Source organism: Podarcis gaigeae (genome assembly GCF_964106915.1).
Source record: "Podarcis gaigeae genome assembly, chromosome: 3".
NCBI classification, from domain to species: Eukaryota; Metazoa; Chordata; class Lepidosauria; order Squamata; family Lacertidae; genus Podarcis; species Podarcis gaigeae.
In genome coordinates, this window is record NC_139680.1 from 61802020 (window position 1) to 61946198 (window position 144179).

Below are 144179 nucleotides of genomic sequence, written 5' to 3' on the forward strand. Positions count from 1 at the left end.
CTCCTTTTTGTCAATTGAAATTTGCCTCTTTAAGAGATGTGCTCTCAGGAATTAAGGAGTATGTCTTCTTTAGCATTTTGATGATAACACATAAACTACTGCAGTCCAAAATTGGTACCCTGCACCAACAGAAAAACTAGCAGAATGGTCAGATTTCTTGCACTCGAGGCTATAGGCTGGTCATAAAATCTTTAGAACAACACATAAAACAATAGAAATGCTTTATTTGGCTGTCAAGATTCTCCATCCAGCTTCTTCATCCTCAACAAAGCTGCTGCCTCAGCATTTTTATAAGTATTGTTTGACTCGGCATCTCCGGAAGTGAGCCTGGGATTCAGATGAAACCAAAGACCAGTGAGGAGCCAGTCTAGGTTGGTGGCCACAGACTCTCAATTTTTATATAGTCTTTGGTACAATACTTGCTTATGCAAGTGTACCTGGATAAATTGCTTTTCCTATGACCACCATAATGACATTGAATTCTTTTTTTGCCAGTTTTTTTTTTTTACAATGGCTGTATCAGCTTTCTTCTTGTATCTACCTGAGGACAAGGGATTTTATCAAAGAGCCTTTAAAAAAAGTGCTTTGAAATAATCATTCCATATATGTTGGTACAATATTATGCTTATTAACCAGAATCTTAAATAAGTGAGAAAAGAGACCAAAAAAGCATCAGGAAATCTTCAGCACTTTGGAAATTAATTTAAACAAAACATCCAGTTGAATGTTAACTTGAAATTTCAATTTCTAATAATTTATAAGCAAACTACACCTTCCAATAAATTTACTAACTGCTTCTCCTCCTTTACATTTTTTATAATATGTTAACTTAGTCAAAAAGACTATCTTCCAGATTTTGAGTCACTATTGCATTATATCGGGTCAAATGGGAAATGATCACTGACCTACTGTTACAATTCTTGTCGCTATTAATAATGCCATTGTAAGTTCTAAATTCATTTCATTAACTATTCCTTTTAGCAACAGAACCATCTGTGTCAGCCTGTGGGCCTAATTAGGCCTTGTTGGGGTCCTCATTTTCCCCAAGCTACACCCGCCCCACACCTGACATCATATGCTGTGTGCTTAAACGGTTCTCTCCGTTGTTCCTTGGCAAACCAGGCTCACTGATAATGTCAGTCAGCTGATTGACGCTGCCTGGAAGCCCCACTGTGATTGTCTGCCCTGGGGAGTTCCTTGTTCCAAAGATGTGATGAGTGAGATAAGGTTCTGGCCTGGTGGACGGATCCTTAAAATTACATTGCAAAGAGTATATATCTTGGCAAATGATCAGCATTCGCACTGAATTCACTCTCCATGGTGAATACAGTATGATTCTCCATGGTGCTACCTTACATCGCTGCAGTCTGTTTGTGTATACTGTAGTTACAAGGGTGAGGATAAAGTGAGAAAATTTAGCCCTACCTCCATGGTTGAAATGCCACAGTGTTCTGTGGTAGCACTATGGAGAAGTGGCTTCCATAGAATGGTAGGCATGCATGCAAGAAGGGGACCAGCACTGACCAGTAAATAAGATTATTATTATTATTTTTGCATTAAAAGAAAGAAAACAAAACAAACAAAGCTTTAACACCACATCTGAAAGAGATGGGTAAAGGGAAGGACTGCCCTTAAATGTGAAGTAAGAAATAAATATTTCAACAATTGCACAAGGAATTAAAGAGTCTAGTGATAGCGCTTGGTGCCTAAAAATAAACTGTCAACTAAATGAACAGGGTGCCATTGCCGAATCTTATTCTAGCTGAAAAGTGCAGCGTGATCTGGGAGATTCTGTAGGAAATCTACATTACAGTAGGAGACTATTTCTATTCACACAATGGCCAGTAAGGAGGAGAAGCGGGGTGGGGAGGGTCTTATATAGCCTTTCTTAGCTTGTCATTTTAATGGGCAATTCTGCCAGCCTTAAATTTGGACAGAACCTCTTATTCCACGAACATTTTGCATTAAAACAATAGATTTACTGGAAAAGACAAGTGTGTTAATAATGTCCCCTGAATACATAGCCATATAATAATGTTGATTTTTCTTTCTTTCTGGACATGTTTCCTTGCTGCAGTGCAACATGCTTAAAAAGAAAAACTCTGAGCTGTACAGACTTCGATCCCATTTCATATTTAGAAAAAAAAATCATACATGGCTTAGAAAAAAACCCAACACAGTTCTAAGAGTGTACATAAAATAGTATAACAATTCACAATATAATACACCTGGAATCAGCAAGTGCTAAAAGTATGCATAGAAAATTAAATTTTGTGTCTGGATAAGGTTTCTAAAGGGTTTTGGTATGTGTAAAACATGGTATAGCAAGGGTGCCTGCCAAATGTTAATCGATGTTTCAGAAGTTGTGTGAATTAAATGTTTCAGGAGGCAAGGTCACTGGAAACCTCTCCCTCTGTGCGTTTACATACAGGTAGATGAGGAATGCTTGAGCTGAGCTGTGTATATTGTGAACATAAGAAGCTGCCTTATGGTGAAGCAGACTACTGGCCTTCCTCAAGGTATCTTCTACCTTTTCAGATGCAAGAAGTACCTTTAACACAAACATGCATTTGGGGACCCATTTGCTAATCTTCTATCATAGATTTGCATGGTGGCAGTGCTCTTGTTGTAGTCTACCTTGGGGTAGGCCATGACACACCAGTGGGTCCCAATCCACCAGTTGAAGACCAGTAGTCTATTTGGCAGCAGCTCTCCAGGGTTTCAGCTCTAAATGGTGATGCCATGACTCGAACCTGGGATGCTCTGAATGCAAAGGACATACTCTACTACAGAGCTACGCTGTGCCAATAATAATAATCATAATAATCATAATAATCATCATAATCATAATCATTTATTTATACCCCACCCTCCCCAGCCAAGGCTGGGCTCAGGGCGGCTAACAAGCAATAATAAAAACAAGTTGAATGAATACAACTTGAAAACAAGATTAAAATCCAACATTAAAATATTGAAACATTAAAATATTAAAATATTAAAATGCAGCCTCATCACAGGAGGAGAAAAAAGAAAGAGGGGGAGGGGAGGGAATCAAATTGGCTCCAAGCCAAAGGCCAGGTGGAACAACTCTGTCTTACAGACCCTACGGAAAAAAATCAGATCCTGCAGGGCCCTGGTCTCATGAGGCAGAGTGTTCCACCAGGCTGGACCCAGTGTTGAAAAGGCCCTGGCTCTCGTTGAAGCTAATCTAACTTCCTTAGGGCCTGGGACCACTAGGGTGTTGCTATTTATGGACCTTGAGGCTCTCCGTGGGGCATACCGGGAGAGACGGTCCCGTAGGTACAAGGGTCCTAGGCCATGAAGGTTTATTTTATTTTTTAATGTGGGGAGGTATTTGCTGCTGGGTCATAGTGGTGAAAATAAATTCTCCCACTATGTCAGCCCAGCAAACATAGCCAAAAATCAGGGATGACTGAAGCTGGCATACAAGACATTGAGAAGTCTTGAGGAAGGCTGTCCTGAAATTCAGGAATCTACATTTTTGAGGAAGTATTATGATGAAAAAAATATAAATATAAAATGAAATGAAATGATAAATAATAATAATCTTGATGCTCTACCCCAGAACTATGGCTCCTTCCCACAAAAAGAATCCTTCCTCTGAATTTTGGCTCAGTTTTCAAATAAACTTAGCTCATTCTGAGCAATGCCAGTATTAAAATAATGCCAGGAATCAGGTCTTGCTCTTAGTATTCTGCTTGCATTGGAGCTTATCTGCATACACCAACCCTATTGTAATGCAGCTGTGTGCAGAAGTGTGAAAATTCAGTGGTGAGTCTGCTAGGGATTGCACTCATCTCAGTCACAACAAGATGTGAGGACTAGCTGGCCTGTGTGCCAATGACAAAGCAAATTCTCTCACTTCCTGAGCTGATTAGAAAATTCAAGGGGGAGAATTAATGAAAAAAATATTTTTCTAAAATGAAGTCAGAAACTTTTAATTAGGCAGTCATGGGAAGAACTTGAGAAACAATTCCACCCATATCAAAATGAGGAGACCACTTTTTTCTCTACCTTCCACTCTAGTGTCAGTACTAGGGGCGGGCAAATCTGTCAATTTCAGTTTCAGTCAGTTTCTTATTTTTTCAGTCTCACATTCAGTCTACACCAGTTTGTAATTTTTTTTTTTTAAAAGACCCTCATGAAAATTAATTAGCGTTTTGGTGCAAATTTCTCCTAACATACATATGCTTGTATGAAATTTCGCTGAATTGAAACACTATTTGCACAGTAGTTTCCAGTAAAACAATGCATTTTTAAATGTTTTTTTCCCCCATGAAGTGCATTTGTATGGACACTTTACCCCAGCATATACATACTTGGCTGAAGAACTACTTTGCACCATTCAGAGAAGGATGGGTATGTTTGGGTTTGTGCATTGTTTTGGAAAGTGCAAGTTATGTAGGTTCACCTTTAAGCATGAAGTGATTCAAATTCCACCACCATCCTTACAGTACAGAGGAGAAAGGGAGAAGCAAGGCTCACTTTGTAGACAATCTCCTGAACCCATTTTGTTTCTATGAATGTCTATATGCCACCTGCAAGTCTCTGAATATCCATGTGGGCTTTGGAATTTCCTGAAGTTTTGTTCATGGTCAGTAAACCAGCTCTTCATTAAAAAAACAACAACAAACTTTGGGGAAAATCATTTTGGGAGTTTTTCTTTCTTTCTAAGAACCTGGGGTGTCTTCATTTCAGATCTTGTTCCATATTAAACAACAACCCTAGCTCCAAAATCCGATTTCAGTCAAACTAGTAACCGAATATAAACAAGAAAAACAAGTCTTTGCACTGGTTTATTTACTGCAGCTAACAAACCACATCTGATGAGCTGTATAATTTGCTCCAGCAACTGCTGCCAAAAATAAAAAGCTGGGTCCTGCAATGCAGCACGTTTCTGAGGAATACAGAACTCTGCCTTTTCCCATCGTGTAGCATCCTCTGTGTCTTTGACTCTGCGGGGTGGGAAATGATACAGTGGGACAGTTGACTGGTGCCATAAGCCTTAAAGGGCAACCTGAAAGGATAGGTGCCACCCCAAATCCCCTTCTGTCATTAAACTAAATTTTAAGTTTTTTTAAAAAAATGCCGTCGTTTAGGATGTTCTACTGAAAAGCTGACAACACAAGCAGCAGAAGAGCAATAAAAATATATTGGTCTGGGTGGCTCCACTGAGAGATAAACTGAGCACCCTCAAAATCCTCTCTTTTAATGAGTGATCTAGCTCTTCCAGTAAACTCTGCCTTTTCTGTTACCATTTGTTTGGCAGAGTTATTTGATACTTCTAAGAAACGGATCCCTTTTTAGTTCAGTGACCAGAACAGGAACTATTCTGTTGTGTGTGTTTATGTATTAGACTCCCCCCCTCCCCATGGAGAAAGACATTCCTGTGTAGCTGTTTCTTCTCCCCCGCCCTCCCCGCATGCTGGTTACAAAAGGCTTAGAAAACAAAACCACCCTCAAACAAGCTCAACAAGCAGAAATACAGGCAATAGAAAGTCCTGATATAATTCGCAGATTAAGTCCGAATGCTTGCAATAAGTTCTCCGGTGCTGATTTGGCTGGCGTCTCTCACAAACATGGGGTTGCTTTCTGCACTACTGACAGCAGGGCATTAGAGAGAGAGAGAGAGAGAGAGAGAGAGAGAGAGAGAGAGAGAGATGTGGGTTTTTTTTTTGGTTATTAAAAGCAAAGTCTGTAGAAGGGAGTGGATTAGGGAAGAATGAAAGGTCAATGATTTTAATTCTACTTCGCTGAATTCAAATGTTTGAAAGGATATATTCGGCGGAAAGGTCATGTCATGGAAGGTAAGCAGCTTGTCCTAAGGTTTGCAGTGGGATAAACAAAACGGTAGCTTGCCTGGGATGTTTGTGTGTCAAAGGTAACAAAGAACCTGCTCTTTTTCTTAAAGCCTTTTAACCCTCTGCATACTCCCTGGGATCATAGCTGGAGTTTAATGGCAACAGGCTGGTGTTTGCTTTCGGTCCCTCCAAGGTTCAGAGGCATTAGCTCTGACAGTCACTATAGGGCCTGGCCAATATTACATTTCTCACTCGAAAGCTTCAACCACCAGCTGTACATCTTTTGGAAATTCTTCGCCCTCTCAAGTCTTCTTACTCTGACAGAAAATGATATTTTTTTAAAAATAAAAAATGTATGGAATGCAAAGAGAGAGGAAAACATGTACTCAAGGCAGGGGGAGGGAGACCCAATGGGAGAACCATTTTGCTATTTGTTCATGTAGCCCAGTACAGTGGATGCTTGGGTCGCGAACTTGATCCGTGCGGGATGCATGTTCGCAACCTGCAGCAGTGCGTCTGCACATGTACGGGTTGTGATTCTGTGCTTCTGCACATGCGCAAAGTGCAATTTAGCACTTCTGCACATGCACGACTGCCGAAACCCAGAAGTAACCCATTCCGGTACTTCCGGGTTTCGGTGGTCCGTAACCTGAAAAAACGTAACCTGAAGCGTCTGTAACTCAAGGTGTAACTGTAGAGAGCCAGTGTGGTGTAGTGGTTAAGAGCGATAGACTCGTAATCTGGAGAACCAGGTTCGCGTCTCTGCTCCTCCACATGCAGCTGCTGGGTGACCTTGGGCTAGTCACACTTCTCTGAAGTCTCTCAGCCCCACTCACCTCACAGAGTGTTTGTTGAGACCGCTTTGAGACTCCTTCGGGTGATAAAGCAGGATATCAAATCCAAACTCTTCTTCTTCTTCTGTATTGTCAACCTTGACTGGTAGCAGCTTTCCAGGGTATCATACAGAAGTCCCTCCTAGATCTACTAGGAGATGCCCAGGATTGAACCTGGGACCTTTCTTTGCCTTCAAAGTTTGTGATCGATCACTGAGCCATGGCCCTTCTCTCAGGTGGCACAAAGTGACGACCAAGTTGATGCTCCTTTTCTGCCACTGACATTCATGACTTACTTTCTCTGTGCATAAGAACACAAGGACAACCCTGCTGGGCATCATCATAATCATCATCATCAACAACAACAACAACTAATTATTACTTAAACCCTGCCCATCTGGCTGGGCCTCCCCAGCCACTCTGGGCAGCTTCCAATAGGGTATTAAAAACATGGTAAAACAGCAAACAGGAAAAAAATTCTCTAAACAGAGCTGCCTTCAGATGCCTGCTAAAAGTCAGGTAGTTATTTATTTCCTGGACATCTGGTGGGAGCGTGCTCCACAGGGTGGGCGCCACTATCGAGAAGGCCCTCTGCCTGGTTCCCTGTAACTTCATTTCTCACAGTGAGGTCCTCAGAGCTGAACCTAAGTGTCTGGACTGAACGATGGGGGTGGAGACTCTCTTTCAGGTATACTGGGCCGAGGCCGTTTAGGGATCAGCATAAAGACCTAACAAGCATTTTGTTTTGACAGTGGCCAACCAGTTGCCTACAGGAAGCCATCTCCTACTCCTCTGCCCTGAGAGCCCCAACATCACTAGAGTAAAAATGTGCAGCACAATTTTCAAAATATACACTATATGGAGATAAATCAAATTTTCAGAGCTGCTCAGTGCTTTCCCAAGTGGTTTAGCAACCAATCGCTCTTCCCAAGGATCTCTGGAAACTGTAGCACTGCAAGGGGAATGCAGTTCTCCTAACAAACTACAGTTCCCAGGATCCTTTGGAAGACACTAAAGTGGCAAAGCAGTGCTTTCCATGTATGGTGTGAATCTGGCCATTTGAATTTGAACCTGATTTTTATACATCCAGATTCAGGACACAGGATGCTTCTAGACAGAGCCTTAATTTGCAAACGGGCCTTTGGCATATTGCAATGGGCCCTTCACAAGAATTAGATTTACCCGTTTTGCCCAAGAAAGGAAAAACAAAACAAAACAAAACACAGGCTGGCATTTTGAGGCTAACAACAACATGTGAATGTTGCAAAAACAAAACCAAAAACCCAACAAAAACAGTGCATGCCTGGGGAGCACTGATTCCACAATAAACAATCGTCTGGAACATCCCTAGCCAGAGCCTCTATTTTTATGCAATGTATTCTTATCAAATGAGTAAGCTGTACATTGTATGCACGTGGAAAGATTGTTGATAATTTTAATGCATATTTAATGTAAATTGCATATATATATATATATATATATATATATATATATATATATATTCAATTCAGGGGTTTACAAATTCTGTAAAATAAAAATAAATACTAAATTAGAAAAAAAAAACCTGCACTACAAGCCTATCTATTCAGAAGTAAATCCCATATAAGGTCTGTGTATATGTTACCAGCTTAAAATGAAGCTATGTCATTCTTTTTCTCAGTGTGGATTGGAGCTGGCGGGGGGCAGGGATACATCGAAATGCAGTATTTCCTACGAAACGACAGAGTAAATGCAGGATATATATGGATTGTGGCTAATGTTGTGTCTATACAGACAACGACCGATTGACGCACGTCCAATTATGCACAACTGCAGATGTGTGCATGGTGGTGACCCAGAAGTGCTGGTAAAGGGGGTGGAATGGGGTGAGATCAGGGAGGAATGGGAGCAGGGCAGGGCAGGGCAGGGCTGTGATGGGGCAAAACGGGGCATAGTGGGTTTATGCACACTCTGTTTTTGCACATAATGACCTGGAATAAAACCCCCGCACCAACTGGAGATTGTCTGTACTGCTTCCCAAACTAGCCATAGGAGTGCACTTGAGTCAGAGTAAATAGGAGTGTGTACATAGCCTAAGACTGCTGCCTAACTCTAGACATGATATGAGCAAATAATTGTTTTGAAGATGGACAAGAAAACGATTATTTAAACCACACCTGTCCCACACAATGAAAGTCAGATCTACAGAAAGCAGAATCAGTCTCCACAGTACATTTTACAGAAAGAATTACTCAATCGCTATGTTTTGGAAATACAGCTGTATGTTTTTTCTACAGCGTGCCAAAAAATGGGATTTTTAAAAAAAATTTAAAAAAATAAAAACTGCCAGCTAGGAAACATTATTCTGTTTGTTCAAGAAGGAAAAGCAGCAAGCGTAGCCAAGAATTTCTGAGTAAGTTACAGGATGGTTCATTCTCCTTAAGAATTGTTTTTCTCGATATCTAGTAAGGGTAGATAAAAATGAATCTGGCAGAGGTTTTGTTGTTCACCCCCCTGGAGGGCCATTTGACTCTATACACTTTTGGTTCCTAAATGTAACGTGTCTTTACCCAGGAAAGACAAAGAGAGACAAGTATCCCAACAAATGGTACAATAAAACTTCAAATTCCACTTCTGTCATGACTCAAGTGATGAAAATTTTAGCAAAAGCCTAGACATGCAATAAAGTATCATCAATCACACACCATTATTTCCCATCTGGGAACCCAGGATACAGACAAATCCTGGAAATCTCTCAACAAACATACAGATTACAGAAATGCTAAGTATTTCATCAGAACCTCTTATGCTTAATGTTTCTGGTAACTGCCTTGTATAGTAATGTGAGTAGAGACCCCTACTGTACTGAAAAGCACTGTGTGATTCCGTCTCTCTCCTCTCCCTAAGTTCCCATTCTACTTTTCCCTTCCCCCAGCTTGGCTGTTATGCAGCGTCAATGCATGATCCGTTGTCTACAACCTTAAGCAAAACCACGCCTTGCTCCAACTCCCGAATCCTTGTGTAAAACCCTTCTTAGCCAATCCCTCCGTGTGAATTTCTCCTTGGATTATTCTATCTCTGATCATCAATGTTTCTATACCAAGGACCTTTCTCACAGTTATCATCAAACAAGGAAAGAAAACATGCTCTCAAATAGCCACAGGGTCTTTTAGAGCAGTCCCTAAGAGATAACCATTTTCTCTCTCTTTGTTAATATGACCCTGAAACATGCTGACTAAGACATGGTAAATGGGGAGTGTGTGTGATTAGATTTTAATGCTCTTGGGCTGAATCCAGCTAAATCTACTAGGGATGGGGGGGGGGAGGCGAATTTGGTTCAGTTTGCATTTTAATATGAACCGATTTGATTCCTTTTTCCCTGAAACAATAAGTGAACTGAAGTGAAGCTACCTTTGGAATTCACACTTCTCTGAATTTTGCAATTCAATTCTTCAACAACAACAACAAAAAGAATAGTACAAAGATGTGTATATTAGAGGCACTATAGATAAAAATGCATACAATTGTGAAAACACCATACAAAGATTGCATTGTAAAAATTGCTTGTAAAAATATGTATATTGGGAAAAAGGAACACTAAAATGCTGAAGTTTTTCGAGGATGACTTAAAAAACAAACAAATTGTTGTGGAAATGTGGCAAACTGAAATCAATAATGAAAATAAAAAAGAAACTAAGGGAAATTGAAATTGACAGGTGTGTGCATTCTAGATGTGTGTCAATCCACAGAAATGAATGAATGTGATTACAAATGAATGAATGGACACGACAATAGATCTACTTTGAGTATGGTTTTGTTGGATACAACCCAATGCAACTTCATGCCATGTTATACTGCACGATATAATAATGTTCAAATGTAACTCACAGTTTCCCATGTTAAACTTTGGAGGGGGTGATATAGAGTGGGAGTTAGAGTAAACTCATGACTGTTTCAGGATTTAAGTAAACCTACTGACATTCTGTGGTAGGCACAATTATATGCCCTAACACGAGTTCAGTTGGGTTTGGAATGAAATTTCTATCAGCTGTCCTCTATTTTTCATCCAGCTCACTGCATCAACTTCAGCTCATCAGAATACCAGAAAGTAATGCAATCTCCAGTGTTGGAGAAGACTATTGGGAGCAATTGTGTCAATAGTCCTACTCATCTTATTCTTCCACAGTGAAAAAAGAGCCTTGACCTGCCTTGCTCTATTCACTGGGAAGTTCACCAGGGCTATCTGAAATCCATCCCAGAACATCAACCCATCAGAAATCCATCACAGTCCATCAACTAAGATGAAAGTCTAACAGGCTTTTATTTCGAGCATGCTGCTTTATGGAAGGAGTAACGGGCAACTTACAACTATCAGAAGCAATGCCTAAACACCTTACACGTGCATTGCATCATTAAGATTTTGGGCATGACATGGCGGGACAGAGTCTAAACAAAGATGTTCTCTTCCAAGCCCTCAGTCCCAGCATGTTCACATTTCTGCCTCAGCGATGTCTACACTGCCTCAGTCATGTACACAGGACAGAAGATGGCAGGATCCCCCAGGGCATACTCTATGGGCAGCTGGCTTCAGGTACTAGGCCTGTTGGCAGACCAGCTCTGCATTACAAATACAGTGGTACCTCTAGCTATAAACCTAATTCGTTCCGGAGGTCCGTTCTTAACCTGCAACTGTTCTTAACTAGAGGCGTGCTTTCACTAATGGGGTCTCTTGCTGCTGCTGCGCCACTGGCACATGATTTCCGTTCTCATCCTGGAGCAAAGTTCTCAACTCGAGGTAACTCTTCCAGGTTAGCAGAGTTTGTAACCTGAAACGTTTGTAACCTGAGATGTTTTAAAATTTTAAATAGTTCAGCTGGAATATCATCACTGACCTCAATAGGAATTGTGACTGTGAAGGCAGCATTTCACAAAATAGCCCCTGAGAAGTTATGTAGGCTCTGTTTTTTTGATCTCACCAGCAAAAACAATAGAGTTTGTGTTTCTACCAAAACATGAAGAGAACCAGTGTGTGGTACATTTGCTAAATTGCTGTTGATAGGCTGGGCTGAAATTGCCATTTAGCTATTAACTTGCTGGAGCACTTCTGGCAGTTACTGGTTTAAAGTCCCTCAAGTGTAAAATGTAAGAGTTGGTAGGATGACCGGCAGAAAGGCCATTGGAAGGAGGCACAAGTGTTGCAAGATCAGTGGGGCAGATCTTTTGTTTTTGTGTCTTGCAGCCACTTCTGCCTAAGGGGATATCAAGCTGAGAGCCAAACAAGTCCTGAGGTTAATTCAGTCACTTTAATTAATTCAGGTTGGGTCCACAATGTTAGGCAAGCTCTGGGTCAGACTGGGAGAGTGTTGTGTGAAGTGACTTGAAGTTTCCTATGAAATTTGATCAAAACAATCATGAGATTCCAACAAGCCAAATAAGACATCACATGGGAAATGCATGTTTCAATCCCCCAGTTTATTAAAGGCAACCTCAGGAGTAGAAGAATAGCAAAGGGAGGGGGGCTGCATAACCCCTTCCCTTCCAGTTATTTTCCCCCCTATTCAAAATGATTACTCAAACTCATTTTCTTCCCCTGGGGTAAAGATAGGGGGTACCAACCAACTTCTAACCATGAAAGGCAAGCGTTGACTGGACCTTTCTGAGAGTCTTGTCCTTATCCTCACACCACAACAAATGGAACCAGTTCCATACAACCCGACTCAACAAATTCAAGGGATTTGTATCAATGCAACATCAAATTCAGTATGAATGCAAACAATATTGCATTTTAAATGTATTTCAAATGTGTCATAGAATCCCTTGAGGACTCCTTTCTTGGGTCTGAATTCAACAGCACTTTAATCACCTGGAACAGCTCTGCTGATGGCTACTTGAGGATACAATTGCGGCAATACAGCCAGCTTTTGTTGTTGTTGCCATCACTGCCATGTAGTATGCATGATAACATACTCTTACTTATGTTTGGTTACAGTCGTTATGATTCTTGCACCACTTACATTCCAACGGCCATCTTGCCTGCTTTATTGCTCACAGATCACTACAATACCAGGCAGCTGAATGGGATCCACACGGCGGGAAAGGGCACTTGGGAGAGATTGTGTCGATAGCCCTTGCCACTTCACCATTCATAATGAGACCAGGGTCTCACTATGGAAACTCCCCAAACACATTCAGGATTCAAACTCTGTAGATGCGTGGGGAAACAATTGGTGGCAAGTTAGGTACACACCTTTGTCAAAAGGCTAAATGTCAGGCAACAGAGGCAGTTGCTTTGCCTTTACTTTATCATATGAGCATGTGCGAGTTAAAGTAGCAGCATGTCAGGGATGGGGAACATCTGGTCCTACAGATGTTGGACTACAACTGCCATCATCTCTGAACACCAGCCAAGGTGGCTGAGGCTGATGGGACTTGAAGCTAAACAACACGCAGAAGCATGTTTCAATATAAGTAGCATGTAGACATTCCACAGCATGTAGAAAAAAAATCGATGTAAGGGAATAGTGGATATGAGATGGAACAATGATAAATTAGGAATGGTGTTTGGGAGACGCTGAGGGAGTGAGAACAGATGTGGGGATAGAAGCTGGAAGTGTGAAAAACAAAGCAAAGGTTGTGGGAAGCTCCAAGGATGGAGTTTCAACCTTAAAGTTGATCAGCCAGTTATATAAAAGCCAATTTCCAGGCACCCAGGCTCACAACACAGAGAATGGCTTGAAGGCCAATGACACAGTTCTGGCACTGAAATTAAGAAACTCTGCATAGCCTGGATAGGAGACTATCTGAGAATCAAAGGAAAGCTGCACTGAGCTCTTGGGAGGATTGACAAAAATATATGATTGTAGTAAATATTATTGCTCTGGCAGGAAAGAGCACGGAGTACAGACTCAGGCCTGACACAAGCTTGAATAGCCAAGAGTAGAAGGGGCCAATGACGGCTGGAGTATGGATGACAGCCGTGAATGCTTGGAAGCTGGAAAAGGGAATGAGATGTTCTGTCTGTCTGTCTGTCTGTCTGTCTGTCTGTCTGTCTGTCAGGTGCTGCAATTGCTACTATCCTCAGAGGAGTGAGGATGGGAAACTTCTTTAGGAATTCAGGAAGCTGATTTGAGAATGTGTTTTCTGGAATCCTCCTGCAGCCCAGAGACCTCTCCTTAACAGCTTCCAGAAAAGGGATAGATAGCCTTCAGCACATTTAATGGGGGTTGTTCAGAATATCTTTCCCTGGACATCCTGTGATATTTATTTATTTTAGCTTTAAGCTGCTAAACAACAGCAGGATAATGGCAAACACTTCAAGGGGGGAAATTGTTGTTCTTGTAGTGTATCAGTACAAACAATGGTGAGTCAATAGATAATATTTTAATGTTAAAAGTACTTGATGGCATTCTTTGAAGCGAGGCACATTCTGATAGTGAACAGTATGTGACTTGCGGTGTTTTGCACCAGGCTCTGTTGGATTGCTGCTGAGCACATCAAATGAGTTGTTAAGTGATTTGTAGAAATGTTGTTGGAAAGCAGTCTGTTGCCTAATAAACACATTAATAAGTGAAGGATGGCCTCTGTTTTTTCCAATACTTGTTATGCTTGTGGGTTGCTGGAGGGGACTGGCAAAACAAACAGGCATTTGGCTATGAAGGGATGACCTTCCTTGCAAAGAATTTCAATCTTCTATCTCTGCTGTGGAATGAGGAAGGAATGCTGTTGTATCAGAATGGTAAGATGGGGGAAGGGAGCAGTCTCTCTCTCTCTCTTGGGGCTCCTATTGCTTTCTGGAGAGCTTTTTTTCCCTAGGAAGGAAACTCTAATTACTAACCCTAATTTTGATGCCTGGGAGCAGCTATCAGGGAGATGACATAGAACAACTGCCAAATTCAGCACACTGCAGAATTACACAGTGATTTCAGGACTGCAGTCTAGGATTCAGGCTGCCAGATCCTGATTTTGGTGTGGGATATTAATACCCCTGGGATGGAGTTCCTAGGTTCTCTTGCCACTGCCTTTATGAGGCCAATCCTAAACCAAGGCCTTACAAGTAGGGATTGACAAATCAGCCCAGAGGTGCCAACTTGAATAAAATAGGGAGGGGGGCATGTAAGATCACAAGACCTGAGGCACACACAACATTTGAATGGCAATGCCCATCAACTTGAGGGAGGGCAGCCCCCTCAAATATTTTATGGGGGTCAAAGGGATCTCGGCTCCTAGGAGTTGGCTCCTATGGATCAGCCTAAGACTATTTTGTTTTACTTTTGCGACCACTCAATCACAGGTCCATCTTGTCCTCTGTGGATTTTTTTTTTTAATTACACATATTAAGACACACACTGACACACATTAGTGTACACATTTTCCTATGCATTTCCCTCAAAATATGTGTTTTTCAGTGCATTTTCCGATAAAACACACATTTGGTACAAATAGTAATCATAAAATGCTTACTTTTGCACACCAAAACCACATTGCAAAATTTGGGGGTATCATTTGACTGGGAGTTGTGATCAGATCTGCAAAGCAAGTTCTGGGGTGACAAATGGGGTTAGTTTGCTGAGAAAAGTGGACTGAATTCATTCCTGTTCCATCTCTACCTATATGTGGGCAAATATTGACACAGCCAAATGCTTAATTCAATACAAATTACAATGTTAATTAAGTGCTGACTTGTATGATATAGGCACAATTTATTATTAATATTGTACTCCGTATGAAATAAATCTAACCATGAACATAAAACACCACCACCAACAGATGTGTTGCTGAAAGAGATAGCCAAAACAGCCAGGCCAACTCCACTAAGAAATCAAGAGCTCCGTTGGATCTCCAAAGGTCCATCTAGTCTACTATCCGGTTCCTAATAGTGAACACCTGGATGCCTCCAAGGAGCCCTCATGCAGAACAGGATCGCAACAGTTCTCACCCGTGTCAATTCCAAGAGACTTGTTTTCACAGGTATACTGATTCTGTAGAGCATGGATGATAGAACTGGTATCTATGCTGGTTGGAGATAAAAGGCTTCTCCTTCTGCTTGCTTCCTTTCATCCTATGTCAATTGTTTATTTTTTTTTAAATATAGAAATAGTGATTCAATAAAAAAGCAACTTTCCTGATGTCAAAAAGGAGTCAACATATTGGGTATTATCCAGTGAATAGTTCCATTTGTGCCATGCTTTAGATTTGTGCAACAGAACTTCCCCTCCCTCTCCTCCCTCTGTGTGCCTTCCCTAAATTTGCTCAAGGGTTTGAGGAATCTTCTGAAGAGATTAAGGGGAGAGAGAGGAGAGGGAGGGCAGGTTCTGTTGCTATTTTGCGTCAGGAGACAAAATGTCTTGGGCCCTATTTCCATCCTGCAACTCTGTGATTTATCTCTTCCTGGGAGAGCTCATGGTTCTAAAAGTCATATATAGTGGTGCCCCGCAAGACGAACGCCTCGCAAGACGAAAAACCCGCTAGACGAAAGGGTTTTTCTGTTTTGGAGGCACTTCGCAAAACGAATTTCCCTATGGGGTTGCTTCACAAGACGAAAAAATCTTGCCCCCCGGCGGTTTTTTTTTTGCTTTTTTCGCCCTTTTCCTAAGCCGCTAAGCCGCTTATCAGCTGTTCTGCTGATAAGCCGCTTAACAGCTGATCGCTGGAAGCCGCTTGACAGCTCTAGCACTAATCCGCTAAATTGTCAATGGGCTTGCTTCGCAAGACGAAAAAACCGCTAGACGAAGAGAATCGCGGAACGGATTAATTTCGTCTAGCGAGGCACCACTGTACATGTCTTCAACAGCATCCAATTCCTCTAAAGATCATGTACTAAATTGTCTCTTGTCTCCACCATCCACAAAGTGCACAAATGGCACACTGATACATAGCAGGCATGAATCCTTGCCGCTCACTGGCCGACGCACATGGAAACAGGTTGTTCACAGGCTCTGAAGTTGATAATGGAGAAGATGTCACAGCCACACTATACATTTAAAGTGCATGACTTCCCCCAAATAATTTTGGGCACTGTAATTTGCTTCTCACAAACTGCAATTCCCAGCACACTTAACAAACCACAGCTCCTAGGATTTCTTTGGAGGAAGCTATGTGCTTTGGATGTATGGTGTGGATGTGATGAAGTCTTCCAGTGTCTCTGTAGCATTCTGAAATGCAGAGCACAGAGTGTAGCAAGCTCCCATGTAGCCATGCCTTGAAATGAGCTCAGCCTACAATCCTTTATTGTGCAATTTTGAGGAATTCTGAGCTAAGCTGATCACAAGATTCCGTTTTCTCCCAACCCTTCTGCTCATAATGATGGGCAGTCTTGCTACCATGAACTTCTTCCTTTGTATCCCAGTCTTGCCTGCCAGGCAGCGCAATGTATGTCACATACATTTCCTTCTTGACCCTTCTTGTCCTTTCCTTAAGTACTTCTTATGTTGGCGAGATAAAAGGTAGCACTGTTCTAAAACCCAAGCGCTGCAGCTTTGCTATGTAAAAGGACATTCATTTGAAAGGGGAGTTAGAAAATAATGATCTCATTAGAAGAGAGTTTAGCTACATAGGGCTTCTCCTCTGTAGTGAAGATTAAACAGAAGCTAGGAACAAACAATAGTCATTGACACATAGAACTCACAGCAATATTATTCTCTCTTTTTCTGCCCTTTAAGAACACCGTCAGAAATTGATCCTCTCAACACTGAATGTGTTCAACAAAGAAACACCAGGAATGTTAACATTTGGGGGGAATTTTAAGCTTGAAAGATTAATTTTATCTTGATCTTCCAACACATTCCCCGGGCTGCTGTTTTTAGCTAATTATTCATGACAACATTTCTATAACATTTTCAGTGTCTAAAGTGCTTTGCGATCATCTCCTTTGTCCTTACAAGCCTGTAAGGTAGAGCACTAATAATCCCATTTTATTGGCCAGAGAATACAGAAGGCTGTATTAAAGTTTCTCTACATGATTTTATTTCTCGAAGCACTAAATCTGTACGACGTATTAGAGATTAATTCTGGAGCTCCTTGTTTCCTGTTTACATAGGGAGATCTAATCCACATTCAATGAAAACTTTAATACTGCTAGTGATACAGAGCATAGCTACTGTACCTTGACTTTCAATTACATTAAATCCCATTATAATCACTTTCTTTATAACAAATCCTCTTTTACACCTGAAATGCTCCTCTCCCATGAGAGCATTGCTATAGTCTCCCCAATCAAAAACAGTATGATTCTAATGGAAATGCACTAACTGCACACAGTACTGGCATGAAAGGACTTCAGCATGTTCTCTACAATGAAATTCAATGATGTATGGAAAAAAAGAAAAATACTCTAGACACAGCTAGCTTCATGTTAGATGTCTTAACAGAGACCATCTACATCGCTCTGTATTATCTTTCAAAATCATCTTGCATGGATAATCATTGCTGTCCAAAGACAGGTCAAGTACAGGTTATCTAAGCACTGTTATTACAGAGTTGAATGTTTTTTTGTGAAAATGGAGGTGGGAATTTGAAGGCAGTTGTAAAGATGACCTGTGGCGTGAATAAACTCTCTGAAGTATGGGAAGAGATGATGTTATGGGAGAATGCAAACATGCCTGATGCATATTCATATATAAGCCATCATAGATTCACACTCATACATAGAAATTTCATCTCACCTGAGGAAACAACTGGAGCCAGTTCACATATTTACCTAAAAGTCACCCAGTGTTGATTAATAAAGTGATTTTTATGCATGTGTGAACTGATCCTTAGGAATCTTTACAGGGGTATTGTAATGCCAATATCATTATGCACATATCATAGATTGAGAAGAGCTGAGACGGTGAAAATTGTTGCTTGTCTAGTGCTGAGGTGCTATGCCACTATTCTCTGCCTAAATCAGGGCTAGCCAAAATTGTGCTATCCAGATATTGTTGGATGCTGTTGAGTCACAACTCTCACCAACGGTGACCATTGTCCATGCTGGCTCAGACTGATGGGAGATGGAGTCCAATGACATTTGGAAGGCTACATGTTCCCCATTTCTGATGGGGGAGATTCTGGGTCTTATTACTTTTTTTTTTTTGGTCTTGAGTTAAGGAGAAAAATGTAGAGGTTCCCCACCTGATTCCCCCCAATTTTAGCCAAATGGTGTCCTCCCTATAGCCTCCTAGAACATTGGCCTTCAACTGGGGGGTTGGGACCCACTTGTGGGTTGTGGTCTGATCCAAGATGGGTCACAACAGGTGCACTATCACCATAGTAAATGATTAATAAAGGAGTCCTCAAATGCATATTTGGGTTAAAAGTGGGTTCTGGGTCTGAAAAGACGGAAGATAACCGTTCTATAACATCTATGGGGGACTGTCAAGAAAGGTAAGAGAAACATTAAGTGCTTACTCTATAAATAAATCATCTCACCTTGTAAAATCCAATTTCCTAATCTGCTATTTGGGTAATTAACAAGGAACAGAACCAGAGGCAGGAAACAGAAGATATGGCACTAGGGAGATAGTTCTAGTAAAAGGTTGAAGAAACACATATACACATGCAATATGTTATCTGAATGGATTCTCTAAAAAAGCATCAATTTGGAAGATGTCCACTGGATGACCAATGTTAAACTGTTATAAGAGGACACATCTAAATTAGCGAAGACCTAGGTCAAATTGATGACATCAGGACTGTGACATTTCAACTTTTTTTTTTCTTTTTGCATGAAAATAATGGCTACATGAAACATCAAAGTTTTAAAACAAAATCTTAAAATTGCCCTGGTTCTGCAACACTCCACTCAACAATTGTGTGGCATCTCCCAGTTTGTAGGGCTAAATCTGTACCCATGCACCAATCATTTTGGAAAGGAAAATGAAAAGGGAAATGAAGCAGAGAATGTTCTGCTGGTGTCCCCTCAAAGCAAAGTCCTCCACAAATTTCAGTATCACTCATTTCTGACATTCTTTTCTGTCAAATTCCCACAGATAATGATCTTGGAATAAAAATAAAAAGGGCAAAGGAAGAAGGGATGTCCTGTAAAGAACCAAGTGTTCTCTTCACATAAAGTAAATAATTTGGGGACTATAAATAGAGATAAATTTAAAAGGCTTGTGTAAATAAGCTCAGCGTGCTTGGAAGAACATTAGTGAAAGCTGTTTGATAAATGTTTAATTTAAATGGAGTCAAAGTTAAAATCCCAGAAACTACAGTTTTATGGATTCATTAGATACCTGGTCTGCAATTTCGTAGCCTGCATGGGCACAGCAGATCTCTTAGAGCTGGGTGAGAACCTGTGGCCCTTGAGACTCAAAACCATGGTTGGCCTCTTGTGCATCTGGAAGCTCCAGATGCATGGCCATGCCTTTACCCTAAGAACAGAGACTATTCTTTGGGGGTTGTATCCGATGCCATTCCTTGCTACTCCAATGCTTCCTAAGCTAGTTGTGTACATTAACTTCAATGAGTCTACTCTGAGTAGGACTAGCATTAGTGACAACGCTGGGTGTCCACCTTTGTTTGATGGGTGGCTATTTGGTACAGAGTCTTCTCTGTAGCGGTGCCCTGACTATGGAGCCTGGCACCTACTGTGATGTTATTTTGGTGCCAAGTGGAGACTTTCCTCCCCCAGTTTTAAAATGTGACCTTTCTCAGTCTTGCAAAGGGTCCACCACCAAATTGTGTGGGGGTACTGTTGCTCTCCATGGTGCTGCAACCACTGCACCCCAACACAACCCGGAGATAGACCCTTTCCAAGCCTCCTCGATTGCCTTCTACATGGAGAGCAACATTTCATTCAAACAGTGCGAGAATCTCAAGGCACTTCCAGACTGCTGCTATTTTGGGGTGGGAGTCAATCACATACCAGCAAATTCAGGTTGTGCAATTACAGTTGACTGGGAGGTATTGAGGTATTGAAGTTGACTGGGAGGTATTGAACCCGCTTTCTCTGAACACCTGACTTTTTGCAATAGGGAAAATGTTGGGGAAATGCAATGGAAATGTCACCTAACATCCTCCACAAAATGAATTACTCAGCAGATAGACAATGATGTCTAACCCCCCCCGCAACCAATGACTATGGAGAAATGTTTCCTTTTATAGAAGACAGTAGGAAGTTACTGCATATGCGTTCCTTAGGTTGTGTGCCAAAGTTATAGCTTGCAACTGACAAACGGAGAATCAGAATTCCTCAAACATCATATTATATTTAAATATTAGAGGTGGGATATGGGAAACACAAACTTGTTCTTTTAGCATGGGCATCAGGTACATTTTAATTCCATCCTTTGGTTTGAGGTTGGTGACTTGTCACTGTGCTCCACTCTGCCCAAGAGAGATGTTTTGCCTGAACCTAGAGGTAAATGGCTGAGACAAGAACCCATTGAAATGAATTATGTAGCCAATTCTTGTTAGACCTACATTCCTAGCAGAGACAACTCTCTCTCCCCCCCTCCCCAAACTTAATTTAGCCTTCGAAGTATTGTAGTGTTGAGAAATTCTTAATTTTAAATTTCACTGCTCTACAAATCCCAGCATTTTGTCTTTTTAGATGGTGCAATCAGGATGAGTACAAAAACAGCAGGATTCCACCCCCCAAAATAAAAGAACTCATTCCATGGCTTACAGAAATTAAGGCACAATTGAATGAAAGATAAATGTTTGTTACTTAACTTTTATCTTGCACAACTGAAAACCGCTGAAACAATGAGTAACAAGGCTAACTGCATCATTTTTGTAAGCAGATTGCTCATTAATGAAATTCATGTTCTAAATGGTTTCTAAGAACGAGGTTGCAACCATAAATATGCATATTTGGAAATAAGACTTAAATCTGGCTAGCACTGGGTAGCAAAGGTAGTTTATGTAGCTTTAGGTTTATTGCTTGACTGGTCTTTTAATCAGAAAACTTTCTCTTCTGATATGAGATCAAGAATTCCAATTAAAGCCAATCTTTCCCTGAGCCTCAGGGGCCAACATATTTTTTAAAAAATGAAAAACAAACAATGGTTGCATTTTGTAATATTCCTCATCCCTGTTATAGAGCCTTATAGCCTTTGCCAAGAGGTCAGTTGTATGACAAAATACACTTCCAGCCACCAGATCAGAATCGATTGGCAGCTCCCCCCCCCTGCAGTGCACAGGTTGACAACCCCCAAGGTGACCTATAGAAACACTTTTCTTGACTGGTTATGCAGTATATGATTCTGCACTGAGATGCAGAAGTGCATGTGGTACCATTCAATATTCAATATATTTTCCTTTAATGTATACTCTAGACCAATTCTCACTTGAATAACGATGTACTAGATTGTCGAATTGTAAGATTTTGGGTGTGTAACCAAGCTTGTAAGCAAAGTTCCTAAAGCCAAAGAAGACCTCGACTGACTTAAATATGGAGAATGAGAAAAGGAGGCTTCTGGGAGGAGTCATTAACAGCAACAATTCTATACCTGTTTACTCAGCAAGATCTATGGAGATTAAAGGGGCTTTCTCCCAGGTCAGTGGTCTGGGACTGCAGACAAAAGAAGGAGCCACACCAGACAAATGCATTCTCCTGAAAGACCCACAGGATCTACTTTATAGAATAATGATTACTAATATTGTAACAATGACATTTGGAAAGCTCATGGTGTTTCTCTAACTGCCCTCTGGGAGTTCTGAAACATCCTGCTGATTATATATATATATATATATATATATATATATATATATATATATATTAGTGCTGTTGACATAGTTTACATAGTTATGGGGCAACAGGCCTTGTTTCCCACATCTTATTGGCAGTGGTAGGCTATGTGTACATAATGATGTCCTAAGGCACCCTGTGTACTTTGCTACCCATCCACCCCACCACTTGACAGAAGGTTGGATATGACAGATGATCATCAGTTGAAGGAAGGGGAGTATACTGGTTATGTTTAGCCTCTACCTCCAGACCATTAATCAGCAGTCAATAATTTTTTAAGGAGCAAATACAGGATGCAAAAGCATGGTGTGTGTACTTTCTGCAGTTAGATAAAGCATCTGGTCACACCCACAACATACTTTTAAAGCCCTGTGGTTCCACCTTAAGAATCACGCCCGCCCACACAAAAAGAAAAGAATCGTGGAAACTGTAGTTTGTTAATGGAGCTGAGAGATGCTAGGTGACCTTTAACAGACTACAGTTCTCAGAATTATTTGGAGGGTTGGAGCCGTGACTCTTAAAGTGAAATAAGAGTGCTTTAAATGTATTATGTGGGTTTCCAGAACTCTCTCTTAAATACTCCGAGGCAAATCTCAAAAGGTGATACATAAATGGAAACCTGTTGCTACACAAGTTGCCTTTGCTGTCTTGGAGCAATAAATGCAATCAACTCCTGCAGAAACACCATTAATATATACAGAATATGGCAAAGAGTGAACCATTCATGTCCTATTCCTTTCAGCCTACTGCCTACATTTCAGTGGATTGTCCCCACAGTGAAAGCTCATAAAGCTTGCAAATCTAAAGTTCAGACAATATTTGGTTTACTAAATTCAGAAAGGCGAAAAAAAAGCAATTGGAGTAGATATTTGGAGAGTAAACTTTTTTCTTTAAAAAAATTATAAAATGAATTGTTAAGTATAAAGGTAACAAACACAAACTCAGAGAGTATACAATAGGATAGTTTGGTTTGATACATGATGAGGTAAGAGTTACCGTATTTTTTGCTCTATAAGACTCACCTTTTCCCTCCTAAAAAGTAAGGGGAAATATGTGTGCGTCTTATGGAGTGAATGCAGGCTGCGCAGCTATCATACAAGCTAGAACAGCAAGAGGGATTGCTGCTTTCACTGTGCAGCGATCCCTCTTGCTGTTCTGGCTTCTGAGATTCAGAATATTTTTTTTCTTGTTATCCTCCTCCAAAAACTAGGTGCGTCTTGTGGTCTGGTGCGTCTTATAGAGCGAAAAATACGGCACTTAACCCCCCCCCCCATGAACATACTCATTCAAGTTGCCACCTGTCTGTCCTGATAGACAGTGGAGTGCGCTTGCATTAGCGGCACTGAAGTGACTTCTTCAGAGCAGAAGCCCGCGCAGTGCAGGTATATGAAGGTCCTGGACAGCCCAGATGTCAAGATCCATCTTTAACCTCACTGATGTGGTCCAAAGGAAACCAGAGCAATACGTTTGACTCCTGCATGGCTGCAGGAGTTGCTGGAAGGTGCCATCCAACTGTCTTAGGGATGTCACTCCAAATTTGTGTGGAGTTTACTCCATGGCATGTTTCTTCTTCTGAAGATATCTTGCGAGGCAGCAGAGGTTTAGAATCAGGGTTTCCCTTCCCTTAGAGAGGCAATCTTCCCAGACTGATGAGCCCCATCTGCCCTGACTCAGCCAAGTATGATTAGGGATTTAAAAGTAAGCAAATGTGAATCAAACCCTCCCCTCCTCTGGGTTTTTTGTTTTGTTTATATTATAAAGTGAGCTCTCCAAAGGCAATGGTATGATATCAATGGGTTCTTTTCCCAATGGCCAATACTGACAATGACTTTTTATTATTTTTGTTGGAGTTCTGCAGTGATTAAAAAGGTCATGTAAGGAAAAGACCAGGATCCCTTCTGAAATGATACATTACCTGAAATGTATCAGATAATTTAATGTAAAATTATCTGATACATTAAGAAATCCCTGTGCATTCAGAAATGGAACAGAAAATACATTTTGTATTTTAAGTAATGCGACTTTGGAAATAAAATCTTAAGCATTTTCATAATTGTATATGTGCTACTGATTGGAATTTTATGGAAAGGACAATATCCTCCAGAGAAGGGAACTAGATTACTGAGCTAACATTTTATGATTACTGTTTTTTGTGTGTTAATACTATTAGGAAATACATAGCTTCAACCACTGAGGTCACTTCGAAGGTCAACAGAAAGAATAAATAAATACATAATAGGCACAGACTGAAACCATTTTATTTTTCCTTGGTCAACATCTAGGAACAAGACTTTTAAGATCTTTATCATACAGATTTTATTCACATGAAAAAATCCATTTGCTGCCAGTGTGAACTACTAGATCAAATTAATAGCATTATTTACTTTAGCAAGGCTTGGAGAATCAGAGGTATACAGGGGAAAATTGATTTTCTTTCTTTCTTTCTTTGTACTGATTAGCCATGGAATCTCCATGTTCAAAAACAGATGTCTGAGAAAAACAACTAGCAAAGGCCATCATCTTCATGCCTACCTTGCGCGCTTCCAGAGGAAGCTGGCTGGTTGCCAATGAAAACAAAATGTTGGACAAAATAGACCTTTGGTCTGATCCAGCCAGGCAGTTATTCTGTTCTTAAAGCATCCAGTGAAAATCAAGCTCTAGAAATGTACTTGGGGTGCTTCCAGGTGAGCGCTTAATTTGCAAACAGGTTGTTGAGAGATTTCAAACAACAGACCCCTCCCCCCCAAGTGCTGCTATTTTCCAGGAACTGTCCTGGATTTACAGAAGCTGTCCTGGTATCTGATTTGATCCCAGAATGTCCCGCTTTTCCTTACGACACCCCTATTTTCACCAGAGAAATGTTGGAAGGTATGCAGTTCTGTGACTCCGGAGCCAAGGAGATAAGTAACTATGTAGCCTTTAGAAGACATCTAAAAGCAGCCCCGCATAGGGAAGTTTTTAAATGTTTAAAGTTTTATTATGTTTCTATATATGCTGGAAGCTTCTCAAAGTGGCTGGGACAACTCAGTCAGATGGGCAGAGTACATGTAAAGGGTAAATCCAGATTAAAGAAGGTGGTACAAGATGGCATTTCATTTTGATACTAGTGGGGTCATGTGGATGTTGCAAAAACACAGCCACCACCTTGACTGCATGAGAAACACCCATCACGCAATGAACAGCCATATGGAAGCACTCCCAGTTAAAAACCTCATCAACAGTCCAAAGATGAAAGAAAAACGTCTGAGAAATGCTCAGGTCTAGGCCTTACAGTGCCAGTAGAGCATGAGTGGGAGACCTACTGCTTCAGGGCTGCATGTGGCCTTTCTTGAATTTCACCCAGACCTCAGCTTAATTTTATATGGGTGACCAGGAGGTTAAACATGTGGGGTGGGGGGGAATGTCACACAGAGAGAAAGACACCTCATTTTGGCTCTGGCCCTGGCCCTGACTAAAGCCCTTGACAATGTCTCCCAAAAGAATGAGGCCTTCAACAGGAAAATGGCTCCCTGCCTTTGGACTATAGCTGCCTCTCAACGTACGATCCCTGCATTTGCCTTATGGATGCAATACTTAAGGCAGCATTCTATCAGCCTCTTGCCCAAGGGCTGGCAAGGAGCTCAGGTAGATGGTAAGTGGGCCTGGAGGCAAGTATGGATGGGTGGGAAGTTCCTCAGAAACAAATTAGTCAGGCTAAGCTCCATGGTGGCACACGTGTTTTTGAATGCGAAAGTCCCAGCTTCGATCCCCGGCTCTTCCAGTTAAAAGGATCAGAAAGCAAGCCATGGAAAAGACCTCTGATTCAGACCTTGGAGAACTGTTGCCAGTCAGAGAAAACAGTACTGGGCCAGTTGGACAAAGGCAGATTCCAAAGGTATGGCAATAGCATTCAGGTTGTATGTGTTGATGTTTGTGACCAGTCCTGGTTTGGTGTTCTCAGTCTGGATATCCCAGTTCATTAGAGCATGGTGCTGATAATGCCAGGCTTGCAGGTTCAGTCCCTGTATGGGACAGCTGTACTGCAGGAGTTTGGACTAGGCCCTCAGGAATCCTTCCAACACTACAATTCTATGATTCTATGAAAAGCCCCCTTGGCTTTTCATCTCTGGCAAATACTCTGTGCAAATGGTCTAAGGAATATTCTGACACGAGCACAGAGACATGCTTTATGGAGGGGGGAAACAGTGCATTTGAAGAGTTAAAAGACATTAATGAATTAAATATCACACGCCTACATTCAAGCTCACTCTAGGGATATTGTCTTTAACATCAAAACACTTGGAGTTTTAGTCACGAATGAACATATTTCCAGGAGAGAGAGAGGTGAAATAATAGAATATAGGCAAAGATTGATTCCTGGCTGCTCTAGCAGGCTGTGACTGACCCTTTCAAAGCAGCTGCCTACATATAATTTTGGAACAACTCTGGGAATCTCATTAAGAGTTGAATTTCTGGGAGCAATACTATTCTGCCCCAGAAGGTAGAACAACACACACACACACACAAAAGATATCATCAGCTCTGCAAGTTGAGCACAGTCAGAAAATGTGTGGAAGCTGTTTTTCTTACCTCTATGTGACATGGCAACTTATTCTGCTCACCGTATAAAATAAATCACAATTGTGCTTCATTTTGCTGGTCCGCTAACAAATAAAAGCAGCAATTGGCTACTGAAATGGATAGCCCTGGTTTGTTTGTTTGTTTTAAAAAGGCAACCTAAATGCTATTTCTCTCTTTCTGCTGAAAGGCTCAGCTAAGTCACATCAAGAAGGCATTCAAAGATGCATTAAAAACAGAAAAAAGAATAACCCAACAAACAATGCATCATGAAGTAGTATGAAACATATGCATATCATATAAAAATCAGCCAAAGGGTTACTATGATACTGGTGTTCAAAAAATAGCCTTGAGCCACACCATTTGTGATCCTCATGGCACACCCCTTTGGAGGGTGTGTGTGTGTGTGTAGGTGTATTGTGTACATTCTTTTGTAATTCATTGGATTGCTTTGTAGATTTTTTTTACTTTTCTTCCCCCTTTTCCTGTATGCACCCCATGACAGTTTCTCTGGTTTGCAAAGATATCCAGAGGACTCAAAAGCTTGGTGACACTTGTTGAATACAATACCTGAGTCAAATAATCAACATCATCGTATTTCTCTGCATCATAATGCTCTTCCATGGTAAACTATGCTCCAAGTGGCTCACAACATTGAGATGTATACACAAGATAATTCTTTAGCATAAGAGGTCATGTAAAAAAATGACTAAGGAAAGCATTTCATATCAATAAATGTACAATAAATTTAAACAATCCAATAAGGTCTAACAAGAAAAATACAAGATTATGGTCCAGGACAGCAACAGATGTCAAGAGTGAAATATTGAGTTACTGTTGGGGTCAAGAATTAAATACTACTAGTCCCCAGTGTGCACAAGCAACCTTTGTAGCTGGAGTCAGTCAATGCTGCAGCCTCCCAGGCCAGGTAGGAAATGGGCCAGAAAACAGGCAGGGGCTAGTACTTGTGGAACAAGTACTAATTGTGCTAATAATGAACTCATCCCTATGTAGCTAGAATGGCTCCATCTGCAAACAAGGGCAAGGTCTGAGCATTCTTGAGAAGACCTTTGCTGATGCTGAGAAGAGAGTTCCCCTCAAAGCAGAACCAACTTTAAAAAAGGGAATTTCCTTAGGACTACAGCAGAGGAGCAAAGGGTTAAATTCCCTTGCTGTGCCTCCTGTGATCCCACTAATTGTCAGCCCCCCTCTTAGCTAAGGCAATTTGCATTTTTAAAGACCTGCATGTTCCATTGTTCCCTGCAAAAGCCCATTTAGCTTCATTGTAGCATGGCTTTTAAGGATACAGTGTTTGCCTGAGATTCAGATGTGACAACTGGGGATGGAGGAGAAATTAGACTCAGTTTGCATGCAAAGGCAAGCCTATCCAATTCTTTGAAATTCACACTTCTCTGAAATTTGTGATACAGTTCTCCAGCCAAACAATATTTACAATATATTGAGGAAAAGTGTGCATGAAAATGAATATATTACTGAAAATAACGTAAGAATGCATTATATATGGGGAAATTGCTTTGCCAAAATGTATTTGTGAGTCAAAGGTGCATACAAAAATGCGTTTATTAGGAGAAATTTGCACTAAACTGCTGGTGTATTTTTATGAGGTAATGGAACTACCCCCTCCCCCAGCTTCAAAGCCCGCCTGAATACCTTTGCTAAGTCTCCCAAGACCTACCTCTTGTGAGCTGGCATTTGGGGCTCAGGAGTAGTTCAGAGAAAGGTGTAGGCATTTCAGTGAATTTAATGAAATTTTGTTCTGTTTTGCTTCCCCCATCCTTTTTATTCGTTTTACTCACCTCATTCCTTCACTTTTGCATCTATCTATCCATCATCATTAGTCATAATCAGGCTTTACATGAGATTTGCGACTGAAACAGTTCTTAACCCACTGAGGATAGTTCAAGAAGAACTTTAATTTGACATAGCCAAATTACAGAAGGGTTGTAAATTAGTCGTGGAGCAGCTACTTTGCATGCAGGACATCCCACTCCTTATCCACAGACTTCTGGAGAGGTGCTATCAGTTGGTGTAGACAACACTGAACTGTATGGGGCACTTGCTTGACTTGGCATAAGCCAGCTTCCTATGTTCATTATGGGGGAAAAAATCTCAGGGATGATAAATCCATCAATGCTTATTCATCATTTAAGTTGCATAGAAAATTAAAATTAAATTGAAAATTCTCTTGTTGGGGTTTTAAACAAGCACACTTTCCTGGCCTGGCAAATAAGATAACACACACGCGCACACACACACACACACACACACGCCATTTTACATCCACAAGAAAAATCAGCTTAGAATAGGGAATAAACAAACACACACACACAGGTACTAAAAGGTTTATCAGCAAAAGCATATACCAACAAGAAGTACTGTTAGGGAAACAAGTAATTTGAGCTGGGTTTTCAGGTGATATGTTTTCCTTTGGAAGAATAGTTTGTTTTAAAATGACAGCTTCCTGCATATAAATTGGGGTCAAGTTATCAACCTTTATAAACTAATAGCAGTATGATTCAAAAACATTTGGTGCGTGGAAGAGGGAGGGAGGGGAATAGCGTGCATATTTTAAGCCCGAATTGCATCATATCAGATAATATTAGCTCCACGTCATCTAATGCAGTACATGCGGTCCCCATAAATCACTCAATGTGACACAAAGAACATTAACTCTTCTCTGTGAGTGGGATTCAGTCATACCATGGATACGGGCTTAAAACCGGTGAGAAGTCAGATCCAATAACTGTCCCAATTATCTCCCAGCACAATGTTTTCTACCTGCGAGGAATGATTATGTGTCAGTTGAGATGATAAAAGTCCTTAAAGGGATGTTGATGCCTCACAAAACACACACACACACACACACACACACACACACACACACACACAAACTGAGAGGCATGTTTAGTGAGCTATGTCAGCTTTATGTGCCTAATGTATTCCTGTTTCCAATTTTAGTATTAAACACACAACCAGGCAGGGAAAGGCAGAAGGGGTATGACAGAGGGAGGAAGGTTAATGTAAATATGCAGCCGAGGACTGGCACTTGTGAGATATGGGTTCACTTCTTGCTCTCTATTAGCCCCTAGCAGAGGTAAAGGATTAGCACTTGTAGCAGTTTATATAAACTTCCTTGGCATTACAGAAGTTGCTAATGCTGGTGGGCTGATTTTTCAAGTCCATGTCAAGGGAACCTTGACAGCAGCACAAGATGGAGGACGGCAACTCTGAGGGGGTGTAGTAGCACTGGTGGTGATTATTCCGTTTGCTTGTGGCAATGCATGCTCCCTGTGACAAATCTTTCAACTGCCACAGTGACTGTAAAGATAATGGGGTCTGTAAGCTCCCTGGGTTAAAGCTGAGAATTTTATGCCTAAAGGCTGTCTCCTGGCTGGCCTGACAGGATCTTTTTGCTGCCCGGACATTTCTGTTCAGCGATGAAGATGCAATCTGTATGCATTTAAATAAAACCAGAATGAGCCATCTTTCTACCTTTCCTGACCTAACCTACCTCACAGGGTTGTTGTGGCGATTAAATAAGGATGGGGAGAACCGTGTACGCCACATTGAGCTCCTTGGAGAAAAAAGGTGGCATAATAATGCAATTTTAAAAAGGCATTTGCTGCAGTTGTTGCTCATTTCCATAGGATCTCAATCAAAATCGGTTTTGAGGTTACTGTGGAATGCAACTTTGTGTATATATATATATATATATATATATATGCAGGTTTTGGTGTCCTCGGGTGTCTTCCCGTGTAAAAGTTGGGGTGTCTAGGCGACGTTTCGACGAGGTCTCACTCGTCATCTTCAGGCTGGTGCTTTCGGCTTCTTGTTACTGGAACAGAGCGGGATCTCAATGTTTGAGTTCCTATAAATACTGTAGAGGGGGTGTGGTGTCTAGCCTCCAATGTTCTGGGCAGAGAGGAAGTTCCCAGGCTAGTGTGCCTTTTCTTCTTTTGTTCCTTAATTACTTGAGAGATACCTTGAGTGATTTCTTGAGTGATATCCTGAGTACCACTTAGGTGGGTCATTAGGTGTGGATTAGTTGCTAAAGTCTTTGTGTCTTGACCTCTTGAACTTTGTGAAGAGTTTTCCTGAGAAGATGGCTGTATTGCACTTAGTTGTGCTTTGGCTTGGCTTCGTGTATAGGGGCGAGCTGTGGTTTTGTGGCTTGTGTCAGCCAGATCTGTGTAGGGATTGCAGGGGGGTGCAGCATCCGGAGGTGCCACCATGGATTGGCTACTGGATGGTGTCAGTAATTCATCTGTGGAGAGGGTCTGGGTTTGGGTCTGGTGTGGTTGATTGGTGTTGGCGTTCTGTGTGCCTCTGGATCTGGTGTCAGTTTTTGTGGGGAGGGCTAATTTCCAGATGTCTGGCAAGCGGGATGTGTCGTCACGCTTGTTCATGTTGTGAGGGTGTTTCTCTATCTCGATGGCTTCCATGATTATTCTCTTGTGGTGATGTTCCGTGTTAAAGAGCAATTTGGAATCTGCAAAATTAATTTCGTGTCCTGTTTCTTTCATGTGTTGGAAAAGAGAGGAAGTTTTTTCTTCTTTTTTGACGGCATTCTTGTGTTCTGCGATACGTGCATTTATTCGTCTGTTTGTTTGTCCAATGTACGTGGCTGGGCAGACTTTGCAGGGTATTTCATAGATCCCTTGGTTTTCCAACTGGATTTTATCCTTGGGGTTTCTGAGGATATTGGCTATTTTTTGGTTGGTGCAAAAGGCTGTTTTGATATTGTGTTTATGGAGGATTTTGCTAATTTTATCTGTAGTGCCCTTGATATAAGGAAGGAGGGCCATGCCATTGTTTTCTTCTGTGTCTTGGTTTTTGGGGGGTGTTTCCTTTTGGATTAGCTTCGTAATCCTGTTTTGCTGGTATCCATTGGCAATTAACACATTTGAGAGATTCTGTAACTCAGTTGTCAAGTGGTCTTTGTCAGCCAGGCGTTTGGTTCTGGAGATGAGAGTCTTGGCAGAATCCATCTCTTCACACGTACCAAACTCCTTCCAGTTCATAGAAACAATAAAGAAGCAAAACCTACATCCTAATGACCTACTTGTGAGCTTCGATGTTGTATCTCTCTTCACACAAGTGCCCATTAATGAAGCCTTGACAGCTATTCAAAACAAATACAAATATATATTTGCTTTCGTAGATTTTCACGGGTACAGGAATGCAGGTTTTGGTGTCCTCGGGTGTCTTCCCGTGTAAAAGTTGGGGTGTCTAGGCGACGTTTCGACGAGGTCTTGAAGATGACGAGTGAGACCTCGTCGAAACGTCGCCTAGACACCCCAACTTTTACACGGGAAGACACCCGAGGACACCAAAACCTGCATATATATATATATATATATATATATATATATATATATATTTGTTTATTTATTTATTCATTCTATTGTTTTTATTTCATCACAATTATATCCTACTTGCCTGTGAGGAAAAAAAACCCTCAAAGCAGTTTACAAGAAGAATAAAACAATAAAATTATCAATAAAAACAGTTAAAACAGTTATTTAGAATGTTTAAAAAATAATTTAAATCAACAATGAACACATGTTTATGATGAAGATAGTATCAAAACATGTCAGGAACATAACAACCCCCTCCAATATATTTTTGATCTTCCTTTTTTGTTTGTTTTGGTAGCATCACCATAGTGACCATAATGTGAAGATTTGGCACTAAGTATAACCTTGATTAAACATTCCAACTGACCAGGAAAAAGAATAGCCTAGCCATTTTTGTTTGTTTGGTTTGGTTTTTGGCCAGTTTTTCAGGAAAGCAAACAGGCAAGGCTGCCTCAGATGTGTGTGTGTGTGTTTTAAAAAGCTGTACATCTTAGGAAAATAAAAACCTTTATTCTGGGCTTAGATGTAGACGCTATCCTTAGATCTACTCTGGGTTCTGTCCCAGTATCAGGTAGCAGAGGCAGTACCAGAATTTTTGGTGTCAAGAACTGGGAATGGTCATAATCCATTAGAGGAGAATGTTCCATTACTGTGTTGCTCCAATCAACTACTACCTTTTATTGGGGCCAAATTATACATTAAATGCATTTAAGATCATTGGGTGGAATACAGAATAGCACTAAGGAGATTGGTCCATCACTGTTCCCCCTTGCTTTGGAGGTTCTCTTGACTGCCCCTTCTCAGAGCAGATTTGGAGAGGCATACAAGGTGTGTGGGGGAAGGGGGGGAACTGTGTTACGCTAGTGGGACTCCTTGTGCTGGCTTCCACTAGCAGAACAGGATACTTGAATAGGGCTTGATATCTAATTTTTCAAAATAGAAGCTGCAGGATTGGGGCTGTGGTACTGATGATGGGGAATGTAGCCTCCCTCACCCATTGGTACCACTGTCATTGCACTAAAAACTCTGTCATTGCACTAAAAATTAGAAGCAGTTTATTGGCAGGATGCATTTAATGACACACGCCTGGAAAAAAAATTCTTCACTTGTCACATAGATTACGGTATTTTTCGCCCCATAGGACCCACCGGCCCATAGGACGCACCAAGTTTTTTTGGGGGGAAATAAAGAAAAAAAAATTATCCCCCCCCCAGGCGCTTGCAGGGCAGGCAGCAGGGAGAAGAGTGCTTCTCCTCGCTGCCCGCCTGCAGATCAGGTCCGGGGACAGCGGGAGGACGCGCTGCGCCTCCCCGCTGTCCCCGGAGCTTGCGGCGGGGAGAAGCACGCGTCTCCCCGCCGTCAGCCTCCAAACCACATCGGGAGACAGCGGGATGGCGGCGTTCCGCCTCCCCCCTGTCCCTCGACCTTGTGGGGCTGGCGCTGCGGCTCTCCTGAAGTCTGGAGAGCGAGAGGGGTCGTGCGCACCGACCCCTCTTGCTCTCCAGGCTTCAATGAAAGCCTGCATTCGCCCCATAGGACGCACACACATTTCCCCTTCATTTTTGGAGGGGAAAAAGTGCGTCCTATAGGGCGAAAAATATGGTAAATTGCTTATAGAGCCAAGAGTTTTGGCTCACCTTTGGAATATTATACACTAAAATGGTTGCAGTTCAGCCTGCTGTTATCTACTTCGCAATAACTAGCCATACTGCTCAACAGTCAAAACATTTCCCTGCTCTCCATCTTTGCCTGCCAGCATTAATATGCATGCTTTCCTACAAATATATGTGTGCCTGAACTTAACTGTATGCAAAATAGGGCGGGAAGAAATGCTCGAGTATTTAAAACACTCTATTTTAAAATAATGATGACTGCATGTCCCCCCCCCCCCACAGGAAAATAGTGTTATCTGGTTTCATGGCAGGAGTATAGCACACACACAAAATTAGTACATTCGAAAATAGCAAAACACAACAGATTTACAGGTCATGTCTTAGAGTAGCAATTGAAGTTTATTTTAATTTTTAAGAAAATAAGTATTGCGAGCTAAATACACAGAAAAACAAATGTCCAAACACGAAGATAACAGTATATAAATGTGGGGCCCTGCAGCACATTGTTTCAGTGTATGACTGTGATACCTGTGACTGTGGTTGACAGTGCTGAAAAAAACAAAACAAAGTTAGAATTGGCACTACTCAGAATAAATTATTTCCTGTCAAAAGGCACAACGGAAAGCCTTCAGTGATAAAAACAAAAGCATTTTTTTCTGCAAATATGCTACTGTACACTTTGTCCAGAACCTTTAACCCAAGATTTCTAGTAGATTATGGAAATCTTGTCCTATTCTTTGGGAGCCTGTTCCCCTGGATAGTGCCCTATGGCATGCTGGCAAATCCTAACAAATTGGTCTCTTTAAATTTTATTCTGCCCAGCCATAAATATAGCCTTTTAAAATAATTTTAACAACAACAACAACAACAACATCTGATAGCCTGGCTTTTTATCAAAAAACCTAAATTATGTTCCTTAAGCATTTGGGGAACTTGGAGACAGAATTTATGAAACAGGTCTAAGTTTGCAACAAAGTAAAAATTGAGCAGGACGCGGGTGGCGCTGTGGGTTAAAGCCTCAGCGCCTAGGACTTGCCGATCGAAAGGTCGGCGGTTCGAATCCCCGTGGTGGGGTGCGCTCCCGTCGCTCGGTCCCAGCGCCTGCCAACCTAGCACTCTCGGGTGCAAGTAGATAAATAGGGACCGCTTACTAGCGGGAAGGTAAACGGCGTTCCGTGTGTTGCGCTGGCTCGCCAGATGCAGCTTGTCATGCTGGCCACGTGACCCGGAAGTGTCTGCGGACAGCGCTGGCTCCCGGCCTTTAGAGTGAGATGAGCGCACAACCCTAGAGTCTGTCAAGACTGGCCCGTACGGGCAGGGGTACCTTTACCTTTACTTAAAAATTGAGCAGTTTGAAAGCTGGAATAGATTAGTATCTTTCTTGCAACATAAAGAGAGGTTTAACAATTTATAAATGGGAAAGAGCATGTAAAAGGCTTCTTTCAGATGGCGAGAATATTAAAAAGCCAGTTATTTAATGTATTACAGTTATACCCCACCTTTCTTATGTCGGGGAACCCAAGGTGATGTACCTGTGGTTCACCCATCCAGACCTGCTTAGGTTCAGCAAGATGATGGCGTCATGGGCCAGTTGGATTTCTGAACCTTTGAGCCGTGTGTCAATAAAACAACATATTCTTCTAACTGAGGGCAGGGCTGTTATGTTTCGAGTGCAAAGTGCTGTCAGTGGGGTCTAGTCTAGCATTTAGGTCACCTGCCAGAATCACAGATGAATGAGGATTTTTCATAGTGATGCCGGCCACATAGGCCTCAAGTTCCTCCCGCAGTGCTCTGATCTGGAACTTATGCCTCAATGCAGGGATGTAGGTGTCTATTATCACTAAAGGGTAAATGTAAAGGGACCCCTGACCATTAGGTCCAGTCATGTCCGACTCTGGGGTTGCGGCACTCATCTCGCTTTATTGGCTGAGGGAGCCGGCGTACAGCTTCTGGGTCATGTGGCCAGGATGACTAAGCCGCTTCTGGCGAACCAGAGCAGCACACGGAAACACCGTTTACCTTCCCGCTAGAGTGGTACCCATTTATCTACTTGCACTTTGATGTGCTTTCGAACTGCTAGGTTGGCAGGAGCAGGGACCAAGCAATGGGAGCTCACCCGTCGCAGGGATTCGAACCACCGACCTTCTGATCGGCAAGTCCTAGGCTCTGTGATTTAACTCACAGCTATTATCACTATACAACAGAATTGGAATTGAGTTTTGACTGCCATTGCATGTGTCTTAAAAGAGGGGAGGGGAGTTATAGTAGCTTGTAAAGTCGAAGAAACAAGAATTCCCAGTTCCTCCTCTTGCTCTTCCAAAGCTGCCCCTTTTTACTTCCCCTATGGAGAAGGTATGAAAACAATTTAAGGACATATCCCCAGTATACCAAGTTTCCTGGATAAGAAAAATATCAAAGCAAGTTAAAAAGATGATGAAGCTAGTGTCTCTTGTGGATGCAGTACAACCAGACACATTCCAGGTTAGAAGGGCAATCTTATGCTGATCTTTTCATGGTCATGTAGGTACTTTTCCAGCCACAAACTGAGTACCTGAGGTACTTGGATTGAAGGACCACACATTCTTGCAGAAAGAGGACCTGGGTAATTGAGGCTGCTCCTCCTCTGTTGCAGGCAAGTGTGGACAGATCAATGCAGCATGAGCAGCAAAGTGAGGGTCTTCAGGAAGCAGGAATCCTGCTGCCCTGTGTGGAGAGCCCTGCTCTCACTCTTTAAGCTCTCTCATTGAGAGCCAGGCAGGTGTCGTAGGCATTCACTGTAGCAGTTATTCCCCACCAAATCAGTTCAAGGAAGGGAGTTGTAGTTCAACCACATTTGGAGTGCCAAAGGTTCCTCACCCCAGCCCTAGTATATGGACCGCCTAGGGATACACAAAAATACTGCATACTGACCCGACGTTCTTTCACACTTTCACCTGGCATTTTCCATTCTACTGCGGTCGGTATATTTTGCACAACTGCCTTCTGTGTGCCTGGATGAAAGATAGAGAAGGGCATTGGAGTTTGTGTGTAGAAACTAGCCTACCTTACTGTACAAAGGTAAAAATTTATTCTTGTGCTCACAATTGGGCCCACCCACCACTCATTGGGACGATTTCCCATGTTGGCTATAGCTGGCATTTCAGAGGAAACAGGTTTGCAATTCTGTGGATTACTAGACTACTGATAAACGGCCTTGGCCTAGTATACCTGAAGGAGTGTCTCCACGCCCATTGTTCAACCTGGACACTGAGATCCAGCGCCGAGGGCGTTCTGGTGGTTCCCTCACTGTGAGAAGTGAGGTTACAGAGAACCAGGCAGAGGGCCTTCTCGGTAGTGGCGCCTGCCCTGAGGAACACCCTCCCATAAATTGTCAAGGAAATAAGCAACTATCCTACTTGTAAGACATCTGAAGGCAGCCCTGTTTAGGGAAGTTTTTAATGTTTGATTTTTTAAAATATTCAATTGGGACCCACCCAGAGTGGCTGGGGAAACCCAGCCAGATGGGTGGGGTATAATAATAATAATAATAATAATAATAATAATAATAATAATAATAATATATTGAAGGCAGGACCCTACAGCAGCAAGCACTGAGGAGTCCCTGCCCTGCATAGATTCAAGTGAATGCAGGAAATGTGAGAGAAGTAATTAAAAAGCAAATAATCCTGTAATCTGACTAGTGAGATTGATGTTGAGGAAGAAGATTTGTGTTTGGGTCAGGGACATCATAGCAGGTTTTCCTGGGTTCTCTGAGCACTGGATGCTGCTGCATTGCTGAGGTTAGCAAGCTGTGCATCTTTGTTAAGTCCCTGGATAGGAGACCACTGGGTGTGTAACACACACACACACACACACACACACACACACACACTATACCACACAAACACACACCCTACCACACTAATACATAAAACTAATTACTAACCAACATTGATGGATGCTGTGCTGATCACCTTGGATAATTAGCTTTTTCATGTTTCTGCTTGTTTCTGTTTTATTGCAAATTAAAATAAACTTCCCTTGAGATATTAAAAGTTGACCCGCAAGTCTGTTGTATTTTGCTATTTTTATATGTACTAGCTTTGTGTATGCCGTTTCTCTGTGCCTTTGCCACAAAGCCAAATAACACTATTTCCCCTGAAAACATGTGCAGCCGGCACTGTCTAAAAATATATGATTGTAACTTAATATGCATGTGCTCCCCATCTATTGTGAATCAAAAACAGATTAAACTGTGTGCTCATATCTGTAGAGAACTATGAATACTAGCACTGAAAGATGAAGATCTGGGTGATGTTCTGCCCCAGAACCATTATTGCAATAGAGATTGTGTCACTCAGTATCTAATGGAGGAAATATTTATATGAGTATGTAGTAGATGGTCCAAAACTTTGGGATCCATAACAATTTTAAAAACAAACAAAAATAATAAGGTTTTATTATTATAGACAGCTTAGACTAGCTACAAAATGCTTCCGTTACTTCTTTCTTACAGACGTCCTGCTGGGCATGGTTCACAAAAAGAAAATCAACACCCAACAACATTGGTCCAGGAAGTAAGCTCCATAGAACTCAATGGGGTTTATATGTGCAAAGCAAAGCTACTGTAAGTGATGTTTACTGTTAACAGCACCAAGGCGGTGGGCAAAATTGCAGTCACTGAGAGGGGTGATTTTGTGTAGGAAATTGGCACTTGGCCTGGATCCATATTGCCAGCGTATTGCCAGCGTATTACTTTCTCTTCAAAGTAAAAATGGTCAGTTTCAGCATACAGTAAAAAACCCCCATGAATAATGCAACAGGTACTTTGATCCTGAAACTGTTTTTTAAAATGAAAAAGTTTAACACAGGCTTCTGGGGGAGAACTTGCCTCATTTTGCAACGCCAAATTAAAGCACTGATATAATATATTTATCTACTTACTTTACTTTAAAAAGTATATCTATTGGAGTTGATTACTTTTAGGTATTGTATAATGAATTAAATTAAATGTGTTGAGGAAAATAAAACTCCAAGGTGGCTTTCACCTCTGGAGGCTAAGGCCCGAAAAAGACCCAATATGGAGGCCAAGTGGCCAAAGTATTGGGAAATACTAGAAAAAGATGGTGACAACTGGAAATTGCAGAGTTTGGAGAAAATGAAGGATAAAGTGCGAGACTGGTTACATTACGCTCAGATTAAAGAAGTCTTTAAAAATGACAAAAAGTTAGGGTTCCAGGTGGAGAAATCGAAGTTGGAAACAGAATTGTTAGAACCTAAGACTAAGGTACTTTCAAGAATGTATAACTTGCTGTTGAAATGGAACACACAAGACGAAATGGTTAAATCGGCTATGATAAAGTGGGCACAGGACATTGGGCATAACATTATGTTTGAGGACTGGGAAAGGTTGTGGACCACTGGGCTGAACTTCACTGCATGTAATGCTCTGAAGGAAAATGTAATGAAAATGATATATAGATGGTACATGACCCCAGTTAAACTTGCTAAAATATACCATTTGTCTGATAATAAATGTTGGAAATGTAAAGAAAATGAAGGAACTTTCTTTCACCTCTGGTGGACTTGCCCTAAAGTGAAGGCCTTCTGGGAAATGATATATAATGAGCTGAAAAAGGTATTTAAGTATACCTTTACCAAGAAACCAGAGGCCTTCCTTCTGGGTATTGTCGGCCAGAAGGTGTTAAAGAAGGACCGAACATTTTTTATGTATGCAACAACGGCAGCAAGGATACTCATCGCTAAGAATTGGAAAACTCAAGATCTACACACACTGGAAGAGTGGCAGATGCAGCTGATGGACTATATGCAATTGGCTGAGATGACTGGCAGAATCCGAGACCTGGGAGAAGAGAGGATTGAGGAAGACAGGAAGAAATTTAAGACGTATTTACAAAAATATTGTAATTTGGTTGAATGTTAAGAAGGATGCTAGATCATAAATAATTGGCCACCATTAAATTAGATTTGAATTTGATGATAAGTGAGATTAAAGAAAACATAAACCTTTTGGAGAATTGCTAGATTATATCTAATTGAGTGGATATAAGATTGCAAACAAGATGATAATTTGCTTGAAAAAAAAACTTTTTAACGATGTAAGTGGGAGCGGGAGACGTGAGGAAGTCCAAAGAAGTTATGAAACTATGTTATGATACAAGTAATGTTGATTATTATTTATGCATTTGTACTTAAAAAACTTTAATAAATATTTATATAAAAAAAATATTAAATGTGTTGAATGAGCCAACTTTGAAAAAAAAATCACTTTTAGGTAGTATGTGCAGCAAGCCTGGCCCCATACGGAAGATCATGTAAAACACTGATGTTGATGGTTTGTGGAGAGGAGGAGGGAACTTCAGTGCCTGCAACTTTCACAGGCCTACAAAGAACACCAGAGGATTCAGGGTGCAATTTGCAAATAACAGTTTTTCATCTTTTCCTTTTCAACACGAAAGAGAGACCCACCTGGTGTTTTGCGGCAAAGACTGTGCATTGAAATATTTCAAATCGCTGAACCCTGGTGTCTGCTGAAGAGTATGAGGTTGCAAACTTTCCTCCAAAACCTTTGACTTCTGCAGTCCTTGCTTCTTTCTCAATTAGTCTCCTGTTCCTGCGTTCTCGTCTTCCAAGGATCAGGTGGGGCTCTCCAGGCATATTTGTGCCTACAACTCCGCAGGCTTCAAGAGGTCCTAGTCTGTCCCCATTTCTCCAGGCCTGAAGCATTCTCATTTTCTTCTTTCTCAAGCTGTCAGTACTGGAGTCTGTTGGTCATCCTGGAAGGGTATTTGTGGCATCAAACCCTGGTGGCACCCCTTGACCACCTATAATTTCAGGCATTTTTGAATGACCAGCAAGATGCAAATGTAGGCATTCACAACACCAAAATACAAGCCAAAGGAGGAACATGGAAAATTGCTAAGTGGGGGGGGGGGGGCGGCGGAAATCCTATTTCAGAGGAAGGCTGAGCAACAATACATCAATATTTTACAGTTAATTTTATGAAGTGATCTGAAAGCAAGGTGGGCTGTTAATAAATAATGTTAGTGTTCTCGTGGCTACTACTGTTTAATCTTCATTTGAAAGCGTAATCCTGTTTTCATGATATATCAGTGCAAGTTGCTGTGAACAAGGTCACATAGAGAGGATTATGCATGTATACAAATGATATCAAATATCACCTACCTATAAGGCTAAATAAGCAATCATATTTCAAGAAGCCATTATCAAGACTGGAGGACAAATTCAATTCAGTTCAGATTTAATGTTGAATTTACCTAATTTGCACTTTCTGAAACAATTCAAGTTTAGGTTATTATAATGGTTTGATACATTTTACTTGCTTTTATAATTGTACATTATATTGTTGAAAACCACCCTATGACTCTTTGTCGAATGGGAGTAAAAAATGTAACAAACAAACAAACAAACAAACAAACAAACACACAAACAGCGATACTTTAAAATATTTAATTTTTGTTGTCTTTTAGTCGTGTCTGACTCTTCATGACCCCATGGACCAGAGCATATTAAATATTAAAAATATTTAATTCTCAGTCTCATACACAGAAGAGATTACACTGGGAAGGGCACTTATGGTTCAAGGATAGGGACCTCATTCATTGGCTGGTCATATTTAGTTTGGCTCATTATTGCAAGTGATGTGCTGGGCAACAAGTGTGTGCGGGGAAACACATTTCCCTAATAATGAAACATAAATTAAAATTATTGCAGTTGGAGTACTGGGAGGATACAGTTGCCTTGAAACAGAAGCACTAATTGGAGGAAGCAATCTGGATTACCAACAATAGAGTAATTTATGTTCAATTATCTTGTGGGAGGGAAATCATTTAGGAAAGCTCTAAGAATGGAAATCGAGGCGGATATGAAATTCAAACTTGACTGAAACTAGGCTAAAATGCAAGTCCATTTAAAAATGATATTTTCACTCACACAAAGGACTAGAGAATTGTTTATTTTTCATATTCATTCATTATTGATACTTCCTACTAAATTGAAGTATGGTTCACCCGCAGATCATATAGTGAGAGTAGAATCACTCTGTGGTTCATGTATAACCTCCTAAGAGTTTTCTTAAATTCTGGAAGAAACTGGCTACATGTTTCCCCAGTTTTGTCATTTGCTGCGAAGGCTAAAATCTCACTTGCATTTACTGTGAGGATGTAATTTTTGTTTTATTTGGATTCTCAAAGGCCATCCCCTGTCAGCTGCTTCTTGCACTGCTGGTTGGGTGATTTAGTGCTAAGCTGGACACACTGGAAGCAATAACCAGAACGAAGTTTCAGCACTGATGGCAGTGGTGGTTGGTGCCAAGTGGGACTGGGGGGGGGGGGGAGGGCAGAAGGCAAGGAGACCAATGGCAGGTGAAGCCAGAGCAGGCAGAGCCAACTAATTTGTCCCCATTCTTCTCCATGCTGTCTTCCACAAGGGTAGGAAGACAGTGCCGCCTCCTAGACTGGTTGTTAGTAAGAAGACATGCAGGTGGGGGCAGGCCTTGAGACAAGGTGAGTTTAGTGGGACAATGGCCCATTTGCCTCACTGAACATTGACTGACAGCATGCGACAAATAGTTGTACACCAATCCCTCTGCTGTCTCTTTTTTTAAAATATAATTTTTATTATTTTCCAATACAAAAAAAAATACAATTGTGCCAAATTTTCACAGATTTTCACAAATTTGTTACATTTTAGACTTCCTTCGGCTTCTCTGACAATCATCCATATTTACTTTTCAGTTTGCGCATTTCTCTGTTTATATTGCCATTAAACTTCCCTCCCACTCCTGTTTATTTTTTTAACAATATATCTCTGTTTTCACAGTGCTTCCTGAAACCCCACCAGTGTTGTTTGCACATCACATGATCTTTTCAGATATTCAACAAATTCCCCCCAGTCCTCGATGAACTTTTGGTCTTGAAGATATCTAATTTTTCCGGTTAATCTGTCCAACTCTGCATAGTCAGTCAGCTTCATTCTCCAATCTTCTATTGTCGGTATCTCCTCTTGTTTCCATTTCTGGGCCAGTAGAATTCTTGCTGCTGTGGCTGCATATTGGAAAAATTTACAGTCTTTTCTTCTAATTTCATTCCCCGTAATTCCTAAAAGAAAGGTCTCTGGTTTCTTTACAAATGTATATTTTAACAACTTTTTCATTTCATTATAGATCATCTCCCAGAAACCCTTCACTTTTTTACATTCCAATCCCTCTGCTGTCTCATTCCCCCTCTATGCTCTTTAGGCAAGTGGCGTTGCATATGGATTTTGTATGCATATCTGCAAGCATGTGGCAAACTATTCAGTCCCTTCCCTGGCCCCATTTACACACAGGTGTAGTAATGTAAAAAGGTAAAGGGACCCCTGACCATTAGGTCCAGTCGTGACCGACTCTGGGGTTGCGGCGCTCATCTCACTTTACTAGCCAAGGACGCCGGCGTACAGTTTCCGGGTCATGTGGCCAGCAGGACTAAGCTGCTTCTGGCGAACCAGAGCAGCGCACGGAAACGCCGTTTACCTTCCCACCAGAGCGGTACCTATTTATCTACTTGCACTTTGACGTGCTTTCGAACTGCTAGGTTGGCAGGAGCAGGGACCGAGCAACGGGAGCTCACCCCGTCGCGGGGATTCGAACCACCGACCTTCTGATCGGCAAGCCCTAGGCTCTGTGGTTTAAGCCACAGTGCCACCCGCTTCCAGTAGTAATGCACCATTGAGCAATTGCTTCTGATAGTGTTGTGTTATGGCTAGGATGCACTTGTCGTGTTTTCATTACTCATATTATGACCGGAGGTGGAATTACTGTTAAGAGTGTCATGTACGAGAAAGTGACCTGCGTAGAATACTGGTATGAAATGGTTAAAGATGAATTTAATGGCTGACTGTTAAAGTGAAAAACAACTTCATATAAGGGACAAGGAGGGTTCTGAAACATACACATAAGGGGGAAAAAAAGAATTGAGGAAGTTGTATTTCATGGACTGTGATTGGATGAGAGATGGTGAAGTTCTGGCGGAAGGATCCTAAATTGCTTCAGTTCCTACATTTAGCATCCTCTCAGGGACATGGTATTCTGAGGTACGAAGCAAATAATTGCTCTATGGGCCATGCTTGTGGCTATGTTGACTTCCATATCTGCAACACATTTTCTTAGTATCACACCAGACAAGTTCATATTTTCATTCTCTCGTCATTCCCACCCCAAACTCCTTGTAGTTTATGGGTAGTAGATTAGTGCCCAGAAACTCGGCTAAAGTGGCAATTAATTTCAGGCGCTGGAAACACTTGCGCATGCCTCAGCTTTGAAGTAGTTCACTCAAGGGGATTCTGCAGATTAGTTGATGGATCCTGACAGGGTGTCACCAGAAAGAACTGGAGACATTGTTGTTCTAGCAAATTTCCCAGCTGGATGAATATGTGTCTACCATAGATGCTTATTTTGTATTGGATTTTAATTCATTTGCTATTCTCTCTCCCTCTCGTCCCCCCCCCTCTCTCTCTGTGTGTGTGTTTAAGCTGTTTTATTGTATTTTGTACATTACCTTGAGAAGTGTGTCTGTAGATGGCTAATAATAATAATAATAATGCACATGAAGACAGCAGTAGAAAACCAAACCAAAACTCCAACTCAGGAGCATTAAAATTATTCCAATGACAGTTGAAAACCAATTCATTTTAAAAAGCTATTTATAATCCAAATAAAATTTTGAAAAGGAAAGGATTTATTACTTTCCAAAAGTTACCACAGAGAGTGACTGGGACTCAGAGGATGAGAGGAAGCTCCAAAAACAAAGTTGAGCAAACTTTCATACCACTTCCTTTTTTCTCCCACAGTTCCACTTTCTCCCCCCTCCCATTTTGGGCATTCTACCATATCAATTCTACTGCAGGGACGCGGGTGGTGCTGTGGTCTAAACTACTGAGCCTAGGGCTTGCTGATCAGAAGGTCGGCAGTTCGAATCCCCGCAATGGGGTGAGCTCCTGTTGCTCAGTCCCTGCTCCTGCCAACCTAGAAGTTCCAAAGCACGTCAAAGTGCAAGTAGATAAATAGGTACCGCTCCGGCAGGAAGGTAAACGGCGTTTCCATGCACTGCTCTGGTTCGCCAGAAGCGGCTTAGTCATGCTGGCCACATGAACCAGAAGCTGCCTCCCTCGGCCAGTAAAGCAAGATGAGCGCCACAACCCCAGAGTCATCTGCAACTTGACCTAATGGTCAGGGGTCCTTTTACCTTTACCTTTACCAACTCAATTTAGAAAAAGCAGTCAAAGAAAGAAAGCTACTAATGTGAAATATTGAAAAAGGAGAAAATAGAAAAGACATTTGCTATGACCTGGACACAAACACACACACACGATTTATGGGAATAGTAGTGTTACTGTTGGCATTTTTAAGTTAACAATAGAGCTGCTTGATTGCTGATCGATTGCTTAGATAAATTGACTTGAAACCTTTTTCTTGACTAAAAAGTGCCCCTAGTGAATGCGGCAGCAACTTTTCAAAATGTTGTTAATTATTATTATTTAAATAAAAGAAACTGCATTTTAAAAAAATGCAGGGGCTACCTAAGAAGATCTGCTACACAAGAGAAAACCCCTTGTCTACAATGGCACTTGCCACAAAGGAATGCATATTTAATTGACAAATCAATTAATCAGTTAAACCATCAGTCAACTGAGGGATTTTTAATGGGATGACAGTCCTAATTAAAAACAACCCGCCTGTTGTGGATATTAAATATGAATTACCTGTCTCAGTGCTGTAGACTAGAACCTGCAGTCAATTCATGCATCCATCCAGAGTGGAATGGTCCAGGGGGGGGGGGGGGAGCCAAGAACTCAGATTTCCTTAAGATTCCCTAAATGGTTTGGGACCAAGTTACTTAAAGGACTGTCTATGTCCAAACAAACCTGCTTGGAATCTGAGATATCAGCTGCAGAGGTCCTGTTTATGTGCATGCCAGGTTGGCAGATGCAATGGGCAGAGCCTTTTGTGGTGCAGTGGTTAAGAGCGGTAGTCTTGTAATCTGGGGAACTGGGTTCGAGTCTCCGCTCCTCCACCTGCAGCTCCTGGGTGACCTTGGGCCAGTCACACTTCTCTGACGTCTCTCAGCCCCACTCACCTCACAGAGTGTTTGTTGTGGGGGAGGAAGAGAAAGGAGAATGTTAGCCGCTTTGAGACTCCTGAAGGGGAGTGAAAGGCGGGATATCAAATCCAAACTCTTCTTCTTCTCTTCTTATGCAGTGGCCCATGCCTGTGGAGCTCCCTCTCCCCCAAAATATGACCAGCTGCCTCCTTGGTAGTGTTAGGTGGGCACTGAGAATATCTTTGTGCAGAATTGGTTTCAATATAGGCAGAACCCACCCTTTCCCCTTTCATTCTACCTTGGCTGGCTGTGATATATTGACTTGAAATGTTTTTACTGCCTTTTATTGTGATTCCTGTGATTATGCTTATATTTTATGTGGCTTCAAATTGGCCTAATAAATCTATTAAATAATAATATTTTGATTTAGTATGTTTTAATTTCTGACAGGTGTCCCTCCCCGGAGGGTGGTGGTGGTGGGGTGGGCCAGATTTTATCAATGTCCAGAAGTTCCTTGTTTCTACTGAAGATGCCATTGGTCGCCAAGGGAAGAACATTTCTGCCTGTTGTTATTACAACTTTAAAGAAACAAATTAGAAATATTTATTTTACCTCAACTATTCTGTTCATTCAAACCTATTATGTATTCTTACTCATTTCCTTTCATTAAAAAAAAATCTTAGTAATCAATTCATGCCAATAAATTTGGATAGTTGCTTGACATAGAATTTATCTTTTTTTTTTGCAGGCTTTATACTTGTACTTCATGGAACCATAGTTCTTGCTTTTACACCTTCTTCACTGACACGTCCCCTTGTTGTTTACGATGGCTAGAATTAAATTTTATTTTTAATTGTATTTCAGCTAGAGCTAATATTTCTTTATCAACCTTCAGAGTGACTGATTGAAAAAGGCCAAGCATTCTGAAGTCTTGGATTTTCACAGACTATACAGCAGATGACTCCATGTCCTATGTCCTTGTCTCATTTAGAAAGAATAATTATTAATCAATAGTGAAGGGCTGTGTGACACAGTAGGTTAATTCACTAGCCTTTTGCCTCTGGAGAGTTGGATTCCAGCTTAGGTCATGTGCAAAGTGTTTCTTTCATGGTTTCAATCTTGTCCCTGGTGGATATTGGGCCATATCACAAAAGAACAACATGTAATATGATACATGCCACATGGCTGGTAGTTTATTCCCAAGCCTGGAGCACCAAGGATGCTGCAAACAATGTAACATGGGGATGTAGTAGCATCAAAGGAGGAAAAAATGTCCAGAAAATCTGGACGTATGGCAGCCCTACGTAACACATTTTGTCATACAGTGGTACCTCAGGTTACACACGCTTCAGGTTACATACGCTTCAGGTTACAGACTCCACTAACCCAGAAATAGTGCTTCAGGCTAAGAACTTTGCTTCAGGATGAGAACAGAAATCGGGCTCCTGCGGCTCGGCAGCAGCGGGAGGCCCCATTAGCTAAAGTGGTGCTTCAGGTTAAGAACAGTTTCAGGTTAAGTACGGACCTCCGGAACGAATTAAGTACTTAACCTGGGGTACCACTGTATGTTGCTTTTACGGAATCAGTTTTGTAAGTTGCTCTATTTGCTATTTTTGTAAGATACGCTGATGCTATTTAATCAGCAGCTTGTGATGGGGCATGTTCAACTGATCAGTCTAACAAAACAATGACATAGACTGCATTGTGGATCCAGATCACTGGTGACTCTAAGGTGTCTACATACTGGTACATAACTGGACTCATGGCAGGCAAGGGCTCTGTTTTATTGGGACTCTGTCTGCCAGTAGCCCATCTTCCGCCACCAGCGTCATAGACCAAGGCAGGTAGGGCAAAGTAATCCATCTTCAATAGTAAACCATGATCAGGAGCTAGTAGCCAGGGACTTGCATTTGTTTTATCAGGACAATTACTAGTATATGTTGAGTTTTAAAAAATGGTTATGGATTTGGCAGGCTTGTCTTTGATGCATAAAGAAACCCTAAAGAATCTGATAGGGAATTGGACAATTAAGATAATGAATGAAAGATAGTAGACATTGTGTACACATCCTTAGAATAGCTTCAGATTGTATTGGCCTCTATGAGAGCTAGTTTGTGATTAGATAGGCAGATAAAAATTGATTGAACATTAGTACGCAAGAAAGGTATTTCCTTAATTTGATCCCTTTCAAATTTGTGAAATATTCCACAAGACAGCCTAGTGTGCTTTTTAAGATAGCTCTTTTCAGTTCTGCTAAACACATACATTGCTCATCTGTTTTTATCTGCATATGTTACATGTTGGTGCAAGATCGTAGCCATATAGCGGGGCCTAATTATTTTGGTATGGTTAACCAGCCTTTGCTTGGCTGACTTTGTATGTGTTTGTGGTGAGTGCTTTGACTAGCTTGTTACTAGGAGTAGCAGCATCAGAATTTTCAGACCATCTGGCAATCCTTAATCAGGGGTTGGCTGTCTTTGCCTAGCAACAGGAAAATACCAGGACAAACACCAGCTCTACCATTTGTTCTACCTCTATAGGGGAGCAGTACCACTGTCTATTGCTTGTGACACCAAGTTAAGAAACAAGCACACACAGAGACTAAGCCATTAAACGGTTACAAACTGTAATTCAGTGTTCTTTGGTGGCAGATAAACAATAAAAATATAGATTTTAACTGTATTTTAATCAGAACCATTCTCTATGAGGAAGGGGGGGCTATACCTGACTCAGTGAAGTAGAACCATAAGATTACTGTTCATTCAGCAGGACAAAAAAAGATCTCCCACAGCATAAATGCATCAACTCCTATCACCTAACATCAAAACTACATTTTAAATTTCCTGGAATCTATAAGTAGTTTGGAGGGTTAAGTATATGAACAAAGAAAAGGTGTATAATGTGCAGCATTATTTACTGCTCTGGGCTGTACAAGCAAATTTATTCACCATAAAAATCTGAAACACAAAATTTGTATATCCAGATTATAGATATTTTACACTATCTACTTTGCAATATATTTTTTTTGCATGATGGTTCAGCTAATTACTTCAGTGCATTGTGAATCTCTCGCTGCTGAGGCTGGCACCCAGTTAGAAAACAATAGTAGACGTTAGGAGCCAACGAGCCATGATGGTAAAATATGCACAGTTGAAATGGAATAAATAAAACAATATAAGCAATATAAAGGGGACTAAGCTCAGCCATCCAGCAACACATTCCCTCAGAACCACAACACCACTGTGTGCAGTGAAGAACATTACACACAGTGGATCTGGAACAGTCTCAAGAACTGCTAAAGGGGAAGAGAAGTAGAAAAAGGTGACTCTTCTGATGTGGCATTAATTTGAAAGAGAAGCTCAGGTGAACACACCTTCTATTTCTATCTGTATCCATCATCTACACACTTCTTTGTGGCTCGCCATGATATGCTTTTTAATTTCTATCCGACGGGTTTAACGGTAGTTTGTAAAGCAAACTCAACATGTAGGTCATAAGTTTGCAGCTAACGAATCCCTGGATATTTACCAAACACCGGAATTAAATTACATTCGTAATTGTTTTGCAAATACTTTGGCCTAACTAATTAAATAGGAATGACTTTGCACGTTGCTATAGTGCAAGGAATATTAAAGCCTTTAGGGCTTGTTTCAAATTAGCAACTTTATTTGTTTAATTTTGGACTATGTGGTCAACTGACACGTCTGAAGAAAGGTGGGGAAAAATATTTCCACACCATGATACAATGAAGTCACAAGGGGAAAACACAGAGGACAACCAATATTATTTATTTATTTATTTATTTATTTATTTATTTATTTATTTATTACAGTTATATATATCCAGCATTTACATCCTTCTAAGGCAGCTCACAAGTATGCACACACAACCCATATAAATGTTTAGCAAGTTGTAAGGATCCTCCTCACAGGACAGAAGAGGTTAAATACTATTGTTGAGTCTTACAGAACCACAGGATGATCAGGCTAGAACAGGCTTCCTCAATCTCGGCCCTCCAGATGTTTTTGGCCTACAACTCCCATGATCCCTAGCTAGCAGGACCAGTGGTCAAGGGTGCTGGGAATTGTAGTCTCAAAACATCTGGAGGGCAGAGGTTGAAGAAGCCTGGGCTAGAAGGCAGTAGCCAGACCATTAATGGCATTACAAAGAAGGCAAACGTGATGTCCAGGAGGACTGGTGAAGTATCCAGGCGCATAGCGTTCCACATATTTGTGAATGCATATGCACATCTGTCTTCCATCTTCTTAATGGCTTTGCTGGCTCACAAGGGAAAGGTACTATTGGGAAGCTCAGAGAAGACGGTAAAGGGCTGGATTTGGATCCTTTGTGACTTTCTACCTCAGAGAAATCCTCTCAAACACCTGTGTCCCCTAGGAACTACAGAGGAGAAATCCACAGGAAGGCTGACTGGGGATTCGAGCCCTAATGCCTTTGTGAGTCACCAATTATGTCTCTTATGCTTATCAGAATGAGTTTAATTTCAAGCACTAACTGACAAGTCAGCTTGAAAATACACAATGCCCAATAACTGGCTGGTCGGCACTCTCCATTTAACTGACACACGTCTGCTGAGACCAGTTCTGCAGCTCTACAGGAGACAGTTGCCAAACAATACCATTGTTGTATGAAGTATTTTAAAGTGCTATTGCTAAACATCTTGGAACAGGAGTCTGTTTCAGCCAGAAAGCAAACACACACACACACACACACACACACACACACACACACGTATAGAAAGAACCTCAGTTAAGAGATGGGCTCTGAACTAGCTAGGGAAATCAAAGGGAAGCAAGGAGCAAGAGATGTGGGATGGAGGCGGGTGGATCACGAAGAGAGAAACCTGAAAACAGATGAGGTAGTGCAAAGAACGCAGGTCAAAGGTAGGAGAGATAGAAGATGTTAAGAGACAGGACAGGAAAAGATAGGGCCTGACATACAACTCATGTTGAAGATACTGTAGAAAACTGGAGCTCACACCTTCCCACTCAGCTGGAGGTAAGAATGTGGGAAAATGGGATTCAGTCCACCTTTGAAGGTGAACTTGTCCAAATTGCGCTTTCTGAAATAATAGATCCTCCAAAATCCATACTTCTCTTAATTTTGCAATGCAGTTCTCCAGGAAATCTGTGTCTATTAGGGTAAACCACTCAATGAAATGTGTGTGTGCTACTGAAAATAACAGACGGAAAGGGTTTCCCTGATTCCTAGCTGTGGCTCAATATTATTGCCATGTTTCCATAGACATTTCCACCATCTTGCTAGTTATTAACATGGTGAAACATACCAACAATATTTTCCTTAAATCAGCGTGTCCAATTTTCTTTATCTATATTCAGGAACAATAAATTAAAGGTGGTCTCACTGCAAAGAAAAGACACCAGGATGACAATAGCAATGGAGAGCTGTTCTTATCTATCTTATGAGAAAAGAGGGAAAGAGCTGGGTCTGCTTATTTGTTTGTTTTCCTTCCTCAGTAACATATGGCTGTGGCTTGGCTTGTGTCCTTGAACTATGTGGATGGTTTCATTAAATGAGTCTTTGCATTGTGCAGCCTTCCCCCCCCCCCCCCCGCCCAGACTCAATGTGCTATGGCAAAAAGTCATGTGAATCTGCCTCCAGCTTTCTGCCAGAAGCACACAGACCTATGAAGCATGGCCAAGAATGCTTCCAATGCTACTTGGATCGCCACCAGTCAGACTAATGAACACATATCAACATCGATCTCAAGCTCACTCTTACTTTGTACAGAACTGGCTTCATCAATTTCATACAGCAGGATGATCAAAACCAGTCAAAGGAGCTTCTCAGCGAATAGCTGCTGCATGCTGTGCACACTTTTGTGAGGCAAGCGGGAAACTCTGGTGTAAAGTAGTGAAGGGCATAGATGATATATGTGGAGCAGAAACACCTGCAGAGGAACATCAAGACTTCACTTAGAAAGCTCAGGTGCCTTCCTTAGTGCACTACCCAGAGCATTCCTAAGTCTGAAGTGTGGGATGTAAGCCACTGGAGCAGTCAAATACAACATTCCTTGTTTGCCTAGAGTGGACACAGACCTAATCCACAGCCCTTCCCGGGCAACAACCTCTCCAGTCCTGCTCCTTTGCCTCTTTGAATGTTTTTGCTTGGCTGGAATATCCTTCAACTTCAATCATGCCTCTTGCTTGCCTGGGTGGAGCTGCTTATGTAGAAACCTCTGATTGTTGTGTGGCTAGAATGTAACCTACTGTGCAGATGAGTTGACCCATCCACTTTTACATCTGGTCCTAGCAAGACTGCAGTGTGCCCCATCCAGAAGGTTGCCCATGAAGGAATATGGGCCTCAGGTTAAAAAGGATTCTGCCCCATTAGGGTAGGAAGAACTACTGTAGCTTATTAGGAGATCTAGGAAGCCAATAGGGACCTGTTTGGAATCTACAAGCTACTGCTTCAGGCTTGATTCCTCAGTCTGAACTGCTGGTAGCCCAGATTCATTGCATTTTCTTGCTTGCTCTGGTGTGTCATCTTTGGACCTCTGCCTATCCTTGACAACATGACTTCTTCTGGACGCTCTGATCTGTTTGCTGTTCTGGAGTTAACTATTCCCTGCCCTGAACAATTGGCTCAGCTCTGGCCCTTTCAATTGACACCTTGTAGACCTGATCATTCAATTGACACCTTGTAGACCTGATTAAAAAGAACCATGGTTCTTTTTAATAAAACCACAATAAGGGCACAGTTCCTGCTCTCTCTCTTTTAATCTTTTAGTGATAACTGTGGGTGTGAAGGAAATAACCAGCCTTGGAGCAGAAATTGTGTGACCTGAGATTGCCATCAAATTGATATTCTCCTATCTGGATGTAAAAGGTGCTGTCCTGCTGCCTTCACCCAGGTCACAAAGTAGACGACCGGAGACCAGCATAACCTAGGAGTGAATACTGTACAGTGAAGACGGTAAGAGTTGTGTGAATGCCGCAGTCACATAACCTGGATAACAATGTGTTTTAAATAGGATCTAGTAAAGAATGCAGACTCTGTTTTTTGAGTTCTGACTGAAAGTTGTGTCTGCTTGTTGTGAATTGTTCCATTATACAATGTGTTATGCACTTCTGCCTAAGTGAGAAGATGCTTGCTCTTACTTTTTCTTTTCAAGGCAAGGGAAGTGTGCTGTCAAATTGCTATTTGTGTTTAGGTACATAGTTAGCCTGGAGGAACTTGTTCAGTGTTCCTTTTCCTTCCCCCCTTTAGAACCTGTTTTATACACACTTCAGTTTATAGCATATTGGTGTGTGTTAGGGAACTGATTTAAATATAGCTCTTAATTTTATTGCCCAATGGTGAGCAGTAAAAGTCAATTATATGACAGAGCATCAGGGGGCTATATTTTATATTTCTAAAACATAATGTTCTGATTCCTGCAGCATATATTTAATTTGAGCTCTGGCCTTGACTTGTTTTGCATTCACCAATAGAGCAGAGCATGACCCTCTCTGAAATACAGAGATTTGCACCAAGAAAATGTGGGTTTTTTTTTTTTTTAATGTAAACATATTCCTTATTTCCAGGATGGAGTGTTTGCTATTTATATTGTTTGAAGGCAACAATTGCCAAATGACTGAAATCAATCTGCTCTGATCTGCTGCTATTGTCAGGGCTATTCCAAGGGTGTGTGTGTGTGTGTGTGTGTGTGTGTGTGTGTGTGTGTGGTGCGGGGAGGGCCTTGAAGAGAATCATGCTGTCTAGGCTGCCATCTTGTCTTCATCTCCTTACTGCCTCTACTGCCCTTCTCCTCTTCCCTTTGATAATAACAATAGCCTACTTCTGTTGTTTTTATTTTTGTTATTGTATTTCAGCTGCTTTAGAGATGGTGGCCCCTCCATCTTCTCTCTCCTCCCTAGCTTACATTATTTCTTTTGGATAGGGTCGCCATATGTCTTGAAAATCCCAGACATGTTCCTGTTTTTTGGGGGGCCTACAGAAACTATTGGCACTGCCGCTGCTTCTCCTTCCTGCCTGGAGCCCAAAGTTTCTGAGTAGCTGCAGTGCTGGGAGCATTAGATGTGGCAGAGGCAGGGCCTCTTGACGAGAGATCAGGACAGCATTTGGGAATAGCGGTGTGACTGTAGCTGCCGGAGCCTGCCAAGTGCCTGGAGCTGCTCCTCTGTCACCTCCTCCTCCTCCTCCTCCTCCCTGTCATGTGATCAGAGTGGTGATCAGAAGATCAGTGTGATTGGCGGCTATAGACAGGAGCTCTCCAAAAAAGCTCTCTTTTTTATGACCCCCCCCAAAACTCAACAACTTTTTTGGCGATCTCTCAAAAAACTTTCCACAACTTTTGTTGAACTGCCAATCGTCCAGATTTTAACTTCATGAAATATGGCAACCCTACTTTTGGAGCCAGAAATAGCAGCTATCCCTCCTCATCTTACTCTAGGAAGCTGGAAGTGTGTGGGCAAAATATGGCAGAGCACACTTTCTGCAGCCTGGGGCACTTGCCCCTATTCATCACCACTAAGTGTTGCTAATGAAGAAGAAGAAGAGTTTGGATTTGATATCCCGCTTTATCACTACCCAAAGGAGTCTCAAAGCGGCTAACATTCTCCTTTCCCTTCCTCCCCCACAACAAACACTCTGTGAGGTAAGTGGGGCTGAGAGACTTCAGAGAAGTGTGACTAGCCCAAGGTCACCCAGCAGCTGCATGTGGAGGAGCGGAGACGCAAACCCAGTTCACCAGATTATGAGTCTACCGCTCTTAACCACTACACCACACTGTCTCTCAATGAGTTTATTTACAAGTTTATATACAACTCTCTGGCAGAGCTGTTACTACAGACCTGTAAGAGGATGCCTCCTGGCTTTAGGGATGAGGTGAATCTGGACTGTCTTTAAGAATAGAGTGCAATGATAATTTGCTGTACCTGAACACAATAAATCTGTCATACCTGATCTTGCCACTGAGGACCAAAACAGACACGACAATAATCATGGGTTTGTGTTTTAAAGCAATAGCAGCCATGGAAAGGAGTAATCTGGATTGAGAATACAGCCTGATTGGAACAAAAGGGGCGTAGTTTTGGGGGGCTTGCTGCTGTCCTGATCTGAACCATTTCCCTGTATCTTTAACAGTTGCCAAGAGAAAGAAGAAATTTTGTCCAGTCAAAGATTTCTTTTGCCTGTGCAATGCTAGAACTGTTCTGGTTCACCTGCCCAAATTCCCTCTTCTGCCCAGCCATTAAAGGTCAAGAGGGCTTGTGTTCTCTGCTTCATCTGATCAGTGTAGGTGACTGTTATTTCCCTTTGTGGGTTTTGTTCCTTAGGAGCAGTGCTGTGAATGCACACCAGTTCAATCATAATTTAGAGCTGCAAATAGAAAAACCCATTCTAGTAATAACAACAACCCTCCGCTAATGAAAACCTTGTGCAAATTAAGTAAACACAGTACATAGTTTAGAAAAGATGTAGTAGTATTAGAATACCAGAAATGACTAATCATGTTAAATAGTATATTCTAATTGCACTAACCTCCCTTCCTTTCTTTCTTTCTTTCTTTCTTTCTTTCTTTCTTTCTTTCTTTCTTTCTTTTTGTAGCAGTCTTTGCTAGAAGATAATTGACCTCTTTCTCTGTTATAGCACTTTTGCATTTGGCTTAAATGCATAACTTACATCTCAGCCAATTACAATGTGATATAGCCTACAAGGAAGATTTGGCTGTTGAAGTATTGTTACATGGTGGGATTTTTGTAAAATAACACACACATATATATATATTTTTAAAAGTCAGTGAATTTAAATACCTTCATTTTCTTGTTATAATATCCTAGCTGGTTAGAAAGCTCATTTAGGTTGACAACTGAGATCTGATTTCTCATCTTCCCTTCCCTTCCTCCACAAAAAAGGAGGGTGTGGGGAGAAACACACACACATACCCAGAGGAATAAAAATCTCTTTTCAGTTTATGAAGGCAAATTGCAATTTAGAGAGCAGCAGACAATAGGACTCTGTTAAATATTGCTGCTGGTCGATCTTGTGTATAATGCCTTTGAATCTGGACAGCTCTTACGTATAATAGGGTGTTTCATAAAGAAGAGCCCATGTTGTACAGGATAAATAGCTATTATTATTTCAGTAAGGTTATTCCTCCCCCCCCCTTTTTTTGCCAGGATGGATCTTTAACAATGAGTAATTCTTTCCTATTTTAATTAATTGATTTCAAGGTTGCTGCCATTATAACTGGGGAAAGGAATTTATTTATTTATTATCTTTGTTAAAATGTCTACAACCTTGAGAGCAGCTGTCAATTAGAATCCTGTGCTCTGGCTTTTTTTAAACACACACACACACAAACACCCCGCCATGCAAAGCTCATCAGACCTGGTTTTTGACAAACTGCCAGAGGAAGCAGGTTGCAAGACAGGCCTGGTTCTTAGTCCTGCATAATCATACAAGGTATGCAAACTGCTTGGAGGTTTCTGTTGAAATGTGAATAAGTATACAAGTGAACTGAAGAAAATCGATAAAAGGAGTTGGCAGTTAGGCTTGCCCATGGAGTCACACCCACAAGAAATGGACTGTGTATGCTGGTCGAGAGAGAACCGAATGCAGTAACGAATGAAGGCTGCTCAAGGGCCAGAAGATTGGACTCATCCTCTGCTTTCAGCTACAGCAGGCATGGGGAGCCTCAGGCACAGGGGCCAGCACTCTGAGGCTCTCCATCAGGCTGTCAGGACTTTCCCCAGGTCACACCCCCTCCCTAGGTACACTCTCCTCTTCCTAGGCCCTGCCCCTCACCACCCCTGCTTTGCATCCTCCTTTAGTATCTTTGATTGACTGGGATGGGCCTTCAAAGACTCTTGCTTGCTGGGATGGAGGCAAGGTGGAGGGAGTGTTGGTGTGTGTGTGCAGAAGCTAGCCTACTGTACAGTTACATGTGTCCACTTCTTGCCTCTGGCCTTGTCTAATGCTGGCATGTGGCTCCTGGAAGGTTGCCCGGAACCAGGATGTGGCCCTCAGACTGGAGAAGATAGCTCATCCCTGAACTATGTCTTCTCCTACACAGTTTCCAACAGTTGTTGAAGGACATGCAAGCGCTTCTATTCCTTTCCTATCAGCACCTTCAATGTTGATGATGTAAATATCTTAGTATACTACATAATGGAATGGATGTTTAGGAGATGAATCCCAAAATTGGCATGGCATTGTGACAGGTTGTCAATGGAAAATGCAAGCCTTTGGGTAAGTTGCTATTGGCTTTTGACTACACTGATTTGACAATGTTGTGGACCAGCACCAAAAAATGGCCATATGTGCCTGTAGCTTTAACCACTGTTGTATCAGGGTGAGGGTGTGGGGAATCACCTTTTGAACTTTTCCCTTTCTGGTTTTTACTGTACAAAACCAGCAATTGCAGTTGTGGATTAAAACAGGTTGCTTGCTGTGAATCCCTTAAAGTTACATTGAAACATGTGCAAATATTTCTTGGCAAATACTCCTTGAGAGCAATCCAAATTCCCAGTGTTTCCTTAGCTAAGCAAATTTCCAGAGAACTCACTCTTCCCACATATATTGTCAAATGCAGATGCTTTTTTTTTAATGAGCTGCTGTTCCAGAAGCAATGGGAAGAATTAGCCATGGATAGATATGAAATGTTAGGGGGAAAGTTCTTCTTCTTTTCTTTTTTAAATGCTTGTAGCCTCTATTTTAGAATACATCTGCTTCAAATCTGTGTCAATTCACTGCACGCTTTCAGTGCAATTTGTTTTTGCAGTATTGTGATGGTAATGAAAATGTTTTTGCTCAATATAAAGCAATAAAAAGAAAGCTCTGTAACGTCAGACTTGAGGACCCGTGTACATGCTCACCCTCCCAAACCTTTGTTTTTGTGATAACCCATAATCAGATATCAAAGAGGGGAAAAAAACCTACCTGTTTTACAGTGTCATGAGACATATACTCTGTTCGAACAACACTTTAGCCAGGGGTCAGCAAACTTTTTCAGCAGGGGGCCAGTCCACTGTCCCTCAGACCTTGTGGGGGGCCGGGCTATATTTTGAAAAAATAAATAAATGAACGATTTCCTGTGCCCCACAAATAACCCGGAGATGCATTTTAAATGAAAGCACACATTCTACTCATGTAAAAACACCAGGCAGGCCCCACAAATAACCCAGAGGAGCATTTTAAATAAAAGGACACATTCTACTCATGTAAAAACACGCTGATTCCCGGACCATCTGCGGGCTGGATTTAGAAGGCGATTGGGCCTTAGTTTGCCTACCGGGCCTTAGTTTGCCTATCCGTGCTTTAGGCCCTGGTCCTCAAATTGTTTTCTGGGCCACATTTTCAGAATAAAACTTCGCTCGTGCCACACCGATTTTTTATTGATAAGAAATACATTGAAAAACACAACTAGGATTGTTCTCAGTATCACTTGATGCTGTTGCTCTCATTTTGAAAAAGAATATCTATCAATATTCTGCAAATAAGGTTACATTGGAACTACACTACACTACAATGAAATGTTTAAATGTTTCTTTGATTGCCCTTGAATCTTCCTGCCACACTTCCCACCCTCCTGCCACACCAACTTGCTGCTTAAGATGGGCTGTTGCTGCTTTGATTCACTTGTAGTTCACTCTCTTTTAAATGACTGTTGATGGTTTCTTGGCTTTTTATTATTTTCTTTTTAATTATTTGCAAGATGCCTAGAACAGCCTTCTCTAGTCTGATGTCTTCCAGATGTTTTTGACTGCAACGCCCATCAGTCCCAGCCAGTATGACCAATGGCTGAGGGATGGTGTGAGCTGGAGTCCCAAACATCTGGAGGGTGCCAGATCAGGCAGGCGTTTGAAAAGGATCTATCCATATAGTCTGTTCAGAACATTTCACTGCACTCCTGATGCTTTAGTGGGACCAAGAAATAGAACCCCAATGGAGCTACTGCAGAGAGAGGGAAACATTTTTGAATTGCTGGAGTTATCAGGTTCAGAAAACAGGGCTAGTCTTCATTCCTGAGTGCATCCCTTTGCTTTTTGCTACAATGGTAGATGGCTGGCATTCCTTCCCATGAGAAAAAAAGGTAAACATTGCACTTAAGGACCTTGTTGCATTAGGGAAAAACATGCCCACTGGGTAGTCAAGCATCCATCATAGGGCATGAAATGTATCTCTATGTGTTGTGTGTGTCTGTGTGCGCGCACACACACACACACACACTCTCATAGCAGGAATCTCTGCAATATACTGGCCTTCCATTCACACACCCCTTGCCATTATAATGGGCAGTTGAGACTAGATTTGTAGAAATTTTATTTTGCGAGACATGGAATAGCTGTAATAAATTTACGTAAATGGCCTCAAAGCCACAACCGCAGAAGAGACCTCTTCATTCAAAACGGTTTGTGATTTAAGAGGTAAAATGAAAACAGCAGGCACCTATAAAATAAATGAAAAAAAGTGGGCAGAAATAAATCTAATTCAAAAGTTAAGACAATAAGTACACAACATCAATAGCTTCAGAGACCTCCATGGCCAAGGACAGCTCTTTCTAAGGACATATTTGCACAAGGCATTTAATAAAGAGGATTGGGCTGCCAGTTACAGTGTATGTGACCTTGCACAATATGTGCCAAGGCTGCTTCATCCATCACCTATTCCAGCACCAGTTCTACACTAAGTGCATAGATGAGAGTATGGCTATTAGTGGCCACTAGCCATGAAGGCGATATTCTGCCTCTGCTGTCAGAATGAACAGTTGGGGAGACTGCTGTTGCACTCATGTCTTGCTTGGGGGCTTCCCATAGGGATCTGATTGGCAACTGTGAAAGCAGGATGTGGGACTAGATGGGTCAGTGGCCTGACCCATCAGGGTACTTCTTACGCTGTGAAGTGCTTATGATGGCAATGAACATGGGATGAATGTGAGATTTGTGGGTTGCATAGCAGGTCCCTGTAAAAGGTAAAGTTAAAGGACCCCTGGACAATTAAGTCCAGTCAAATGTGACTATGGGGTTGCAGCGCTTATCTCGCTTTCAGGCCAAGGGAGCTGGCGTTTGTCCAAAGACAGCTTTCCGGGTCATGTGGACAGCATGTCTAAACCACTTCTGGTGCAATGGAACACTGTGACAGAAACCAGAGCGCATGGAGACGCTGTTTGCCTTCCTGCTGCAGCGGTACCTATTTATCTACTGGCACTTTGACGTGGTTTTGAACTGCTAGGTTGGCAGGAGCAGGGACCGAGCGATGGGAGCTCACCCTGTCGTGGGGACTCGAACCGCTGACCTTCCGATCAACAAGCCTAAGAGGCTCATTGGTTTAGACCACAGCGCCACTTGCGTCCCTTTATTGAATCTGAGGAACCCTGGAAGGCTGAGGGGATAGAAAATTGTAATACTGCACATGTTCACCATTGTGTGGTACATAGCCCACAATTAACATAGATCAACATAATATGAGGAAATATTATCTCATGTTGAGAATAATAGAGGCAAGAAACTTGGATGATGGCTCAAAATAGTACCTTTACATTATTATTTACCCTCCCTTCACCCTAAAGTCCCTGAGTGGGTTACTACAATTTGAATACATTAAAAACAGTTTTTAAACTTACATGTACAGAAACATACATTCACAAAAAAGTATGATGTGATTCTTTTAGTTTGATTCTGAACCCTGAGATTAGAATTAGCCAAACAAATCCAGTTTTCCTGGCATCTGTCAGCCAGTTTCTGTGGAATACATCTGTATTCCAGCTGTTTCCTTGTGTGTTGTCATTTCTTGAATACTCTAAAGAGCTTACTTCAGTTAAAGGTCTAGAATCATCCCCCTTCTTTGCACATGTATGTGCTGCAGTTACACTGCACCATAGTTTGTTTACTTGTTGAGGTTGTGTGTAAAGCATTGTTCTTCAACATGTATATTTCCACACAGGCATGAAAATGGCTTAGGAGAAAAAAGTAAAGTATCTTGAGAAAACAGATGGTTGGCACAAAATGTCTGAAATCCTGAAAGAATATAGAATGATCATTAGAGTAGCTTATGAACAGGGTTATCAAAATATGGCAACTTTCAAAATGACTAGTAGAATTTTTTATTAAGATTTGGAAGAGACAGAACCACAATTCAACCAAAATTGCTTGGTTTTTTTTATTTAAAAAAATTACTTAGTTGGGACGGTGTCCTGTACCCACTTATCACACACAAGCAGATGTTGGGAGGCAAGAAAGAGATCCCTATTCAGGCAAGTAATGGTAGATGCTTGGCAGCAGATAGAGTGCTCGGGAGTCACGAGTTTGGAGTTTGGGGATAAGGCAAAAAAACCCCCACAGAACTGGACTGAAGTGACGTTCCTGATATTCTTGATTTGTTCCGGGTGTTCCTGATATTTATTTCTGTTTCAGTTTTACCACTCAGGGAAACAGCAACAGAATCAGGACAAATGCATATCCTTCTATGTAACAAACCTCAGTTTTAATTATAGCTATCGTTACTATTTTGGTCCAATAGGCAGACAGGTGAGATACAACTTAAATAAAAGGTATGTTTAATAGCTACGATCACTGTCTGCCACTCAGCAATCCCAGTTTTTAATTAGACTCAGCAATGCTGGGGACATAACGAGCTAAATGTCCAGGTAAATTTTATGTGTGGCTAAACACAAGGCATTGTCAGAACTTGCTGGCATGAGATTATATAGGAACCATGGAGGTTTTTCTTCCACTTCCTCATTTGAAATGTCCTCTGAATGTACATTTAAGTCACAGACAAGTAAAGTCCAGTGGATGGTATGCATGCTAAATTGTGCCTAAAGCTTCTTCATGAAATTGATGGTGTTACCCACAATGATCTTGAAAGATCTTATGGCAAATTTGTCCTAGAGACCTTGGGAAATCTTCTCTGCATCTTTATTAGCCAAGTCATCTACAGCATGAGCATTCTTGAATGATACATGACCGTGAACCCGTGTTCTGTTACACTTTCCCTCCCTCTCTACCTTGTGGTTATCTGTGCATCAGCAAATGCTCTTTCATGATAACTCTCAAGGTTAATGTGCATAATGATTCAAGATGTTCAAACGCTGTGACAGTTTTAGCTTAGACACCCTGGACTAGCTCACTAAGTGACAGTTTTTCAGAAATGATCAAAGCTGAATCTTCATGACATCAGTACTCTAAACTATAGTCAGGCTCGCCCCTGGAGTTTAGCTCAGGGACAATTCTATGGCGAGCATGTTGAACTGCTTTGGCCCAATCATGCCTCTTGGTTCTCTGCATACATCAGTAAAGGGTCAGCATTAATTTTCCTGCATGATTATTTGAAAGAGTATGGCATTCCATGTGAAAAGCTGTACTAGCTGTTTCTGTGTCCATTGTAGCTAGTGGTGCATCAATAAAAGTGCTACTACATCTGCAAAGCTAAGCAGGGGCTGGTATGGTTTCAAACTGGATGGGAGACTACATGTTGAGATTTCTGCATTGCAGGGGGTTGCACTAGATGACCTTGGGGTCCCTTCCAGCTCTACATTTCTATGATTCTATGTAGAGATAAAATAGCACCCTTTTGTGGAAACAGGCATGAGGGGAAGAATAAGCCAGAGCTTTGTGGAATCTCAGACGGAGGGTTCAGTCTCAGCAAGGATGAACACATTTGTCAGTTTAGGTTCTTCTCAGCTTCTCGTTTATCCTATCTGTAAATGCACATTTCCACAGTAGCTTGTCCTCACAACAAGTCAACAGCATCTAGTGCACATTTTTCCTAATGTACATATTTAGGTATGCAATTTTGCCTAAGATAAACATTTTTGTCTTCTAGCTTCATCCTGACCCTTGCACAACTCCTGACTCTGGGCTTCTGTCTCATTTTCAACCCCTACTCATATCTTTAGGCACCAGGTGAAAATGTTCCTCTTCAACCAGGCCTTTGGCTGATTAATTTTATACAGTCTTTTAAATGTGTTTGTGGGAGTGGAGTTTTTTGTTTTGTAGTTTTTGTTCTAACTATTTATCTGTGCTTTTATCTTGTATTTTTATATTGTGAACCACCCTGTGATCTTTTGATGAATGGTGGTATGTAAAACTTAATAACAACAATGTACAAATCTAGAAGTGTGTACTTTCACACAAACACTTTTACATGTATAGGGATAGCTTGTACCTGTGTTCAGTGTAATGTGTGAAGAACACACACACTCTCTCTGATTCTGTTCCCATTTATTGCAATATTTTCTTCAAATCAGATCATGTATCGGCAGATCGAATCAGATGTGACATAGCAAATTAGATGCCTTTACACGGTGATGTATGCCATAAAGACATCTCTGAACTTCAGTAAATAAAATCACATGGATCAACACAGCCCATCAGATTTGTGTACTGACATTTGACCAAATGTTAATGCAGTGCCACACTATTCAAAAGCAGGTTAAAATTACAAAACTAACAAACAGATCATCTTGAGGGGGCTTGCCAGTAATATCTATGGAAAAGCGAATCAGTTTTCACTGTAGGTGAAACTGGAAATTAAAGTGTGGGGTCAGCTCTAATCAAAGTATTTCTCTTTTTTTAAAGACTCCCCTGCCCCTTTATGCTTAGACTTCCACCACAGGCTTTCTGTTGTGCCAGAAAAACAAATGTTCCGGACAACGTGAGTATTTTTCTTTCACACGGTATCAGGCAAAGTCTATAATGTGCCTATGGAACAACAGCATGCAGATGGAACTTTGATATACACCATTGAACACCCATCTGTTTATCTTCAATTTGCTGTTCTTTACCTTATATTTGCTCTTCTTTGCCCTCTGAACACCTGTGTACTCACTATTCTAATACTACTTTCTAATACTTTAAAACTTGAGTGCTGCTGACATCTCACAGGGTCTTCTGATGAGGGCACTGCTCAAGGTAATAACAGTTGTGAACACTGCTTTTTCCTAAAAAAAATGTTTAGGAAACTCTCATTTGGACTCAAGAAAACCACCATTTTATAGTTCAAATCGGGAAAAATAAATACAGTAAATGGACAAAAATACAACGATTCCAGGGAAAAAAAAGCACTGGTTGTGAACATCTAATATCTTGGTGTGCCAAGAGCCAGTGTGGTGTAGTGGTTAAGAGCGGTAGTCTCGTAATCTGGTGAACTAGGTTCGATTCCCTGCTCCTCCACATGCAGCTGCTGGGTGACCTTGGGCCAGTCACACTTCTTTGAAGTCTCTCAGCCCCACTTACCTCACAAAGTGTTTGTTGTGGGGGAGGAAGGGAAAGGAGAATGTTAGCTGCTTTGAGACTCCTTCGGGTAGTGATAAAGCGGGATATCAAATCCAAACTACTCCTCCTCCTCCTCCTCCTCCTCCTCTTCTTCTTCTAACACTGCTACCCTATATAACTCTATGCAGATTTTTAATGTTTGACTTTTTAAAAAAAGCTGCTTGTTTTATAAATCAAAGGGGATCACCTTTTTAAAAAGCATAAATGTATTTTACAACACTGAATGTGTTTGTGTGTGCATGTTTGTGTGCATGTGTGTGTGTGTATAGAGAGAGAGTCTATAAAACCCCCCAATAAAAAAGCATTGACCTCTAAGTGTAAGGAAAAATGTAACAGGGAAAAAATGAAGTGAGTCATGGGTGAGGAAAACAAATGTGGAAAATACTAGTGAAAGCTACTTCCAGATAATTGTTTTGGTGAGGGTATTGAGATAGGGGTCATTATTTAAATACATCATACAGGTCCACCAAATATCCACATAATCTCTGCAGTACACAGAAATGTTAAGTACTGTATATCATTTCCCAGAATGCTTTTAGAACCTTACAGGTCCACCACATATGATAGAAGGAGCCTTCCTTTTGCTTACATTTTCAGCAGATATTTGCACTTGTCTTATACATTTTTGCAAGCTTACTAGGAGTCAAATACCACCAGTACATCATTTTCATATAATTTTCTTTCAGCGTACAACATGCTGAGAATTTCACCACTGCCCAAGCCTCCCTCACCTGGATTGTGCAGCGGTGCCTGGCAGCAACAATGGCAGATTCCGGTGAGATCTTGTGAGATCTCACTGAGCTCTTGCAAGATCTTACAGAGCTCATGACATCTTGTGAGATTTCAGGAAGATCTCACAAGATCTTGCTAGCCTAATACTGCTATTAAACCAACTAGATTTAGTAGGATTATGCATAGAGTTTCCATGTTGGGTTGCAGCTAGCACTGTTGGCAGGGTAAGGTCCTGGCACTTACATGACCTCCCACTACTGACATTGCTGGTGCTGGCAGGGTTGAGTAAGGTTGGCACAATGCAAACACACTGGTGCAGCCAAACTGGTGCTCATGCCAGTGTGTTCACACCACACCAACCTCACCTCTTTCCTCCTCTACCTTCTTGTAAGCCACAGTGATGTCAGCGTTGGGAGAAATGCTAAGTGCCTCCCCCCACCAAATGCTACTGTTGTGGGTGGCTTATGATTTTAAAAGAATCCACCTTCTGCCCAAGTAGTGTTTTCAAGTGGCCATTGTAGCTGTCCTTTTAAGGGCAGCTTGCCATGCAGACATAGGGTGATATTCAATTAAATATTTGCATGAGTGGACCACAATGGGACTTTCCTCCCTCTCTTCCCCCTGTGATCCCCCTAAATCCTTTGTACGGGTTTCCCCATCATTCTGCACTGGCACTCGACGTTGGATGGTGCTGGGAATGTGCGCCGACAGCAGAAAAGCCAGCAAAGGAAGCCGCAGTTTGGCGCACGCAACAGGATGCGTTGCACAGTGCCCACAATGTTACACGGCGCTCCGGGTGCTGCATGCGCAGTCAAAACAGTTAACCGCCATGTGGGGGGAGGCAGCGGGTGGACAGTGCAGCGACTGTGCATGCTGCCCAACATTTTGTCCTCCCCAGCATGGAACCAGCACCCCCATTTGCACGCCCCTGTGTGTGGGGTACTGGCACCCCTTTTGGTTGGTGCTGTGACTTCCTGTGTCCCACAACCATTCTAAAGGTTCTAAAGGTAAACAACTATTTCCTTTTAAAAAGACAACAACTTTGGGGTCCCCCCTAAAAAATGGTTGACAACTCTGGGCAAACTAGGGGTGCTGGGTGGAGCTTTGCTCCCCAGCGCTGCATATGCTTAAGACGACCCTGTGAATGAGCCCAGTAGAAGGCAGTTCTCTCCTCCTGTTCTGTTTAGAGTGTCTCCTTCTTTCCTGTAGTTTCAAGGATGGGACTGGGGCAATGACAAGAAGATCGTCACCGCCACTTGGGTTGACTGTGTGCTATAAGACTGGTCTCCTCATATTGCAGGGTCTTCCATTTTACAGAGTGTACACTCAAGAAGGGGAGGGGAGGGAAAGTGCCCTGCTGCAGGAATTCCTTTCCTCTTCTTAGATGGCATTTTTGAGGGACGGGCAAGGACAGTGCCATCTTGTTTCGTCACCTGATATGAAATGGGAAGGTGCCGCCCCAACTCACCACCGCCCAAGCCTCCCTTTTTACATATATAATAATTTTTATTTGATTTTACAAATATAGAATTATAACAATCCAAATTACATACAGTGGTGCCTCGCAAGACGAAATTAATTCGTTCCGCGAGTTGTGTCATCTAGTGATTTTTCCATCTTGCGGAGCGCGGATTCGCTGGGTATTAACGGCTTTAAGAAAAAGGAAGCAAACTTGCAAGACGTTTTCGTCTTGCGAAGCAAGCCCATAGGGAAAATCGTCTTGCGAAGCAACGCAAAAAACGAAAAACCCTTTCGTCTTGCGCGTTTTTCGTCTTGCGAGGTACCACTGTATCCCTATTTAGAGATTTCTCCAAATCTCTGGACTTCCCACCTTCCCCTCTATGGATACTATTGTCCACCTTCTCAACTGCATATTATTTCATAGTCCATTTTTTATATCTTTCCATATTATCCATAATATTTGCTACATTACAAGTGTTATTAAAATCCTGCTAAGTTTTGTCATTTCCACATAGTCCAACAGCTTGATTTGCCATTCCTCTCTGGTAGGAACTTCTTTCCATCTCTGGGCTAGTAGCATCTGCACTGCTGTTGTCACATACATGAGAAGTCTTTTCTGTTCCTTTGGAATGTCGGTACCTACAATTCTTAATAAAAGGCTTCTGGGTTTGTTTGCTTGTTTTTACAAAAGTTATTTTAAACATTTTTTTCAATTCATTATACCATATTTTTCGCTCCACAAGACGCACCTGATCATAAGATGCACCTAGTTTTTAGAGGAGGAAAACAAGAAAACAAATATTCTGAATGAAACTAGTTCCATAGGGCTTACTGCCAAAATCTAGTTCCATAGGGCTTACTGCCATGCAAATGCATATAGGAGTGAACTTCTCCAAGTATCCCTCTTCTTAAAAACTGGGAGTTCTTTATTAGAAGCAAAATATGGCAATTCTGGCATGGAAGGAAGTAGCAGGAAGGGATGGAGCAGTGAAATAATGCCTTGAAAAAGAAAGAGCCAACACTTCTTTAAACCAGTTAAACTAGTTTAAAAATCCAGCATGCAAATGTTCGAGTCACAACATTCCTCCCTGCATCAGGTTGATCTTGGATATTTTTTAACAAACTGAAATGTAAAAATGAATTATTGTCCTATGCACTGCAGCTAATTAAGAAATCACACATATATACATCTGGTTCAGACCCAGGTGATCACCTGCAGCATCTTGAAGGCCATGATGCAGCAGGGATCACATGGTGTTATGTGCCAATAGCATGAACTGGAGCCCTCCACTGGAACCTTCCACCTGAATTACTGTGACTCAAGTAATGAAACCCTGGATGGCTGAAGTCACAGCAGCCATGTGTATAAGGTGCCAGTTTATGAATCAGAACCTCCAGGTGATCTCTGATGGTTTGAGAAAGCACCACGGACTCTGCACACTCTCACTGGTGGGTCTACCCAAGACCAGGCTGTTCTGTGGATTCAAGAACATCCCATTGCTTTTGGAAGATTTTTTAAAGACTCTCTCAAGCCACTCAATGAAGGAAAACTGTGAGAGACAGTGCCTTATAGTGGTTAGTGTGTGTGACTAGAACCATGAAGAAATCCCTGCTTGGTTGAAATCCCTGCTTGGTCATGTGACCTTGGGGAGGTCATTGCACCTGACCCTAATCGACCTCCTAATGTTGTATGGGTTAACACGGAGGAACAAGGCATCACAAGTACCACCTTAAGCTCATTGGAGAAAGGAGGGGTATAAGTTCAGGAAATCACCCATGCACCCGCTCACCAACTAGACAACCAATAGTAGAAAAGTGCATCATTTTGTTTGGGTGGCAAAACCTTCTTGGTTATGTCGATACAAGATGAGAAAACGGGGAAATATTTAGGGTTGTCTTCAACGCAGGACGAAGTAAGTACTTCTGTCAGTGCAAGTATTTCTAATTGTGTAATCAAACCTCCCCCCCCCTTTTCTCTCCACACACCACTAAATCTGTTGTAGGTGCTTCCTCAATCCTCTAGAGCAGATATGGGAGGGTGTGGGTTGAGCACAAGGGTGGGTGTGTGTGTAAGCCCTGGAGGGGCAGTTGCACTGAGGGGATGGATTAGCAGAATACCCCTCATGCCCCTCTTCTCTGCCTCTCTCTCTGTGTGTCTCTCTCATACACACATGCAAGACACTAAGGAAATGCTAAATGATTTGTCAGTTTTGAGGCAGTTCATTTTTTATAGTTCATTTCCTCGACCATGTAAAAATCTATAAAAAGCCTCCACAAGGAAGTTCTTGGGGAGAGTGTGGGGGTTTCATTACTGGAGATGAGTTGCCCTGTGGCCATTCCTTGCTGTTAATCACAAGGCGACAGCATTGGCTAAAAATATAAAAGGGCAATTATTACCAACAGATTATTTATCTCTTTTCTGCACAAAACAAGGGAGTTAAAATGCGCAAAGACACACAACAAACCACGAGAAACCCGGGCTGCTTTTTGTTACGTAGGCTTTAATTTGTATCTAACACTGTGTTCTTCGCACTTCATTAGCCATCGAATTTGTATCTGAGGCGCAGTGTTTTGGGCAGGCTGCTGCATAGTTGGCGATGTCAGAAGCAATTACTTTCATGGATTTAAGATTTTATCATACGAGCCTCTCTTTTCTGCTATCAGACTGGACAGCGCAAACAAGGCCATTAAACATTTCATCATATCTTATCAGCTCTCTGGAGCTTTCATCTCAGCAGAGATTATATCTCACTTTGCATGTGAACAAGGAGGGACGCTGGAGAGAACCTTGGCTAAACCATGTCAGTCAGGCACCCGAAACCTATTTTTCTTTTCTCTCCTGGCCTCTTTCCTGACGCACTGGAATATTTTCCTTGGGCAGCAGTGGCAAACGTAACAGTTGATGACGAACGAATGTTATGTCAAAAACCATGACAGAGAGCACAAGGAGATTAATTGGAACTGGTGCTTGCCAAGGTTTGGCACCAGGCCTCACACTCAATTCTGACGCTCAGCGGTTAGGGCCCTGGCCTGAAATTCATTTCCAAAAGGACCATAGGCCATAATCATGGGATTATGCATGATTCTAAATTGTGTAGGTAGGTTCCACCAGTGCAGGAGAATTACTCCCACCCCCCACCATTTTACCCACAAAGCTTCTGGGCTGCTTTGCCCACCAGCATTTAAAACAGCTCCAGAGTTTACAAGTGAAGCTGAGGCAACAGAGATGCATTCTTAGCTTGTCTCCAGTTAAGTACTTTGGAATTCATTTCCACAGGAGGCAGTGGTGACCACCAACTTGGAAGGCTTTAAAAGAAGACTGCACAAATTCATGGGGGATTAAGACTATCATTGACTACTAGTTATGATGGCTATTTTCTGCCTCCATGGCCAGAAACAGCAATGTTTCTGAATACCAGTCACTGGCAACCATGGAAGGGAAGAGTGTTCTTGAGCTCAGGCCCTACTTATGGGTTTCCCACTGGCAAATGGGTGGCCACTGGGAAAAGAGATTGCTGGACTAAATGGACCATTGGTCCAGCAAGCCGTTCTTATGCTTTTTAAATGACCTCTATGGACTACGGTGAAAGGGAAAACAGAAGTTTGTGTCAAGGGTGAATCACAGAATTGTAGAGTTAGAAGGGACCCCAAGAGTCATCTAACCCAACCCCCAGCAATGCAGGAGTCAGAGCTAAAGCATCCCTGATAGATGACCATCCAATCTCTTCATAAAAACCTCCAAGGAAGGAGAGTCTCCCACTGCTCAAGTCTCCCACTGCCTGCTCCTATCATGTGTAGTTTAGCCCAGAATAATTAGGGAATAGGATGAAAGAGCCCTTTGCCTGTGTTTTAGAGTATGTGGATGAGGTGTACAACAAGAGAACCATGACAAGGGAGTAGTTGTTCTTCATGCTGAGGAGGAGGGAATTAAGCACATCAAAAAAACCGAAGATCATGGTCCCATCACCTCCTGGCAAATAGAAGGGGAAGAAATGGAGGCAGTGAGAGTTTTACTTTATTGGGCTCCATGATCACTGCAGATGGTGACAGCAGTCATGAAATTAAAAGACGCCTGCTTCTTGGGAGAAAAGCGATGATAAACCTAGACAACATCTTAAAAAGCAGAGACATCACCTTGCCAACAAAGGTCCATATAGTTAAAGCTATGGTTTTCCCAGTAGTGATGTATGGAAGTGAGAGCTGGACCATAAAGAAGGCTGATCGCTGAAGAATTGATGCTTTTGAATTATGGTGCTGGAGGAGACTCTTGAGAGTCCCGTGGACTGCAAGAAGATCAAACGTATCCATTCTTAAGGAAATCAGCCCTGAGTGCTCACTGGAAGACAGGAGTGCCTGGCGTGCTCTGATCCATGGGGTCATGAAGAGTCAGACACAACTAAATGACTAAACAACAACAACAAAAAACTATGGATGGAAGAATATGCAGAGCGTGGATTTCAAAGGAGAATCACCTTATCCAATCTGGATGGGTTGTGATTTGGATCAGGTCACAAGCCCACTATAGTCCACTTTTGAGTCTGAAGTCTTGTGGATCCCTTTATCCGTGGTCTGAAGGCCCCAGTTGCCTCTATCCATTTTTAATTGGTTTTCTTTTCTTTTAAAAAAGTTGCACAAATCACTTAGCTGCTCACAGCCTGGAGAGTGCAGCATGTGGCTCTTCTTGCTGTCACAGGCTTTCAATAGCATGGAACAAGTCCTCCCGGGAGCAATGGAAGTGTATGGTGCTCTGCTGCTCTCAGAGAAGCTTACATGGGGAAACCATGGCTTCACTCTGTATTTACATGCCCTGATGTTTTATTTGTTGCTTCATGCATTGATCCAATTCACACAGTTGTGGGCAGGAAGCCACAAGAAATGAGGCAGAGTGTCCATACCAATCCCCTATCCCTCAAAAGGTATGTTTGGATGAGGTGAGGAAGAGGGAAGAAAGAATAATTCTGTGAGGAGAATCTCCCAGGTATTTAGTCTTCGTGTGCACACCATATTTACTTGCTATTTCCTTCCATGCTGTTTCCCATGTTAAATCTTTTTAATGTATGAACTAGGCCTGCAAAAGGGTGAAAGGTTGGGGTGCATTAGGTCCTGAGGTACATATGCTGTGTGGTGCTGGAGACCAGATTGAGCCAGGATGCCAGCTGCATATCCAGAGCATATCTAGAGCATGTGAAGAATCAAATTCCATGAACACTGATTTGATTTATTATATTTGATTTAATCTTTATCCTACCCTCCATCCAAGGAGTTAAGAGTGGCTGAGAGCTAGCTTAGACTGACAGACAGTAACTGACCAGAGGTCCATGAGTAAGCTTCATGACAGGGTGTGGATCTGGAAGGGGAAATATTTCAAGGTCAGTGGGTGTTGTATTCAGGCAAAAGCATCTCTCTCTCTTCAAAAAAACCGCACAATCTATTGACAACATATGCTACCTATTTAGACTTTCCCTTTGCCTCAGTGTTAGCTTTTAAACCTATTTCATTTGAAGGATTTGAAGCGGGTAATATTTAAAACAAAATGACATAAAATCAATTGATCAAAACCAGTACTATACATTATAACATAAAAGAACCAGTACATTATTGAACTTCAGCCCCAAGGGACCAGATCACACAAACATGGATTTACTGCACTCCTCAGAAGTGCTCAGGTTCTGACTTTGAGCCACCAGGGGAATATGCAATTTAGTACTGGTTTTCAATTTGCTATTGTGTTTTGTAGTTTGAATAATTTTATATGTGTAAACTGCCCTGAGGTTATTCATTACAAAGGACAGTATGGAAATGGATTAAATATTTTTTTTTCTATCCGTCTGTCCATCTTTATATTACATATCAAACTATCATGTGTTAATTTTTATAAGCAAGACTTCATTGTTAATAGTTGTTATAAAAGCTGATGTCCTAACTCTTTGGTCTTTTAATATGTCCACCTTTTGATCTCTCTATCTCTGAATTTTCCCACTTGCAGCTGGAACCTCTTTTCAGTTAAACTGTTTCACTTGCTAACCCCTTTCTCTTCCCCCATTGAACTAGTTTTTTCCCCCCCTTCTCCAAGCAATACATTTTCTGCCTCTCAGTTGTCTTTTTGCTCTTCTCCTGCAGTCCCTTACATCACTGCTCCTGTCTCTTTCCTCCATGAATTCTTATTTCAGCTCCTCTCTTGCCTCAATGTTGGATGCTTTGCTCCTGTCTCCTGCTGTTCTCTCTACTTTCCCAAACCCTCCCATCTGCTGAGATATCACAAAGAAAGACTGGAAGAGAAAGCAAAAAGTAAGGCATAATTAGAGATAGTTGGAAATCCTTCGTTCTCCCAATACAGAAAGGTTACAACAGGCTTGAATATATAGATTTGACATCCAGTTGAGAGAAAGCTCTAGGTCAGCACCAGATTTCAGGGGTCTTTGACATGCTCCAGCATTTGTATTTATAGTGGAAGCATGAGTGGCTGGGCACTGGCAGATTTCTAGCTGTATGTCATAGGTGCAGAATCCAAACCTTAAGCAGCAGATGGGCTCCTAAGTTACGTATTTCTGTACATTGATAAGTTAGAGCAATGGTTTCCAACCAGTGTGCTGTGGCACCCTGGGGTGCCTTGAATGATGGTCAGAGGCGCCCCGGCGAACACTGGCCTCTGTCCCTCTTTCCTTCCCTCCCTCCTCTGATGCCCTCTCACATCTCTGCGTCCCAAAAGCTTGCACAGCCATTGTTGCAACAGCCCTGGCTATAAGCTGCACAGGTGAATGGTGCCTCTGGGAGGCACCTCTCTTTGGGGCAGGGAGGAGGGCAGCTAAGAGACCAGGGACAGCAGCAGCAGCTGCCTGGAGGACCCCCAAAGAGAGGGGAAAGGAGAGGAGGCTGAGGGAACACTCCACAAGGGAGGGTGTTTGAAAAAGGGTGAGGGGCTGCCAGCTCTGCAGGCAAGGGGTGACATAACTGGGCTGCTGAGGCCCACAGGGGTGCCGCAGAAAGAATGTAGTTGGTCAAGGGATCTGTGGACTTGAAAAGGTTGAAAACCTCTGAGTTAGAGGATACCGTTGAAACATGACCACAAGCAATGAATTTCCATTGTTGAATTCTAACATTTTAGTTTGTTGTCTTGTTTCCACTCTTCATTTCCCTTGCACTCCCAGACTGCAGATTTCATGTCAGAAGGTACTGGATTTGCATGACAAAGAGGTGCAGACATTCTTGTATACATAAAGAAGAATGGTGCTTTCTGCATGCAGCTGGTTGGTCACTACTAGACCCTTATCTGATCCAGAAGTCTTCTTCTTAAGTGAGGATGGTTGGGCAAATTTAATTTATGTAACATTTAAAAGTGAACCTACCTGATTTGCACCTTCCAAAATGCTGCCATCCTTTAAATCCACACTTCTCTGAAATCTGCAATGCAGTTCTCCCCCCAAGTAATGTGTGCAAAAATGCATATATTTTAGAATGCACGTATTAGAGCAGGGGTCAGCAACCATTTTTAGCCATGGGCCGGTCCACCATCCCTCAGACCATGTGGTGGGCCGGACTATGTTTTGGGGGGAAAAAATGAACGAATTCCTATGCCCCACAAGTAGCCCTGAGATGCATTTTAAATAAAGGCACACATTCTACTCATGTAAAAACACCAGGCAGGTCCCACAAATAACCCAGAGATGCATTTTAAATAAAAGGACACATTCTACTCATGTAAAAACACACCGATTCCCAGACCGTCTGAGGGCCGGATTGAGAAGGCGATTGGGCCGCATCCAGCCCCTGGGCCTGAGGTTGCCTACCCCTGTATTAGAGAAATGACATACAGAAATGTATTGTATCAGAGGAAATTGCTTTGTGAAAATGTATACATTAGGCAAAACTGCACATGCAAATGTGTATATTAGGAGAAATTGCTGATGAATTTTCATGAGGACTTTAAAAATAGTAATAAAATGCCAAGTGATGTTGGGAAATGCAGAGAACAGAGCATAAGATTAGAAAAATAAGAAACTGAGAGAAGTCAACACTGATGAATTCACCCATAGCTATTCTTAAGGATAATATTTTATAATACACAGAATAATGCTATACTGGTCAGAAAGATCTTTATTTCTGTGCGAAAGGGGTTCTGCCCAAGAGTGTATTTTGTTTTTGGATATTGGCATGGCAAATGGTTTTCTCTTCTTTGGTTTTTTTTTAAAGGTTGCTTGAGGCAAGAGTAACTGGATATATATTACATGAACATTCTTGGAAACCATACGATAACAGAAAGTCCTGGATAATAAAGAATTTTATTTAAAATAAAAAATAGGGAGTTTATTTGATTCTCCAGTTGTGCAAATGGATTTTATGTACTTTAAAATGAGCTAATTTTGATAGATGCAGGAGCGGTAATAGAGATATGGTTACTGGAGCCAGACGGTATGAGTTTTCTCTTTCCGATCCTTCTGCTGAGAATTGCTCTGCTACTTAAGGAAGCCAGCAACAAGAAAATAGACAGAAAACGCAGGAATCTAATTCGGTTAAAGATAAATCAAGAGATAATTCTGATGAAACAAAGCTTTGTAGCCCTTGGAAAGCAGCTGCAGAAGCATGATAGAGCATCCCAATATAAAGAAAAATTACTTTGCTCTTTATACAAGCCCAGAATTCATCTTTTCATAGTTATTAGTGTGCCTTTGATAACATTAGTGTGTAATATTTAATTTGGTTCTCCTTGAGAAATCATCATATGTGAGTTCAAAAGAGAGGTGGGGTGGGGGGAAGCCATACGAGAAGGGTTCCCTCTCCTCAAGGCAGCTGATGGATCACGCTCTCAGCATGCAACAATCCAATGTGAGAAAAGAACAGTATTCATGTACATCACTTGATTAACTTAATACTGCCATTCATCACAAGTCTGCCAGTACCACACGGAGAGATGAGTGGCCTTTAGATCTGGAATCCTGTCTGCTCATGGCTCCTTTTCTGAATTTGTGGCAGGGAAGAGTGAAGTCGTGGGGTGTCAATGTCAAGTCTGGCAGGTGAGTTCTAGTCACTCTCTGCCAAAGCTATTGCCATCCTATGCCCATTAATTCTACCTTGGGCTAAAAAGCTTCTTGGATAAAAATCCTTGGATGGCTAGCCTCCTTGGAATCTTGTATAGCAGGATGCCTTTGCTATCTAGGAACATCCAGGAAAAAGGCTACAAAGCAAGCAAGCCCTCATAGATCACCCTTGAGCTCTGCATGGTAAAGCTCTCTTGACAGCAACCTATTCCTGTTGTTGATGTTGTTGTTTAGTCATGTCCGACTCTTCGTGACCCCATGGAGCAGAGCACACCAGGCACTCCTGTCTTCCACTGCCTCCCGCAGTTTGGTCAGACTCATGTTCGTAGCTTCGAGAACACTGTCCAGCCATTTCGTCCTTTGTTGTCCCCTTCTCCTTGTGCGCTCCATCTTTCCCAACATCAGGGTCTTTTCCAGGGAGTCTTCTCTTCTCATGAGGTAGCCCAAGTATTGGAGCCTCAGCTTCAGGATCTGTCCTTCCAGTGAGCACTCAGGGCTGATTTCCTTCAGAATGGATAGGTTTGATCTTCTTGCAGTCCATGGGACTCTCAAGAGTCTCCTCTAGCACCATAATTCAAAAGCATCAATTCTTCGGCGATCAGCCTTCTTTATGGTCCAGCTGTCACTTCCATACATCACTACTGGGAAAGCCATGGCATTAACTATACAGACCTTTGTTGGCAAAGTGATGTCTCTGCTTTTTAAGATGCTGAACCTATTCCTAGCCAGTCCCATTTTGGGTACAAGCTTGGTGGCACATAACACTTGAGTTTGCTGTTAGAAGGAATGCTGCAAGATTTTCTCTTTTCTACTGACTAACAAGCCAGTCACTAAGCTACTTTACAACTCATCTATTTGCCAAGAAAAAGCTTTTCCTCTGTGTAGCACATTGCAGTGGGATTCTGACATATATTCCTTTCTGTCGCTTGCCCTGGTAATGTAAATTTTAACATAATTATGTAGCAGTTTTCTTGGAACACAGCCTACATTCCATATGTTTGTCTCTTTGTGATGGTTTGTTTCCTAAATCTCTGTGTAATCAGCTGGTTGGAAAAGTTTAGCACCTAGTCTTTTTCTTCTAAGGATATGTTGTTTTTCTGCAAAAGACCTCACTGTGCACAATCATCACATTCCTTTATTATTCACAGTACTGAAATATTTTGTTTATATTTGTTTGCCAAAGTGCCATCACAATTGATTTGTATCGGCAAAGGAACTCAGTGAATTTTGTCCAGCAATTAGCTTGCATGTCATCAGCAGTCTCCTGCACAGATACTGGCATCTGACAACTGGGAAGAGAGTAATACTGCTTCTAATCATAGTAGCCTATCACTTAGTCATACGAGCTCCTTGGATGCTTCAATCTAGTAGCTCAGCCCTGCCTACGATGCTGTGATCCTTGGATGTTAGTTTGATGACTATAAGTAGTAGGTGTTTTGTTTGTTAAGGGGCTAAAGTTGTGGAACTTCATTTTTTTAGAAGAACATTGTAAATCCTTTCTATTCTTTTAATGGCATTTGTAACCACGGTGTAGGGACGTGGGTGGCGCTGTGGGTTAAACCACAGAGCCTAGGGCCTGCCGATCAGAAGGTCACAGTTTGAATCCCTGCAACGGGGTGAGCTCCCATTGTTCGGTCCCAGCTCCTGCCAACCTAGCAGTTCGAAAGCACGTCAAAGTGCAAGTAGATAAATAGGTACCATAAGCAGCTTAGTCATGCTGGCCACATGACCCGGAAGCTGTACGTCGGCTCCCTCAGCCAATAAAGCGAGGTGAGCACCGCAACCCCAGAGTCGGTCACGACTGGACCTAATGGTCAGGGGTCCCTTTACCTTTAACCACGGTGTGGTCCTATTTTAAAAATTGCATTGTGTGGTTTTTTTAAAGCATTTTGAGCTGCCTGGTGCACCAGTCTGGGACCAAAAGGCATTTTATATAACAGTCTTTCTATTGATGTTGGATCGTAGCCAACATTGGTCATATACAGAGTAGACCCACTGAAATCAACGGACCTCAGCTTAAGTTGGATTTGGTTTCTTTATTAGTAAAAAGATTTGTGCCCGTGTTTTAGAAAAATGCATTCAAGAACTGTAACTAACAATTATTGCAAAGGAGACAATGGTCCTTGGGCAGATGGGTGTGTGCAATGTCTCCTTTCTACAGATGCCATGTTCCCTCCATCTTGCTGAAGCAGCGCCAGTAGCCATGTTCACATATAATGCCAATCCAAGCCGTTGCTTAACAAGAAGGTGCTAGCTCCTGATGAGGGTTGCAGCTGCTTTGCTTCTCTCTGGTCCTTTTAGCTCACTGTGGTGTGGTAGCCAAGTCAAGGTTTGGTGTAGTGTGTTAGGATCATTTTAAAGATCTGTCCTTAGCTACTATTGGTAAAAGGTAAAGGTAAAGGACCCCTGACAGTTAAGTCCAGCTGCGAACAGAGCAGCGCATGGAAACGCCATTTACCTTCCCGCTGGAGCGGTACCTACGTGCTTTCGAACTGCTAGGTTGGCAGGAGCAGGGACCGAGCAATGGGAGCTCACCCCATCGCGGGGATTTGAACCACTGACCTTCCAATCAGCAAGCCCAAGCGGCACAGTGGTTTAACCCACAATGCCACCCGCGTCCCTGCTAATATCGGTAGCCAAGATTTATTCTTTGCTGAACTTTTCAGGAGCCCTACTTTTCACACAGCCCCATTAAACCATAGTTGGGCTTACCATGATATGTGAACCAGGCCAATATAGCACCATGCCAGGAGTGTGCAGATGGGTCTTAACATTGTAAAATGGTTGCACACTGTCTAGATGCTAAAAGTCAACCAATTATATATTACATTTCTGCTTTCTTCTTGTGTTTGTGTGGTGTGTTTTTTGGGGGTGCGGGGCGGGAGATTTTGAATACCAGCCTTTCGCCCTTGGTTCATTTCGTAATAGCACAAATTAATACCATAAATAAAAACATGCTTAGTCAGTCATCTGTGGACATTTTGCCTTATTCAACTATTTTTAATTTAAAAACTACAACAGTTAGATTCATCAAACGATGGAGAAGAGAGAAATGAAAAAAAAATTGTCCAGGCAAAAGAGCCAATTTGTGGAGTCCTCCTGCTCCTCTTCAGGGTAGCATTCTGTATCTAAAATATTGATACTAAGCTGTTAAACATTGACATAAAACAACTGACTCAATCCAGCAATGGGAAACGTGTCGGAGGAACAAGTAATTAGCAAATGGTATGAACAAAGAGAGAAATAACTCCTAGTTAAGTAGAATATTGTAAATAATGGATTTTATTCAAACAAGCAAGAGTGTGAATTGCTATAAAGTAAATATCAATTATTCATGCCGTTTAATATTTTATTACACCCCTCATAAACATTTACATTAGAACAGCAGTGAGCTGTACCCTGGAGATTCAGCCTAAGCAAACAAGCTCTCCTCTCCTTTTCTAAGCTCCCGAGCTCACTGTCCATCACCACTTAAGCCCAGGATGAAGTGAGCTGAAAATTGCACCACTTCTGGAGGCTCCAAATCATGTCTTGCTGCTCCGTAATGAGAGGCGGCTTTAGGAATTTCTGAAACAATCATGTCAGGCTTTGAATGAGGCTGGTGCTGGAATAATCACATTCTAAACAGTTGCCCTGATCTAGCAGCTCAATTTCTACCACACAGAGCTCTGTGAAAGCAGGGCGTCTACGGTTTCAGTGCATCGGATTCATGTAGGGTAGTTCAGGCTGTGCTGATCACCTGGCTTGTCCTCTTAGCCAGCAGGGACCAACACAGTACAGGTGTACAGCCTTCACAGAGCAAGTTCCCAACGTTGAGCATAAGAACATGGCCAAAGGTAACAAGCTCTTAGCTTTCTTGTGGCCACCTCACATGCTCCTGGTTAGGGACCATGACACTGAATTAGGGGTACAGAAATCAGGGGGTGTCTGGGCTTCCGTACCAAGATTGCAGTTGTGTTAGTAAGATGCTACACCAATGTGGCATGTGTTCCACTGTGAACTGTGGCCAGTGAATTGGAATTTATTTAATTTTATCTCCCATCCAAGTACTAACCAGGCCCGACCCTGTTTAACTTCCAAGATTGGGCAGGATCGGGCGCTTTCAGGGTGGTGTGGCTGAAGGCTGAATTTATTAATTTCATCTAAAGCAGCCTTTCTCAAACTGTGGGTCCCCAGATGTTGTTGAACTACAACTCCCATCACCCCTAGCTAGCAAGGCCAGAGCTCAGGGATGATGGGAGTTGTAGTCCAACAACATCTGGGGACCCACAGGTTGAGAACCGCCAATCTAAAGAGTTCTATGCCACTTCCCACAAAATGTATTGAAGTGGTGAACAACAATGTAAAAACTACATAAGAAATATATATACTATATGGTATACCAAGAATGAAAAGTAAAAAGTAAGCTGGTTGGACAAGAGTCTGGAAATGGTTGGGTGATCAAGAATGAGGACTGAAGATGCTCCCCTGAATTCCAAAGACTGCTCCATATTAGGAGCTTTGCTTTTTGTTCCAAGCCCGTCCCAGACATTCTTCAATTACAGAGCCACTCTGTTTACTCCTTCTCATTTCTACTCTGTGCCCCTGACCACAATTTCTAATCTTGGTTGGCTTGTGGCCCAGTGGTACACATAGATGACGTCATACTCAAGTGCCCAAGGCCGTAACTCTCCTAGGTGTGCTCTATGAGGGAATGGGGTTGTATATTCTGCTATGTCAAACCTTGCCACTGATTTTAAAAATGTGTTGCATCACAACATTAGGAATTGCAGCAGGTTTCTTTTCTAAGAGCTGGACACTCCATAACAGTTGGAGAAAACAAAACAAAATATCACACAGTCTGACAGTAAGATGTATGAAATAATGAGTAAGGAAAAGTGCCAGTAGTTCAAAAAAGAAGGTATCAGGAAGATGTATATGCTATACATCTTTTTGGGGGGTGGGGGGGAATGAATTCTTTCAAGATGACTGACCATGTTTTCCTGTGATCTCAGCCACTGATTTCTTGACGATAAAAACTGTCTCCAAATATCCAGTAACTGGGTGACTAAGAGCATATAAACTGAAGCATAGATTTGTTACTCTGTGCTGGAGTTGCAAACTAATCCATATTAATGTCCCACTTGTGATAGCCAAGTGGGAAAGTTTCCAAGGCACATGCCAGTGAATGTGGCAGAGTCACATCTGTCCAAAGGAGAAGGATCCAAACTCTAGCCTGTGATTGATTTTGAAAAAATGATAATGGACGCCATGTGCACTGATCAAGACTGATAAATTGCTCTAATTGCTTTTGCTTGGGTAATGTACACTGGCCAACCATGTCAGGATTGTATATTCATATTTGCAACATATCTCTCTTCCAAAGTGTGACAACTGAAAGCAGGACCTGAATGCAACAGAACCATCTCCACTTGTGATTTCCAGCAACTGGTATTCAGAGACAGTGGAGGTGGAACATAGTCATTCTGGCTAGCAGCCACTGATAACCTTATCCTCCATGAATTTGCCTAATCTTTGAAACATAATCACCCACTGCTTTAATAAGACTCAATCTCCCCACTACACTTTGCAACAGCACCACAGCCAGAGGAATTAACCAATAGTGGAGGGTGCAGGTAGGACAATGTTGCTTACCTGCCTTCTGAACACTGAGTACCATAGCTGCCAGTTCCTGGCAGGAGATGGGACAACGCTTAGGGAGCTCAGTGCCAGTCTGATGCCAGTCTGATGCACCTGCAGCCACACCTACAGTATGCTTGCACCATGCTGATCTCCTCATGGCCCCTCCTTCTCAGAAACAGGCAGCAAAAATTGGTGTTCAGAAGGCAGGTCAGCAAAGATGCCCTGCCTACTGGCTTTAATGTTGTTTTAGTTTTCATCTCCACAAATAAAGCTACTTGTGTTTTACCTAGCCTAAGAACTGCCTTCTTAGTTATCATAAACTAAGACAACAGAAAGACAACAGAAGAGGAGGATCCCGGTGAGGGGATTAGCCACAACTGGTACACATTGAGGCAAGCTGGGGATGGAGAAGTAGAGGTTGGAGGCATAGAAAGTACTCACAGAGCAACAGAGGTCAGTGAGGGGATGGGGGTCAGTGCACAGGAACCAGACAGCAGGACCCATCACCAGAGCCAGAGGGGCCCCCGTCTCCATGAACCCAGTGGGCTCTGAGGTGTAGGGAGCAGTGGGAGGTACGCTCTAGGAGGCTGAGGCAGGCAAGGCACGCAGCCCAGCTCACTAGCTGGCCAGGTGGGGCTCATTAGTTAAGGGAGGAGGTGTGTGATTTGTCAACTGGATTGGGCTCAGGACAGGTAAGGATCACATAAAGGGGAAGCAGAACTGCAGTGTTTTGTCTGCTCAACTTTCCCATGTTGATGGACCACGGCTTGGATGTCCTAGGAGCTCCACGGGACTGTGCTTTTGGGACTGAACTCCAGTTCCCCTAATCCTGGATTGGCAGCAGAGGCGGGAACCTGGCCTGACTGTTGGACTTTGGACTTGGCTTGCTGTATTGAACATGGACCATGTTTCTTGACCTGTTGGGTTGCCAGCATTTGCCCTGGGGACTGTATATACCAGTGGGACTAGTCATGAGGTTGAGGACATTATTTAACTGGCCGATGTCAGGGATGACAAATCCGTTTGTCAGAATGGATTATGTCAACTGGCACTGGGCTGGTGCTCAGCAGCCATATCCAATGAATTATTATGAATTTGTATTGAACTAATTATTGAATAGTTTGTTTTTTCTTAATATGCCATTGCTTTTGTAAGGATATTAATAGGAATTTTGTAAAAGTGGCATAAAATATTACAATCAACCCCAGCCAGCATGGCCAACAGTCAGGGATGATGGAAATTGGAGTCCAAAAACATCTGGAGGGCACTGTATTGGCTACCCCTACTCTAGCTTGGTGAGATCTACCAAGAAAGACGATTATTCCTTTGGAAGGGGGCCATAGGTCAATGACTGAATACATACCTCCGTGTCCCATGTTCAATCCCTGATATCACCAAGTAAAAGGGTCAGCTAGCAGTCGATGTGACAGATCTGTTTCAGACCATGGAGATCCACTTCCAGGAAGAGTCAACAGAGCAGATAGCAGTGGATTGGATAGACCAGAGTGTAACCAGTTAGAATGGTAAGGAATCTTCCTTTTCTCCTATTCCTTCTATGCGCCAATTGAAATATATGTCTAAAAACGCTTATCCATTTTACAGAACTGGAGACAGTCAACATAAATCAGTCATACAGCTCATGTAGATCTTATAATGAAAGAGGTTACTTAAAGATAGTTTATTTTTAAAAACCAAAATTATTATATTTGTACAATTTACCTCTTTGTCCTATTGATTTTATTTGTCTTGGCAATATACAGTCGAAAGGGAGAAATAAAAATGGATTGCAGTTTAATTGTCATGGAGAGATTTTTTTAAAAAACAAATTGCTCTGGAATTTGGTTTGGAGTTTCAGCAAGTGTGGTTTTTCAGCCATTTGCTTTTCAGCACCAATAATTCTAAAGCAAATGGTGTAATTCTGAGACAATTTTACAGTTTCTTTCTGACTTGGCATATTTTTTTATGAGCCGGGGGGAGGCAATATGTTTTAACAAACCTTACTGCATCCCCACCCCTCTTCTAAAAACAAACAAAGTGAATCAAATTGGAACAAAAGCCAGCCACCCTTGATCAAGGGCAAATCTTTAATAGCTTGGTAGCTATCCAGGAATCCACACCCCCCAAAAGTCATATAACAGTCTTATGTCTGTGAAACAGATTATTACTAGAGTTGAGCTGAATATTCTCCAGTAAATCCTTTCAGTGAGAAAAATGGGCTTTTGAGGGAGTGAACGACTTACTGAAAGATGCTGAAAAGCCTGGCATTTTCTCTCACCAGCACGCTGCTGGTGTATAGAGAGCCCCAGTTGACTGTTGCCAATTTGGTCCTTGTTAGGAAGTGTCATTATCACACAAAGTCTCTTCACACACCTTGCCAAGTGTTTAAGTGAGGCCCATGGATTAAGGAATTATGACCCATTGTTTTTTCACTTTGAAATTGGAATCTGAGAGCATTGTTTAAGAGGCTGTATTCGTGAAACTGGTACTAGAAACAGTTCCCAAATGCTTTGTTTATTTAGTCTATACTGCATTTCGGAGAGAAGCATCACAAATGAAGAAAAAAGGACCTCACATTTGATGTGTGGCCTTCGTTTGTAAGTTTTTGTAGGCTTGGAAATCTGGGTCTCCACTTAATACTGGTGGCAGCACAATCAAATTCATAGCCACTGAGTGGTAAATACCCCTGGGTTCAATGGGGGTTAATCTCAGGTTTAAGTTTGTAGCCTGGGGTCAAAGACTGGCTAGCATTGCCATCTCATGTGTGACATCCATATGAAAGAGAATCTTAAACAAGTAAAAAAGGCAAATGGGATGTTTTTTCTGGAGACCTTTGATTGCAACAATATTGGTCCCAAGCAGCACTTTTGTGAATCTAGTATTCTAGCTCACTTGATGGCCAGCTGACACTAAAAAATATTCTCAGAAAAAGACAACCAAAATGATTAAGGGCACAGAGGAACTCGCTATAAGGAATCATAGAATATTAAAGCTGGAAGGGACCCAAGAGTCATCTAGTTCAACCCCCTGCAATTCAGGGTAAAGCATCCATGACAGATGACCACCCAACCTCTGCTTTAAAACCTCCAAGGAAGCTCCTCCACCTCTTGTGGGAGTCTGTTCCACTGCCGAACGTCTCTTAGTGTTGCAGCATTTGGGACTTTTTAGTGAAAAGATGACTGAGGTGACATGCTAGAAATTTATAAAATTGTGCATGGCGTGGAGAAAATGGACAAAGAAAGATTTTTCTCCCCGGGGACTCAGATATACAGTTGCAAATAAAAAGTTTTAAATGTGTTGTAAAGTGCAATATACAAATGCGACACTAGATAGCGACAGTGAGCTATGCCAAATTCAATGTATTTTTCAAAACTTTTTTTTTTTTACAAAAAGCATTTTCACCATGTTTTTTTTACATGCGTGTAGATTCCCCCCTTTTCTCATAACACTAGAACTCATGTGCATCCAATGAAATGGAAAGTTTGAAGATACAGGACAGATAAATGAAAGTAGTTCAGTATACCTGAAGGAGCGTCTGCACCCCCTCGTTCTGCCCGGACACTGAGATCCAATGCCGAGGGCCTTCTGGTGGTTCCCTCACTGTGAGAAGCCAAGTTACAGGGAACCAGGCAGAGGGCCTTCTCGGTAGTGGCACCCGCCCTGTGGAACGCCCTCCCACCAGATGTCAAAGAGAACAACAACTACCAGACTTTTAGAAGACATCTGAAGGCAGCCCTGTTTAGGGAAGCTTTTAACGTTTGATGTATTAGAGGATTTATTTATTTTTGGAAGCCGCCCAGAGTGGCTGGGGAAGCCCAGCCAGATGGGCGGGGTACAAATAAATTATTATTATTATTATTATTATTATTATTATTATTATTATTAGTTCTTCACTCAGCACATATATGGAACTTGCTCCCACAGGAGGCAGTGATGACCACCAACTTGAATGACTTAGAAACAGCCAAACTCATGGAGGATAAGGCTATCAATGGCTACTAGCCACGATGGCTCTGCACTACCCCTACAGTCGGAGACCGTAATGCTTCTGAATACCAGTTGCTTGAAACTCCAGGAGAATGTTCTTGTGCTTGGGTCCTGCTTGCTGGTTTCCCCTAGGCATCTGGGTGGCCACTGTGACAACAGGATGTTAGACTAGATGGGCTATTGGCCTGATTTCCTATGTTCTTACGTACTCACCACCCTATCCTTCCCACCTTTGTTTCTCTGATAACAAAAAATTAGCTCTGTGGAGTGTTTGAATATATTATCACTTCCATCTTAGAACAATTTGTAAGGTATTTACAGTGGTACCTTGTTTCTCAAACGGCTTGGCTCCCGAACAAATTGGCTCCCAAATGCCACAAACCCGGAAGTAAGTGTTCCGGTTTGCGAACGTTTTTCAGAAGCCAAACGTCTGCGCCTTGGCTTTTTAATGGTTTCAGGAGTCAAATGGATTCCCAGAACGGATTAAGTTCAAGAGCCAAGGTACCACTGTATTCACATTTTTTCACTCATGGGATTAGGCTGAGGGAACTGGCTAAAGTCACCATAAGAATTCAGGACGGAGTTCACGACCTCTGTTTCCGGCTCTAAACCAGCCGCTTGCCTTTTTGTCTCAGTGTATACTTTTTTCTTTCCGTCATCGAATGTGTCATTGTTTAGTTGCTTAAAATATTTTAAAGGTCCTGTCCTTGTGCACCACCAGGCCCACATATCTGCTCCTCTGGAAGGAGGAGTGCCAGTGGGGATGAGAGGTTGATGGCAGGAAGCTTTTGTGCTAGAAAGAGACCGAGAGGACTCATGGGCAAAAGACTGTGCCCTGGATGTCTGCTTTAATACCTGCAAAATGTTGTTGATGTAAAGGCAGCGGATAAAGCTTCAAATTTCTCTTGGCAGATAAACATCTCTTATCCACACTTCCATGATTCGAGGCATGAGGAAATGTCTACTCTCCATTTCAATATTTTTCCTCTTTTCTTCACATATGACTGACAGATAAGTGTGTCAATGACAATGCTGGTGGCAGTTAGGGAACAGCCACCACTGTCACTTTCAATCAGACAGACAGCGGATTTAACAGACTGTAATGGAGATATACCAAGAGCACCCGACTGCCCATTTGTTTTGCTACGATGGCCTGTACTTTTGCAGTTTCCATAACTTTGAAATTCTGAAACCTCAAACATAATTTCAATCAGAGTCTTCCATGACACATGACATCCATGCTTGTGTTGTTGACAAGTAGATTACTTATAGGCTTTTTTATTTTTTTTGCTTTAATCTCCTGAAAATTGCTGGATGTTAATCATTATGTTCCTACCATAAGTAATAACAAGGATACAATAAACCAGATCAACTCATTGTCTCCTGCCTGTTGCATCTACCTGTTTTACTGAAAAAGACCAAGGGGTTTTAGTGATTGCCAATAATTACTAGTAATGGTCAATTGCCCCTCAGCTTTGAAGTCTGATATTGCCTTTAGCTGGCCTGGATGGAAGACAGAAAGGTTTGTGGGTAAAAACTAACCTCCTGCACAAAGGTAAAACCTACATTTGTTGCTTCATAGCCTACTTTTGCCTCTGGCCCTGCCCACCACTAGCATGTGACCTGGAAAGTTGCCCAGAAGGGAATGGGTCCACCAGCCTGAAAAATAGTTCCCCATCCATGGCTCAAATCATGTCTTGAATTTTCTAATGTCTACCTTAATTACATCTGATCTGACCCCTCATGTTGCGTAAACTTTACTTGAAAAAGAAAAGTATGGACCCATCAATAATTTAAGGCGAATGGTGGCCTTACTTGACTCCAGAAATGTAAAGGCGTACCAAGGAGTCTAGCAAGATATAATGGTATATGAGAGACCTATGAAAAGGGGGTATTAATTAGGGAAAGTTGTATTAGAACTTTTTTTGGCCAGTACATATTAAATAGGGGTGTGTGTGTGTGTGTGTGTGTGTGTGTGTGTGTGTGTGTAATATTAAGGCATAAGTACTATGATACCATCCCTTATGTGCTGTCTTTTTGAAAGAAAAAAAATTAATTCTGTGGTCGTCACAAGAGATGAAATAGAAGAACTTAATCCCATAGCAGGAGAACTGTAGCTTTATTGAAAATTAATGTGGAATCTTACTTGACATCAGAAATGCAAGTCAGATCACATATTAATTTTTTAAGATTTGCAAAATTACTGGCTGCAATTTGAAATATTTAAGTTGAAGCCTGATTGGGGGGCCCTTACTTTACCACTACTTTTAAAGAACGTTTTTCAAAAGGGTTTTAAACCTCTCTGCCCAACCCAGTGTCATGATGGGAAGAGATTGCTTTGTCTTTCCTGGACTCTGTACACATTCTGAAATTTATTTGATTTAAATATAAATATTTGTATACTGCTTAATGTTTAAAAACGCTAAACACTTGACATAAATTAATACAAAGTCCAGTGGTACCTTCCTGCCAACCTAGTAGTTCAAAAGCATGTCAAAGTGCAAGTAGATAAATAGGTACCACTCTGGCGGGAAGGTAAACGGCGTTTCCGTGCGCTGCTCTGGTTCGTCAGAAGTGGCTTAGTCATGCTGGCCACATGACCCGGAAGCTGTACGCCGGCTCCCTCGGACAATAAAGTGAGATGAGCACCGCAACCCCAGAGTCGGCCATGACTGGATCTAACGGTCGTGGGTCCCTTTACCTTTAGTGGTACCTTGGAAGTCAAACGGAATCCTTTCCGGAAGTCTGTTTGACTTCCAAAATGTTCAGAAACCAAGGCATGGTTTCTTATTGGCTGCCAGAAGCTCCTGCAGCCAATCAGAAGCCGTGGAAGCCCTGTCGGACATTCGGCTTTCAAAGAATGTTTGCAAATCGGAACACTCACTTCAGGGTTTGCAGTGTTCGGGAGCCAAAACGTTGGATTCGCAAGGTGTTCGGGATCCAAGGTACTACTGTATTCATTAAAAAACAGCACTAAAAGGAGACATTAGAAGTAGTAGACACAATACAATTTTCAACATTATTCATAAAAACCAGCAGGGTTTTTTTTTTTTTTTTGAAAAAGTACATAATAAAATTACATGGCTGGCTAAGTTTGACTAAATGTTCTCAGTAGCTGTGCTGCCACCACCATTGGACTATTGAGCTGGGGGGAGGTTTTTGTGGGTCGCTGGGAGAGGATTGGCAGGTCAAAACACGCCCATGAGTAAACACTTTGTCACTCCTGTTGTCAAGGCGATTGTTGTACAGTGTCACATTCAACCAGGAAACACAAAACGAAAATGCCAGTTGCTGGATAGTTCACTTCTGAATCTTCTGTTCACTTTTGATCGAGAAACAGTTGAGTTGAGCCTCAGGACAAAGTTTAGCAGACGGCAAAACAGATACCAATCTTCTAAAATGAACAGTGAATGATTGCTTTCATTCATCAGCTAGTGTTTGTCATGCAGTGATAAGGGCTCTTTCAAAAGGTTTGTTTTACGAGATGAAGAATTTAATATGGCTGTCTGCTAATTTCAGCTGTTCTTTTTAAAAAAATATTGTGCAATATTATATTGCTCAACAACTCCTGTTCCCTGAGTCAGTTTTCCTCAGTCCCCACATTCTGAGAGTTTTACAAGTTGGACCGATTTTTGAGGAGATCTATGCCAGTTTTGAGATTTCATGACATTATGTGTCAGATCTGTTTTATTATTAAAATGTATCCTTTTCAAAGTTTGCTGATTTATCATGGTCTTTAAGCAGTTTTAAATGGTGCTTTTACCCACCCACTTTGTTCTGCTAGCCTCTCCCCATACAGTTACTACCTCACTGTTCCCATTCCCTTGATCAAGTACTACCTGCCAGGGGCAACGTTCCTTGGCATCAAATGCCAATGGTGGACAGGGCAAGAGGCAAAAATTGGCGGATCAATAGATGCGACTCTTATTCTTGAACAGTAGGTTACATCCCAGTCATGTAAAAGCCAGAGGTTCCTACACACCTCATCTATCGCTCTTCATTCTGCATCCAAAAGAGTAAAAGGCATTATCCTGTTTCAAAGACACATTCCAGCTAGGCAAAAAAACTCAGATAGGGTGTGGAGCAGGGATGGTGAGAAGTGTTGTATGGGGCGACTCCCAAGGAACAAACGGAGAGGGCTGGAGCAGGGGCGTAGGAAGGGGAGGTGGGGGGGGGCAGTCTGCCCCGGGTTTCATCATGGAGGGGGGGTGTCAAAAAGGAACAATTACTGCCCTACTAGGGCGGTTCATAAAAAACTTTTTTTTAAAAAAATGCCTGCTCCAAAGGTCTTATCTTACTACACTAGGGATTATATAGCTATATCTGAAATTTCATGCATATCAGTTGATATCTTGACCCTCCTCCACGAAAAGAACTGTTTACTTAGCCATTTTCATATGTCGGGAAGGCTGAAATTTTAATTCAGTGGAGCCAAAACACAACCCATCCTGTAGGTTTAAATACCTGTCCACAGTCACCTCCTTGTTATCAGAAGCCCATAATCCACATTCCTTTGTAAGAAAATATGAAATAACATAAAACTGTTTTTGCAGGCAAAAAAATAATAAAAAATTGTTTTGTGTGTGTTGGGGGGTGACAAGAAATTTTTCGCACCGGGTACCAACTGGGTATGCCTCTGGGCTGGAGGGCCTAGGCCTGGATTTCCTCCTCTTACTCTACCTTATTTGGCCATCTAAACCAGGGATGGGGAACCTGCTGCCCTCCAGCTGTTGTCCTGCTCTCATCCTCCACAGCTAGCATGGCCAATGGTCAGGGAGGCTGTCAGTAGTAGTTCAGCACTATCTAGAGGGTTACAGTTCTCCTTCCCTTCATCTAAACAATATTTACAAAGTAAATGTAACAAAACTTTGCTATGAGAATTAAATCATAGAATCATAGAACTGTAGAGTTGGAAAGGACCCTGAGGATCATCTAGTCCAACCCCCTGCAATGCAGGAATATGCAGCTGGTCCATACAGGGATCAAACCTGCAACCTTGGTGTTATCAGCACCATGGTCTAACCAACTGAGCTATCCAGGCATCCAACTGAGCTATCCAGGCATATATGACCAATATAGAATGTTTTGGTGCTAAAAAATAATAATCTCCTGGGTGCTTTACAAAAAAAATAAAAAATGAATTGGCCTCTCTACCACAAAAGCAAACATCAAAGCAAAATATATTTCAGTCAGATAGAGAGAATCACGAATTCTACATGTACAGTGGTACCTAGGGTTACAGACACTTCAGGTTACAGATGCCTCAGGTTATAGACGCCACTAATCCAGAAATAGTACCTTGGGTTAAGAACTTTGCTTCAGGATGAGAACAGAATTCATGTGGTGGCAGTGCGGTGGCAGCGGGAGGCCCCATTAGCTAAAGTGGTACCTCAGGTTAAGAACAGTTTCAGGTTAAGAACGGACCTCCAGAATGAATTAAATTCTTAACCAGAGGTACCACTGTACTAAAAAAAAATGCCAGGTATTTAATTGGAGGTAGCAGTGGGGTGACATTTGTAGCAAAGTTTGCAATCCTAACCCCACTTACTTGGGAGTAAGGCTGGTTGAATTCTGTAGGAGTTACTTCTGAGTTGAGATGGTTGTGACTGCTGTAAGCAGACCAATATTAGGTGAGTGGGGAGGATTGTAATAGTGAATGTCCCACCACTTCCAAACTCTTGCCAGTTCATGCTGGCCAATCCAGGAAGTTGGGGGCAGTTTTATTTTGCCTTTGTTCCAATATGTTTTAATGATGAAAAAGTTATTATGCAAGTGATGTGGACAAGTCTGGGATCTCTCAGAGAAAGAGAGGGGCCTTCGAAGCCAGTGGATCACTTTGCCCCCTCCCCCTTCCCAATAATGCTTGCCTTTCACAGCCTACTGGTGATCAGCAGAGGTGGGTTTTCTCCATAGCCCAGCACTAAGATGGGGAAGAAAACATTCCACTTACTGTGGAAAAGCACCCCTTTGACCTCTAGCATGGCTGCATTACAAGAAGGTTATATAGCTCAGGAAAGAGAAAGGAGGGCTCCTTGTTTTCTGAATCTTTAAGACCCCCTTTGCAATGGTGTCATACAATAGTATCTTTTAAGAAGAAGTGACTGATTGCAGCAATGGGCTGGATCTGGCCTGTGGCTCTGAGAAGTGGCGCTGTGGGCAAGATCTGGCCTGAAGGCCACAGCTTCACCGCCTCTCCCCTAGATAGATGTTGTTTCCCTAGGATTCCGGTTCATACCAGTATCCCAAGGCTTAAGCTTAAAGAGTGTGTGCATTAAGTGTTTGTTTTTGAGGTTCTGTGGAGGCTTTTTTGTTCCTTCAAACCAAAGCAAGTCCGGTAATTATCATGTGTTTTTGTTTTAGTCTAGATACTGAGAAGAGACGGGTGAGGCTAAGGAAGTGTGATTGGCAGTGGGGAAACCACAGTAAAAATAAACACTGTTTACTTTTTCAATATGCTGCCCCCCCCCTTTTGCAGAGTCATTCTGAAGGAAGCTGTCGGGCATGAGGGAAATGCAATTGTGCTTTCAGTGCCTTCTGCAATGCTCTTGCTTCCTACACAATGCACATGATGACTAATGATTTGTACGTTCGATATGATATTCAGAACTTGCTTATGAACTTTGAACAGCATTGATTTGCTCTTGGGTGATGTGCATCTTTGTGTTGAGGTTGCATTGCAAGCATTGCAAGGGGATCATCACACTGCTCTGGTTGCCTGAAGCATGACTGACAACCCTGTTGTTTTCCGCACTGGCAACAAGGTCAGTGGGCTACGTGACCAAATTAAATATACCGTGTGGGAATTTGCAGCACACCCACATGGCTGTGAGCAGAAGTGGATTACACCCAGATTGTGCAGACTAAAATTCAAACTTTGCCCTCAAGAACTGGTAGCTGTCTCTTCTTCGTCTCCTGTCACTGAAAATGAAAAACTGCAAATATACTCTTTCTGTGTTTCGTTTTCTTCCGTACACAATGTAACCAAATGGATAACGGACAGAAAGCACCATCTCTTTGCTATTATAACTCTAATAGTGCTTGCTTATTCTTTATATATTTTGCTCATCTGTTCCATTCCATCTGGCTGCTGTAGAAGGAAAGCTGGGAAGCAGGACTCATTCTACCAGCACTGCTAAAAGACCAGCTCCTTTGGGGTCCCTTCTCTCTCTGAATTCTTCCCTGGCAGCAGCCATTCCATCAGGCTGCGAGGAGAGAAGAGAAAGTAGGAGGTCCACTCTCGGGAGACCAAGCTTAGTTTGACTCCTCCTCTCCCTGAACTGTTTCTGTTCCAGCTGGTCAGTATATGTAATTATGAAACTTTAAAAGAATGAGTACCTGAATTTGCTTGTTTTCCTCTTCCCTCATCTTCCCCCCTCCTTTTGTGCCATGCTTCTTAGATTGTAAGCCTGTAGGAAATGATTGTTATAATTTTATTAATCTTACGTAAACTGCTCTGAGAGCCTTTTTGGCTAAAGAGAGGGATTAAGAAATGCTTTAGATAAATAAATAATATCATTCATGAATATTGTTAATCTGAGCATTCACTTATTGACTGAATTCTAAATATGCTTTTGGCAGGATTCTGAGTGGCTTTTACTGGTACATTTTCTATAAAGTCAGTCCCTTAGTACAGAAACCATGAAGATATAGAAATCGTTCCAGGTTGTACCTCCATTCTAAAACAAAGAATAATAGTTACCAAGCACCAAAATCCCAAGGGAGCAGAAAATACTTTTTAGGTATGTGACCATGGCTGCGCGGATGTTATTGGCCCAGAGAAGGAAAGAAGATAAAAGTCCCTACCAGAGAAGAATGGCAGGTGAAGTTGATGGACTATGCTGAAATGGCTAAAATGGCTAGAAGAATCAGAAATCAGGAAGACCAAAATTTTAATAAAGAATGGGGAAAATTGTAAAGACCGTTGTAAACAGTTAAAATCATTAGTAGGATTGGAATATCACTTGTAGTTTAATGGTGAATTTTTGGATATAATGGAGATGTAAAAGATCATCATAAAAGATGCACGAGGAAATGATTAATAATAGGACCCACAAAGGGGAGGATAGAAGTCCAGGCGATTCCTTGGAATCTTCTTTTTATGATCTATGTCTGTGATATGACTGTAAAATTATAATCTGAAAAACCGAATAAATAAATTTACGACAACAAAAAAGAATAATAGTTACCAGTATTAGTGATCCACTATCCACTGGAGAAGAAGAAAACTTTCCCTCTGGACTTTCCAAGGGGTCTTGGGAAAATGAATACATTATGCCTACCTGAGAGCACAACAGATGGCTGGGTCCTTGTAGTCCCAGAGTTCAACCTGGATTGGGGAGCTGAAGCCTCTTTCAACCCATTTAGACAACCTAAGGCAGGGCAGCAATAACAGGCAACAAGCACTTGGACTTGGCATTTGTGTGCAAGTGTATGCACAAACTTACCTTTCCTCTCATAATATACCAGCATTGTGATGAGGTTCTGAGTGAAGACTCCAAGGCTCTGATCACTTGGGAGGTGGAGGGATTGAGAAATGCAATAACCATATTGAAGGCCAAATGAACAATTGCTTGAATGGCTTTAAAAAAACAAATAGCAGCTATCAGATTTGGGAACTTGGAGCGGATCAGGAGGGCTTCAACCCTTTGTCCCTGTTGCTGTCTTGATCTGAGTCAAAGCCCCCAACCTGGTATTTGTATAGGAAGGAAGCTCCCATTTGCACCAATGGAAACTTTTCTTGCCATGCAAGTTGCAGATTTGGGGTGCACACCTGCATTGGGACTGCAGTGAGGGACAAAGGGTTAAAGCACCCTCCCTGACCTTCCAGTTCAGATCCCACACTTACTATTTCCTTTTTAAATGTCATTCAAGTAATTGCTAATTGGGTAAATGAGGTCTTGTGCAGCCTGGCTCTGAGTCGAAACGTTCTCTTCCTCTTGACTACCCTAACATCTGATCAGCTCATTTCCACTGTGAGATTCATTTTCTGATTCATAAATAATTACAAGGGGAAACATATTTGCCCATTTTATAGCTCATACTAACAGACCACAAAGCACACCCACAAACTCCTTAGTTCCTTGCACAATACTGAGAGGGGTCTCTTGATGCATAACATTGTAAACTACGTGCATTAGCATACAGACCTTTAAACAGACAATATCAGCAGAATAAATGAACTTTTAGAAGCCCTTGATACCACCAAACTGATACAGGGATCATAAAGCTATGTTCCTTAAAACAAAGGCATAGATGTTGGCAGATTCTGCCCCCACCCCCAAATCATAGTGCAGCAGCTTGCAGATCATGCTGGAGACCTGATTCCACAAACAGATCTCTCTCTTTGGTCCAGGCTGATTATGGATTTTAAAGCACTTTGGAAATTAAAATGCTATCAAGGTGTCAGGTTATAGCAATTTACTGCCGTCAGGGACTGTTCAAATCAACTGAAGTCAAACCAGAGAATCCTATTTATTACATTGGTTTCCTCAGGGGAATGATTCAGTGACTCTATTTTTTGTTCCTGTGTCCATTTCAGAGCACCCTCTACACTGCATTTGCACCTGAGGGTGACCTTCAGTTGTGCACTTTGCCAGTGCATGGAAATGTCAGAAGCACAAATCAAATTCCACGATCTTCCCTGAAGCGGGATTTCAAGACTCAATTCAATTCACTGCTACACCGAATGTTCACTTGCAGCCCACTCCTATGCCCATTTAGTTAGAAGTTAAGTCTCATTGGGTACAGGTAAGCACGGATAAGGCTGCTGTCTTGTATGAATGCAGCCATTTAAATACAAGAGATGTAACAGTGAAGTGATGGGGAATCGTATCACAGAACTCCCTTGTTTTGTAACGTTAACTAATGCCAGTGTAGTGTTATCTAGGGCTGCAATCATAAACACACTTACTGGAGGTGCATTGAAGCTAGAGGAACTTATTTTTTTAGTTTCAGGTAGGTAGCTGTGTTGGTCTGATGCAGTATATAGATAGATAGATAGACAGATGATAGATAGATAGTCCAGTAGCACCTTAAAAAGTAAAGGGTAAAGGGACCCCTGACTGTTAGGTCCAGACGCGGATGACTCTGGGGTCGCGGTGCTCATCTCGCTTTACTGGTTGAGGGAGCCGGTGTACAGCTTCTGGGTCATGTGGCCAGCATGACTAAGCCGCTTCTGGTGAACCAGAGCAGCACACAGAAATGCCGTTTACCTTCCCGCTGGAGCGGTACCTATTTATCTACTTGCACTTTGATGTGCTTTTGAACTGCTAGGTTGGCAGGAGCAGGGTCCGAGAAATGGGAGCTCACCCTGTTGCGGGGAATTGAACCACTGACCTTCTCATTGGCAAGCCCTAGGCTCAATGGTTTAGACCACAGCGCCACCCGACCAACTAAGTTTGTTCTTGGTATGAGCTTTTGTGTGAATCTGAAGAAGTGTGCATGCACACGAAAGCTCATACCAAGAACAAACTTAGTTGGTCTCTAAGGTGCTACTGGACAATTTTATTATTATTATTATTATTATTTCTTATATATATTGTTTTTTAGTGTTAGATGCCTTCTGTCTTCTCCAGCTGCTTTACCAAAACCAACATCTGACGTATGAATCTTAGGCTGGTATAGTTTATATTAGCCTTTGGCCTGCCAAACTGGATATGCTGAATCAGAAGTTAAATTTTAATTGGATAGTAGGGAAGGGCACTCGGGCTATCTGTCGGGTTGTACTTGAAAAATCTCTCTGTTGCTTTTCTATATCTTGCGCTACCCTGGCCTTTTGTGCTTTCAAAGATATCAGAAGGCTCACAGGGAAAGCCAGCACCAGGAGAGAACCCCACCGCTGTTGCGGCTGTATCTTTCCCTGCATCAGCCTCTCCCCCTCTGTACAACTTCCCATGTGGCTTCGCTTAAATATTTTCCATGAAATTGCATATGTTCCACAGAAACAAATTGACACAAAATGGGGACTGGGGGTGGGTTACGCAGTTATTGATTACTTGATGAATATTCAGCAATGTGTGCATTCAGCTGGAAATAATGTTGTCATTTATGAGGTGTGAAAAGATGATAACGGATACAGCAAATGAGAATGTGGTTGTCTTGGCCAACACTATATGAAGCGTAAAAGTCTTTGTTCCAATTTACTATTCATTTATTCTGAGTTAATAATAATAGTAATAATAATAATAATGCATTTTGGATTTTATGACTCTTCCCTTTTGCCCATTCTCCACCTCACAGTCAAACCAGGAAAGTTCTGGTTACTGTTAATCAAAGTTTATTTCTATGTGAGTAGACACCTTCCTACTGAATCCCACCTGCCAGCAAGAGGCTGATGATTTTCCTTCTTGTTATGTGAGGCTTTTGGCCTAACCACTGAGTATCATTATATCAAGCAAGTGCAAATCTTGCCTAGTAGAGGTATCAGTGGTACCAGACAGGCGAGCAATGGAGAGAAGGGTGATGGCATATTTAGAGTACAGTGGCTAAATTCTGGGATTTTGTCTGACCCAATTGGCTCAGATCAAATGAAACACGGGGTCTCTTTAAACCCCAATCTTCATTTATTTTATTCATTCATTCATTCATTTAAAGTATATCTTGCCCACTCTTCGTTGCTCAAGTAGTCCCAGAATGAGTTATATTAAAATTCAAAAACATTACACATTAATGGCAGGAAAGTGACCAGTGAAATAAAGCAACAATGCAGCAAAAGCTTGGCCAAAAAGGACACCTTCTGTGGGCACCAAAAGCTTTTAAGACTCAGTAGCAGCTGCACCTGGGAAGTGAGGGAATTCTATAATCAAGATGCCATTACAGAGAAACTCCTCTCTTGCATTGCCATGCATCAGTTATGAGGCTCTCCCCCATGGTTCTTAATACACAAGCAGGTCTTTATAAGCGAAGATGCTTTGCTGGGTATCTAGGTCTCAGGCAATATTTTGGAAGATTAAACAAATTGAGTTTGGGTTGGAGTGAATGACCCTAGCCAGGCCTATTCATGGACCCCAGGGCTGACAAGTGATGGCAGTCATTGTTAGATTAACTATCTTCAATGTTCTCAAGCAGATGTGCTGGGAAAGTAACAATCTGATTGAGTATTTTCATTCTTCCTACAGGTGATGGAATGACTCAGCACAATTCCATTTATTTCAGAGGATGATCAAGGAAACAAAGAAACAGGAGTTGGTGGAGATGCTCTTCATGGAGAAAAGGACAAGGTGGAGGTTTTGCCTGTATGCTTTTGTTATTATCCTATTAAGGTAGGATGAAAAATACTCAAGGCTGGAGTCAAGTTTTATGACAGTATACCATATAAAATAATGTGTGTGTTTATATGCTGGCTAAGAACCCACTTACAGTTATGGGACAGGTTGTGAGGGAGAAGATTAGGAAGCAAAAGAAAGGTTTGCAGTGGGTTCTTTAAATGCCTGTTCTGGACACATGAAATTGTTTCATCCTGAGCTTGACTGACAGAAGCTCTCCAAGGTCTGTTGCAGAAGACCCACCATGCTCAAAAGCCAACAATCCCAGTCCTTTATCTGCAGATCTCACATTTTGGGGTGGGGCATAGAAAACTCTCATTCACCATCTATCTTAACCAAATGGGAGCATCCATTAATGATATGATTGATCCAGAGCTATGTTCTCTAAAATATGTTCTGGGGACAGTAGCTATGGTATGGAACAATCCTATGAAATAAAAGTGGCCCAAAGAGTTTTGCCATTGTATCCAGATAACTTTGACCTTCTGGGTTTTACAATAAAATATGTACAATGTTTTGGCAAAAGGCTCTTAATTGGCTGTTCAATTCATGTTCTACCTTTGAGAAATTTAGTGTGTTCTTAGAATAATGTCGAAGGTATAGTGGTGGACGCAGGTGGCGCTGTGGGTTAAAGCCTCAGCGCCTAGGACTTGCCGATCGAAAGGTCGGCGGTTCGAATCCCTGCGGCGGGGTGCACTCCTGCTGCTCGGTCCCAGCGCCTGCCAACCTAGCAGTTCGAAAGCACCTCCAGGTGCAAGTAGATAAATAGGGACCGCTTACCAGCGGGAAGGTAAACGGCATTTCCGTGTGCGGTTCTGGCTCGCCAGATGCAGCTTTGTCACGCTGGCCACGTGACCCGGAAGTGTCTCCGGACAGCGCTGGCCCCTGGCCTCTTGAGTGAGATGGGCGCACAACCCCAGAGTCTGTCAAGACTGGCCCGTACGGGCAGGGGTACCTTTACCTTTACCTTTATAGTGGTGGAGACCATAGAGTGTTGAGACTCCTCAGTAGTGTTTCAAACTTTGCTCAAAAGAAGGCAGCAGGTCCTGTAATGAAATTGATCTTTCTTGGCATTGAGCTGGACTCTAGAGGCGGGGGTGGGGTGGGGGCGTATTTCTAGGTTGCTTCAGGAGAAGCTTTATAATTTAAGGCAGAAGATCAAGAAGGTGAGTAGCTGGGTGCAAGATGCATTAAAGGATTTTCACATCTTTACTGAGTATCTTAATTTTGTTTACTGGGTTGTTCTGGCAAGAGCTTTTTGTGGTCATTCTTGCACCTCTACGGTAGAACTTACATCAGGGTGTCTGAAGCCATAGGAGACATGGCAGTTTGGGAGACTCTCCTGCCTGGTCAGTTACAGAGTCTCCTTTTAAAGGGGTCTGCTATTATTATAGCCTCAGTTGTACTCTGATAGTAAAAGGGGTTTAGAGTATGTTTAGTTTGAAGCAAATCAAGTGCAAAGCAGCAATCCCCAGGCTGGCCAAAGCTCAGTTTAACTTGAATTCTTACATTTCTTGCAATTTCCCCTATTTTGGTAGCTATAGTCTTTTGGATCAAGCAGTTCTATACTGTGCTCTTTTGGTGTGACGGTAAACCTGAAGTGCACATTATTAACTCCCAGTCATCCAATTCTGTACTGGTTTAACTTGTTAAGAATTTACTGTTCTGTTTACAACCAGGCATGTTGTGTTCCTGAGGCAGATAATGAGATTGTGGATGTCCTGCCTCTATTTCAGATCATAGAGTGCTCGTCTTTGGCACCAGAAGCACACTAAGCCTCAGGACCTTTAGAGCTTTGGAGATAAGGAGTTGATAAGGCTATTGTTGTTCTCAGGCACTTTTCACCAGTTGATAGGGGTGTTGAGAAGATGATGGTTAGGCAGCATGGAGTGGTCATAGAGCAGCTAGGATTGTTTTCTGTAAATTTCAGAAATTCATAGGCAGCAACTATCAAATGAGGGTTGTGATATTTATGTATAAAATATGGCTGAGGGATTTGTGGAAAGTGTGTGTGTGTTAATGGTTAAAGTTAGCAATGGGAAAATGAACTAACAATGGAACAATTAATAGAGTCTATTAAAGGGCAAGTCATCTTCAGTTTGCACCAATAAGGATATAATATAATAGGCTGAACCTGCAAACAGGAAGTGTATAATTGAAGGTACAAGAGCCCATAAACGCCAATAGCACTTTGCCTATCCTCACCAGACAGGTTGCTGCTGCGATTGTGTTTTATTATTATTTAAAATAGACACATCAGGTCTGAAAAACAACAAGAGAGGAGGAACACACAGATTTTCCAGTGTATAGTTTTAGGTTTGTGTAAAAAGAAATACAGTTTATCTTCTCTCTCCCATTTGACTTGAGTGAGCGTTTGCTTTGTTAAACATTGTTCCGTTTGTTTAATCTGCTTTGTAACCAATGCAGTCTCATAGTATGTACATTCCTAGCCTTTTAATATAATCATTGCTTTTCATGCTTATCCTGTACTTTGCTCCCCCGCATATTTACTCTAGAGTTTTGGTTCCTTTGTATGCAAGGAACTGCTAGTCATATTACATTCTTCCGGTGTTGCCTCTTTTATGTTGTAATCTTGCAATTACAAGATCCATAGTCTTTATATTCTGTCACTAGGAAATGGGCAGGCTGATCCCTTTTGTGCTGGGTGGTTGCTGAGACCAGCATCATGTAGTCATGGTTCCTATGCTCAGCCAGCAGCACAGAAGCAATACCATGACCATAGCAGAAGTGACTTGACTGGTGGGGTGGAGATGTGGGAGGAATGAGGCAACAGGGCCCTTGGTGTGGTGCAGGCATGTTAGTGGAGTCAATGTGGTGCTCCTGCCAGTGCACACACACTACGCCAACCTCCTTGCCACCTACCCTTCCCCCTTCTCTGTCTCAACCACTACTGAACAATAGTAGTAACTTAACTGCCACACCCAATTATGAGGTTCCTTTGTGATAACAGCAACATGCTCTCCATGGCAATGTATTGTGCAGGGATGGACAAACAATTCTGTGAGATCAGCCAACATGGTACACAACATGGTTTACACAAATATATAGGACAGAACTGGATAGCCAGGACCCTCTTCAGTGTAGACAGTGGCGGAGCTTCATGCTCTGGCTCCGGGGGGGGGGGGATAGTAGGTGGGGAGGGCTGGCACGCGTCCCGGGGGCATGACGCGCTGTCTGCAGGGTCGTGACGTGCATCCCAGGGGTGTGGCATGCCACCTGCAGAGGTGTGGTGCCCAGCGCGGGTGGGCAGGGGCAGCCATGATGGCACGCCACCGGGATTGTGCTGCCGGGAGTGGTGCACTCTCCCCACACTCCTCTTCCTCCGCCAGTGAGTGTAGACCACCACAATGGGCAAGAAGGTATCCACTGACAGCTTAAGCATGAGCTATGTGACTTTGCAAGTGGGTCCTTGTGGGACAGTTTTATAATAGTATATAGTGGTGTTATTTTTAGTATGTATTCCATACTTATTTTTGGTTTTGTGTACACCACTCTGATATTTGTAATACTGGAGATTTTGAAAGGTTTATAAATCTGTTTAAATGATGATGATGATGATGATGATGATGATGATAAGTTAATCATTGCCATTCACCACTTTGATGATGATGTTTCAACTCATTGTTTGTGTGCTGATAGCAAAACGATGCTTCAGTCAAGACCTCTTTCCATAGTCAGATTTTGTTTTTCTCAATGACAGCTTATCTGAAGGTCACTGGGATTATGTACCCTTCTTTTCCTCAACACATTTATATGTCATAATTAAATTGCATTGAATTTTACCTCACCCTTTTCTCATTCATGTAACTGCAAAGTGAAGTTGAATATATAATAGTAAAGTGTCTTCTAAGAACAAAATATACATGGTTGTCTTTCAGACCTTTCTGCTGTACATTTTTCCATCAGCCCCAGTCAAGAAGGCCAGGGATGATGGGAGTTGTAGTTCAGCAACAACTGTAAGGCCACAGGCTCCCAGCCCTGTAAAAGAAGAGCCTTTGTTCACAAGATACAGATACAAGAAACCGACAGGATGGGATACCATGAGGTGAGACTTAGCTGAGAACTATAATGTGCCTGGAATAAATTCAGTTGTAATAATAACAAAATTAGTAGGCCATCAGCAAAAATCAGCAGCTCCTTAAAATGCATTTAATTTCATTTTTATTCACCTAAATACTTCAAAAAGGCTACTTTCTTGTTTCTAATCCCCAAAGGATTAAACATTCAAAGGTTTTTGTAGAACACATAGCAAAATATTTTATTTCAGCACACCAGGTTGACAGCTACCACAGTCGTCATACTTTAGCTGTGGTTGTAAGGGATTGCATTTGGAAAGCCAGTTAATAACAGGTAAGCTCTATCCAGCCGCGTTAGTGCTGAGGAAGCTGTCAGATGTTTGCCATGGTTTTCCCCCCTTCCCCTCACATTCTCTTTTATCCTTCTTTTACATGCCCACACTCCTTTTCTCCATCTTTCCCTCCCTCCCTTCCTTCCTTCCTTCCTTCCTTCCTTCCTTCCTTCCCTCCCTCCCTCCTTCCCTCGCTCCCTCCTTCATTCCTTCATTCCTTCCACTTCATTCCGAAGTGTAGGTGGGTTCAGGCATGATCCAAGACCGAGATTCAGCTCAAAACTGATTTATTGGAACATCAGGAACAATAAGAATAAGAATGAAAAACAGGGGCATTTGGCCACTATATACACCTTAAGCCGGCCCAGGTAAAACATACACCCCGCCACCCGTGATAGGTTGCTTTAATACTGCAATTAGCAAATCACAACACTGGTTCTATCTCAGCAGGGATTGGCAACCTGCCAGCTACTAACAATGTCACTGGAGGATTTTAGAATCCTCTCTGTCTTTTGTTATGCAGATGAAGCTCCTGAGCTCAGGCTGCATGCATAAAGCCTAGCTTTGGCCTACAATGCCTGCATATATAACACCTTCCTTCCTTGTGCCGCTATCACCTTTCTCTCTACGCTATTGGTCTTCTTCTGCTTCTTACACCCTGAATTTCTCAACCAAACACCTTCTCTATTGCTACTCTCTACTACTGGAATTCTCTCTCTCAATGGACTGAGCCAGTATGATTTGGAAACTCTTTCCCAGGGTTACCTGTTGTAGTAGACACTACTGAGCATGCTGAGAACTATCTATTTCTGCTAGGGTGGTGGCGGCACCTAGAGTTCCCATGGTTCTGGGTAGGGAAAGCTGGCAACATGGGATGAGCCATATCTAGCTATTATTGAACTCCTAGGTTAGAGGTGGGAAACTGTATCTGATTGATGGACTCCGCCACCCTGTAGGCTAAGTTTGATGTCAGGTGGGCTTTTATTTTGAAACTGTGGACAAAGTTACAAGCCGCAAAGCACAAACAGTAAGCTGATTGTCAAGTCTTGTGGAGCCCCTTGCAAAGTGCCCCACAAGACTCAACAATCCACTGATAACTGGATCTTGTGGATTACTTTGCAAGGAGTCACCTAGGTAGACATGGCTCATTACAAGGCTCCAATGTTTCTTACCCAGACAGCTTTTGGAAGGTTAGAAATTAATGCAATTGATTGCTTTTTGGAACTGTTGGGGAGGGGGATTAATTTCTGAATGTTTCTAAGTTTTGATTTCATCACAAGCTGTGAAGCATACATTGGATGCACTTTTGCTGAACGGATATTGCTCATTGAAACATTTGAAAGCAGCAATAATATTCAAAGCTTTCTACTTTTTTTTGTTCCAGCTTCATATTTGGTACTGCTGAAAATGTTGCTATTGACTTCTGAGGAAGACTAAATGATATGAATATTGAACAAATGGCATTCCTAAAGGTGATGCTTGGAGACATTTCAACTACATTCCCCTGCGCTCACCATTCCTGTCAGTTGAGAAATGTGGTACCAGGCCAGACAACCGCAGTGATGGAATGGAGTAGGTATTGACAGCAAACAATGCAGAGCGGAAGCAAGGGAACATTTGAAATTATTTGATCCACTACTTTTGATTGTATTACTAGCAGGCACCACTTGATAAACTATAAAAATGCATTATTAGGAGAATGAAAAACTGGCAACTAGTAAGTTGGGTTGGAGGCAGTAACTCTCTTAAACACAAGGGAATCTCTATGTTTAAACATGCAAGGAGGTACACAAGCCAATTTAAAATGCCATGAAGCAAAAACTCCTGCATCTCAAATGACAGTTCCCCAAGTGAAGTCACAATGGATTGAAGTGATCACAAACCAGGCTTCCTCCTGGATTGAATCTTGACATGGGGAACTGTCATCTGATCAATCTGCACTGAGCTTCATTCAGTGACAATTCCGATATGAACTGTATGAGAAACAGATCTTGAAAGAGAAAAACTCAATAGAATCGTAGAATTGTGGTTTTGCAGCTGTATCCTTGCAACTAGTACATTACTATGCTTGAAGGACATCTCAATATGCAGTAGATAAGCAGTTAAGAATGGCTATGCTTAACCATTAAGTTAGTTGGTGAATAAGGAAGTTTGGAGGGCCATGAAGAAAAATAGGCTCATCCCCCCTGCCTTGTCTTCACTCTCCATCCTTGAACATCTTCATAAGTGAACTGCTTTCAGAAGAACCCTGAGGGGACTTTCTGGACTTTGGGGTTCATACATTAAGTGCTTGGGGCTGGTGTGTGTGCATGCGTGGATGTCACCTGCTTTGGGACTACTTTTGGATGTGAAATCAGGATATTTTAACTGGACCTATTTCTAAGCTTTATGCTCACTTAAATTTTGAGGCATGCTAAACAAATTGCTAATTGCTGGTTTTCTTCAGTGCTATATTGTAGTTGTGCTCTTTATTACGTGTTATTAATGTACTTAGATCATGTATTTGGTTTTTTATGTGAACCACCATGAGCACAGATGTATTTGAGGAAAAATGTGGTCTAGAAATAAATTGACTATGACTGTTATTATAAATTCTCCACTGATGATTAGGCGTGGTTTGTCCAGTTATGTTATAAAGGTTGCCTCAGGGAAAAGCATACATACCATGGATGGAGGTAACTATCTTTCTGTTGAGGTCTGCATTTCAGGACATGTCCACATCATATGCCTCAAACAGAAATGGGGCAATCTGCCAACTTTGGTTTGTTTCAGCTTTTTGTTTTTTAAAATGCAACCTCCACAACCAAGCAAGCCCCCTAAAAAGTATCATTTAAAAAATATAATAAAACAGGGAATTGCGGGACACCAAGGGGGTGTGTAATGTGCCATGGTGCCCACAAATGCCATTTGGGGGACTCCATGTTTATGGGATGGCGACCCCAAGTTACAAGGTGCATTTTGGAGGAATCTCAGCAGATATGTATAATATACCCTGTTTTACCAAGAATAAGATATTGTTTGAAAGTCTGACCTGTTCATTGTACCTGTTTAACCAGATAAAATGGACCGCTAAGCAGTGAATTTCATCTTTATGATTTTTTTTTAATATGATGTAGTATAAGTTTAAAAGCTTGTGCTGATTTACTGGTAGAATTTTGTGCAATAAAATGACCTTTGTGAGAGGGTTGCTAATCATGCGATAGAGAGTAGTGGCAATGTGGCCTCCAGAGCTGTAGCTAGATGATCTTGCGCCCCTGGCAGAACCTCCCAGATTGTGCCGCCTGGCCACAGACAAATTAGCTCTTCCTTCCGCCTCTCCTCCAACCTGCCTCCTCCACCCATTCAATTCACCCTCTATTTAAAACCATTTCTTATGAGGCAATAATCAATATTTATATTTATGGACATATTTTTTAGCCAGTTTTGTGCCCCCCAATCACCTGCACCCCTGGAAGGGGCCCATCTCACCACTCCCTAACTACGGCCCTTTACAGAGCTAATGAATTGGTGATACAATACTGTATAAAGATTACCAAAGGGCTATATGCATACAGTGGTACCTCTGGATACGAACAGGATCCATTCCGGAGCCCTGTTCGCATCCAGAAGCAAACGTAACTAGCAACAGCATGTCTGCGCATGCACGTGTTGCTTTTTGCTGCTTCTGTGCACACGTGTGATGTCATTTTGAGCATCTGCGCATGCGCGAGCGGTGAAATCCGGAATTAACACGCTCCGTTACTTCTGGGTTGCCACAGAGCGCAACTCAAACACGCTCAACATGAAGCATATTCAACCTGAGGTATGACTGTATTCAGCAGCATAAGTGTATGTGCACCCAAGATGCATTTGTGCATGAGGGTCTAGCCACACACTGTGAATTTGACATGCAATATTGGCTCTGTAGTGAAGTTGTAGCTGATTGCTGCAATGGGCAGCCAGAATGATTTTAAACACATGCTACTATAGCAAGTTGATCATGTCAGTTGACCTCGGCCAAGGGAAAACTTCCAGACAAAACATATACTGAGCAATGCTCTTGATTTCTTTTTACCAAATTTTGCATGGTAATCAAGTGCTTTTTATCCATCACTTTCTACTTCAGTTTCTCATCAGTTTTCTTTTCAGTTCCATCTTGTGAATGGGAAGTAGAACGGTTGTCAAGGAACACTATTTAGCTGCCATGGTTTATATTAACATATTAACATATGTTAATATATTATATTAACATACCCACTTTCTCTGTGGTATGTGGCTGCGTGGTTATATGAAGGTGCACTCCAAATGTGGGAAGATCGGTGAAAAAGTATGACAATCTAGAAGCGGGCACTGTCAGAACAAGAACTGGAAGTTAATCTGAATGGCTGCCCCAATGTGGAATCTATCAGGAAGGCTGTTGCTCTGGAAGTCAATTCATTTAAAGTATGTCCCAGTCCATTTCATAGAACTGTTGTGGTATGAATAAGGAACAACAGTACATTAACGAAACTGGAACTTGAACTGTATTCAAGTTGTAGAATGTTAAATGACTTTACCAGAATATCTGGAATATGCATGACATTATGAACTTTATGCTTGTCTTAGCTGTAATAGAAAATGTACAACATTTAAAGCTAAAACTCTAGGTTAGTATCCTGTTCCTGAGGTTCTGTTTTGTTGTGGGTATTTTTAATTATTTTATATTTCCCTTAATTGTGAATTTTCAAGGATGATATATTTACGTGCCAGTCATTGTTCAGGAAGAGCGTGTACTCATTTTTTTGATGTTTGTTTTTCCTGTTCTTAAATTTTTGGGAATGCTTGCCAAGACAACTTTTCTAAACAGGACAGAATAAAATTGGCCGCTCCCCCATGTACACGACTTTTTAGAATGCTGTGTGCTTAATAGAATAAACTGTTCCAATGTGGCAAAAAGCAGTCAAAGCTTCTGGGAGCTTGAGTTTGCAATGAGTTGCTTGCAGCGCTGATGTGGAAGGATAGAAGCACATTCACAGAACTCTCCTTCTTTCTCCAGTGCCGGGGTCAGAAAATAAACACTGCCATGACTCTTCATATCATGTGCAGTTCTTTGCATCGCAAAGGGCTAATTTCAGGTCCTCGTTGGAAAAAGGAGCTGGTTTTGAAAACATGTGGAAAAATGTAACATCCCCTTTTCCAAAATAGCTTAACTCCCTTTAACTCACTGCAGACAGAGTGGAAGCTCTCTAGACTTTATGTGCATCTCAAAATCTGAGCATAGTTTTAGTGCTTGTGGAAGAGGATGACTTTTATCTGGATAGAGAATTTGAGTGTGTGCACCTGCAGAAAGTGTCTCTGCTGAGAGACAGATTGACACAGCTAAAAAAAAAAAAGGCAAGGTATTTCCTCTCTCTTCCACCTTACTGAAAGGGCAGCGTATCTCTTAATGTCTCCTCTTCAACAAGCAATGGAAAGTTCAGGATGAGTTTCTTCTGCAGGAAAGAGGACCACAGATTCCCAGTGTTCCTGTAATAAGGCATTTATTTATTGAAAATCATTGACTTCCAGTTAACATTATGATAGTTTACTACAAACACATGGTACTAGTCCCACAGCAACATAACTCCAGAAACCCAAGCAGCAGTGTTTGTAATAATACAAATCAAATTGCTCCTGTCACTGGTTTTGATTCAGAGTTCCATAGGAACAAAGGAATCTGGCTTTTACAGAGTCAGATCACTGTTCCATGTAGCTCAGGACTGTCAACCCTGATTGGAAGCAGTTTTCCAGGATTTCAGGCAGGATTCCTTCCCAGCCCTACCTGGAGATGCCAGGGATTGAATTTAGGATCTCCCTCCATGATTTCAGAGTCCACCCATTTGGCAATAGTATCCAGGAAATGGGAAGTACAACTCAAAATATCTAATTAAAGAGGAAGTGCAATGCAAAGCACCTAATTAAAGAGGTACTTTCTGTTTTGGGACTTAAAATTAATAGTATGTTTTGATGGATGCCATGTCCTCTTGTGTTAATTCAGCCAGTCCTTGTACACTGTTAGGAATGGGAATGTCTGTGAATGATTGGAACTGATTTAAAGCCTTCAAAGGCATTTGTGTAGAAGCTCTTCATGTCTCTAGCTAGCTTTCAGTTAAAACATCCTCCCCCTTCCTGGTGCCTTGCATGGTCAATAGCTAAGGATGATTGGAGCTGCAGACCAAAACATCTGGAGGGGAGCAGGTTGGGAAAACTGAGTTAGAACCAAGCAGATATTTCCAGCCTCAACCTGCAGGAGGGTGTGATTTCCGGAGGAGCCCTGTGGGTTCTGGGTGCACTGCTGGTGGCTAGTCATCCAAATGTAATTCAGAAGCTTCCTCTGGCAACTAATTGGCCACAAATAAGTTGTGATTATGCCCACCAGCTAGCAAGCTAGACAACTGCCAGGTGAGAAAGCAGTTCTTTCCACTCTGCATGATAACATGGTCATTACAATATCCTGTTTATGGTAATCATATGCTGGGAACAGTACAAAGCAAAATAATCACACGGGCCCTCTGCAGACAGTTTCTTATTTCAAATAGGACAGAAACAGAAACTACGAAGAAGAGACGAAAAGAGCTCGATAAAGCAGATGTGAAGCCATGAGAGATAAGAGACCACTAGTGCAAGTCATAACATCCAGAAAAGAGCAGTCTCTCGTAGTCTCCAGAACAGACAGCCTTGAAAAAGGAGCTGCTACATCTCTCATTGTGTGAATTATACACTGGAGCTAAGATCCATTATGGTCTGGTGATAAAGAACTGAATGTGGACCTAGGAGATTTCAGTTCTAACTCGCGCTTCTCCTAGGACTTCCTTGAGCAAGTTACAATTAGCAGGAGGTGAACGCTCAATCCCAGTTAAAACTCATAATCAGGTCTGATCAGATTATTTCCCCATGTGTCCACTGTACATCTGGTTTTTAATCTGGAGGTTAATTTGGTCCTGATGAAGGTTAATTTGGTCTTGCTTAGGCCCTGATGAACATTGATGGCATTTTACCCAGGAGCATGCGGGGGCTCTGAACCTCTTGCATTTTGCATAGCACATATTGGTCTGGCAGTCTCCTCAGTTGTACTTATTTATAAAACTTATACATCTCTGTAATGGATGTAGGGAGAGCATAAGATATCTCTGGCAGGCCTAGTACTCACTCACTCACTCACTCACTCACTCACTCACTCTGTGTGTGTGTGTGTTTGAGAGAGAGAGAGTCATCCTAGACCAGCCTTCCCCAACCTGTTGTCTTCCTGATGATTTGGACTTCCAACCTGTGGGAAATTGTTGTCAAATATAACTAGCAAGCATAGGGCTAGTTAATGCGTGAAGGGGTTAAAACCAATTGTATTCCTAGACTCCGCTAGGTCACACTCCTCACCTGGAAGAAAGGAAGTTGTTTCTTCCTTTGTTCATTCTCTGTCACCATGTGAACTCACCAAGATAAGATGTGCCTGAGCTTTCTTGCTACAAGCTCAGACCACATGCTTAGAACTATTTCACTATGTTTTGTATCCCAAGATTTCTGCCTGTGTTTAATTGTTGCTGCATGGAATAACACATGAATCTGACCTTTGGAGTTTTGTAAGTAGAGCATTTAAACTTACTAAATGATGTGATTTGTTCGTTGCAAGAGGGACAGAGAGGGGAAGTAGTGTAAATGACCTAAACAGGATATTTAAAGGGTCTAACAGCCTATATACCTCACATTTCACTGTGCTGCATGATTCTGTGATTTTAATACTCTGCTGTGGGCTTTCTCTTGCTGATGTGTGTGTTTAGCCCCACACTTAGGATCTAGAGATCCAGCCACTTCTTTCATTAATTAATCCACATGGATGATTCATCTATCTACCCCATGCATCTTCTATCAGCCCATGCCAGCATAGCAAATAGATGGATATAATGTGTGCTGTGGTCCAAAATATTTGGCGGCCACAAAGTTGGGGGAGGCTGTGCTGGATCTCGATGGGGCACAAATAAGTGAGTTAAATGATCCAGAGGAAGAAGAGGTGTTGTCTGTGGAAAAGCAATGAAAAGGCTAAGGATTATGTCTGTGGAAAAGCCATGAAAAGGCTAAGGATTATCACTGAAAACCTTGAAGTCCTCATAGATAATGTTGGAACAGTTGGGAACGCTGGATAAAGGGGAGTCAGTCGTCAAAGACATGAAGGGTAGGAGTAGAACAGGCTGGCAGAATGCCCTGCAGAAAAGCAACACAGGGAAATGAAACTGTTCGTGAAAAGCCCTCTTTACTTTCTGCTTTCCTCCTGTGCACCATCTTTTCCGAATGTTACAGCAGAAGTGCCGCAGAGAAAGGGTGCCAAACATGCTCCAAGCCAACTGTAACTCCTGAGGTCTAGTTCATACTCATTTACACATGCAGGCCAACTTTTTCATACCCTCCTTAATTTATCAGCCTTTTAAACACCATTATCAATAGTTCTTTTGTGAAGCTGGTGGATTGCCTTCATTCTTTGTGTTCTTACAACAGACCTTTGTTTGGGTTTCCCCCTCCCCCCCTCCAAATTGGTTGGCGTGATACTTTCTCCAGTTCATTTCTTTTACCTTAATGGCATCTTAGGTGAATTATGAGGAGGCCTTTGAAAATCTCACCGACGAATGTACAGCCACAACCCGCCTTCCTGGGGTTCCTTTGTTTAACCACTGTGTAGTTGTTCAACTTTTCTCTTTTGAACCTGAATGAAACGCAGTGTACTTTATTTAATTTCTACAGCTTTTCTTAGCATAGCAGAGTCAAGGGGGATGGCTGCTTTGTATGACCTCTCCTCCATGGGAATTGTAACTATAATGGGTTTAATTAGCTATGTGGTATTGATGTGATTAGTTATCCTAGCGATTATACTTTAATAAAAGCGCTTCATTTGGGATGCTTTTCTGTTCGGCATTTGTGGCGTTCTTCCGCCTGTATTTCACAACTGTCTATACATCAGAACTGTGCACATATTTTAACAGCGCTGACAGAGAGAGGTTATCTTCTGTGGCTAAAGATAATTGGGAAGTAATGATTTTGCCCCCTGGATTCAGCAGTGCTCGCCTTTACAAAGCAAAGGAGCTGTGGGGAAGGGGAAGGATAAGGAGATCATTTAATAGGGTTAAAAGCTGTCTTTTGAAAATGATCTTCTCCTAGATAGTCTCTTTTTGCAAGATACCACACACTGGGGCAGCAAAATTATCACAGGGCATATGATTTATTTAACAGTATTGTTGAAATAGCATATTATATATAATACACCTATCTAGGATTCCAGAGACTTTTCCATACTGCTAAGGATTTTAACAGCATATGCAGGAAGTCTTCAAATTATACCAGCACAAACGTAATGGGAAGAATTCAACATTGCACTATTGCAAATGTTCTCTTTGTGGCTGGGGAAACCCAGCCAGATGGGTGGGGTATAAGTAATAAATTATTATTATTATTATTATCATCACCGTCATCATCATCATCATTATTTGTGCAAGCATATCAGCTTCCCCGACGGAACAATCTCCCTGCCCCAGAGCTGTTCTGGGGGGTTCTTCTGACTCCTCCGAGTGAATTTCGGGGAGTATGGGGGGAGGAGAGGGGAGAGCCCTGTAGCACAAAGAGAAGCTGTTGTGCACAGGTTCCACTGACAGGGTATATTAGGTGAACCCCGCCTAACAGGTGTAGATGCAGACAGTATGAGGGGTGGCTGTTCATGTTGGGAAGTTTATTAGCCTCATGTAGGAAGATGGCTGCTAGTTCCCTATGTGGACAGTGCCGAATGTGAAAATTAAGCATCCTCCAGGTGTGTTCCTATGTGTCCTGCATATTAAGCATCCTCCAGGTGTGTTCCTATGTGTCCTGAGCTGTTCTTATGGAGAAAATTTGTAGTGAAATTCAATCTAGCAAATTTTAAAATGCATCCTGATAGAAGGACAAATGACCATTTCTTAATAAGATACTTTCTGGTCATGGTGGATACAAAGGGAACGAAGATGACTTCTTTTACTTAATTGTTAATGACACATATTATGTTATTATTATGAAAAAATATGAGGTGTATCGTATTAAATATGAAGGGAGTGGAAGGGAGAACCCACAAATGGTTAGAGAGATCCATGGGAGGAGATTAATTTACCAAACTCTGTCTGGATGACCCCGAGCTTCATCAACATGCATGAAGCATTACAACTTATTTTGCTGCTCAGAGCTTGTGCCATGTGTGGGTGAGGCAGGGGATTCTTTGCTAATGAAATTGCTTAGGAAAATAATGAAGTCCGCCCACCGTTATTTTGTAGGCATGAGGTATTATTTCTTTGCCTTCTGCCCTGCTTTGTCTCGATTATTAAGGATTGCTAACTTGAGTGTGAAGGAACGTGTAGCATCCCTGTATCTCTTGATATTGCCTCCCCTCTTCCTCCCACACTGAAAGAGAAAATTGGAGACCAAGGCATGCCCTTATTTGCCTGCTACACATGATACTGAACAACATGGAATGTTGAGGGTCATTCTATTTCAGCCAAATACATAAATAAAGCCGAGCATGGAAGATTGGGAAAGACATCCCTGAGAGATGGTACCTGTGAGCACCCTGTATTCTTCTCCTTTATTCACTAGGGAAGCTTCCCCCCCTCTTCCCCCATAGCTCATTAAATCAATAAACTCAAGTGTCCTTTATTTTAATCCTCTAATCCAGTAGCAAGGAGAGTGGAGGTTAGGCTTTTCAGATCACTGTTTCAAACAATGGGATAACATTGACAAAAAAAGGTTGATTCTTGTACCTTGGTGTTCATGAAAATGCTAAGCAGCAGGCTGGCGCTGGGCTTCTCGCCACTTCCCTTTATTTCATTTTTCCCGTGATGTAAAAAAAGAATTTAGAATCTGCGACATGCCAAGCAGCAAAGACAGCAGCTTTCTGAGACATTTTGTTTAGCTTGATGTTGTACAGCTGTGATGAGATAGTTAAGGAGGCTTCTGTGTGTGCATCCTGCATGCATTTCTGGATTGACAGTTTACAGTGGCAGGCTCCTCTTTTCTTCCCCATAAATGAGGTACAAATAAAAACAGCTCATACGTTCTGAAACTGAGCAATACATAAAGTTCCCAACTGTGATAAGGGCTGAAAGTAAGCATTTTATGGGTGTTGAGATAGGGATCTTTCCCCTTATATTCTGGGTACAGCATGGTTATCAACTCAGTCAAGTATACGCATACACAAGAGAGGCTTTTTCCACCCAAGTGATTTTTGTCACTTGCTATATCTGGAACTGTTTCAGTCCCTAAGCCACACCCACTTTGCAACTGCTCCGAGACAGGCACATGAAAGTTACATACTCTTTCATCCTCTGCATTGGCAATAAAAAGTTGCAAATGGGTGATAAGCAAGTTGTCAGAATCCCTGCTCCATGATTGCTGTCATGGGATTGTTGTCTTTCACATGACGGTATATGTTTTGACTCCACAGAGTGGGAAGTGACAAAGACAGGATGTTTGTGTTACTGTGTTCCGTGCCGTGAAGTGGGACTATTGTCCTTTGTTCTTTCTCTCTTTGCTGTCTGGTGCTAGAGAGAGAGGGAGCCATGTTGCAGTGCTCCGTGTGTGTTTATATGCAAATAAAGTAGATTAGCCAAAATGCTGAGTTGCTGAGGTCTGTTATGCATGTTGTGCAAACTCTGCGGATCCCTTAGTGTGCCGATGTCTGTTGGCATCGGTCGCTGTGATGTTTGCGCAGAAGAAAGCTTTTGAAGCTCCCAAATGATCGACCAGGAGGGAGAGTACATGCCAGTCGGGCATGTGTCTCTGCCAGGGTCCTACTCGAGTGTAGGCTGAGCTCCTGGCATTCATCATTTTACTTAAAAATAACGTGAGATGCCTTCTTGAGCATGGGAGCAAATCTGTTCACTTTATCTGCGCAATTTCATTATGACACCTAGCTTTATTTCTGAAGCAATGCAAACAGGATTTCTTTTTGTGTGCAGAAATGACGGGTTCTCTGTTCGGTTACTTCCTCTTTTTGGGTGGTGGGGGCCTTCCTGGAACTGCACCTATCAGTACATAAATGGAATCTTTTTTGTGGACCTCAATTTATTGGTGTGCACACAAGAGTGGCACAAGAGAGAGATGACATCTCCGGAATGCCTCCATCAAGTAGCTAAGCAAGTATTATTCCATGGCACCAGTTTGGGCTCATGGTGTTGATGCTCAGTTTAAAGGGCTGGTTTTGACATTTAAAACCCTAAATGGCTTGGGATTAGACAAGAGGATTAGACAAATTAATAGTGGTTTCTCTAGACAGCTGCTTGAAGGTAGTCACTTTCAAGGCAACAGCTCCTCAGACCTGTGGTCTCCTTTGGGTTGCTCAGCACATCAATGATAATAGTTCTTTCTGACCACCATGTGCCCTTGTAGAAAGTTGTGTTGACATCTGAGTGAGAACATCCTGCAAGTGCCTCTCCCCGGGAGTAAATATAAAGGTAAAGGGACCCCTGACCGTTCAGTCGTGGATGACTCTGGGGTTGCAGCGCTCATCTTGCTTTACTGGCCAAGGGAGCCAGTGCACAGGTTCCGGGTCATGTGGCCAGCATGACTAAGCCGCTTCTGGCGAACCAGAGCAGCGCACAGAAACACCATTTACCTTCCTGCCAGAGCGGTACCTATTTATCTACTTGCACTTTGATGTGCTTTCGAGCTGCTAGGTGGGCAGGAGCTGGGACCGAGCAATGGGAGCTCACCCCGTCACAGGGATTCGAACCGCCAACCTTCTGCTTGCCAGGCCCTAGGCTCTGTGGTTTAGACCATAGCGCCACCCGCGTCCCTGAGAGTAAATATACAACCATGTTAAAATAACTAACTAACAATTTTCTGCACTTTCATGACATCTAAAATCTGCTGCCTGGAGTGGCTGCCTCACTCTGCGTATTGGTTTGGCCGTCCCCGTCTCCATGCTTACAGAATTCTGAATCAGGGTATGGAAGTCCAAAGCTGCAAAAAGATTTGATCAAATGTCTCTGAAGACCTATGGACTACTCTAGATTGAGTGTGTATAAATAACTCCTTGACACTGGTGAAGGAGTCATCAACCGTGGTACAAAATATACGCTGTTCCTTTCTCCTTGACAATAGATGTGAAAAGTGATTACCATAACTCCTAGGATTCTCTGCAGAAAGCCATGTGCTTTCAGTGCACTTTAATTGACGTGGATGTGTTGCTTTAATGATGCAATATTTATTAATTTTATTTTTCAGGTTGTACTTAGCTGTTTTGAGTGCCTCTTTTTGGAGGAGAAAGGCGGGGTATAAATTTTTAAAATAATACAATATGCATTTTTTCACGGCTTCCTTTATCTCTTATATTCCAAAGGGACAGGTGGGATTCCCTTGCCTGCTTGTCAATGTCTCTTACCTTTTCTCTTTCAAATGCAGGTATATTCCTCCACCACTGCTACTACCTTTCTCATATTTTGCTCAGGATTAGTCCTGGAGAAGCAATGGAAGCCTCAGGAATTTTTTTTTTTTACTGCATTGTGAGAGCAGTCAGGTGATCTTATGCTGGCATTCCCTGGGGTCTTCGAGTACCTATGCTGCCCCCCCCTTTTCCTCCTTTTGCAGAATTTACTGGAGCAATAAATCTAGTGCAATCATGGAGAAAAATTAAGGCAGAGGATCTCTGGAGAGGGGTGGAGAGAGAGGGAGAGGGAATAAGAGCACAAAGAGTGCAAAAGCAGACACAGAATGGTTGTGCTACTTTCCCTTTCCCTTATTGTCCCTTTGGCACGCTTTGCAGAAACACTTCTCCATAGTGGAAAAGGGAGGGGAGAGGATGGAGGGAGAGAACAATTTGGATGCTAAAATGAGCGCTGTGGAGCATGACACAGCCCTGCAATGTCCATATTTCTCAGGAGCTGGATGCTAAGCATTTAAGTAGGTTATCCAATACTGGGGAAGTCACGAGGGTGGCACAGTAAATGATACCTTTGCCCAAGGCTAACAATAAGGCAAAGATAATCGTGGTGTATCAAGACACAATACGTGTCATGCTGAGGAACAAAGAAATACAAACCCTACACACCTCAGAGTCTGTCAAGGAAGAGAGACCTTTTCAGTGCCTCTCTGACAGGTTTTGCATGCTTGATCCGACAAAAGGTTGCACACCTTTGTTATTGATGTGGCAACCTCCTTCCATTCACGGTTTCCTCTCTTATGGTGCAAAAAGCCCTAGGTGACATTTTGGGTTTTGTCTTTGTGAACTTTGAAAAAAGAACAGGAACAATAAATATATACTTTTGTTGAAAGCTTCAAAATCTAACTAGGTCTTAAAGATAGTTAGGGACAAAGGCCTTACCTTTTCTGAAATCTCAGGACAAACTAGCTCTTTCCAGTTCTGTTCTAATTTTTATATTGGTTTCTGTTGGGTTTTATGTTCACTCATTTCATTTGGGGCAAATTTTCAGGGCTAATCTTGAAGCTTAACAATGCTGATATTTTAATATTCACTCAGACAACCTTAGGCCTAATTCTCAGAGATGGTAAACCTGTTGTGACACTATTACTTCAGATGGCTTGTGCGGACTCTCGTAACTGAGTGATATACATTACACTCAGACATATGTAATTAGTTTGTCAGAGAAAAGTGCTCCCTGATATCCCTTCTACAATGCAGAGATTTATTTTATAGGAAGGAATATTTTGCCCTATGATCTTCAGCATGAAGTGGTACAGAACAAGCATAGGTCTGCTTCTACTGGGAGAACTAAACTCATAATCTTCATCATGTGCTATTAGTACAGGGGTGGGGAATATGTGGCTTTCCCTGTGTTACTGGATCACAAATCCCATCATCCATGACCATGGCTGTATGGTTAGGGCTAATGAAAGCTGGAGTTCAGTGATATCTAGAGAGCAACAGGTTCTCCATTTCAGGATTAGCAGATATACATACAGCAGAGATGGAAACCTGTGGCCCCGATATGTTGTTGAGCTGTAACTGTCTTCATTAGCCATGTTGGCTGGGTTTGGAGGGAGTTGGATGTCTCCACCCTCAACATGCAGTGAGGCAGCTCTCTCCAGTGGCAGATCATGACGGATTTTACAGATCTGAGCCACGGGTGCTCTTGTGCAATTCTTGCTCATCTGAATTTGGCTTCTGCTGGATAACTTTCCAGTGGTTTGTGGCCCGGGTTGATTACATACCATTTGAATTTTTCACCAAAATGCCCAGGGCCAGATTCAGGCACATGAAATGAAAATGACCCTATATCAGTCCAGCCTAAGCTGATCTAGGTCCAATATATGTGGAGCTGTCGAAAGTTACAGGAAAAGTTTGATTCTGCATTTCTTATTCACCCCTTGCTTCTCGCTATCAGCTTCATTCTGAAAGGCATGCAAGATCAGCCTGGGAATGTTTATTTGGTAACAGATATTCCTCTCATTGTCAGCTGGCTGTTCCATGCAGATTGAAATCACGGCTGAATTTCAGCAAAACAACCATGGAAGTTCTTTGTTCTCCGGGCTTATGAAATGAATGTTGGTTTCTGCAGATTCATTTGGTCAATATAACTAGGAAGATTTACACACACACACATGTGCATACTGCTGAGTATTTATTTCCATCTTCTGCCAAAAAGAAGCCGCTTTTGGTGGATCGCTGCCTGGATGGTATCATATCATCCAGCTCTCTCTGCCTGCTGCACTGCACAGGATAATAATGTTGAAGAAACCTTGTAGCATGTGGGGGGAAGGGTTTAAAAACATCATACTGAGACTGGGCAGCCAGCCAGGGGAAGGGACAGAAGTGAAGTGCTCCTGGAGGTTTTCTTTTTTTAGACAATGATTACTGAAGGGGAAAAGAAGGCCAGTTATCATAGCAGTCCTTTAGAAATGAATAAAGTATTTACTGTAGACTATTGGAAAATCCTTAAATCTCTTTTAAAGCAAGACTTCTTATGTATGTGTAATGAATAGCATAAAACTGCTAGGCTGTGGGGGGAATAGCCAATTTCCCTCTGTCTTTGCACAATTATTCTCAATTGGTGTTATACATTTCTGCACACAGACACACAGACACACACACACACATCCAGGCCTCCTCTGGTGTATAATCTTCCATGGGAGCACTGTCAAAATCATTCTCATGGAGGCCAGCCCATGGAAAATGTTATGTTGGGATGAAAAAAAAGAATCCACACGGATTTTTCAAGAAAGATCTGTTAGCGAGAGCTGGCAAGATTCTATGGCTTCTCGAGACAATTGCTTTGTTGTGCAATAAATGCTTGGTTGTTGCTCAGCTGTTGCTGGGTGCCCAAGTGTCTTTCCTCAAGCTAATGCAGGGAACCTGCAATTCCCCAGTGCTCAAATGGTACAATTTGTTGTTGCTGGGGAAATGTGACTTCCTGCATTACTCAGCTAACTCCCCAACTTCATGGATTGTGGTAATAAATGCTGTGCAGAAGGCGTTTGCATTCACATGCATGTATGTGTGTGCCGTTATTCCTGTGCGTGGAGTTTCTGCTTTCCCTTACCAGTGCTGGAAATAATGTCTCCTAATATATGTCTCTAACTCGTCCATCACCAAAGAACCCCCAACAAACAAAAAAGACCAAGGGATGGCTGTTTACCCAAAGCGATAATTTGTTTATCCCTTGTGTACTACATTGGAACACTGTGTCACTGACAATGCATCCCAGCTAACACGAAGGGATCACGTTTTATTTTGAAAAGGTATCCTGTAGTATTTTACAGATGGATCTTTACTGAGGCAGCCTTGGGGATTTTCAGTTCTGATGTAGGCCACATCCACGTTATGCATTTAAAGCACCTGGCTCCCTTTCCAAAGAATCATGGGAACTGTAGTTTGTTAAGGGTGCTGGGAAATTATAGCTCTATGAGGGTAAACTGCAGCTTCCAGAATGCTTTGGATGTGACCAAAGTATTGTCCATGTATGTGTCTCCTTCAGAATGATTCCCAGTAGGATAAAATAGACAATATATTGGAATCTACCTTGTGCAACTTTCTTTTCCAGATTCCATATTCCCATTCCTAAGTAACAATAGGCTTCATTCATCTCAGGAATCCATAGAGCTTCTTATTTGGGCCCATGTATTTTCCCTCCTCTCCCCTTCTTTTGTGAATGAAGAGAGGACATTTCAAGAGCTAGTGTTTTATATAAAGACAGAAAACTGGGTGTTGTTTTTGTTTGTTACTTTGTTATGTGTTTTGGTATTTTTCTATTGTAAACCACTCCATGGTCCTGGGATGAAGGGTGGTATAGAAAATTATTATTATTATTATTATTATTATTATTATTATTATTATTATTAGCTATAGTTTGTTCAAGCCAGAGGTCAGTGAAAATGCTCCTACCCACCATAATTCAATTCACAGTTCATCAAAAGGAGATATTTTGGCAGGGTGATGGGCTTGACAGTAAATTTGAGGAGGATGGGAAAGGAAACTTGCTATTTAAGCTGTTTGTGTGGCTGCCTGTCATACTTGATTTCTTTGTTGTTGTTTAGTCGCTTAGTCGTGTCCGACTCTTCGTGACCCCATGGACCAGAGCATGGCAGGCACTCCTGTCTTCCACTGCCTCCCACAGTTTGGTCAAACTCAAACTTGATTTCTTAGAATGCTCTATTCCAAAGGTCTATTCAAACCATTTGAAGGGCCTATGCTCTATTCAAACCAAGCACTGGCCGGCAGCATCAGGCTGAGGGGGGGGGCGACCCCCTCAATATGGGGGGGGGGCCTGCCCCCTACTCACAAATATTCAAGGGACTGAAGCTCCTTCTGCCCCTATAGTTGATGCCCTTGGTTTTCAGCCACTAGTTCATAAGGTGAACTTCCTCCAAAACTCATAGATTTTTTTGACCTTTGAATAACAACATACATGTCGGAAAATGCACAATAGGAAACTATGACAGACAGTAATGAGCATCCTCGAAAGGGTTTCTATGGTAGTGCTGACTGCTATAGATGTCTGGGATACTGAAAAAACCATGGTCTAGCTAAGGGCACTGTATTTTTAGCCTCTAAAAATAAAGCCAAGGGTAGCCATTAATGGTATGAATTCTTGACTCAGTAGGGACTCAAACCAGCAGTACAGTTCCATGGGAAAATGTTGCAAAAAAAGTTGTATTTCATTTAAAATTTAGAAATATTTTAATGCATATACGCTCAAGAAAAATAAAACATATAACATTTCGATGACTGCATGTTTGTATAATCCAGGCTCTTAAGAGCCAGCCCTAAAGGGAAGACCTTATTCCACAGCGCCCAGCAATATGTGCAGAGCACAGGCTCAGGCCTAAAGGTCACTCTAGAATGTGCCTCACCCACTAATATGGTTTACAGATTGACAGAGGGCCCCTCCAAGATTAAGTCCTATACTGTATATCCACTGCTGTGCACAGCATGGACCCTTGATCTTTTATTTTTTCCAATAAACCATTGTGCTTTTATATACCCGTGTAGAACACAGATCAAATTTTCCTAGGCTACTGGTTAAGTCTTGGGAAGCCTTTTGCTAACCTAATGTGAGCAAGCTCTTTTGATTCAGGTCTGCATTTTGTCAGGTAGAATGCAATACTGTAATTACTGTGTTGGTCTCTCCCTGATATGCGGGTATCACTGTGACCTCTTTGCTGTATGCCAGGCATGTAAAAGCACTATGTGTTACCAGCTGATTTCTCTGTCACTGTTAAAAGCTCTTAGCTCTATAGAAAACCAGCAACGTTCCAAATCATCACTAATAACATTATGGGCTGTGCTTTTGTGTACCATTTCTACAGAATTCTGTAGTGCTGCAAAAGCACTAGCAGTTAACTTGATGCAAAGCCTTGGACATTTGTTCATGACATGGTTTTTGAATCTGGGTTACTGCTGATGAATGCAGCACAATTTCATAAAGTAAGTCTTTATTCAAAGGCAGTGTTTCTATATAAGCTGCCCAGGCCGGGAAGAGAAAAAGGCTGAACCTGATAAACTGCAGACTTTATTACCACTTCTTATATTCCAGGGCTGATCCTGACACTGTAAATAGGCTTCATAGCTTAGCAGCCTTGGTGAAAATGTTTTCACTGCAGAATAACAAAGGTTCTTGTCATTTACAATTTAGGTTACCAATCATAATTATGAGACAAGTGTGGTTGCAGTCCTATACACGCTTATCTAATTGACCACAAATAGATTTACTTCTGAGTAGACATTGCACCATAAGGATTTAGAAGCTGGCACGCAACATTTTGTTTACCTTTTGCAGTGTCTATATGATGACATTGGCAACTTCATTTCTTTTTTCTTTTTTCTAAATTCCAGTTTATCCTTTCTGGTGAAAACCTGCTAAGTAAAGAAGAAAGAAACCTGTTGCCAATGCCCTGATTGTAAACAAGGGCTTGTTGTTAACATATAAAGCCTTGAGCAATGCAGTGCCAGGCTACCTGAAAGACTTCCTCTACCTTTATAGCCTGTAAGATCACTAAAATCAGATTATATTCAACCCTTTCAGACTCAGGACCCAAATTTCACCCACACATGTGTTTGGGGACCTATTTCTTCATCTTTTTACTATATATTATACCATCATGTCAGTGCTTCTGTTGTGACCCACTCTGGATGCCCCTTTCCCTCTGCCACACTCACTATAAGGTCATCATAACAAAATACATTACTGAATGTTGACACCCAGGAATATATTTTCCCCACAAGCGGAACTCACTGTAACTCAGTTCCGGCACTTCTCAGGTGGGAGCCACTGCCATTCTAAGAAAACGAGGGAGGCATTCATGGTGAATTCCGGCTCCTCTTTTTCTAGAAAAATAGCGCTGTTAATACCAAAGGCAGCTGAATAGATACTGTAGTTATTTATCCCTTAGACCGGAAATGATTGATTGTGTGTGTTGGCAGGACCCTCAGCTTCTAGCTGCTTGATGCCCCTTCTAGGCCAACATTTATTCCACCTGTGCAGGAAATGGACCAGCAGAGCTGCTCTTCTCAAAGAGATGGCATTTATTCACGCGTGAAGTCATAGCACAATGATTTGAATCCAGTGGGCATATGTTCATTGATCTCTGAGCTAGACCCAAGTTGGCAGAACAGATTTTTAAGATATTCTGAACCCCTGCCCAGTGCACCTTGATAGGTTTGTGCATTGCAAAGAGAGCAGCAATGGAATGTCAGAAGCACAAGTGCATCTGATAAGATATTTTGTGGTTTTATATCTTGATTTTATTCTGTGAACCGCCCTGAGAGCCCTGGGCATAGGGCGTTATATAAATTCAATAAATCATCATCATCATCTGAAAAATGGTTATTGTGCTCACAATGATTATAGGGTGAGTAATGGAGAGCTGGGAGAATGAAGCAGGCACAACTTTATTAAACATATGGATTTGGCATATGCAGAAAGCTGGGAGGGATAATGGTAGTGGAAAGAGGTCCGATGCCTGAGGTGAACAGTTCCCTGGGAATTCAGGAGCTCATTCAAGTTGTGGATCAGTCTTGCGCTCCCTAAACTCCTGATCTCTCAAGGAGAAGCCCCTCCCTCCCAAATGTTATTTCTGGGCTCCTGGTCCATGCACAGATTTCCACCCTTTGATGTTCTGCTCTATATGACAGTGACATCAAGGAATGTCTTGTCTGTGTAAACAGGGCATAGCAGACATAAAGCCATGGAGAGAATTTTCATACCACGTCACATAACTCCATATTCTGTGCTCTTCAATGTGTTCAGCTGCCTGTTGCCAATTGTACAGTAATCAAGTGTAGTGAACCAAGGGGATGTGTGCACACATGCATGAACCAGACCTGAACTGGCCACTAACAGAGCAAACTGATAAAAAAGGAGAGCTGGATTAGTTTGTGCAGGAAATTGCAGAAGAAGACTCAGGAGGATCATAAGTGGGAGTTTACTGCAAAGTTAATTTCAGTATAAAGGTTTGTGATGCTAAGCTGAAGGAGGGTGCAGAACCTTAGACGTGAGGGCCAGATGTGCCCTCCAGGCCTTCTGGCTGGTCCTAATCCGTTCCTCCTCCCCAGACCACCCCTTTCACTGGTCCTGTTCCATACCTTCCTCCTTTCTTTTTGCCTGGCTGGAATATCTTCTCAGACTGTGATTTGTCTTACTTGCCTTGATAGAGGGATGTGCATGTTTAGCAATGTCAGGCTTCATGGAATCCAATCCCCCACCCTCACGGCCGGCTGCCAGTAATGGAAAGACAAGAAGCTCTTACCAATGTCTTTTGTTCAATATTCACAGAGGCATAAAAATGCAGCCTCTTTGGCAATGGCGTTGCTCCGAGTAATCTCCTCCCCCCCTTTCCTTCTCAGTCGTCAACAGCACCATCACCCCTTATGGTGCCTCTTAGCTTTCTGCTCTCCTACTTTCATTGCTCGCCAGGTTCTGGGAGAAGCGGAGTCTGGAATGCTCTCTAGTGATAACGTGTCAGCCAACTGCTCCTGCTCTGCTTCTCCCATTATTTCCCAGCTTTGCCCCACTTCTATCTCCGAGATGCGACCCTCTGCAAACCACTGTTTTAAATCTATACTGTCCTCCTCTTCACTGGAAGGTTTAGGAGAAGGGGGAGGCGGTCTCCACCATTCCTCCTCCAATGTCCAGCCCCTGACAAGCAAGCTCTGTTTTACTATGCCTGGAATGCACAAGGGCAAAAGTTAAATCTATTATTCCTTCAGGTTTTTTTTGCCTCTGAACCCATCTGGCATCAGCACAGACCCCACCTGAAGGTTGCCCACAAAGGAATGTGGCCTGAAAAAAGTTAGCCACCCATCTGCTGAATTGCCACACCATGCCTCTGTGCAGCCTGGCCTTGTCCTGAATAAGTTGTGCATAGAAGAGATTTGGAAGAGCCTTCTTGGGATCTGTTGATGCTGCAGAGCCAATACATGGTCAGCATAAAGGGATGGGTTGTTTCTGTTCTTGAGAAGGTAAAGGTAAAAGGACCCCTGACAGTTAAGTCCAGTTGTGAAAGACTCTGGGGTTGCAGCGCTCATCTCGCTTTACAGGCCGAGGGAGTTAGCGTTTGCCCGCTTCCACAGACAGTTTTTCCAGGTCATGTGGCTAGCATGACTAAGCCACTTCTGATGAAACCAGAGCAGCGCACAGAAACACCGTTTACATTTCCGCTGGAGCGGTACCTATTTAACTACCTGCACTGCGTGCTTTCAAACTGCTAGGTTGGCAGGAGCAGGGACCAAGCAACGGGAATGTACCCCATCGCGGGGATTCGAACCACCGACCTTCTGATTGGCAAGTCCAAGCGGCACAGTGGTTTAAACCACAGCGCCACCCACATCCCCGTTCTTGAGAAAGAAGAAAGCAATTTTGCGTGTGTGCAACTTTTGCCTTTCTTTGGCTTCGAGAAACTTTTGAAATCAAGTTAATTAAAAACATCTTATTTAACACCTTGCATTTGATTAATCATCATCTTAAGAATGTGTGAATGAGATTCTGAAGTGTAACAGAAAACGATGAGGCACACACAACCCTAACGCATCTCCATTTCATTAGCAATTCTTTAGTTAATTATATAGAGCATTTTTAATTTACTTTAGCAAATTTCTTCCTTGGTGGAACTTTTGGAAGAGGTTCACCGAAGAAAATGAGCGAAGGTGAACTGAGTGTATTTTATTCAAGTGTTTTATCGGGTAGCAGTAGAAATACGGCTGCAGATAATAGCTTCAGTTCAAGGTTCTAAAGAATTTCAAAACATAAACCATTGCATGAAAGAAAATTGTCAGTTTATGCACTGCTAAATCTCTTTTGCAAAACAACATAATTTGCCCTTGCCAAGGGAAACACGAACACATTTCTACCAAAAAGATCCCACGAGGATTTACGTCTCATGAGAACCAAGCACTGAATAAAGCATAAGTGCTAAAATTTAGAGAAAATATATTCATTTTTATTTTAACCACAATCTTATGTAAGAATATTAGATGAACCTTAAAGTTAACGGGAGGGAAGAGTCAGGAATGCACACAATTTTTGATCCCAAGTTTGATTATTAAATGAGAAATTATATTTGACATATGTAAACAGCTGGTCTCATGGCAAGACAAGTCATATTTTAGGCAATCTGCAGAGAATGCCCAATATACTGGAAGAAACTTAAAATGGAAATGGAGAATATGCATGTAAAGTAGGAAGAAAAACCGATAGCTCGTTCCTATACAGAACTACTTTGAAGTACAGTCGTAGCTTGGATCTCAAATGCCTTGGCTCCTGAACAATTTGGCTCCCAAACGATTGAAACCTGAAAGTGAGTGTTCCAGTTTTTGAATGTTATTTTGGAAGCTGAACGTCTGGCGGTCTTTGAAGGTTTTTTTGTGGGGGTTTTTTGCCAGCTGCACTTTGGTTTCCAAACGTTTTGGTAGTCAAATGGACTTCCGGAACAGATTCCATTCGACTTCCAAGGTACGACTGTAGTAACATTGAGTTCAGGAGAACTTATGCTCAGTTAGCGGTAGGCTGCAATCCATTGTAAGTCACATTGAACAGACTTACATCTGAGTAAACATGTATAGGATTTTGCTGAAAGAATACCTTTATCATCCTGTTCAGTACTGATAAAGAAGATAAATGATTTGGAATGTATGTCACGTAAGAAAAGAAACCAGGTGTATTTAGGAACATGGGAAGCCTCTTTATGCTGAGTTATAGAATCACAGAATTACAGAGATGGAAGGGAACCCAAGGCTCATCTGGTTCAACTCCTTGGAGTCCAGAAGTCAGACCTTTGCTTCATCTAGCTCAGTATTGATTACACTGACTGGCAGCAACTGTAATAATAATAATAATAATAATAATAATAATAATAATAATAATAATAATTTATACCCCGCCCATCTGGCTGGGTTTCCCCAGCCACTTTGGGCGGCTTCCAATGCAATATTAAAATACAATAGTCAATCAATCAATCAATCAATCAATCAATCAATCGTCTATTAAACATTAAAAGCTTCCCTAAATAGGGCTGCCTCTCATAGGTTTTGGATAGAGGTCATTCTCAACCCACCCTAGAGATGCTAGGAACTGAACTGGGGTGTTCTGCATGCCAGGCGGACACTGTACCACAGAACTATAGCCCTTCCCTCAAAGTACGAAAAGAATAAGAGGAGATGTGATGAACTGTTTTCTCCTATCACAAAAGTTGCTAGAAAGGAAACTTGGGACATCTGTTTCCTGGGACGCTGAAGGAAGGTCAGAATGCAATGGGTTTTGCTAGCAGCAAGGCAAATTTTGAGTGGATTTAAGGAATCTCTCCTAACTTTAGGTATAGTTGTGGCAGGAAAAAAGCAGGAGGCCCAGGTCAATGGAGAAAACTTCTGGAGCTCTAAGATGGGACTGAATGAGAATAAATTGGAAATGTTGTGCTATAATTATGCTTCAGATTTGAAACTATATACAGTGGCACCTTGGTTCCCAAATGGCTTAGTTGCCGAACAAATCAGGTCCCAAACACCACAAACGTTCAGTAAGCGTTCCAATTTGCGAACTTTTCCTGGAAGCCGAACGTCCGTCGCAGCTTCAGCTTGAGTGCAGGAAGCTCCTGCAGCCAATCGGAAGCCGCTCCTTGGTTTTTGAACGGTTTTGGGAGTTGAATGTACTCCCGGAACAGATTAAGTTCGAGAACCAAGGTACCCCTGTATATATATTCCTATATGTATTTTGTCTCTGGGAACCTAACCTTGAAATAAGTTCTCTATATGAGCAATGCACCAATTCCAATCCATGAACGGTTGGGTTATCATCGTTACTGAAACATTCCCAGCCTACAGTTGTTTTGCTTTGTGTGAAATGATAATCAAGAAAGAGACCCTTCTGGGCTAGCCAGTCTCAAAGTGTGCAAAAAACTACCAAGAACAAACCACAACATGGGCAGAATTTTTTAGATGCCAGAATGCGTGACATATGTGAAGAATCAGATAAAGATGGGCGAAGGGAAAGGCGCAGAAGGGGGTGGCAATTTATGTTAGAGGATAGGAAGAAAGGCCTGTAACTCTCCACCCCCACCTCAACTAACTAACCAAGCAACCAGCAGAAATTTGATGAATCTCAACATGGGGTGGGGGTGGGGTGGGGAAGGCCTAGAAACTGCTGAGACAGTCAATAGGCAGATTGTTCATCACATATTGACAGCAGATTAACTGAGCAAACCTCCAGACAATACAGATTAAAGACATGAAAAGAAAAGCAGGGTGGAGCCTAGAGGCAAGAAGTCACTGCAACCTCACCAAATGGCATTGCTTTTGCCACACTTAACAGTATCTCTTTATTTGTGCTATTAGACGTTCTGACAAAAAATAAATAAATCCCTCAAAGACGTGATGGATTTTCTTTGCTGTTCAGACCCTTTATTCCAAACTGCCTGTGTTAAAAGAAACACACACACACACACACACACACACACACACACACACACAGGTTTAATGCTAAAGAACTCTGAAAACCTGCCAAAATGCAAAGAAAAAGGAGGGAGGGGAAACATACTATGGAAGCCATGAGGATTCACACATCATGCTTCCTCTAGATTTAGAGAGATTAAACCAGAAGTTTTCAACTTTTTTGAGACCACAGCTCCCTTGACATTCTTTCTGTGGCACTCCTGTGGGGCTCAGCAGCCCAGTTATGTCACCCTTTGCTTGCAGACCTGGCAGCCCCTCACACTTTTTCAAATACCCTTCCTTCTGGAGTGCTCCCTCAGCCTCCTCTCCCCTCCTCTTGGGAATCATCTGGGAAGTTGTTGCCCACCCCAGAGGCACCATTCACCTGTGGAGCTTACAGCCAGGGCTGCTTTAATAAACAGCTGTGCAAGCTTTTGGGAGGCAGAGATGTGAGAGGGAATCAGAGGAGGGAGGGAAGGAAAGAAAGAAAGAAAGAAAGAGGAACAGAGGCCAGTGTTGCCTGCGGCACCCCTGACCATCATTCAAGGCACCCCAGGGCGCCACGGCATGCTGGTTGAAAACCACTGGATTAAACAATCTCAGTCTTCCTAGATTTAGAGAGGTTAAGAGCAAGTGTTGGTTTTAACCTATAAAGCGTTATGGCTTGGGACCCCACAACTCTCCCAACATTAATTTACTTGGACCTTAAGATAGTCACAGAGCCTCCAAATGTTCCTATTTTCCAGGGACAGTTCCAGATTTACAGAAGCCACCCTGATTTCTGATTTGATCCCGGAATGTCCCACTTTTACTTAGGACGTCCCTATTTCTGTCAAAGAAACAACTGGAGGGCATGATTGGTTGTGCTTATTTTCTTTGGAGAAACATTGGACAGTGTGGAATAGGACATGCCTTTTTTCATCAGAGAAATGTTAGAGGGGATGGCTCTATTTTCATTGGAGAAATGTTGGGGGCATGGAGCTAGCCAACCCCCAAGCTGTCTGAAGGCAATCCTGTATAGGGAAGGTTTTTTTTTTTTTAAAGTTTAATGTTTTATTAGGTTTTTATATATGTTGGAAGCTGCCCAGGGTGGCTGGAGCAACCCAATCAGATGTGTGGGGTATAAATAGTAAAATTATCAACCTGGAATGGGACATCCCTGTTTTCACTGGAGAAATGTTGGAGGATATGCTGTCTGGGTGCCCCCTCCGAAAGAGTGTTGGAAGGTGGCAACAAGGGTACCCACTTTTTTTTGGTTTTGGTCCCCTGACTATGGAATGCTATTCCTACCTACATGTACGGTAGCCCTAAACGGCCTCGGTCCTGTATACCTGAAGGAGCGTCTCCACCCCCATCGTTCAGCCCGGACTCTGAGATCCAGCGCCGAGGGCCTTCTGGCGGTTCCCTCATTGCGAGAAGTGAGGCTACAGGGAACCAGACAGAGGGCCTTCTCGGTAGCGGCGCCCGCCCTGTGGAACGCCCTCCCATCAGATGTCAAAGAGATAAAGAATTACCTGACGTTCAGAAGACATCTTAAGGCAGCCCTGTTCAGGGAAGTTTTTAATATGTAATGCTGTACGGTTTTTAACACTGATTGGGAGCCGCCCAGAGTGGCTGGGGAAAACTCAGCCAGATGGGCGGGGTATAAATAAATTATTATTATTATTATTATTATTATTATTATTATTATTATTATTATTACGGTATATATTTTCAGTGCCAGGCATTTGATTGAATATAACAAACTGGTTGTTATAGTCAGTAGGCTTACCTGCTGATGATGTTTGGAGCTGCTAGTGACAATTTCTGAGGTTTTTTTTTTTTTTTTAGGTTTGTGCTGTGTTGATGGTTTCAAGGTTTTTTTTTTTTAAGGGTTGTAAGTCACCCAGAGACTACTTTGTGTAAAGCAAATAAATAAGAACAGCAATCTTGTCTGGGGGGAAAAATATTATTTCCAGGATGGATTGCTGTGTAAATTAAATCAAAAGCAGAGATAATGGCATATCCTTTGGAAACAATTTCACTGGCAACGTATGCTAGCAAGGCTTTTGAGTTTCACAGAGCTGTTATGCAGGCAGGAAGAAGTCAAAAGCTGAACTGCTTATAAATATCAGCAAGAAGGCTTACAACTTAGTCTGCAGATAAACAATTTACATGTTGAAAATCAGTTACCATCATGAATTATGATTTGACTTCAACCTCGGTAGCTTTTCCAAATCCAATGGTGAATAAGTTTTAGTGATCTAGTTTGATTAAGATTTCCAGTGGTACAGAAACCATGACTTTCTCACAACCTGAGAAATCAACCAGTCAAAGGAAGAAGAGGACGCTAATTTGCATCACTTATAGGCCACATAATTCTGCTTCTCTTGACACATATTTTGGGTTTCCTCCAGGCAGAATTTGGATTTCTTAAAGTGCAGAGCCTGCAAAGCCATGCTAATAATGCTCTCTTCGGAATCTTTTTCCTGATTCATAATGCACTCTCACTCCTTTCCTGCTCTGAAGTGATTTAATTTGTTTTTATCATCACAGTTGCTTTTAACAGCAGATGCCTAAAATACTCGACTCCCCAGGAAGCTATAATAATGGACTTTGGATTCTGTTTTTTAAGGCAACTGTGAGAGAGCACTACATTGTGGCTCCAAGAGACCCAACTAAACCTCATGTTTACACCGAAGAAGGAAAGGAAGGAAATGAGTGTCACATTTTACATCACACTGGACAGTTTTGTTCAAGTCTCATCTTTTCATCTCCCTGGATTTCTGGGGGAAGGTATGAGGTGTATGTCCTGCTCAGCATTGCAGCAGGCCTGGCTCCCAGATTTAGCTCTCCAAATCTTTCTCTTGGGACTCTCTCCAGCCACACCCTTCACTGGCCTTGCTTCATATGGTCCTTGAGTGTCTTTGCTTGGTGGGAATGTATCCTTGAACTCAACTCAAGCAATGGCTCTTGTTTGCTTGGATGAAACAGAGAGAAGGCTGAGTGAGTATAGAAACTATCCTACCTTACAAAGATTATATTTACATTGGCCCACCCACTTTTGCTTCTAGCTGAGCCCAGCACTGACATTGGGCTGCTGGATAGTTACCCAGAAGCCCATGGGCTGGAAAAAAAAAAAACATTCTCCCCAACCTGCTTTACAGAATGATAGCATTATTTACTAGGATATTTTAAGGGATCACTGATAGGATTATCACATAGCTAAGGCACTTTGGCAAATAAAGCTACATTTGATGCATATGAAGTGCTTTTCCCCCCTAAAAAGATGTTTAGGCGTACTCTCATTTTCCTGCTAATATTGAAATACTGCCCCTCAATGAGGCCAAACTTAGATTCACAGATTGTTTAGGGGTATGCGTACCCCCAGAAAAAAGCACCATGCATATGTATGTCAGTCTCCCTTGCTTACTAGAAACATTGGGAAACCAAAAATATGGTGTCTTCCTCTTTGAAATGTGGGATATGGAGTCATCTTCCTAATATTAGCCAGCACTCTGGCACAGAGCAAAGCCATATGGATAGATATTCCCAAAAGCTGCCTCAGATTAGGTTAGGTCAATTTGCTGTGGTAACCAGTAAAATAAGTTAAACCTGCCTGGGACTTCCCCTTTCAACACAATTCCCAGTTTTGTGAAAAGGGGTGAGGGGTTTTTCAGTAGCGCCAAGAACCAATCTGTACTTGCAGATTGCAAGCTGTATTTACTTGTTTCATCATAAACATGTTTATTTTTATTTCAGAAAGTATACATTTAAATATGGAGCATCACCCCTCCCCCCACTTTATGATAAAATGACAGAAATCACTAATGCTGTTGAGAACACTTGTTGCCCCAACGCTGTTAACTAACATATCAATAGTTTACCAATATGATATTTGATTTTTTTTTTAGCTTAATGTTTTGAATTTATTAATATGTATCAAGGCTCCCGAACTCCCCCCAGGTTTCTGGGAGAGTTGCTTTAGTGTTTGTACTTAGATAGCAGTTTCACTGCCAAAACCTTTTTCTGCCTCTATGCAGCATCCATCCTCTGAGAGGTCTGCAGATCTTTGCTTGGACAAGTCCAACAGGTATGTCCAGGATGCAGGTGTCCAAGATGAAGCAATGCACAGTTACTGAGACCATATCTCACCTCAGAGAATATATCAGGCTCAAGCAAAATATGAGTGTTTTGGGGCAGGGGACCAGCTGGACAAATGTCTGGCAAAGATCCAAACTTGATTTACAGGATGAAATAATATTGCAGTGTGAGGTGTTCCAGCCTGCCGTGTCCTGTTTCAGAATACTCCGCCCCACCACCCAACACTCAGTCAGCATTACACGGTCATTGAACAAGCTCAGTCATCATTGGGCTATTTTGTGAATTTTCAGCCATCTACTTTGGGCAAAATGATCTGTGTGCATGTGTGGTCTTTTAAATGATTATTGGGGGTGGGGTTATTGCCTTTGTTTTGTTTTGTTTTGTTGTGTATTTGTTGTGTATTTTTGTATCTTTATATTGTAAACTGCCCTGTGATCCTCAGATGAAGTGTAGTATAGAAATTTAATAAAGAAAGAAAGAAAGAAAGAAAGAAAGAAAGAAAGAAAGAAAAAAGAGGCACAGTTGTAATTGATGCCTCATATTTCCAGACTGTTGTTGCTCCAGTTGAATGACTCACAGGCCATTTAAACCCCATTTAAAATATTAGTATTCAGATGGATACACTTTACCTAATGTGAGGGGCGAGGTTGGTTTGTTGTATTTTACTTATTTATTTCATGTAAAAATAAAGTTACTTTTCAAGACTGTAGCCTTCCTAAAGTGGATTATATTAATACCAAATGTACAGTTCCATTGAAAATGACCATTAGAACATATAATCCAAACCACAATAAAACAGCCAGTTTTAAAAAAATCAATAAACACCGACAGAAACCTAGCAACAAGTTGTATAAAAAAACCTCTCCAATTCAAAGCCGAGTAAAACAGATTGCTTTTTGAAACTTCCTTAAAAACCCGATTGTAGGAACCAGCTGCATCTCTCTCAGGAGGTTGTAGGAAGCTACAACGAAGGTGGCCCAAACTCTGATTCCTGCCAATCTAATTGTTATCGAAGGTGGGCAGATTCACAGAGCCTTTGATGTGATCTTAAAACAGGTTCATACAGGTGTAGGCAGCCCTTCAAAAACCTGGACACAAACCATGCAGGGTAAGGATTGGGAACCTGTGGTTCTCCAGTGTTGTTCGATTGTAGCTCCCATCATCCCCGACCATTCACAATAAAACTGAGACTTATGCTGACACCCTGCATATGTGAGAGAATCATGCCTATTGGCTTAATTCTTCCATTGAATTAAATGGGGCTTTAAAGTGCTTAACTCTGACTCTATGATGTCCTAGATTTATACATTCTATCCTTGAGCTGCAAAGCAGGTAGTTCTTTAAAAAACCCCACAACTAATCACTTTTGCCTTTGAAGCCTAAATGCCCTTGTAAAATGAAGTAGCGAATCTGTCAACAAGTCTGTAACTACCTGCTAGTTGCAGACACCATCAAGATTTATTTTCCCTGAAGTTAAATATGGACTTTGGGTTTGTCTTGGTCAATATTTGTCAGATCAATAAATCTTAGTATTGACTTCCTCCGGTGCCAGTGTCGTTTGTAGTGTTATTTCTTAATGATGGATGCTGTTGCTGTATTCACTTTTCTTAATATATTGTTTGTACTCATTTTCACAGATAAACATTATTTGCACTTCCAGCAAAGCCTTAAATCTATTTTATTTTGATCTTCTTACAGGGCACAACCTAGGCAGTGTTACACGCTTTTGGTTTCAGTAAAGCACTTGCACAATTCTCTGTTACTGAAATCAAGAGCACCTAAAAACGTACCATTAACTTCAATGATGAAGTGTTAAGCAAGCGCTCTGACTGAAATCAATGGAATATGAAAGACAACATCGGCTGGATCATTCGCTGAATAATCATGCTTTAAGCCATTATCTCACCTTTTATTTTAACAAACAGATATGATGCCCAACACATTTCGTGAATGATTCATTTATCCATCAGGTTCTCACAAACAGAATTGAACAAAGTATACCTTAACTTTTAAAGGGTGGTGTTCACCACTATTCTTTGGTTTGCATACTCAGGCCTCTTTGATAGTGTTCAACATCTTCAGAGTTTTCTGTGATTTGAGGGTTGTGGGTGGGACTGCATTGCTCCAGGGGAGAAGGGGAAGGACAATGTAGTGGGGAGCTCAACACCCACATCCTGATACAAGGGGAGCCTTGTATTAGGATGCGGGTGGCACTGTGGTCTAAACCACTGAGCCTCTTGCCAATCAGAAGGTCAGTGGTTTGAATCCCCATGACGGGGTGAGCTCCTGTTGCTCTGCCCTAGCTTCTGCCAACCTAGCAGTTTGAAAGCATGCCAATGCAAGTAGATAAATAAGTACCACTGCAGCAGGAAGGTAAACGGCATTTCCGTGTGCTCTGGCTTCTACCACAGTGTTCCATTGCACCAGAAGTGGTTTAGTCCTGCTGGCCCCATGACCCGGAAAGCTGTCTGTTGACAAACGCCGGCTCCCTCAGCCTGAAAGTGAGATGAGCACCACACCCCATAGTCACCTTTGACTGGACCTAACCATCCAGGGGTCCTTTGCCTTTTACCTTTTATTAGCTATGACATCATGCTAAGCTCCCTGCTGCCTTGCAGCTCCCACCACCACCAGTAGGAGGCAACCATGTGCAGGGTTGAGAACCCAGAAGAGTAAGGCAGCTCCTACCCCACTGCTCTGCTGGTTGAGATAGAATGGTCTTGGAAGAAGGCAAGGAGACTTTTAAAACCAAAAAGAGTAAAATGACTGTTATATTTATGCAGAATAGCATGAAAATGGCCAACTTTGAAGTCTAGTTAACAGATGTTCAAGGGTTGGAACCAGTGCCAGAATGTTTGATATAATACTGGGCAATCCAATAAGCATGAAAGAAATAAACTGAGATGAGATCATGAGGCGAACTTGAATTTTAGCCAAAGAGGCTGCAGTCTTCTCCATCTCAAGAACCCATTTTCCAGAGATAATGGCCAAAGGATTGAGAAGTTCCACCTTAACAGTATTTCCTCAGGAAGTGGTGAGGTTTTCACCTGCTCCCTTTGAAAGAAGCAAGTTTAAATGGAACATTATGCAATGACAGTGGCAGATTCTGATAACTAACATCAATACAGTGAAAAATTGCTGCAACAGCACTCGTGGTGCTCTCTCTGCTTTTCATGTCCCTGCGGTTCTGAAATGCTGACTTGCCTTTGTGCGTGTTTGTGTTATTGAACATGTGCACACTGACACAGTTTCAAAACTAGCTGTCACATAGAAACAAAATGGTTTGAAGGTCTGTTGTGTCTTATTTGAATCTGTAACTCTGAAAACTTAAATATAAATATTTTTGAAAAGTGTGTTTTACATTATAAATAAATGTTAAAAAAATGTGGACTGGATACACTTTCCTATGAAATTTCAGCTAGATTGAATATGGTTTGGGTGACCATCATTATCATTGTATAATTATCACTCTATCAAAATCAACCACATGCATAGAAGTCTGCTTATATGCACAAATATTTCTTGCTAGATTGCTTTCTAAATTTAAACAATGCATGCAAAATATAGAGTTTTGTGAATAAAACACTAAACTCATCTTCATTTTTAAATTTAAGGGACGAATTGGGCAAAAAGATTATCAGCACATCTTCTTTGATGTATTCTTTTGAGACACCATTTCTCTGGACCAAGGTACATATTTGTGAGCCAACTGTTTGCTGCCCTTACTTTTTTTAGTTCTATGTAATATCTTTAGATTTCTGGCTGCCTAATCTGTATTTATAACCATACTTGGCAAGATGGCTTACCATTTTTAATGAGGGAAGTGCAGACTGTGGTGTTTTTATGATACAGTGGTACCTCGGATTACATACGTTTCAAGTTACATACGCTTCAGGTTACAGACTCTGCTAACCCAGATATAGTACCTCGGGTTAAGAACTTTGCTTCGGGATGAGAACAGAAATTGCGCAGCGGCAGCAGGAGGCCCCATTAGCTAAAGTGGTACCACAGGTTAAGAACAGTTTCAGGTTAAGAACGGACCTCCAGAACGAATTAAGTTCTTAACCAGAGGTACCATTGTATATGGCTTAGTTACACACATATGCAACCTGAAACTACAAGGGAAGGGCTACCCAGGTAAGGGAGGGGACCCACCTATTTGCCCTCTGGCACAGAGCAACAGAGGTAATTATGGGAATTGTGCTGAAAAGCAAACCACACTCCCATCCCATTCTCCCTTGGCTGTCATTGGGTAAGTTCATATTTCAGCATAACAGATGATCAGGAAAAATCTTTTGTTTTTAAAGTATGCTTTAAAATTATGATTCTTCTTGGTATGAGAAAGTGAAATAAAATTGCTTCTGATGACCTTCCCCTTTATGGGGCTAGTTCAGCTAATTAGGGATGCAGGAAAAACCCTTTGTGGCTTGGCCTGGGTGATCTTTCTCAACTAACATAGTTCTGTATTTTATATTTTAAGCGCATTAGCAAAGGACAGATTGTTTGCTTCCATCCAGGAGAATAAAAGTATTGGGTCTCCACTTTCAAAAAGTTTTTGCCTATAAAGTTAAACCAGGGAAGGGACTCAGAGTTTAATGAAATGCAAAGGTTACTAATTCATTCTTTTGTGTTCTGTGATCAGGAGTTTTCAGTAGAGATGGGGAAGAAATTTTTTATGTTCACACTTTATTATGAACTTACCTAATTTGCAGAGCAGGGACGTGGGTGGCGCTGTGGTCTAAACCACTGAGCCTAGAAGTCGGCGGTTCTAATCCCTGCGATGGGGTGAGCTCCCGTTGCTCGGTCTCTGCTCCTGCCAATCTAGCAGTTCGAAAGCATGCCAGTGCAAGTAGATAAATAGGTACCGCTGTGGTGGGAAGGTAACCGGCGTTTCCGTGTGCTGCTCTGGTTCGCCAGAAGCGGCTTAGTCATGCTGGCCACATGACCAGGAAGCTGTACGCTGGCTCCCTCAGCCAGTAAAGTAAGCAACTGCAACCCCACAGTCGTCCACGACTGGATCTAACAGTCAGGGGTCCCTTTACCTTTAATTTGCAGTGCCTATAGCACTATTTATTTCTTATCGTATATTTATATTCCACCTGTACCTCCACTGAGCTCAAGGCAATATGCATTGTTTTCCTCCTTCCCATTTTATTTTATCCACAGAACAACTCTGTGAGGTTGGTTAGGCTGAGAGATGGTGACTGGCCAAGATCACCCAGCATGCTTCATGGCTCAGTGGAGATTTGAACCCTGGTCTCTCAGGTCCTAGCTCAAGCTACTACACCACAAACAGAAACACAGCCACCCTTCAAAATCCACACTTCTCCGTCTTTTGTGATGCAGTTCTCCAGCCATATAATGTGTCTGAAAATGTGTATAGCAGGGGAAAGTGTGCATAAAAACGCATGAATCAGTGAAAAGCACGAACAAAAATCCTTTATATTGGGGGGAATCGCTTATCAAAAAAGCACACCCAAATGCTGAGGAACTTTTATGAGAGGCAAGTATTCTGTATGTATTGGCCAACCTTATCTGCATTCAGTGATGGCCACTTTGGTGGTATGTGTTGAGGCATGAAAACAAAAAGACCATAGAGAATCAAAGAGTTGGATGGGACATGAGAGGTCATTCAGCCCCTCCCCCTGCTCAGTGTAGGACCTGCAATTTAAGATATATCTACAGCGGGGGTCACCAAACTTTTTCAGCAGGGAGCTGGTCCACTGTCCCTCAGACCTTGTAGGGGGCCGGACTATATTTTGGGGGGGAAATGAATGAATTCCTATGCCCCACAAATAACCCAGAGATGCATTTTAAATAAAAGAACACATTCTACTCATGTAAAAACACGCTGATTCCTGGACCGTCCATGGGCTGGATTCAGAAGGCGACTGGGCGGATCCGGCCCCCGGGCCTTAGTTTGCCTACCCATGATCCACAGCATCACTGACAGATGGTGTTCTCAACTACTGCTTAAATACCTCCCACATCGGAGGACCCCCATCGCTTCCCGAGGCAGTCAAACAGCTTGCACCGTTAGGATGGTCCTCCTCATATTTATCCAGCATCTTCTTCTCTGCATTTTCCTGCCCACTGGTCCTAGGCCTGCCCTTGGGAGGTTGCAAGTGCCTGACAGAATTGTGGAAGCTTCCAAAGGAGGATCTGGAAAGGTTTGTGCATCTTAGTAAATATAATGAAGCCGACAGATCATTCTCTGCAGCTGAAACAGATGGTTGCTTATAGGGATGACTGCTAGTATGAACTATGCATCTTTTTTTTCATTCTCAGTTGCAGCCTCTGGGCTGAAAATAATATCATTCTGTACAAGGAGTATGTTTTCCTATTCACAAAAAACACCAGGGATAATGATAAAGTCACCCACAAATTAACAAAAATGATTGATTGATGTGATAGTTTTGAGAATAAATTTTGTATAAATGCAGGGCAAAACTGTAACGGGCTTTTATTAAAGATCGACAGGGTTCTTCTTTTTTGCTCGGACAAAGCATTGGAGGGACCTGCCCATCTTGTCCACACTAGGAGGCTAATTAGAATTTAAAACATTTAACAGCATTTGGCATTGATCTGTGTTATTTTCAAGGCTAGGAAGGACAAAATAGTGTGCCAATATTTAGAAGACTACAAGAAGTTATGTGGCAGGAAGAAATGACCTGTGGAGCCAGATTTAAATGGTTATATTTGAAATTGAAGAACATTAAAAAATGGAAGCAAGAAGAATTACCAACGATGGAAGAATGGAGGATGAAATTAATGGACTATGCGGAACTTGATAAACTAACAGGAAGGATCCGAAACCAGTGGGACCAGAAATTTACCGAAGACAGGAGTAAATTTACAGATTATTTGGAAAGTATTTGTGACGACCAGACGACGTTTGTAGGTTTACAAGACGTTCTGTGAGGAATAAGATTAGGAAAATTGTAAAAATGGAGAAGGAGAGATGTAAAGGCAATATTAAGTTAGGAAATGCATAAGAAGTGATTAAGACAGAGGATTATCAGAGGTGCTGATAGAAGTCCAATATGATTGTATTTGTGATAAACTATGTGGTATGTTTTATAATTTTGTATGATAAAAACCAATAAAAATATTTTTTAAAAAAGAAGAACATCCAGTAGGTTGAGAATCATTTGATTGACTTGGAAGACATCTTGACTCTAAAGATGCTTGAATACATTGAAATGGCATTTCCACTGAATTAAGAAGACATGAAACAATATTGTATGCTTGGGGAGCTAGATGCAACCTCAGGACTTCCTCGCAGCCCCATGATTCTTGGTTGTAAGACTTGGGTTTGGTCAGGAGTGGGTTAATGGAACCAGTAGGACTCCTAGAGGTTGTCTTGATGGTTTTGGAGAAGTGTTTCTGTTAAGAACATGTTCCTGAATCAACTTCCAACTTCCTGTGGCTGGAGGTGATATAACCAAGGTATATATTTGAAAAGGAAATATTAAAAGCAGTCAGTCAGACTTGGAATGGGGCTGGAGACAGAGTCCTGATTTTTTTCTTTGCAACAGTACAAAGCTATAGCTTTGGTATTCCCTTCCTTCCAAGTCTAATGATGGAGCAGGATCTGTTGGCATGAACTTTCTATCTTAAGTTCTCTCTGTGTGTATATATCTCACAAGACAAAATAAGCTTCCAGCGGACTCATACCTAAGCTTTTAAATCAAGCATAATGTACTCAGGCCTCTGAAACTTCTCAGAGCATGAACATTGGACAGTATCAAACTAACTCATTCTATCAGTCTATCAGTGCAATGATTTGCACTTGCACAAAGGAACTCCTCCCTCCTCTCCTGTCAGGGAACTGACATCAGAGCGAGAGGCGGAGGCAGGGCTCCAGAGTGATGCCGGAGAGGGGACCAGCAGGGGGTAAGGAATTCAGTGCAACACCAGTAGAGAAGGGAGGGAGATGGAGGAATTGGAGACTGGTCTCCAAGACCCTGCATCAGAGACTAGTGGAGAGAGCGCTGGCACACCCCTGCCTTCACCTTACTTGCGCAGACGAGTTCCGCGCAGGGAAAATAGGAGGAGACTTGGGGTCAAACAGCTCTTATGCTGGAAAAGGTTCAAGAAACGCCCACTGACAGATTCTGCAAGCGACTGACCGGCCACGGAGTGTGGGCTGTCAGCCAAGGCATGGTGAACCAGGCAATGGGACACAACTAGCAGGCAACTTACGCACAAGTAACCCCTTACAACCATTACATCTCTTATGCACCAATTAAATTTCTTCTCTCTCCCCCCCCCCCCAGTCTTATAGAGCAGATTTGGGAAGGGGGCAGGTTATGCATGAGGGGAACAGAGCAGGGAAGTTCTGTTGCACAAAGAGCACTCCCCTCTGCTGTTGTGACATTATCTTCTCTGCTGTTTGGTAAATTTGTGTGGCTAAATTTCCGCTCTGTCTTGTGGGGCTGTGCAATTCAATGGTTCTCCTCCCCACCCACCGGATACTTTTAAAAATAGAATTGCAAATATATATATATCTTAAAATAATATCTTTTAAGACTAGGACTGCAAAAAACAAATATCTTAAAATAATATCTGCATATCAGGATGCAGGTATCAGGAAGGGAGTATGAGGAAATGAGGCAAATGGTGGTAAAAAGAAGTTCTAGGGCTTATTGACAAATTAAGAACAAATCACCCGGTCCAAATGGCATCTTCCCAACAGTACTCATATGTGAATTCCTTGATCTTCTGACAAAAATATGTAACTTGTCCATAAGATTAGCCTTTGTACTTCAAAACTGGAAAGCACCAATTTCAGACCCTCAAGGAGCCCAATTTTCCAGGGACATTCCTGATTTAGAGAAGCTGTTCTGGTTTCTGATTTGATCTCATGTTGCCTTGCCATTGGAGCTTACAAGGTCAAATGGGGAAATAACATACTACTGTATATTTCCCCCAGCCTTGTGAGGATTAATTGGTGTTTCATATACAAAGCCAACACTAGTGGTTCCCTTTAACAAAAGTCTGGGAAACTTTATCCCAGGCTATTCCTTTTAGAGCCTTGTTTTGAACAAGGATGGTCCTCTGTTAGACACGCCTCCAATACTGCTTCAGTTCTGAGCCTTGTGACTGAATCGTTGCTTTTCAAGGTGACTAGAGAAGAGATCCCTCTCTGTCTTTAATGTGCTCTAGCTTCTCTTCCTGCTTTCAAACTGAGGAGAGCACTACATTTGGTTTGAGGCCTGACTGGATTTTATAGTCAGGGATTATCCAGCACTTCCCTGGCTCTGTATCTGATGTTTTTAATGTTTTATCTTTTAAAAACCTGAGTGGCATATATGGGTGCCGTACACTTATATATGGAATACATGGAACTTCAAATGAATGTGGGCGCTGGGGAAGAAGAGTTAAATTTGCCTACAATTAAACACTGCTTCCAAAAGATCAAACCCACCCTTCTGTTGCAGATCAGGTTATGGACTTGGTACACCTATTCCTGCTTCCTGCTCAATTCTTTCTCACGGCTGCAATCATTTCCTTTCATTTCTAAATCCTGCCCCCTGCCCCTTCGAGGCTTTCTTCCTTCAAAGCTACCCAGCCCACCTGTCTTCCTTTACAGCTCATCCACTGCGGATGATTCACTGGCCAATAGTTTGTGCCTGTAATTTCACCCTCTTCCTGGATTACCATTTGTTCTGTCAATCCAGCCGGCTTTCCTGAGAGACGGTGTGAGTGCCTATCACTCAGACATATTTTTCTGTCCCGTGTTATTACTAAAATACCAGCATTTTTCAAACTTTATGACCTCACAGGTTTCGGATGTTTCTATTTATTTAGGTTTTAGTTGTATGCAGGGCTTTTTAAAAAACAAACAAACCGGAACTCACTGGCACTTGGTTCCGGCACCTCTCAGTTGGGCACCATTGCCATTTTTAAGAGAACAAAGGAGGCACTCATGGTGAGTTCTGGTACGTTCTGGTATGTAATCGCCCTCAAGGCGATTCATAGTAAAATTAATATATAGTGATTAAAAATGCTAATATCAACACAACTTAGGGGAGACAGCCCACCAAGACAACAACTGGGAGAGACACCCTGACAACAACCTAATAGCCACAACCTCCCCCAAAGCATTATCAATAAGTTACATATAAGCAGAATGAATAGATGCATTGGCAAATTTCACCATTGTGATTGATTTTCAAAGGAAACTCAAGACAGGTAACAAATTAAATGAATAATTAGATATAAAACAGCCCACAATGCGAGACATAGTAACAAATTAACCTGAATTCTCTATCATGTGGATTGCCATGTTGATACATTGCATTAAAACTAAACAATAACCATATGTTTGCAATGTATTTTGTTTCGTGGTGCAATATGTATTGCTGTGGTATATCTATACCCAGATGTAATTAGCAATTCTGCCACCTTACGATTGCTAGTTTTTAGTTTTAGCTTGGGGGATTCCTTGGTATCTTGATTCTAAGCACGTCCATTCAGAAGTAGGATTGCAGCCTTATAAAAAGTCAATGCTTTTATGCTCCTCTGAATCATAGTCAGTGCGCTTGTCTTCAAGCTTTGGCTGGTGTGTGTGTGTGTGTGTGTGTGATTATCAGGGATGAATTTTTTGAAATACAAATCATTTGGATTTGGCACTAGACCTAGTTTCAAAAAGTAGCCTATCTGTTTTCAGCTTTTGTTTATTTGCAATAAGAAAACATTGCCTTCTCTCCCCCCCCCGACCCCCTCCCCAATTGGTTTTGGTATAGCACAGTCAAATCAACCTGTGTCAGGTTGGTTTTCATGGTTCACTGGGCACGAAGCACCAATGATTTCCTTCTTCAGCCATCCGACGGAAAATTATTTTGCTTATCATTCAATTTAAATTGCCCCTCTACGAAAACATAACCTATCAGCAGAAAGGGATTTATTGCTCACTTTTGCTTTTCTAACTTTGCCTGGGTCAAAACTAAAACAACCATAAGCTATTGCATAGTGCAATGCAGATTGTTGGTTTTTTTTTTTAAAAAAAAAAGCCTGAAAGGAAAATGGAGATAGACTAAATGGCTTCTTTAACAGGCCCAAATGTTATCTTAGTATACGTCTACATTGATCCATTTTCACATGATTTCTTCTCTTACATGCTGTTAGAATCTTGCAGTCTTACTTAACACTGTGTTCTATTGCAATTTTCTCTCATTTTCTTCTTTCGCCTGCTCCTCCCCATAAAAATAAAAAATCGAAATCTTAAACGTAGAAACCAACCTATGATTTCACTTTGTACTAGGAGAGATTGTTAGGATTAGCATTTTGGTGTACATTCCATCTGTTCCTGTGTCCTTCTCCCTACACATTTATCTGTTTCTTCTTCTAATCTCATACCAATAAAGTTGTTAATATTTTGAATCAGTTTCTGGTGGTGGTACTGGTCTGGATGAGGCCTAAGAAACAGATTTAGCTGAGGCGAGACATAAAGTAGTCCTAAAAGAAAGATGACACAGATCCTGGACTGTGGGTTCATGCTGCTTTGGGTGGTATAATGCTGCCATCTGGTTCCTAGTCAGGGGCTGAAGGCCCCCTTTCCTGGGTTCTGTGGCAGCCCTCAAGAAGCAGTGGCAAGTTCTGCTGAAATAGTGTGAGATTCTGGCGAGATTTCAGTGAGCTCTTGCAAGATTTTGGCAAGGACTTGCCCAAAACTGTGGCTGGCGCTACTTCTCCATCAGTGGCAGAGGTGGTGGGGTGGGCAGGGTACTGTACATTGCTTCTTGGGCACGCGTGAGGCTTTTTCGGTTAATTTCTTTTTGTGACTGTGTGGAACCCAGTTCATGTTAGAATTCCTACTCAATGATTGCAGTCATGGGATTTTTGTCTTTCACATGACGTGGTATGTTTTGACTCCACAGAGTGGGTAGTGACGGAGACAAGATGTTGTGTTACTGTGTTCCGTGAAGTGGAACTATTGTCCTTTGTTCTTTTTCTCTTTGCTGTCTGATGCTAGAGACAGAGGGAGCCATGTTGCAGTGCTCCATGTGTGTTTATATGTAAATAAAGTAGATTAGCCAAAATGCTGAGTTGCTGAGGTCTGTTACGCATGATGAACAAACTCTGCGGATGATGCGCAAACTCTGCAAATCCCAAAGTGTGCTGGTGTTGGTTGGCATTGGTCGCTGTGATGTTCAGGCTGAAGAAACCTTATGAAGTTCCCGAACAATCAACCAGGAGGGAGAGAACATGCCAGTCGGGCATGTGTCTCTGCCAGGGTCCTACTCGAGTGTAGGCTGAACTCCTGACAGTTCAGCACTGATTGATTGACTGATTGTGTGACTGCAGAATTGGATAAAAGCCCCCCATCCAAACAATGACTATAATAGTGCAGGAAAGAAATAATTTTAATTTTATTTTTTATCATCTACAATACTGTCTTATTTACTTTATGGTACAGTGTGTTGATTATTGCTTTCGTTTTATGGATCAATGGTCTTGTTAGATAGTAAAAATCATCTTAAATTGCTGCTTTAGGGGTTGTTTTTAAAAGTCTGGAATAGATTAATCTGTTTTGCATTGCTTTCTTTGAGAAAGCGTGCCTTGGTTTTGGAACGCTTTGGTTTTGAAACGGATTAGGTTTGAGAACCAAGGTACCACTGTAATGCACTTTTGTAGGCTATCCCATTGATATATGAGTTTGTATGTATACTTTACCTCCATATGCATCTTGGTGCACATGATTTGCCTGGAGAACCTCATTACAAAATTCACACAAGTGAGAATTTTGGAGGATAGCTGTGGTTTGTGTTGCTTTTAGAAAGTGCCAGTTTGCCTTTAAATGTGAACTGAATCGAATTTCTTCCCCATCCCTAGCTGAAATGAAGGGCCTCCTCCTGACTGCACCCAGATCATTTTGAAATGCAGTTAGCACTCTCCCTTGCTAGTTCTTGAAGACTTTTTTTTTTTTTACTCTGGTAGGCTTTTGCTATATGTGGGCAATTTTTTGGTTTTGTTTCTGATTTTTAACCACTGATTCTGTTACTTTGGCATCTTTTTTAAAAAAGGTTTTTTTTTTTTTATAAAA

At 41.9% G+C, this 144179-nt stretch overlaps 1 protein-coding gene across 13 annotated transcripts; it reads left to right on the forward strand.

Annotated features, from left to right (window-relative positions):
• The first annotated feature begins 5504 nt into the window (after positions 1-5504).
• LOC310841135 (uncharacterized protein) lies at positions 5505-104247 on the forward strand. Of its 13 annotated transcripts, none has more exons than XR_014562362.1 (7): positions 5505-5828; positions 38348-38458; positions 52719-52904; positions 64894-64982; positions 97158-97259; positions 101204-101370; positions 103058-104247. XR_014562362.1 is itself a non-coding variant. In XM_083731743.1 (7 exons), the coding sequence occupies exons 2-5, from the start codon at positions 38428-38430 to the stop codon at positions 97199-97201; spliced, it is 240 nt and encodes a 79-aa protein (XP_083587869.1). In that variant the 5' UTR covers positions 5505-5828; positions 38348-38427; the 3' UTR covers positions 97202-97259; positions 101204-101370; positions 103058-104247. The 13 variants fall into 13 exon arrangements, 5 of the variants coding, with proteins under 5 accessions (XP_083587869.1, XP_083587868.1, XP_083587867.1 ...); XR_014562363.1 differs by having other exon boundaries at positions 52818-52904; XM_083731743.1 differs by lacking the exon at positions 52719-52904 and adding an exon at positions 63512-63587.
• Positions 104248-144179: the final 39932 nt, after the last annotated feature.

Coding starts and splice junctions, on each gene's coding strand:
- LOC310841135 (XM_083731739.1), top strand. CDS start 14,340: ATGAGGAAGGAATGCTGTTGTATCAGAATG. Junction 14,370..38,347: donor AATGCTGTTGTATCAGAATG/GTAAGATGGGGG, acceptor TCTTTCTTACAG/ACGTCCTGCTGGGCATGGTT. Junction 38,459..101,203: donor ATGTGCAAAGCAAAGCTACT/GTAAGTGATGTT, acceptor GTTGTCTTTCAG/ACCTTTCTGCTGTACATTTT.